Genomic DNA, 144,179 nt, shown 5'->3' with positions numbered 1-144,179 from the left:
TCAATGCAGATTGTTTCCTGTGAGGGTTGGGTTTAGGAGTATGGGGATAAAATACACAGTCTGTACAATAAAAAATCATTACGTCTATGGGAAGTCCCCACACAGATAAGTTCTTTATAACCCACACACAGGGCTCAATGGACACTCACTATTGCACTGCAGTGATTTATTACCCCCCACCCCCCACCCCCCTTAATTTAATTTCTCTGAATGGGTTGGGAAACATCTGGATGTTACAATTGCTTCCTCAAACACATGTGCGTTTATTACAGTGAATGAAAATGATATTGGCTGAGCTGTTGTGAGCTCGTGTTAATGGAGTGGTTGCAGATATCAGTATTATAACATCCTCCAAACGTGACAGTTGGGACAATAGAAGATGCTTTATAAACCACAGAGTGTTGGGATCAAATTGATTTCAAATGTTGTTTAGGTGTTCACATATTATTGCTTTTCAGTTTTTTTTTTTTCTTTTCTGCAATACACTTTGTTTATTTGCAGGTTTGGGTGATGATTAGATAATAATTTGGATGACAATTACAGTTTGAATAATTTAGAAATGAATATTTAAAAAAATGTAATTTTAAATTTTTATAGATAATACTTAACAATTAGATAGTTAATTATTTATATATATATATATATATATATATATATATATATATATATATATATATATATATATATATATATATATATATATATATATATATATATATATATATATATATATATATATATATATATATATATATATATATACTTTTTTTTCATTTTATGGGTGATGTGGTGGCGCAGTAGGTAGTGCTGTCGCCTCACAGCAAGAAGGTCAGTGGTTCAAGCCTCGGCTGGGCCAGTTGGCGTTTCTGTGTGGAGTTTGCATGTTCTCCTCCAAGTGCTCTGGTTTCCCCCACAGTCCAAAGACATGTGGTACAGGTGAATTGGGTAGGCTCAATTGTCCGTAGTCTATGAGTGTGAAAAAGTGTGTATGGTTGTTTCCCAGAGATGGGTTGCAGCGGGAAGGACATCCACTGCATAAAACATATGCTGGATAAGTTGGCGGTTCATTCCACTGTGGTGACCACAGATTAATAAAGGAACTAAGCTGAAAAGAAAATGAATGAATTTTATTTTATTTTATTTCACTTTTTGCAGTATGTCCAGTGCATGTTTTTTTTATTAAAAAGCCACAACAAAATGTTTAAAAAAAATTTATTCATTCATTTTCTTTTCAGCTCAGTCACTTTGTTAATCCGCCAACTTATCCAGTACATGTTTTTTGCAGCAGATGTCCCACCAGCTGCAACCCATCACTGGGAAACATCCATACACACTCATTCACTATGGACAATCTAGCTTACCCAATTCACCTATAGCGCATGTTTTTGGACTTATGGGGGGAAACCGGAGCACCCGGAGGAAACCCGCATGAAAACGGAGAGAACATGCAAACTTCACACAGAAACGCCAACTGACCCAGCCACTGCTCAAACCAGTGACCTTCTTGCTGTGAGATGATTGTGCTGCCCACTGCACCACCGTGCTGCCCTCTAATAAAAATATTTTATTATTTTTATTTTATCCAGTTAAGGGTCATTATAAATAACACAAGCTAAAACTGAAAATACATTTAATACAGTTCATTGAATTTCAATAAATTTATCTAATAAATAAATAAATATAGTATGTAAATTTATCTCTTGCAATTATAATGTCCATTTTTGCTCCTTGTCTAAAGTATTTAAAAATTCAGCTGTATTTCATTTAATTAATTTTATATTTGATTCAACAGGGAACAGCCACTAAGAATGAATATCATTCACATCAAGCCCATAGGCAAGGGGGTTCGAGTGGTTGGAAAGACCTACCCTTCACTGACAACGGTCCAGAGTTTGTCCCATACATGAGCTCATTTGTCCCATTTTTACTGCTATGCCATCATAAATTTTTGAAAATAACTCATCGAAGAAGGCTTTAACACCAAGTGTAGTCTGTTGGCTATCGCTTAAGTGTGACTGAGGAAAATTGAATGGGCTGGCCAGTTTGATTTAAATGACAAAAACTTTAACAGATTACTATTTTTATTTCTAATGACATATGATGTAAGAAATTTGTATTGAAAAATAAGTATTGTTCTCATATTTCTTCTTTCTAAAGCTTTAGAAAATGTTTTTGGTACATCAAAAAGTGTTTATGATGACCATCCAACGAGCTATTCCAGCAAAAAATAAATAGTGCTTAAAATGTCATTAAATTGCACCCTATTAAAACTTCAAAATTAAATAGAAAATGAGGCGAATAATTGCAAACTGCAAATAATTAGGAAAAAGTATCACTCCTTTCACCAGGCAGACTAAATGCACAATATTGTTTAGCATCTGATTCGCTAGAAGTCACTAAAATCAATCACTAAAATCCATCACTAAAAGTGATTTAAAGCAAAATAGGTCACAAATTTGTTATGGTGCAAATTTATACTGATGATGCAGCATTGTATTTCATCCTGAAATAACTCTCTCAGATATGGCCTAACTGTTAAGTGACTTTGTTTGCCAGTTTGTTCCACCATACCTCCAGAGAACGAAAAGTGCAGATCTCCTCTCTCATTGATGGTAATATGTGTTCCTCTCTCTCTCATTTCTCCTTTAGTCACGTTGACTGTATAAGTGAGATGGATGTTTCTGATTATCCACAGACAGCACAGGAAGAACAGAGCTCTGCGGTGCCAGCGGCGGTCCTGAACGCATCCCAGAGACTGTGCTTTCATTCTGCTGAGACGCTGGCCTGAGTGTAGAGAGAAAGAGGAAGATCGAGGTTTGATTGTTGAACGGTAACATCCACACACAGGTTGAGTTCTGGCCTTTAACATAACAGACCAAGCCTAATCACAGCCAAATCGGTCTGTTTTTAAAAGCCCAACAGCCTCGTTGCAGATTTCAATCAGCACTTGGGGACACCAGCAATACAAAACAGCCTTTTTGATTAGGACTGATTCATCAGATTAAGGAAATATGAGGGCTTGGAGTCGTTCTGTTTAAATGAGATTCACAGCAGAAAATCCTGTTTCATGCTAATGTTGAGAGCAGATCCAAAAGTCATATCGCCATTTAAATCTCCCTCTGTTTCTCTCTCTCTCTTTCTCTCTATGTATATATAGCCAGAAACAAAAAAATGAAATGGCAGTTGATTAACTTCTAAGTTGGTCAAGCAAAACTTGCCATACTCATCACAGGGAAGAAAATCAATAATGTACATGCTAAAAAGATTTTGTTGGTTTTTAAGCATTTGTTAGGTCCAGAATTACAATAGATTTTAAATATTGCAAGACCTTAAATGATGTTGAGCTCAAGTTTAAGTTCAAGTTGCTTTATTGGAATGACATTTAGTACAGTATTGCCAAAGCATTGTAAATATGTATAAGATATGCAATATATATTTATTTAATCAAATTAATAAAAATTACAAGACATATAATGCTTTTGATAATTATAACAAATAATAATAATAATGATAATTATAATGATAATAATAATAATAATAATAATAATGATAATGATAATAATAATAATAATACTAATACTAATACTAATACTACTACTAATAATAATAATAATAATAATAATAATAATAATAATAATAATAATGTTGAGGTTATTGTAAATAAAATGCATGAATTTACATTACCGTTTCTTATGGTGTGTAGGGTGTATACATGTTTTGCAGCTAGTTTAGACTCTCTCTATCAATTAGCTTCTAAGCATTCTGACTGGAAAGGAGCCTAATTAACATAAATTGTTTTATATTTATATATATTTTGTGTATACATTTTTGGAAGTTTGCCAATTGTTTTTAATCACAGTAAATTTGCCGGAATATCTAAAATGTTAAATAATGGAATTATTGAAGATATTTTTAATTTAATAATGGACTCTCAGCAGTGCTCAGTGGACCAAACAATGCTGGAGTAAAAGCCAAGCAATATTTCAATTTTATTTAACTTTATATAACTTATATAACTTTATATAACTTTTTTTTTAAATCTCTGCAGTGATTTTAGATTACTTGTAGCTTATTAGCCTGATCTTAAGAGGAAACATAACTATTTTATGTTTTGTAAGTATAGTGGCTAATTCGTACGAATTACGATTTCATTTGTCTGAAAATTTGACATAAAAATGTATGAAATTTTTTAAAAATTGAGGTGTGGCTTCCAACCCGTTAAAAGTCCAATGTTTTGTGGCTCAATGTATTACAACAGTGTTTTTAAAAGTCTAAACACTTTATTCCTATAGTGTACAACCAAGCACATGTGGTCAGAACACAAGTCGCAGGTAATGCGATTATTATTATAGGTAATTAAGCATTTCTGTTAAAGTAAAGCCATCTAAGCAAAATGCCAGCAGGCGTCTGTAGCTTCGCTCAAGCTCCACCTCTTTACCCTTGTTTGATATCCCCTGGTCGGTGTGATGACACATGTACAAAATGATGACAGTTGGCCAGGGCTAGTGGTGGGTTCTTTTGGGTTCTTCCGAAACCTATGGGTGACGTCACGAATAAAACGTCCAACAAGTAGTTAAAACAAGCAGCCAAAATAATTTTTTGAGTGTACAGTGGTAGTAATACGGTTCACCTTTCGGGTTTTCACAGTTTCGCAGGTTATTTTTAGTGCAATTTGACACTTTTTTTTTAGGCACATTGTGTTCTGCGTCCTAATTGGGTGTCGATCATTGTCAATCAATCTCCTCTGTGTCTCCAAATTAACCGAAATCTTTGATCGCTAACAGTGTACGTTCCAACAAGAATGCAAAAAGTGCTGTAACTGTCCACAGCAAGACCATTGTAAAGGGGGTTGCACACCGGATGCCGCAAGCCATGCATTTTAGAATTGTAAACATAGGTTTATATCAGGGTACCCACACCAGCACCGCAAGTTGGCGGCTATCTGCGATGCCCAGCTACAACTCAGGACACTGTTTATTTTTCTGCTGCGCCACAGAGCGCCATCTGAATAATTTCATTTTAAATAACATGTGAATACACACGTCCAGTGTGTGTTACTTCCAGCTGTCTTGTGTGGGGCGCATCTGATGTTCGATCCCCTCAAGGATGGAGTCTGCTTTAGCTTTGTGGATCAGTGACTGCAGGAAAAAGAACATTACGCTGGACGCCAACATTATCTGCACAAAAGCTAAAAAGATTTATGAACCTTTTGCTGACAACGATGAATGTTTGCACCTGACAAGTGTTTTTTTTTTTTTTAAACTTTGGTATCATTCTATAATACTGGAGTTATTTTTCTACAAAAGTTTAAACTTTGAGAGTTTAAACAAGAGAGAAAAGTGTGAAAATGTTAATGCCTGTCTGAGAACAGTGTATAAACTGTGTAGTGAGGGGTTTTACAGCCTTAAAGCATCTCTAATAGTTGTAAAAAATAAAGCTGTCTACTTTGTGGAATCTTCTGCGATTAACGAGGGACCACTGTATAGAAGTTGATGAGTGCCAGCAGCCAGCATTCTTCAAATATCTTCTTTTGTGTTCATTAGAAGAAAGAAATTTATAAAGGTTTAAAACCACACAAGGGAGAATAAATGATGAGGTAATTTTCATATTTGGGTGAACTATCCCATTAAATATCTTATTTATCTAAGCAGGAAGCTTACTCTGTTTTACAACCACACTTATGTCTCTTTCTACTTCTATGCCTTTATGGCTATTTAAACACACACACACACACACACACACACACACACACATACACACACACACACACTACTAAACATCCACGTTAACCTTTGACCTCTGAGGTCATCTGATAGAGTTGAGTTTGATCCTCTAATTGTGACACTTGGCATACTCTCTCATGCCTGATCACACTCTTTCTGTCTCCATCTCTTCCTTTCGCACAAACAAGCACAAACACACACGCTGAGCTCGCTGACCTTTTCTGACACACGGTTCCCTATGGGTTCAGTTTATCCTCTAATCTTCGCTTCAGAAAAATCTGATGTGTAATATGGTATAACAGGTCACTGTTAATGGACTGTGTGGAGAACATGAACGACCCCAGTGGGCTTCTCAGTTTGCAGAACTACCAGGGTCCTGCAAATTAATGCCAATGTGTTGGTGATGTTGACGTGACATTAATCTTAGCCAGTGACCCGAATAACATTCACGAAGAACGCTAGGCAAACGTCCGGTGTCGCTGTCTACCGCTTTACACACACACATGGTGTCCAGATTGGCGCACATGCATTTAGTCTCAGACAAACACTCGATGTTTGATAGGCGCAAACAAGCGCTTTATGTTCACAGCGTTTACTCATTTCTGTGCTTTATCTTTTCTTGTTTTTCTTGCCAGCTTGTGTTTATTCGCCTGGCTGTGAGGTGAAATCATGTCTGGTTCCCACTTCAGGTCAGCTATAGTTGTGCGAGTGAGAGTTTGAGCTGCTGTCCACTCCACCGTGCCGCTTACTATTGTTCTAGTGGAAAAAAAAGTTCACAGATTTCATAATCTACCGGAATCATCCACTCTCAAGCAGGTTACATGAGAACCGGCTGCTGTTTTGCTGCTCACGGTTTAAGGTTTGGAGTTATTTGTTGGGTAAATGTTTTCTTTGGACCAGTTATGAGCATGTTAAAAGACTGTCTAGATGTTTTACTATATATTTATATATTCTCTATATATATACACAGTATTGTCAGATCTCTTCTGCTCTGAGGTGTTAACAGTGCCTCAGTGTATGTGGGAGACTGACTGCTGATAGTGTTTGTTGTTCTAACTGTTGTACATGGCTGTTTAACACTAAGCTGTTAAGACATTAATGCATCTAAACAACAACATATTTAGCCAACAGGGAGTCATGGAAGACATTAGCTGTGCTTCAAATCCTAGTTTACTTCCTAATGCTGACTGCCTGCTGACTTAAAAAAAAAACAAAGAAAAAGAGAGAAAACCTGAGCTAGATGACTGGTTTTAGCTGGTCTTCCAGCCTGGTCATACTTGGATAAGCACTGGTACTGGGTTTGACCACTACTTCAGCTGATCAAGCTGGTCTTATGTTGATCCTCTAAATAATACGTCTCAAACCCAATTCCTGAAGAGCTGCAGCTCTGCACAATTTTGCTCCAACTCTAATCAAACCAGCTAATACAACAAATCAAGGTTGTTAAGACTCCTTTGAATCTCTCAATTATTTGCATCAGCTGTGTTTGTTTAGGGTTGGATTAATATATACTTATAAATAGTGTAAAACAAGTATATATAGAGTATATATCGCATTTCAGGTTCATATAGCATGCTAGGTCCTTATAACATTGGCAGAATGGTATACTGAATGATATACAAACCGGCAGGCCTAACTAAAAAGATGGCTAATTTAAGTGTTCAAAAGACATACTTTTTTTCTAAAATAGTTGTTTGAATTTACATATAGCCTAAAAGTAAAATCAAATTAGACTCAAAGTATGTTCACTTTCAAATTTAACTTTCCCCAATACTGTTGCTTTGCCTTTTCAGACTGAGCATGATCAAAAAGTGATAATGTACAATGAGACGACACTGTTGAATCAAAACAATAAAGCTGTTCACAGAAGATTTTTTTTCCCAACAAAACAGTTGGGCGATGCGGTGGCACAGTGGGTAGCACGATCGCCTCAAGCAAGAACATCGCTGGTGCAAGCCTCGGCTGGATTAATGCCATTTCTGTGTGGAGTTTGCATGTTCTCCTCATGTTCGCATGGGTTTCCTTCGGGTGCTCCGGTTTCCCTCACAAGTCCAAAGACGTGTGGTATGGGTAAAATGGATATGCTAAAACTGAACGTAGTGTATGTGTGTGAATGAGTGTGTATGGATGTTTCCCAGTGAAGAGTTGCAGCTGGAAGGGCAGTCAAAATGAATGAACACAATAGTTGTTTTGTGTTCCACTACCATGTGATGAAATGTGTTTCTCAGTTAAATCTGAGCGTGTTTAGAAACATCTTCTGACATGGCTGTTTAAGACGAAACAGCTGCACACTGCATCAGTTAGGGTTAAATTAATTGTTGCCAAGCAAATAACAAACCAGAAATAGAAAATTAATCACAGCAGTAAAGATGAAGTCATAGATGCTTAAGTATTTGCTTCCTTAAACACAGAGAGCCATATTTCTTTTTGCCAAGGTATTGTATAAGTGTATTTATAATAAATATCTCTCAATTGATTTTTTTGTGTTTTTTTTATTATTAGTATATTTTTGTTTATTTTTTATAAGCTTGTTGCCTTAGATTCTGGTACTGTCTTAACCACAACAGAAGTGTGCTGTTTGATTGACAGAAGAATATCCAGTTATCGAAAACAGTACAAGAACTGCATGTTAAAAGTCATTCTGACAAACTCCAGATGTGGAAAAATCTCTGTATGCTGGACCTTGTTTACATCTGCTGTTATCTGGTTGGATTGGCGAAATCAGTGCTGTAAACAGGACTTGACATTTCTTCTTGAATGTACCTTTTCCAGAGGATTGTTCTGTTGTTTGTGTGTGTGTGTGCATGCGTATTCACAGAAAAGACAACTCATGGATTGCTGCCAGGTGACACACACATCTGTGTGTTTATGACCTCTCCTCAGGAGGTCACAGAGATTAATGAACCTGAAATAACTCCTGTTAGCAGGTGAGGGAGAGGGAAGGGGTTTCCAGGTGTGAAATGGAGGAGGAAAAGAATAGAGGGACAGACGGGCAAATAGAGGAGAGCACTCATAATTGATTAAATAAATCAGCAGAGCAAACTTACACTTGCTGGTTTTGTTTTGTGTGTTAGGACTTTGAGGGTAAAATTTAGCAAAATTGTTTGTTTTTAATATATAGACTAAAATTATTAATAATATAAGGCTCAAAGGTTTGTGACTATAGGAAGATTTTATGCTGCACTGATTTGTTGAAAAAATACAGTAAAAAGGTTAATATTGTGAAACAATGTAATAAAAGAAAATTCATATATTTTAGTCATATTTGTTCCTGTGATGTCAAATCAGATTTTTTTTGCAAAATTACTTACTATCATTGATTGCGTTTTCATGGACATCGGTAATGGAATCTGAATAAGACAATAATATGATTAAGGTGTTTACATGAGTTGCTTTTTGATTGTTCCTTTCTTGCTCCTGTTTTACATGTTATAGCACATAATTCGATTAACATCATTGTATCACCATGCTATCCACATTTCTTCTGGAATGTAGTTTCATTTTTAATTTGTCCACTTTAACTGCAATTTGGCACTTTCCCTTTCATGCAGGAACATTTCATGCATGTCCCCGTGACAAACGAGATATTGGATGTGAGTATGAACTGCTGGAAGAGCGTGGTTTTAATGGAATTTTATTCCGCATGCCGTACTGGAAAAAAACTGCATTTTACAATGCAGGTGTCTATGGTCCATCACTGACTCGCTATATGCAGAGAATACTGTCAAACAGCCGTGTGTGTATGTAACATCCTGTCGCAAAATGCGGGAAAAGTCCTACACAATGGTAATAGTTTGATTAAGGTGTTTACATGTCTGTACTGCACTTCAATAATGCGACTAAAAACGACATCCTCCACGTGTCTTAATTCCATTTCTGTTTAGTTTGATTATGACCATAATTAGATTAAATTTTTCAAAAAATTGTCTTTACAAACCTGTTTAAGATTTTTTCCCCTTGTATTTTGATGCAGTTTTTTAAAGAATGTTGAAAACCGGTAGCCATTGGATTCCATAATATATATTTCAATTATAATTCCATATATATATATATATATATATATATATATATATATATATATATATATATATATATATATATATATATATTTTATATATATATTTATATGGAATTATAAATAAAATATATATTATTTTAATTATAATAAAAAAAATAAATAAAAAAAATTATATATATATATATATATATATATATATATATATTTTTTTTTTATTATTATTATTATTTATTTATTTATTTGTACCCATACCAATGGATACTAGTTTCCAACCTTCATCATATTATCCTATTTTGTGTTATAAGAGTAAAATTAAATATTCCTTACATTTATATAGAGCTTTTCTGGACACTCAAATCGCTCTACATATTTTTGGGGGAAACTCCTTATTGTTATGCATGAAAAAGAAACTCAAACAGAGTTGAAACCACATCATAGAGAGTAACTAGTGAATTAATTTTTGTTTATTGACAAACTATTCCAAACTATCTGTAAAAAGTAGCGAAAAGCAGTTGTGCTGCTTAATTGTTTTGTGGAAAACTTGTAGAAATTTTGATGAATACAAATTCAAAAACAGCATTTTTTTAAAGTACACTTAAAAAAGTTGTATAATATAACAGCTTTAATACTTATTGCTTTCTGCATTCCATCTTTCTTTATTTTATTTTTCAATGATGCTTTGAAAAAAAAAATTTAAACTTTACAATTGCTCCAGATTTTACAGCCATTTGTTCATACAATTTTAATATATTGCTTTTGCATGATTACCAATAGAAAAAGCCCTATATTTAACATCATCAATCTTAAATCATTTTTTAAATATGTGTAACAAAAAAATAAGCTAAATTGTGAAATTCTTGTTGCACTAGCTCTGCCAGACGCTATTTACACTCTCTAGGGAAATCGGCCAACAAATTGCTTGCTCACAGTTGTCTTTCCACATTAAGCATGGATAGGAGAAAGTCTTTTAACATCCAAAAACATGTTTGCTTCAGCTTTATAACTTCACTCATTCATCACGTACAGGTTTAAGAAGAGTCGGCCAAGCAGAATTGAGTTCCCACATGTGCACGAGGAAATTGCACTTTCAGATCCTTTCTCTCGGTTCACTTTTCATTCTTTCCTCACCCTCTCTCCATCTCTAAAAGCCATGACCTGGAGCAGAGCGCAGGGATGAAGCAGACTCAAAACACGGGCTGGCGCTCTCTGTGTCAATTAAATACTTGTGCGCTGAAAGAAAGAGAGATAGAAAAAACAGAATTGATTGACACTTCGGAGTTAATCCCCATATCAACGACTCCTGGAGAGACGGGGTACACTTGGGGATCAGTGATGGGTGTGAAAGACAGAGAGAGAGAGAGAGAGAGAGAGAGAGAGAGAGAGAGAGAGAGAGAGGGAGAGAGAAATCAGGAAAGATGGGGGAAGGTATCAGAATACCGTGGAGATCAAAATTAGAGTGCAATTTAAAAACACTAGATCTTCATTGTTTAAAATATTTTTAGAGAATTTTATGACAATACCATGCTGGTAAAACAATGAAAGCTATTCATTTTGTGGAAATTTTTATTATATTTTCTTTACAGATAACAGCAATGAGTGTATCATGATGACTGGAACAAATTTATGAAGGTGAAATCAGTCAAAATTAGTAGGAAGTGTGTGGCTTCTTTACACACTTTGGGTTTTGTCTTTCGCCAGTTAGATGACAAACATACTGCTTTCCATCAGACATTAAACTTGCAAGTGAACTTTGGAGAACTTTGCAGTTCTCTGTCCACACAACATGCTGCTCAGCAAAGGTTAGTCTGGCCTTTTGATTCTCACTGCTGATAAGAGCTTTGGGCACTGAGGGCTTTCAGTCCAAATTCTCTTAAAAATCGAGACACTGCATGCTAAGATACAGATCTTTATTCTATTCAGAGAGCAGTTCTAGCACCAGTGTTGAACCAATTGTCAATTTAGATCCTCTGCATTATACTGTCTTCTCAAGCATTTGTCTTTCATGGATGACCAGCATTTTTGGTGGAACTTGAATGAGTTAGTGACACTGTACAGATGCAATATTTTAGAAATAACAGATTTTGGAGGACCAGCTTCTCTTGCTGTGGCTGAAAGGGTTGTCCTTTTGAACTTCATGTAGATGGCTTTCAGTCACTTTAATATGGCTCATCGTGAGAGTACATCATGTTTAAAAATTTGCTTTTAAGGTGCCATAGAATGCAAATCTGGACATGCCTAGGCATAGAATAATACCTATTCAGCAAATGAAAAGGACATACCATGAGCCTCAAACATCACTATCTCCTCATTCTCATGTAAATCCTTATAAAATGCTTAGAAATTATTATAAAATTGCAATGAAAATCAGGATAAATCACCAATCTGCCATTGCTCTGACAGTGCATCCTTAATTTGCATGCCACAGACAGGGTTTGGCTGTACACAACTTTCCTATTGAGATTACAACATGTTTTCCAAGCTTGTATTAACCATACTAGGTATGCAGGACTCTTATTTTGAAAATAGGAGAGGCAGGGAGACTAAAAACAAGCAGGTAGCTTTGCAAGACCACATAGTATTCACATTTGGATAATACATTTATTATAAGCTCTGTTTAAATGTATATTTTGATAGCTTAAAGTGTATATTATTTAACTTGCTGAACCTTTTTGTTTTGAGGCATCGTGCAAACTGCTGAATATAAGTGTTTAATGCATGTTTATGCATAGTGTCATATCACTCAGCTCTTACTGTGATTTTTCTGCAGTGAAAGAACAGCCTTAAACTTTATAAAACTCATCTGTTTATGCTGAGCTAGATATTAATTCATGCCTGTGTTTTTATTTATAATAAAACACCAAAATACATCTCTGTCCACCCCTTTTGTTGAGTATAATTATAATTTAGCCTATATTTCATCTAAAACACAACTCAGCAGCAAAATAAGTTACTCCAGTGGCATAAAGATAACACTCATTCTAGCTAAAATAAACATCAATAAACAAAATGCATGTTTGTATTTTAAAGTACATTGTGGTCCTGCATAGATATCAAATACAATTTAACAAACTGAATCAATGCAATTATATGGCATATTTTAAACAGCTTTTTTTTACTCATGTAATGATAACTTCAAATTGAACTAATTAATGATATAAAATGTAAGAATGTGTAGGTTTACCTCTAATTTCATCACTTCAGATTATAGACAAATCTGCATAGATTCATCTGTCTATATTTATTCCTTCTCTCTTTCCATGTGTGTCCAGCCTCCATTGGGATGGACGCTGTAGTCTGTGCCTGAGGTGAAGGCCTCTCACTGGGCAGAGGATGCAGCAGCAGTGGGTTGAAGATCTGGTGGTATTGCTGATGTCCTGCTGAACAAAAGCTCTCTGTGAGAGAAACACACAACAGCATTTTAATGAGCCACAGTCTGTTAATATTTTAACACTCAGTTAGGACTCTTCCAGACTCAGGACAGCAGGGAGTGGAAGGAAAGGTGCTTGGAGAGATGGATAAGTGCAATAAATTGAGCCCTGAACTGCGTGAGATGAGTTTTTGAGGTTTAATTACAGTGGATGTCCTGTAGGGTTCAGCCTTTGAGATTTGACTAATGCGAGTGTAGTGTCTCATATGTATCTGTAAATATGCTGCGGAATGCTCATAAATAGAAAATATTATGAACACATCTGCAGAGTTTGCATGAGGGGGAAGGAAAATGAAGTGGAATTAGACTTAGACCAGACTTGAATTGTAAGTGGAAATAGGGAGAAAGAAAGTAGAGAAGAAGTGCTATAAAATATGATGTCTCTAAAGGGATTAGTAGAGGAAGTGATTTACCCATCAGCCCCTGCGTGGTAGAGTGAACGTCCGCTGGTGTGGAACGCTGCTCTTGAACACCCACCAAGGAGGATCATGGGATACGTATTCAAAGCCACAACAATGATGAAAAAAAAAACAGAATGTAAAAAGTTTTTAAAACAAAAACAAGTACTTTTTCTCTCTCTTTTTTATATCATCGTGTCCTTTTCATAGTTCAGATAAGTTTTAAAAAGGGGTATACTTCTAAATTTTATTTTTTTATCATTAAAAACTCTCTACTGTACAGCCTACTTTTTATTTTAATAATAAAAAAGTATTTATAATATTTGACCCCAGTTTTAAATTGCACAGGAATATTTAGACAAGAGTACTGTTTTTTATGTCAAAATCATTAGAATATTAGGTAAAAATCATGTTCCATGAATAGATTCTGTACATTTTCTACCATAAATAAAACAAAATTTTATTTGTAATTAGAAATATGCATTATTAAGAAATTAATTTGTACATGTTTAAAGTAATTCTTTTCAATATTTAGATTTTTTTAACCATCATATTCTAAATTTTCAAAAAAAAATTCTGCTAAAAATTGTGTGGTCCTAACAAACCATATATAAATAACTTCTAGCAACATGTAAAGCTGTCAGATGATGTACAGATGTCAGTTTATAAAAAATAACCCTTATTTTTGTGTTTTTGTGTTTTGTGGGTTAGGGTCACATATATATTTGATCCTTTAAGACAGAAATGCCCAAACTAGGGCCTGTGGGCCAAAGTTGGCCCATGGTATCTTTTGATTTGGCCCAGAGAAAAGAGTGAGATGTTGGAAGGTGGTTCATTCAGCTTTGGCTGCCCCAGATTAATAAAACGACTAAGCCGAAAATAAAATAAATGAATGAACAGTATAATGCATTAGTTAATATGATCAAAGTAATGTTTTCTATTTATTTTTAAATGGAAATTTTTCATAGCAACTTTGTAATACAGTTTGATATATTTACCTTCAGTACATGGGCCTCAATCAAGTTTGATTTTTGGCCCTTCATAAGAAAGAGTTTAAGCACCCCTGCTTTAAGACATTATAGGCCTCTTATCCTTACCTGCAAAGTACAAATTATATTAGTCTGCAAAACTGTCATTTGAAGCGAAAACATTTATCATACTGCACATTCACACTCTTGTCTTTTTACTGGTATGGTAGCCTATTGAATAAGGTTTTCTCTGCTCCAGACATTCTCTTGATTGACAATGCACCAGCATTAGTACTGAAGTTCTTTCAGAAGTGAAATATTTATCTTGGTCCTGTCTGTAATCTATCCCTGTGTTTTTTGTTGTCTTCAGGTTAAAGTTGAGACGTCTCTTTTGTCTTCACATGTCACAACACAGTTAACCAGCAGCTGCTGCAGGAAGGCCTCATGGGAACGCCGTCACTATACCTGTGTTAAAAGCTTTTCCTTCAGGTGTGTGTGTGTGCGTGTGTGTTAACCTTTGACAGCGTCGGGGTTCAGATGCGTTAACACTGCCTCTCTCACTGTGTTTGAAAATACTTAAAGCAAAGGAGAAGAAAGGAAAGAAAGAAAAAAACAGAGAGGAAATCAAGAGGACAGACCCTTGGGCAGACGCTTTTTTCCACCTCGTTCAAAGGAGCCGCCGGATCAGCCGGAGACTTCAACTGAAACCTGATAATGTTAGTGGTCAGAGAAACATTTACAGGTGGCATACACATTACCCTCTGTTGCTTGTCCTCTCTCTCTAAAACAGAAAAAAAAAAAAAAAACAAGCCTCAAACGCCTTTTCTTTCCCTCGGGAAGACTTTGTTCTGAAGTGCTCCAGGATCATTGTTGTGCTTCTCCTTCAAGCGTGTTTCATTTTTAAACAGTTTCCTCTCTGCCATGCTCTCAGATATGCTGCTCTCTCTCTCTTTCTCCCACTCTGATAAACAGACAAACTATTTAACCGGTTGAAAGACAAGAGATTTTTAGTGTGATCGCAAGTCAAAGCCATATGTTCTCCTCTCTCTTTCTCTCCCTCTCGCTAATGAGTGTATTTCTCAGCTCCACTGCGGATTAGGAGCGCGAAGAAAGGGTGAGGCAAAGAAAAGATCCAATTGAGAGACGCCGAGGTCCGCCGGGCTCAATGGGAGAGAAAAGCGGGCAAGAAAAAGGGGGCGAGGGGTAGAATGGCATGATCTGCAGGGGGCAGACCCTCACTCCAGGACCTTCCTCTCTTTCTGTCGTCTCTTTTTTTTCCTCCTGTCCTCCTCCGCTCTGCTTTTGGGATTCAAATGCCGTCTCATTAGTTTTTATTGGATTGAAATGTTTCGCGAGGTCTGGGTTTGCTGGTGGGATTCGAGAGGCTAAGAGTGTGCTAAATAAGTTGTATCCTTTTGCTTTTCTTTCGCTCTGCTTTTCACAAACTCATTCCCATCCCTCCTTCTGCGCCTGCTAATTGTGCTGTCGTCTTCACGCTTCAATTTGCGGTGAAACTGCTTAGAAGTTAAAATAAAGGAGCCCTTTTTTCTCTCTACACACTTCAGGCCTCTGTTCGTGCCATTTTGAGCACAAATAGACGTGTTTGACTCTCACGAGAGGCGAAAGGAATGGGGACATGTTTAAAATATTTACTCATGGCCAGCTTATGGAGACAGTCCAAATGCTGGTGCATAAAACAATTTCAATGTGGAATTTGCACTTTGCTAACACCTAATACTATACGAATATTCTATTGAGAGTTAGTTCACATATAGGGCCCTATCATACACCGGGCGCAATAAGGCGCAAGACATGTTTGATGCAATTTGTTGCTGTTTTCAGACCAGTGCAACCCTAATTTTCACGTTTTGTGCCACGTTGGTTAAATAGCAAATCCATTTGCACCACTTTGTGGACTCATGGGTGTTCTGGTCTAAAAAGGAGGTGTGTCAAGGCGCATTGTTGGGGTGTTACTATTTTGAGGAACTGAAATAGACTGTGCCATTGACCAAATAAAACCTGGTCTAAAGTCCAGCGCATACTTATGCAGGACTAAAATACGTACACATTAATTTAAACACATAGGATGTACAGAAATACACAAATATCTTTACATATGAAAAAAATTAAATGATTAAAATGTTACAAAAATTATTATTTACTACATAAATATAAAAACCACAGCCTCCATGCCTTCTTCATGTCGGCAGGCTTTTTTAGTTTATTCATGACAATTTGCATTTGTATAATGTTAATATTATTAGCAATATTATTTATTATAATCATATTTATATTTGTTTTAATAAAAACAAGTTTAGATTTGTCCACCTGTTGGGTTTTGGAGACGTATGCATCACCATATAGGGCATAAAAATAGGACGTGTGTTTGGATATAACTCAGTATGAACACACTTCTTTATTATTGTAAATTAATTCATTAATTCATTTTTATTATTTTTCTGTAAATTAGAACTGAATTTAGAAATAGTTTTGAAACAAATATTTGCGCTTAACAAACAAAACTAAATATAATATAATAGACGTCTTCCATGGAGTGAGTACAACACCGATTCCTTATCCACGAAAGTAAAAGAGTAAAGAGTAAAAGTAAAACAAAGAAAAAATAATGGATGGAGGAGGCTCATTCTTTATCCTCGCGCTGCAGATAGTCTGTTTAACTATATTCTTGCTAGTAAAGCATTCAGCTTTTCCATTTACAAAGTACGCCATGTAAGTAGTAAATGCACCATGGCGCAACACAACTGACTCTTAAAGGGAATGCGAGATGAGACTCTGATTAGTTTAATGCACATTATGCTCAAAACACACAGATAACTCATTAAGAGAATAAACACAACCCTGTTAGACCAGCGTTAGGGTGCAGAGCTTATTCTTCTGTCCTTAAAATAGCAAAAGTGGATTTGGACACACCCTTAATGCTTTTACCCCATGTGCTTTACACTTTGTGCCTTGATCATTAAATTAGAGCCCAGTCACAAAGTTCCTCTGTTTACACCTAGTATTAAGAAGCATTTAAGTTAGTTCTTAGGGTCTCTGCATGTAATCGTGAAGAGGAAACTGTCTGAACATGTTAAGCTACAGCTTTAAAACCACTGCTATTAAAGCAATATGATAAACTTTCAACGAGAAAGGACAAGCTCCAAACATTGCAGATCCTGTTCACACCTGTATTTAGCATCAATTGTGATCAGATTGACAAAAAAACGTTTTAATAATAGGTGTAAGCAGCGCATAAAAATTTGCAACTTTCAATCTACAAATAGTCTACTCCAACTCTAATGACTGCTAGTTGACTTGGTTGTAACATAAAGTGTACTTCAAAAACAACATATTTTCCAAAGTACAAGTGGAAAAATAAAAATGTTGACAAAATGAATCACAAAGATTTTTCTTTTGGATAACTGATATTTACAAACCTTTATTTAAAAAAAAAAAAAACGTAATAATGCCATTCTTTTAAGGTTCATTGCATACAGGGTCTGTCTCAGTCTCCTGCTATTGTGTTGTTTCCTGTGCTGGCTCCTGTTATCAGTGGAGATCTGCCTCTGTAGTTTCTCTACAGCCTGGAACAAAACAACACACACACAGAGTCACACACACACAACTTCTACACATAAGTACACTTTCCCAGGCTTACCTTAAATTAAGACCCAGTCTAGTCTATCAAAGTGCATTTTGCAAATGAGCATTTGTATTTTTCCTACTGATTTTATATGGGTGTTTCAGCTATTGCCACTTGAGAAGTAAACTCCCTGAAAACAAGTTTCAAACTTTGTTATCGTCAATATTTTCGGCAAAATTTTCACAAATAAGTCTTTTAAACCGCATCACAAAAACTTGTTTTTACTAACATTATTTAAATGTGATGGAAATGACTTTTTTTCATTTTTCAATTTCCTTTTTTCAACGAATTGAAGGAAACAACTATTTTACAACATAATTATTGAACAGAAAACATTTAACATATGTCTTTTGTTTTTCAGTTATTTTGACAAAATAAATTCTAAATGTACAGTCGAAGTCAGAATTATTAGCCCCCCTGTTTATTTTTCCCCCAATTTCTATTTAACTAAAATAAATATTTTTTTCAACACATTTCTAAACATAATAGTTTTAATAACTCATGTGTAATAACTAATTTATTTTATCCTTGCCATGATGGCAGTAAATAATATTTTACTAGAAAATTTTCAAGACACTTCTATACAGCTTAAAGTGACATTTAAAGGCTTAACTAGGTTAATTAGGTTAACTAGACAGGATAGGGTAATTAGGCAAGTTACTGTATAACATGGTTTGTTCTGTAGACTATCGGAAAAAAAATATAGCTTAAAGGGGCTAATAATTTTGACCTTAATATGTTTTTTTTTTAATTAAAAACTGTTTTTACAGCCAAAATAAAGCAAATAAGAAGTTCTCTAGAAGAAATAATATTATCAGACATACTGTGAAAATTTCCTGTTAAAGATCACTTGGGAAATATTTCACAAAAAATTTTTTAAAGGGGAGCTAATAATTCTGACTTCAACTCTACATTGCCTGAAAGATTTTTACACAATTTGTTTTGAATATTTAAAAGTGCTGGATTTGATTGGGGTCTATATTTGAAAATAGCTATTAATAAATGAATTCAGTTTAATTTAAATTTTATATAACAATATAAAACAATTTATTTGTTTCTAATAATTAAATGTGTATATAATCTGTGTTTTTAGAAAATCTACAGAAAATAAAAAAGTGCCTTCTGGTGAAGAAAATACAACATAATGACATCCAAAAAACCAAAGCATTGTAATTACAGTATTGATCTCCATGACATTTTTGATTACATCTTTGATTACAAATGTCCTTATGTGAGCTCATTATAGGCACGAGCAAGACACAGACAAAGGCTTTTTTTTTACAAAGATAACAAGCACACACATGCATTCACACAAAGATAACCCCCCTCCCCTGTCAAACTGCCCCTCGACCTCCCCTCTCACCCCCAAATCTACCCTCATTGTCACTAATCCCATCCCAGATGTTATCAGATGTGTATGTGTGTGTTAGTTATCTTAGAATAGGTCAAAACAGCACAGTCTTGCTACTGGTAACTTTCACCTCAGGTTAAACTCGAGCGTGCTTTTAAGTGTGCAGACATGTGCATTTAAACACCTCTACAAAGTATTCAGACCGATCTGTGCGCCATTCATCTGATCGCCATTATGACGTTACCTTGCACTCGTTTTCTGGGATTAAACCCTGAGAACTCATTACTGTTTTTTTTGTTCTGCAGTGCTCTCACTCATGTTTTCTTTTCTCTTTTTCTCTGGCTAATAAGGATGACATGACCTAATCTCAGATCAGCGCTCTTACCGCACTGTTTTTTTGACCCCCTCCTTCTTCCTTTAGTCTTTCACCTCTTTTTTTCCCCTCTCCGTCCCCCACCTCCTCTTAATCAGCTCAATTTCCCTTGTTCACTCTTTCTTTCTTCTACTCACCCATAGACTTTTCTATATAGTTTGTTTCTTTCAATTCCCTCACCATTCAAATACTATAATTGGTCAAATGCTAGGCTAACATGTGAATTAGCTAATTGGTCTCGGTTTTGTATGTTTGTTCATCTTCTTTTGTTCTGTGTGAAATTTCTTGTTAAACTCAATCGAACACAGTATACTCTGACTCTTGTTATTCAATTCTCATCTTGGTGTAATTCTATTACAAAGAGAAAAAGATCACTCTGTAGAATACTTAGCTTTTGATCACATTGTAAATGGTTATATGTTAGGCTAACATGTGAAGACGCTAACTGGCCTTTGCTCTTCTGTCACATTTTTTTTTCATGTCTTAGCCATCTAAAGCATTGCTTTTAGTTTTTTTTTCAATTTTCTGTAAAGAATAAGTGTAATTTTTTGACAATAAAGCTTTTATCAAGTTACATTTATATTACAAAATGAAGTAAATCACTGCATTTGCTTACAGTAGCTTAACTTTTGATCACACTAGCTAAGTTTCAATCCAAAGATGTGAAGTAAATTTATTTGCAAAACTTTAATATTGCTTAAAAGACATGAATAAAGCAGCGTTTCCATCCAAGTAGACAAAGTGAACAAAACCATCACTTCCAGATTAACTAGTGCCAAATATCAACAGTAAAAACGAACTTTACTGCTGTAGGAGAAGCTGCGTGAATCTTATCTTTATTTCATAAATTACTTACGCCTTAGAAGATGATGCCGACACACAATGAATGCATGGTGGCATTTGAAGGCGAGGAGCACAGATGCTCTTGACAGTTCTGGAGGTAATTAATAATATAATAACACTAATACTGAAATGGTTAAGGCATTTTATAATGACCAAAACAACATTTTATGTTTTACAGTGTGCTTAGCCTGTTGGTTTATCCATTTGCACATTTTTTTATCATTACATTATCTCTTAGAACTAAATCACATGACCTTTTTTAATGTGCATACTGGAATTTGTTCGGTAAAAGTGATTCCATCATTCCATTTATTTTTATTGAATAAAAAGTTATCCTCCGCAGTTATGTGCATAAAAATAGATGGATGGAAACGTAGCTAATGTAAATGTTCTTAAGCAACACAACATGAAGTAGCTAATTAGCCTTTGGTTTTCGTTTTCTTATTGGTAGTTGTCTTGTCTTGGTTTCTTGTGTGTGCATATGAATCCACTCTAAAGATGATATAATATAATTCAAACGAAATTAAATTCATGAAGTCATTTCGCACCTTTATGATTGCTCGTGGAGAGATTTTACAAAGGCACGAAGGGGATCTCATACAGAAGAGAAGCCCACCTCATTGCACCACATATTTTCAATAAGTTTTGTGCAGACCAGGGGTGCTATTTAGTGTCTGTTTCCAGCCAATAGAAAACATAAAAATTTGACGTGCCACGGTGTTGCTCTCGTGGACAAGGCTGTTTGTCAGATGTTTATGAAACTGTTCTTTTCTTTCAACAGCCATTGTTGTATATAGGAGTAGATGCTAGCAGCATGACACATTTACAACCTGCATACTGCAGTGTGGCATATTGGAAACTGATGCCTCATTCACACTAGCAGCGAATTTGTAGTTGCCTGTTGCTCTGGCTGGCGACCTGCTGCAAACACAGCTCTGTGTAGTTCGACAGCACAGAATATACAAACGGCCTCTGAGCGAGCTGAGAGAGGATCATGTGAGCTCTACTAGTGCTCCTATTGGAAAGTCGCGCATCATTTGCATATAGTTGAAGGAATCTCAACTTTGTTGCGTTGCTCGACATACCCATCTAGTTGCCAATGGTCGTCACTGTTGCTCACGTAGACAGAGGTCGCCGGAAGTTGTTCACTCTCCATTGAAATGAACGGTTGCTTGTTGCTTTGCCACTGCAAGTCGCTCGTAGTGTGCATGAAGCTTAACAGTACACTGTCACTCAGCAGTGGTTAGCAATGTCGCCTCACAGCAAGAAGGTCGATGGTACAGGTCCTGGGCCAGTTGGCATTTCTGTGTGGAGTTCGCATGTTCCCCGTGTCTCCCTGCAGGTTTTCTCAGGGTGCTCCAGTTTCCCCTTCAGACACTATAAGTGAATTCAATAAAACCTAATTGGCCTTATTTCATATGCAAGAACAGTTGGCGGTTCATTCTGCTGTAGCGACCCCTGATAAATAATGGACTAAGCCAAAGGAAAAGAGTGAATAGTTTATTTATATTTAGTTATATTGTTTTAATTGCATTTCTATATGAATCTCACTCAACATATGATTAGCCTTGCATATGATGATACCACTGAATAAAGCACTCTATGTTAGCTTAATAGCTTATGATCACACTATATTTGCTCATAGACAAGTTGCTAATTAGCTTCTGCATCGTTTGTTTGTTCACATGTTCATTTTCTCAACTGGTCTTATGCTAGGCTATTATGTGAATTAGCAATTAAATTCTTTAAAACAAGCACTCAATGCTTGCTAACTGTGTTTTGTTTCTCTATAAAGAATTAGTGCCAAAGTATATCCGCGTTATTTAGCTCTCATATTGTAGAGTTTTCTGTGTCTCAAAATGAAGGGAGTCACTCTGCATGCGCTTAGCCTAACATATGACCACACTAAATGGTCATATGCTAGGCTAACATGTAAATGAGCTAATTAGCCTTTGCTATTTTGTCTTGTATGTTCATTCATCCGTTCTTCTCTCAATCTTTGTTACATCTCAGTAACCCTCTTTAAGAAAGCGAGCGGTCACTGAACGCACGCTAACTCCGTGTTTTGTTTCTCTGTAATGAATTAGCGTATGTCTGGGAGGGACGGTATATCCTGACTCTTGTTATTCAACTCTCATTCTGTTATTTTTCTCCTGTGTGGCGTGTGATTGAAAGCTCCAGTTTTCCTCTCTCTCTCATGTGAACGAGGGATGACAGAGAGCTACATGAACCATGCCGGTGAGAGGAAGGAAAATTAGGCAAATACAGTGGATAAATACACAGAGCAGGTGTTGAACGAAAACAGTCATTAATATTATGCCACGTGTTTGATTTGGCTTATAAAACTTCAGCCTCTTACGTTTTTGGTGCAAATCATATACAAACATTACTTTGGCAATACTCATGTGAAAGCTTAGAGGAACGCGGGGCACAAAGTAACTCAGGGTAAAATGTAACACAGAGTTTTAAGGTATTTGCTATAGGTTAAGCATGGCATGCTTCCAAGGTTTTCACCACAGTGTTGGCAGACATCCTCCTGCAAATTTTTTTAAAACGTTTGGTGAAATTTGGATGAGAAAGACAGGAGAAACCATTTTTGCAGCTTAAAAGTATTTTTTATCATACTTTAAAGTTTTGTATTTAAACAAAAAAAAAAAGTGAAAGTATGCAAGTAAAATCTTATATGTTGTGATTATTGTCAGTGTTGGAGGTAACACATTTTAAGTAATGCGGGTTAGTAACATATTACTTTTAAAAATAAATCATATTATTTGAGTTACTTTAAACAAAAAATTAACAACTTCATTTGTAATGCTTCTTTTTACCTTGCATAACAGGCTTTAAAAAAACATATTGCGAACTAAAAATGACCTTAGTCAGGTTGAATTATACACTCAATGAGAAAGAGTGCTGCGAGACAGTCGCCTCGCACTCATCATCATCATCAGGTCTCCTTTGACACAGCAGATGAGTCAGTGTACTGTTCTAGTAACTGAATATCTAAGGATACAGGTTTATTTCGAGTCAGAGGGAGTAGCCGGTATTAGAACTTACTGGGGATGCAAACAGTTTCACAGCAACTCCGTTTAATGAACTGGTTTGACCGATTCACTTAGAAGATGCGGTTAATTCGCGAATCGCCCATCATCACTACAAACAGTCAGAAATAGAAACAATGGCAGGCCTAAGACTTATATTTTTACAATGCTTTCTTGTTATTTTGAACTCATTGATGAAAAGAAGTGGCTTGTCGTTATAAGTGTACATTTTGTGTAAGTTAAACTCTTGACAACTGCAAGAAACACAACATTGAAAAAAAAAAAAAAGCAGGATGCAAAGCACTATACCTGCACCCTTCATCCAGCTAAACAACAAATGATTGACATCAGTTCACGTTCTCCAGGTAAGACAATAAATTCTACTAAACTCAAAAAACAGGTATTGCTTTTGTTGTTGAGGAGGTGCAGCCACTGTCTACTGTAGAAGTGACTACTTTTTGTGATATAGTAAGATTTTAAATCTTTTGGGAAACGATTTACACATTTGTTAAGGCTACTGTATGTGAGGCAATTTATTTAATGTATAAAGCTCCAAGATTTATTTTGATTTAGGGATGTTTTATCAAACTCTTCATTTTATTGTTAAACATTAAAGATTTAAAATCAGTTTTTACCTTATTATAAATTATTTTATAGTTGTAGTCTTGGGCTTTATTGCAGTCTTTATCTCAATGGGCAGTGAATTTACTTAATAACACAAAACATAAAAAAAGCAAACATTACATGCTTTCATTAATCTGTATATACTGTACAGCATGTAGAGCTCAGAAAGTTCTCAAAACATAAATTTATCCTACATTTTCTAAAGGAAAATTAAGATGAAGGTTCACTAGGTGGTTGTTAAATGCAGAGCTTCTCTATTAAAAAGGTGAAAAAACACCAAGTTCTGAAAGAGATCAAATTAAACCTCAGCTAGGTAAAGAAAAGTAACGCAAAAGTAACTCAAAAGTAAGACAATACATTACTTTCTATAAAAATTAACTAAGTAATGCACTTTTTATTAATAACGCACTCAATATTGTAATGCACTACTTTCCAAAGTAACTTTCTCCAACACTGATTACCGTCTTGATTACTGCTAGCCAGTTTTGAGGAAAACATGACCCTGTGGTTAATTGTAACAGCAGGGTGTTACAAATAAGCCAAACACTGTTGGATACAAATTAAATTAACAAAATGTATATATTATTTTATTTTGAGCGTAATGTTGAGAACTTTATATATATATATATATATATATATATATATATATATATATATATATATATATATATATATATATATATATATATATATATATATATATATTTAAAATTATATTTAATAAATCAAAAAATATTGCTAATAATGCAAATAAATGCATTGTATAATAATGGATAATGCAAATAAATCAAAATGTGTTCATCTAATAGATAAATAAATAAACATGCTGTGCTATGTAGAATAAAAAATTCAGTTAATTACTGAGGAACTATTTACAGTGAACTGAATTTAAATTAAATGTTTGAAATCTTCCTTTATAAGCATGTGTTACAACTAACCCTCTGTCTTTTACAACTTGCCTAGCAGGTGGCGTAAATATAGTAACATTTTTACTCCTGGCACTTTTGGCAATACTGCACAGTAACCATAGGTCTGCCAATCATTCTATCAGTGCTCATTTTTAGGAGAAGCTTGTGTGTTGTTGGTAAAAAAATATGGTTTGTCTAACCCTATTACTTTGTTTATTATTTGTTCAAAACCAAAAAGTGTTACTTTGTGTCTCACTCTCCCCTAAACAACTGAAAACAATGAGAGAAATGTGATGACGTTGCTTTGGATCATGGTTTATCTAAACTGCCAGTTATAAAAGAAAATACAGAAGCAGTTTCCTTCATTTTCTTTTTAATTTATGTCTTTGGCATGCTACTTGACATTGTAACACATATCTATGTGATATCTGAATATGTCAAACTCATAAAACATTTATTGTTTATGTCTACATTTGTTTGAAATTGTAAACTTTATACACCCAGAAACAATTGCTGAGATCTTTTGACAAAAGGGAGATTTCTTAATCTTCAGCTTGCATGTTCTGATAGAGCCATATCAGATCAAATGCATATGCATCAGATGGGCCGTATTGTGCTGGTTGTAAATATTTGCGAGGTCGTGACACAAGAGTGAGAGAATGTGCGTTTTAATAGTGAAATCAGATTAGTCCACACGCACACACACACATATTTCCTGAGGGCTGATGTAAGGGCAGGTGGAGGGATATAAACTACTTCACTTTGTTGTGGTGAAACACAACCCTTCCCCCAGGCCACACAGATAATGAACCACCACACAAGTGCTGCTTTAAGATTAACAGATATATTTGAGCTATAACAAAAACTGTAACATTATAATTGTTATATTACCACCAACGGTTTTGTAATGCCATTAGCAGCTAATTGGCTTTTAATCATTCTCTTATGATACTATGTATTAAAAAATCTAAATATTCTCAAATATTGTTACAATTTAAAATATTTTTTCCCCTTTTTTAATATATTTAAAATGTCATTTGTTATTCGTTGGCAAAGGTGGCTTCTGAGTCACATGATCCTTCACAAGACTCTTAAATCATTCAAATTGGCTGATTTAACATCAATTAATTGTGAACAGTGTTGCCAGATATAGCTGTCTTTTTCCAGCCCAAAGCTGGCCAAAACACACAAAAAAATTGATTAATATTTTATTTAATTGTAATTTACTTAAGTTAAAATTAACATAGTTATTTCAACTGTCATAATATTTAACCATACAGCAACCAACACCAGCAGTCAGAGAATCATAACATTACTGGATCACATCAAAACACTGCCCCCATCTCACCCACACACTTACTACCTATTAGAGTATGTTTTACTTTCGAAATGGGATATAAATGTGCCCTATTTGGCGTTTTAAATTATTTTGAACATAATTAGGTGCTGCTTGTAAATCAGACAGCGCTTCTGTTTTTCTTGCTGTCAATTTTGGGGAAAAATTATCGATAAAAGTGTCATAATAAACCACTGAGTTGAACTGCAGGTGTTGTGTGATGCATATGCATGCAAAGGGGAGTCAGATTTGTACGGGGATTCAGATTTTAATACAACTTTCCTTCACCTCCTCTTGCAGGTGGATCCATGCGGTTTGTTCTATGCACTAGTCACTACTAACTGACTGGAGAAGGAGCACACATTTATGTTTTGTTGAATAAGTTGCAGGTAAAAGTTACGTTTAAAAACTGCCCAAGGTTTGTCAACCCGCCAATGCTTTTTTTTTAAACCGCACAATCAAATTCAAAACCACCTAATTGCGCGGGAAATCTGGCAAGACTGTTTGTAAATACTTTTTAAAATTAACTATAATTAACTGATTATAATTAACTGAAATAATATAAAATCAGAGAAAAACTATTCGTTCTAACTAATGGAAAAAAAAAACATGTTGCCATGATTTACCAATAATATAGTTTTTTTTTTTTTTTTTTTTTACCATAAACATTTTCCCCCTCTAAATATTCAGTATAATAATAAATTAATTCAATTTAACTCTCTCTAACCATAGTATAATTTCAGCCATATACTATTTATCACCTATAGGGGCATAATGGGATTGCAAATGGAAATTTCAATTATATGTGAAGTGCAGGAAGTAGTTTAATTCTGAATATATCAGCCTCACACTGTAAATTGTGCCATTACTTTACTAAAAGATCTGCCTCTAGGAGGCGCCACACTATAATTCCAGATCTGATAGTGATAACAGGCTTCAGTAACGTTTTTAGGGCAGATAAAGGTGTCACGTAGAGTTTATATTTTATTGCAAGCAAGCATTCAGTCAAGTTTGACATGTGGTTTGTCAAATAATAAAATACAACAACCTTCAATTAAGATACTGAGATACATTGATGTTTTTGTGGTTCCCTTAGGCCCGCCTGATGGCTCCAAATGAACTGTGGATGGTGTGGACGCTCTTTCATGTCGAGCGGTTCATCTCATTCCACTCATTCCTGTGATTAGCAATGCTAGCCAGGAGCCGTGTCGCTACAATGCGTTTCTCACGCGCAGACAAGCGGCCCATTGCTGTGCACCTCCATTCCTTCTCCCCTTCTCTTTCACGCCCTCCTTTGCTTGGCAGGAGGGTCAGAAGAAAGGAGATTCACACTTTCATTCCCTCGTTCTGTTCTCTTTCCTCCCCCTCGCTCCTCATTCCTGCCGGTGGGACAACATTCCAGGGCTTTGTTTGGGGTCAGGACGGGCTCCGAGATGTTTAATGATGGGGTTAGCCGTACCACAGCTATCCTTTCTTTTATGAGACGAGCCTGAACTGTTGTTATAACTTAAGGACACAGTTTCTAAACGGCGTTGAATTACACACACACGCACGCACACTAAACTTGCACATATTAGCAGACTTTAACTGAGGCATATAGGTGAAAACAGCAGATAGTCTCATACGCACACTCTATTGCCGGAGGGATGCAGGTGTGAAAAGCAATAAAGAGCTGTTAGAAATGGGGAGGTCTGGGCAGTTTCAGGAACGACCCTGGTTTCAAACAGGTTACGCTCTATAGACAGCATTTTTTTTTCATAGTGCTCACCTTATCTGGAGAAAATATATCATGTTTAGGCCCAAATTAAATTCACCTAAATGAGCTGCTTCTAAAATTCAAATGTTAATTACATTACATTGCATTGTATTTATTTATTTGGCATATACCTTCATCCTTCCAAATGAGGGAAAATGAACTGTTTAAATCAATAAAAGAACAATGATATGCAAATATCATGACAAGTCACAGTTAGACTAATGCAGTACACAGAGGTTTTCAAAAAGACATATAAAAGAATATGGAACATAATCACCATCAAAGACATTCATTTATTCATTCATTCATTCGGCTTGGTCTCTGTTTTATCAGAGGTCGCCAAAGCCAAATGAACCGCCAACTATTCTGGCATATGTTTTATGCTGTGGATGCCCTTCCAGCAGCAAACCAGTACTGGGAAACACCCATACACATTCTCATACACTATGGCCAATTTAGTTTTTTCAATTCACCTACAGCGCATGCCTTTGGAGTGTGGGGGAAACTGGAGGACCCAGAGGAATCCCATGTGAACACGGGAAGAACGTGCAAACTCCACATAGAAATGCCAACTGGCTTAGCAGGGACTCTAACTATCAACCTTCTTGCGGTGAGGCAACAGTGCTAACCACTGAGCCACCGTGCCGCCCCAACAAAGACAAAAGCTGCATCCCAAATGGTGCGCTATACACTATGCACTCATAACTATGTACTTATGCACTTACACACTCAACAGGATAGTATATGTTTGTAGTGGCGTCCCAAATGACACACTAATGTTTTTTTACTAAGCGGAAATTCAAACCGTTTCCCTGATGACGTTTGACTGTTGCCAAATCAGTGAGATAAACGACCGAACTATCAAATAATACCTGCCGTGAGTATTGCCGCATTCACCATCGGGAGGCGCTATAATCCCTCTCGCAGGCGAATTTTGCTTTCACCATCTAAAATAAATAAAGTTATTCAACATGTGCGTCCGATAGCTCCGCCCCTTCCGCTACGTAAGCAAACCTGCGGTAGTTTAGTGCGTGAAGTGTCCATCATTACACACTTCATTTTAGCGGCTGAATGAATGCATCATCCGGGTAATTAAAGTGCACTTATTATTTTAAGAGTTTTCAGTGTGAACACACTACTTACACTATTTATACTACAAAATGGCGTAGAATAGTGCATAAGTATGCGATTTGGGACGCAGCTAATGACATCTAACTAACCTAAACTAACTAAGCTAAAATGAAATCCTAAGAAAACTGAAGTGATGGTATTTGTCCCAAAGTGTATTGGTGACCATTGTCAAGTGGTTGTACACAACCATCTTATTTCTCAGTCAGAGACCTATAAGTACTTGGGCATTTACATTGACAGTTCTTTTAAAACACACATAGAGTGTTTACACCAGAGATTTAAAAACAATTCTGGAGGTTACATCTCTTTGGAGTTAACAAGAAGCTTATGATGTTTATAAAGCTGTTCTTGAAAGCATTGTCAGGTACAATCTCAGAATAAAAGTACAGGAGCTGTCACTGTACCTGTTTAAAAGGTACAAATTTGTACCTAAATGGTGCATAATGGTACCTCAAAGGTACCTTTTAGGTATATTTGGGTACCAATATGCCCCTTTGAGGTACCAACGTGGATTTTTTTTGGGTGCAAATATGTATCTTTTAAAAAGGTACTCCCCCAGTGACTGCTCCTGTATCTGAGTGTATGGTATCACAGTATGATCTGGCACCCTATATGCACAGTGTAAAGTTGATGCATCTCCTAAAGACAGGATGGAAAATAGTTGGGCACAATGAATATTTTAATCCTCCAGTTTTTTTTTCCCAATGAGAATTGTGTCCTCAATCAGGTGGAAAGAATTTTAAATGATCCAACTCATTTTTGTTTCCACATTATGAGTTGCTTTCCTGTTGTAGGAGTTGCTTCCCTGTTGTGGGAGATATACCGATATAAGAAATCATTTGTACCAGTTTCAGTGGGTTTACTTAACAAGAGTTTATCTTTATTAGCATTATAATTATTGTAACTACTGTATTTTGTATTGTTTTTATTATTTGTTTTTATGGAATGTCTGCAGCAATATGGTGACGCCCATAGCTAATTTTTTAATTTTTTTTGGAAATGATGACATTGAGTACAATGTGACAAAAGCAGAAGGAAGAACTCTGCATGTAACAACCAGTAACATAAACAATGGTGAATTACTGAGCTGTGTTTTTACTGCAAGCACTGCTTTGTTTATTAGCACTGTTACAAAAAAAACTGGTAATACTGTATTAACTAGATAACCAGACTCTGAAGGGACTCTGCTTTTGGACATGCGTTTGTCATCATCTTCTTGTTGTGTTATGTCTGTACTCAGCTCACTGAAGAAGCACTTCAGGACTTTCAGCTTTTTTTGTGGAGGCAGAAAATTTGTGATGGAGGCAAATCTTTTAGAATATGCCAAATAATAATAATAAAAACATAGACGCTGCTTTCTGCACATAACCTCAGTATTATAAATTATATTACATTGTTTTGTGTGCAATTACTTAGATAGAACCTTAAAATTCTAAGGTGATGGTCTATATTTCATTTCTGCTCGGTTCCTGTTGTGTGTGTTACAGAATCAGTTTGGTTCTCATGGCTGACCTTCCTGAGACACAAACACACACAGCTAAAATCAGACTTGGCCTGACCTTAAAGTGAAGAGAGTCATTCTCTGCAGGTATTCAGACACAGTAAAACACACACCTCTGATAAGGCAGAGAATGTCCTTTAATCCGCTAAAAGCCCATTGAGTGAGTGAGAAAATGCCTGTGTGTTTTTTCTCTCTGCAGTAACTCAAAGGCACACAGAGTTTCACACAATATCTGACTTCCCGTCACTGTGGCATTAATGCAGGAGCCCAATGGTGCGCCAGCAGGGCCCACAATAACAATCAGGCATGCGAGAGACAGCTCTTCTCCGTTCACATACCACCTGTGTGTGTGTGTGTCTGTGTGTGTGTGTGTGTGTGTGTGACCCTAAACACTCTCTACAGAGTCATTATAAGTGCAAAAGATTTCTGTGTTTGCCCACTGTACTTGTAACGCATGATAGTGTATCAGCAACTAAATACTTGAAATTCTCCCCGGTGGATCATTGCTGATCTCTTGCATTGTTTTCTATGCTTACATCAAATAGCGAATGGCGATCTGCAGAGACGAGCAAGTGAGAAAGTAGATCAATGGACGGTTGCGACCCTTAAATATGGATGAGACGAGACTCAAAGAGAAATATTTAACATGATCAATAATCAATAAGTGCAGAGTTAATGTTATCCGCACCTCTTTGCTGACCTGGATCCAGAGTTTGAGGTGAAAAATACAGATAGTCTTTGGCTTTAGAGGATTGATTTTTTTCTTTTAAGATCAAAGCTGCAAATTTAAAAGTGAGAGGTGTTTATCTTATATTTAAGAGGATTTTTTTAATGAGTCTGTTTGAAGTTTAAATGTATGACTTCTGATAACCTAGTTTGAAAGATATTGGTCATCATTCACACATTTATCATAGGATCTCAGTCAATTTAACATTGTCTTCAAAGACAAAACTATAGACGTTTGTCAGGTTAAGGCGCAAGCTCTGGGATTGGTCGGCTTGGTAGTGCTGACGAGTGTGGTGGGGACCGATAGCCCAATGGAGCAATTGTTTACAAGTGTGGAGTCCCGTGAAGGAGCTCCGGATGGATTGTTTTGTGTTTACCTCATGGTTAAAGTTGCTGCACGTCCGCCGGTTCTTGCCTCAAAATGAGCGAGTTTGAACCACTTGTACATTAAGGAAGCGTTCAGAAAAAACAAAACACCAGCAAAGAAACTCAACACAGAGAAACATAAACACCTCACTGCCAACTAGCGTTTCGGAAGTGTTATTGCAGAGCAACAGAAACAGCACGACGAAAGTATGAATGCACAGCTACGTGCATTGCATGCGCCGGGGGTCATGCTGCTCACTTGACGCAGAAGTATAAACCAGGCTTTAGGCTTTGAAGAATAATTTTGCAGTCTTTAAAGGGGCACGCACTGTTTAATGTCTTAAATAATGTAATTTTAACAACGTTAAGAATTGTTTAATGGAGATTTTGTCTTTTGATGTCTTTTTGGAAAAAAAAGGTCACGCTTTATTTTGATGGTCCATTTGTTGAATTTAAGTTACATTGCATCTACATGCCAACTAATTCTCATTAGATTATAAGTAGACTGTTATGTTGGGGTTGTGGTTGTAAGTTGACTTCTTATAGTCTGTTGAATGTCTGTTGAAGCAGTATCAACAGATAAATAAATAAAAGTGTATAAAAAACATGTACGTTGCTTTCTGGATGTAACCTCAGTATTATAAATTTATTTAAGAACAAAAACAGAAAAAAAATGAGTATATATATTAAAAGGCCAATCTTTTTTCAATGCATGAAAAATAAGTTGTTAATTCACATTCCAGATTTGCACAGCCACCTTTCAAATACACTTAAATTCATAGTGATGTAAAACATCTTTGTACTTGTGTATTATTGACACGAGTACTGGTTGTTTCTGCTTCCTTTAGTATTTTGTTGTTCTTATTCCATCTCTTTTTTTTTGTTTTTCAACTATCAAACATTGGACGGTTAAGTGTTGAAGGGGAAGAAATACAAGAAGGGCAATCAGTAAACGGCACACAGAACAATGTTTTGTTTATTGGTATGCTGTTAAACAACAGTACAATACATTGAACACACTATACTTCTTTCCATTTATGTCAAAAACTCTGTTCAACTCTAAACTCTATTATGTACCACATTTTTACATGTAAAAAATCATTCACATAACAGTTTCAAAATAAAGGTACATTCCAGGAATAAGTAACCAGGAATGACCTCTAAATTGATTGTGCATGCATGTTACTAAGTAGACTTTGGTTTTTGGAAAATATGGAAAATATTGGAAAATATGTACTCAGAAGTACGTCTGTCTCATTTAAACTGTAAAACGAACGCTATGGAGGCCGCTGACAGCTTTTATTCCTTTTTGCGCTACCACCAATAACCTTGGATAAAAATATTAGGGTTTCATGGTTTGACGGTATTGTGATCACTATCTAAAATATATTATTTTTAAATGTCTGGGTAAGAAACTAAAACTGTTTTCCCCTTTCAACACAAATTTTATACACACATTTCATATCCACAATAAGCCTGGGTTAATACATTTATTAGTATTGTATTGTCTCCACACATGGGCACACATGTGCGCACACACACACACACACACACACACACACACACACACACACACACACACACACACACACACACACACACACCGACACACACACACACACACCGACACACACACACACACACACACAAAGTTTGGTTTTGTATTGTGTGTGTGTATGTTAAAAAGACTTTGGATTTTACATACTCTATCCAGCTTGTACTATACTGTCATCACACATATACAAAAACTAGGCATGGGCCGGTGTTTCTGACGGTATGATAACTTATATATAGATTTTATATAGATAAAAATATAACTGTTTCACGGGATTATGATATTGCTCTAAAATACATTCTTTTTAAATATCTAGGAGAAAAAAAATATTTTGTTGCCCATTGAACAAAATTTATTTTATTTTAGGAAAATGTTAAATATTTAAGAACAGCAAACATGTCGGGCTAAATAATTAAAATAAATCATCAACTTCTGCTGTCTTCAAAAGTAAAAAAAAAGATTTTTTACAACACCATTTTATATTAAAAATATAATGTGAGTAATTATACATATTTAAAACATACTTATACCTTAGGCACGGTTTTAAAACCTTGACTTTTCCAAACTGCAGTAAACCTTGAAATGGGTTATCCCCTTGAACCATGCCTAATGCACACACACATTGGGTTTTCCTGTTTTATGGGAAGTTCGCCTAAACACAAGCATTTTTATAATGTACAGACTGTATATTCTGTCCTCATACCCTAACCCTACCCCTAAACCCAACCCTCACAGAAAACATTCTTTAGTTTCACATTGTCTGCGAAAATTACTGGCATTACTATATTTGAGGGGAAATATGATTCTCACAATGTGACACAAGGTGCTTTCTTTCTCTCTCACATGCACACTTGTGGTCCAAACAAATGCTCATAAACTTGCAATCTTTACTATCTCCACTGAGACATGTTGTACTGGCTCTAATTTATTGTTTAAGACCCTCCTAATAAGTCAGCTCTACAGGGAAGGTTTTTAATGGTGTGCTTTGCTGGTCAGCGTGAACTTTTCTCCAGTTCACATTCACTCATCATGCAGATTTTAGTGAGACACAAATAACCTGGTCCACTGTCCACTGCCCCAGTACTTTATGGGATGCAGGTGGGATAATTAGATTTTACGCATCCCAAACACACACACATACACACACACACACAAAACAGCCCCCCTTTTGTCAAAGTTAAAGTCTAAATTATTAGCTTTTACAACCCCAAATCAGAAAAAGTTGGGACAGTATGGAAAAAAAATCTATAAAAATAATAATAATAAAGAAAATAAAAAAGTGATTTCTTAATTTATTTTGACGTGTATTTCATTGCAGACAGTTCAACAGCACATTGTTTAATATGTTCCTTTTGATTTTTTTTTAAATATTAACATATTTAAATTGTGTTTTTTGCAACACATTTAATAAAAGTTGGAACAATAAAGCATTTACCACTTTGTAATTTTGCTGTTCCTTTTCACAACACTTAAAACACATTTAGGAGCTGAAGACACCAATTAAGTGATGAAATGTTTCATGTGTAATTTTGTCCTATTCTTTCTGCAAATACGTCTTAAGGTGGGCAACAGTATGTGGTCTTCATTGTAACATTTTCTGCTTCAAAACATGCCACACATTCTCTGTTGGAGATGATTGACGATTCTTGATGCAGTTATACCTGTGGGATTGGACATCATGGTATTTCAGCTTAGGATTGCACCCTTGTCCTTTACACACTACAATTCCTCCAGATTTATTGATATTTTAATTATGTTATGTACTGTTGAAGTTGAAATATTCGAATGTCTTGCTTTGAGGAACATTGTTTTTAAACATTTTAATAATTTTCTCACATGATTGTTGCCAAACTGGCGCTCCTCAGCCCATCTTTGCTCCTAAAGGACTAGACCTTTCTTGAATGCTGCTTTCGTATCAAATCATAATTAAAACCACCTGTTTCAAATCGTATCATTGATTAACCAGTTTACCTGATTACAAGCCCTAAATTGCTCCTGTCCAAATGTTTTTGGAATGTGTTGCAGGTCTGAATGACAGCAAGGAATTCATTTTCTTGTCGGCTTAGTCCCTTTATTAATTTGGTGTCGCCGCAGCGGAATTAACCGCCAACCCAACCAGCAAGTTTTTACGCAGCGGATGCCCTTCCAGCCGCAACCCATGTCTGGGAAACATCCACACACACATTTACACACATACTCATACACTACGGACAATTTAGCCTACCCAATTCACCTGTACCGCATGTCTTTGGACTGTGGGGGAAACCGGAGCACCCGGAGAAAACCCATGCGAAGGCAGGGAGAACATGCAAACTCTACACAGAAATGCCAACCGAGCCGAGGGTCGAACCAGCGACCTTCTTGCTGTGAGGCGACAGCACTACCTACTGCGCCACTGCCTCGCCCCAGCAAGGGATATATATTTACAACTGAAAAGAGGTTGACCATTTCCCAAAGATGGGTTGCAGCTGGAAGGGCATCCGCTGCGTAAAACATGTGCTGGATAAGTTTGTGGTTCATTCTGCTGTGGCGACTCTGGATAAATAAAGGGACTAAGTATTTTGTGTTCATATTGTCTGCAATAAAATAAGTAAAGGTAAATTTGGAAATCACTACTTTTTTATTTGAGTTTTCCATACTGTCCCAAATTTTCCTGATTTGGGGTTGTATATTCATCTAGAAATGTAAATAACTGCACAGTGCACAGCTTTACATGTAAAAGCATGTGATGTATAATGCTTTCTTTATAAGTAATCTACTTATTTAAAATGGCAAAAACTCAGCAATGAGGATTTTAAAATCAATTAAAAGTAAATGAATAAGTTTTATACATTTATAGAATATAATATTTTCAATAAATTAAAAATGTAATTGAAATTGATTTTGTGTGTATAATCATTTGTGTAATTTATTACATATAAATTGATTGATTAACAACATCTAACATTAAAATGTGTTATGTTATATCTATTGTCAAACATCATTTAAGAAATCTGATGGTGTTAAATTTGTTGATTTTTTATTATTATTATTATTTTTTTTTTTTTTTTACAATTTTGTAAATAAAATAAGTCCAGCCATTCGACATTATTGTATGATTGAAAGCATTTTAAATTTTAACAGGCTTAAAAAAACTTTTAATTTACCTGAATTTAAAACAATCCTTAACCTTAATCCTTTAACCATGTTTTAATAATTAAGGTTGTTTGACTTAAATGCAATGAATAAAATATAAAAATGTAAAAATTGCTATTTTGTACATTTGGTGTCAGGAACAGAAATATCTAGAAAATATTTTCTGTGAGCAAAAAATATCAGTAAAACACACCTGTTGCTTCAGAGAGTGCAGTGTGCATTAAGTGCAGGCCTGAGGTCAGTGCTGTGGCCTAGCAGGTGTTGTATATGCTCTGATGTTTTGCATGCGGGTGCTTATATGTGGGCAGCTTGAGACCTGTTGAGTCTGTCTGAGGTTATTTAGCAGCCCCAACACGACCCATCTGCATTCTATTGTTTGCTGTCACCTCCTGGACTCTCATAGTTCATTGTATATGTGATGAGCCACTAAACAAGCACAGTTTCCCAGCCTTTCTCTTCCATACATTGTTTCCTGTATGTTTCAGGACAGCAGGGTTTTTTCCGGTTCACTCAGAAGGGCGTCTGTATGAACCGCTTCCAGTTTTTTTGCTTTTCTCATGGCCTTTTACACATACCACATGCATTTTTTTTTAGGTGGACTCATTTTTTTATAACCTAAATTAGTTTAGTTCAGGATCAACTATATTTAACACTTCCTGTTAGCTAATGGTTGTTTTAGTTACTGATAAAATGCCTGTGCTGCCTGGAAAATGTGGCCGAGTGTTTTACTTATCTTTGTCATCAAATACTGTTGACATTGTGCCTCGTTTATTAAACCCCAAACTGTAAAAAAAAAATCTGTAATTTGACAGTTTATTATACAGTTGGGGTACCGGAAAAAAAAGTAAAATAATGGCCATTGAATTATAGAAATTTACCAGAAATGTAAATTTAATTTAAATACCGTTATTTTACAGTATATTTCTGTAATTTAACAACTGTTATTTTACTTTTTTTTCAGCTCCCCAGCTGCCAGAAATAAACCATAAAATTACAGATTTTTTTTTACAGTGCAGCAGGATTTATTTTTGTATAAACTGTTTGTAAAGACATAATTTTGTAAACTGGCACTTTCAATTAATTTTTCACTGAAATGTTTCTCATGATTTAGAAATCAAGCGCGTTGAGTCCAAATGTGACCAAATTAAAAATGTGTGTATCTGTGTGTCTGGATTTACAATGTATTCATGCTTATATTCATTTTTAGACAACACATTCACATTCTTACATGCATCTTTCTTTAAAAAAAATGTGAGAAACCAACATTTATCATATAAAATATACTGTGCTGAGCATATATAAGTACAACCCCTCACAAATCTATCTTTTAAAATCCAATTTTTAATAGGAAGCTTCGGCTTCTTTAAGCTTCCAAATCGGGAGCTTATCTAACAAAATAACTTACAATAACGGTCCAAAAACTAGTACACCCAAATTTATATCTTATAGAAATATTTTGAATACAAATTTAAACAATATGAAAAATCAAGAGAAGCAAAAAATAAAAAATAAATAAATAAAATTAATTTAGTGGAAATTTTGTAGGTTGTAATTTTTTTCTTGCTATATTTTTTGCTTCAATTTAATTGTATTATCTTTCAATTTCTTAAAATGTTTGGTGACTAAAATATTATTGTAATAAATGTATTGTATATGTTAAATAGATGTGTTTTTTTTAAATGCACCAAAATGCATTACCCATAATTACTGAGAAATGGATAAAAAAAAATGGGGTGTACTCAGTTATGCTGAGCACTGTATTTATCACTGTGTATATTTATTCATTCATTCATTTTCTTGTCTGCTTAGTCCCTTTATCACTGTGTGTGTATGTATATATATATATATATATATATATATATATATATATATATATATATATATATATATATATATATATATATATTTCAGTAAGTTTTTTTAGCATAATAAATTTTATAACTTCTAATAATTTAGTTTGTCTTTGCCTCAATGACAGTCCATACACTTTTTCTAGTTATTTTACAAGATACTATTTAGCCTAAAGTGCTGTTTAAATTCTTAACCAGGTTATTTAGGTTAACTATAGGCAAGTTAAGTTAATAAAGCAAGTCATTGAACAACAGTGGTTTGTTCTGTAGTCGATGGGGAAAAAAACGAAAATAAATAAAAGAGGGCTAATAACATTGAGCTTTTATTTATTATTTATTTTATTCCAGCCAATTTTTCCAAAAGTAATATATAATAGGAAATACTGTGTGCTGCACGTGCGATTTCATTACATGGAATTACAAGGAACAATGCAGTTTGCACTTTAGCTCCATGTTTTTGGTCACATGGCGGTTGAATAAAGCCCTTTTAAGTAGATAATAATATCTTTCTGCTTCTTGTCCTGTCAGTCGGACGATTATTAGAGAGTGAACCGCTTTGTTTGCGTGCTCATAAAGAAAGAAAAAAGGAGCTGAAGGGGAGAAAGAGAGAGGTCAGAGGTCAAAGCTGTCGGGGGAGTCAAAGGCACAAGTTTGATTCTGTGACAAGATGAGCTGCATTAAGGAGATTTGACCCTCTGTGACCTCGCCGTCATACTGGACGTCTACTAAGGAGAGCTGGCTTTAATGGACTCCAACCCGTGTGTGTGTGTGTGTGTATCATACTTTTTCCTTTCATGTCTGTCTGAGACAGAGACTCAACAGGGCAACTCGGAGAGGAAAAGTGAACCCGACAGGGCAGGATATTAACAAAATAACATTTATGATCTCTGACGTGTACATATAAAAATCACACATACTGTATGTACACATGACATGCACACATACATACATTCACATCAAATGTAAATCCATTTTGCCCATCTGTCTGTATTTTGTTTTTTGGGAGAGACAATGTCAACAGTGCTGTTCTAGACTTTGCTGCCCTCTTGTGGAAACCTTGAGACTTACGATGGTTTCACTCCTGTCTGGAGTATTTGATTTTAACCATGGTTTTATATACATATTAAGACATGATTATACATTGAAATACATTGTGTTTTGTTTTATTAGATTGTTTTATTTCTTTTAATCTGTCCCTTTGGTCCACTGATGGTCTTCCAACTTGTTCTGCCAACTTGTCCAGCATATGTTTTATTTATTTATTTTTTTATGCAGTAGATGCCCTTCCAACTGCAAACCACACCAATACACTCTTGAAACTGGAGCACCTGGAGGAAACCCAAGAAGAGACACGAGGAGAACATGCACACAAAAACTCCACACAAAAACACCAACTGACCCAACCGGGAGCTCGTACCAGCAATCTTCTTACATTGAGGTGACAGTGCTAACCGCTGAGCCACCGTGTCTCCCCACATGAGCAAAGGAATTGCTACATTGCCAAAGAAATCTGGCAGAAGGTGTTTTTGACTGTCTCTCAGGTGGTCAAAAGTGGACAAAATCAAAATCTGAATTAGTGTCATCCACAGACAGACAGACAAATAGATATAGATCTCAAGATCTCAGACAAATGGTCTGCCAATGGCAAATGTGTGTGTTTTGTGAACAGGACTTTCTCACGCCAAACCTTATGGTCATGTCTTCATTCACTGAGAGCTTCATTTCCTGGCATTGAAACAACAGTCCTCCTCATTTCTGCTGACTTATAAGCCTTTAAACATACATGCACACACCCACGCACACACAAAGACACACAATCATAATCCACACAACTCAGTACAGACATGGTTCACTATTTTTCTTGCCTTTTTTACATGGACTAACTTAATACGATGGGTCAATATGATTTTTACAAATGTGTTTTTTTTTTAATCTCTTCTGCTCACCAGGGCTGCAATAATTTAGTCAAAAATACAGTAATATTATGAAACATAACTACAATTTAAACATTTCATGATTTGCGGCTTTTTTTGAGGCTTTAGCTTTGAATGACCTTTGTCATATTTTAAACTGTTTAAATATATAAAATAAGAGTCCCTGATAGTCTGTGCATGCCTCACAGTGAAAAGTCCAAACACCATCAAATATGGATTAAAGCTGAATATTTCAGAAGATAAAGACATTTTGAGAATTTTGTAAATGATTAAACCTGTTTTTAGGTTATAAATCAGTTTTTCAATACATTTTGACTTTTAGACTTTAAAATGTTCTGGGGTTATTCAGAACAATCCTGAGTAGTCACAACTATAGAATCAATAAACATTAATATATGGATCTGTTATGTTAGGATAATTAATAAACATCAGGAGACAAAATTAATATTCGAATGAATATGTAAATATAAAATGTGGTTGACAGATAACCGCAGAACCTAGTCTTGCAGCTAATTGCAGATACAAATTTGAGGTAAATAAAAATCCTGTATTTTTTTGTAAAATAAAAACAATTAGGTTATTACTTTGCAAAAGTTTAAAACTGAAAATGTCTGTCTTGGTAGTTAAATAGTTAGCTGGTGTTAAATGTATAAAATGAGTGTTCAGAAATCGGTCTAATATATATATATATATATATATATATATATATATATATATATATATATATATATATATATATATATATATATATATATATATATATATATATATATATATATATATTTATCCCTTATGTACTGTTCTCTGTGGTGATTTTGGTCTTAATTTGGCCATAACTTTTCTTTTTTCTGTTTTTTTTTTTTGGTTGGACAAATATTATTTGACAGGTATTTTGAGAAATTGATGATTTATTTTCAATAATAATTATAATAATAATTATCTTTTTTGACCTTTTATCAAAGTCTTGAACGCATTGTATTGAATTGTCTATGAATTGTCTTTGATGCATTATTTTTGATTGATTTTAAATTTTTCTCCCTAATTTACTTTTGGTGACTGTTTTGCCCCATTGACTGCCATTATAACATTTTTTTTTTTGTATTACAAAGCCTTGACACTATATAATCATACATTTTTGACTGTTGGTGGTTTTCCCTCTTAGGAAGAGGTAAAATGTACAAATTTTACTGTTGATCATCAGTTGGCACTATTAACTCTTCTGATAGACCTGTGCAAAAAAGCTTATTTTCTGGATTTGACATGGAGTATAATAGTGTATGTATGTGTGTCTGTGAGTGTGTGAAAGTATGATAGTGACCTTTACACACTTAATTTATGTGTCTGAGGAAATCGAAATATACTGTACATCTCAGCTCTCAGAACTACATGGAGTAAATAAAAACAAAGACTGTGTATTTATGCATCATCAAATATTATTATAATGGAAGTCAAGGGATTAAAAACAGCCACCAACAAGAAATAAGGAAGAAAAAAATGCAAATCTATCAATGCACCAGAGCCATTACTGTTACCAATCATTCACATCGCCAAAAAAAAACAGTCCAGTAATTACTTTTTCTATTGAAAATATACCTTTTTTTTTTTACCAAATCAGTGACATAATTTATGAATTTGGGGATTAAAGAGTTAAAATCCTGTAATTTTCTAAACAATTGAGTAGTTTTGGTGGAGTAGTTCAGGACTGAGATTGATTAACAGATTTCTGCAAATAAAATTGAAAAAAAAAATGTTTATCTGATGCATTTTTACAGTAGTTTAATTCAGTATACTTTTTCATCTGAATCATATATACTTTATGTATTTTTTTTCATGATTTAAAAAATTGATAATAAAAGTTGCGGGCAAAGCAGTGGCGCAGTAGGTAGTGCGGTCGCCTCACAGCAATAAGGTCGCTGGGTCGCTGGTTCGAGCCTCGGCTCAGTTAGCGTTTCTGTGTGTAGTTTGCATGTTCTCCCTGCGTTCGCGTGTGTTTCCTCCGGGTGCTCCGGTTTCCCCCACAGTCCAAAGACATGCGGTACAGGTGAATTGGGTTGGCTAAATTGTCCATAGTGTATGAATGTGTGTGAATGTATGTGTGTGTGTATGTTTCCCAGACATGGAAACATGCAAGCAAAAACTTGCTGGATAAGTTGGCGGTTCATTCCGCTGTGGCGACCCCGGGTTAATAAAAAGGGACTAAGCTGAGAAGAAAAAATGGATGAAAATGAATGAATGATAATAAAAGTTTTAATAACATTGTGAACTACTTTATAGTCATGTTTTATTTATTTAACTGCTTTATAAAATGATGTATGTGTCATAAAATAAGAAAATATTATAAAATAAGAAACAAAAGTACAAAACAAATGTATAAAAGTGGTTCCTTTTCAAAAAGGCCATTTTTTGTACTTTTTGTGTACACTTTAGTTACTAATATGAACCTTATAGACCATTTAGGTACAAAAGTGAACATTCTAAAACACATATCACCCCATTGACAGCTTTTGTATCTTTATTTCTGAGAGTGTATTGTACTCACACTTTGATTTTAAGATTTAGGTAATCAGTTGTACTTTATGCTTAGCTTTAGGCTTTTACGATAACCTCATTCAAATTTGCACAAGTGTATTAGATTTAGAAGAAGTTATGAACACTTAAGCCCTTTTTATTCTCCTTCTCATCCCTCTGTTTCAGTTCCCCTCCTCCACTCAATCTCTCTCTCCTTGTCTTTGTCTGATCAAAGAGCCCCAGTTCTGTCACTGTGAGGTGCTGTTTGGGATTAACACACCTCTGGTTCAGGGTTTAATCTGGACTCAGACATGGGAACCGAGTACTCTGTCCATATGTCCCGATGGAGACACAGAAAGAGGTCGGACCACACCATCAGGCCTCAACCTCGACCCAAACACCTTTCCAAACATTTACGACCAAAGGTGTTCTCTGAAACCTCTCTCTTTCTATTTACTCATGGCTTTCTCAAAAGTCACTTGTTTTTATAGAAGCTTAAAGTTGCCGCTCACCTGTCCTCACTGTTAAAGTGCAAGAAAAGAGCCCTTTTTCTTCTCCTAAGTTTTATCCAGCCATTGGCTCTCTTTAAGATGAAGTGACGGAGCAAACATTGAGTGTGTTTGGTAAACAGTGGATTAACCCTCGCTCAGGGTGACGCTCCTGCGGCCGTAATACAAGCTGACAGTGTTTGTGGACTCCAGCACATTCCTGGCTCTAATTCTCGCTCTGTCTAACTGTGTGCTGAAATATTAGATCATGGACACACTTTCGGGTTTTGAAGGGGAAGAGTTTACCAGTGTGATTAATACTGGTATTCAGGTATTTAGAAAACTGGACAAAAGAATAAAAAAACACAGAATAAAGGCATCTTTACACACAGCAAAGGCAGCACAAAAACCAAACTTGAATCGGCATACATTTTCAAAAATGTGTATTTACACAAACCCTTTAATGTGACCAGTGTTGGCGCATTACAAGTAACTTGAGTTAATAATATTACTTTTTAAATAACGCATTACTGTTAAAAAGTTAGTAATAATATTTGAGTTACTTTTTACATTTGTTTATTTGCTTTTAAAAAATAAATTGCTGAATTAAAATGATCATAGTCTCGTTGAATCCCACAAGCAATGAGAGAATGCAGGAACAGAAAGAAAAGGAAGATTACATTTCTGCGATGGGAATATTCTCAATATTTTAAACACATGGAAGAAAAGGAAAAGATAATTATCTAAATGGACAGGGATTTTACTTTTTAATGAGACAAAAAGTACAAAAGTAGCAAACTAACCCTAACCCTAGCTCAAAAGTAACGTATCGCATTACTTAGCATAAAAGGTAACTAAGTAGCGCAACATTTTTGGGGAGTAACTCAATATTGTAATGCATTACATTCTAAAGTAACTTTTCCCACCACTGAATGCGACATACTCTGAATTCAAGGCAGACACAGATGCGCTTTAGGGCCGTCTTGAATCGGCTTTGAAAAGATGACTGAAGTGAATTTAGGGAAGCATAATCTGTTGTTAATACTTTTACAGTTTGCATGAAATCAAAATTGACCATGTTTATTTTGAAGGCGTATATTGTTAGTGTTAATGGGAACAAATACTGCAAGTTAACCCACTAAAAAACAACAACAGTTTGACCGTTATTTATAACAGTTTGACCGTTTCTCATTATAAATTCTTAAGCGATCTTGCTTATTCCCATAACGTCATCATCAAAGTTCAGCTCCAATACTCAAGACTGCAAGTACACAGAGGATGTGTGGAAGAACCCGGATGTGCTCTTGATATTAAGGATGCATTGACTTGAGTGTAGTATTTGCTTAAAGTCTCAAATGTCATTGTGGTTAAATAAAGGAGAGGGAAGAGCTTCACTTCTTTATCCGCCATTATTTATATAGTTCAGAGATTTATCCTGTCTACCACAGAAGAGTCCCACTGTGTGAAAATGAGACATAATGAGCGAAATTAAACAATTTAACACATAAATATTTTAATAAAGTTATAAATTTATGTTTTTTTTATTGTGCAAAGTATCTTTGTTGTTTCTGTGTATATGTTAAATAGATTGAAATAAAAATAATTAAAAAAAAACATTTCATGAATGTTGTAATGTTGAAATTGGTTTCCTTTTTTAAATGTGAAAAGTTCATGTGACCAACAAATTTGCTGCAATGTAACCTGGTTGGTCTCCATGAATACAAGTTTGTTCTCAGCATTCTTTGAGAAATAGAGAAATGACCTTTGCTTTGGTAATTCATTTATTTTATTTTCGGCTTAGCCCCTTTTTTCATCAGGGGTCGTCAAAGCAGAATGATCCGTCAACTTATCCAGCATATGTTTTACGCAGAAGACGCTCTTCCAGCTGCAACCCAACATTGGGAAACACCCAAACACTCATGCTTTCAGACTCATACTCTATGGCCAATTTAGCTTATTCAGTTCACCTGTACTGCATGTCTTCAGACTGTAGGGGAAACCGGATCACTCAGAGGAAACCCATACGAACATGGGGAGAACATGCAAACTCCACACTGAAATGCCAACTGACCCAGCTGGGGCTCGAACCAGCATCCTTCTTGCGATCATGCTACCCATTGTGCCCCCGTGACACCATTGCTTTGGTAATCTTTAATCTAAATCTAGCCTTTCTGCCTTGTCTGATAATTTGACAGCTTGTATAAAAAATGTCCAAGCATTAGTTTGCTATGAAAGATGCACAAAAAAAATAAAACCTTGCCCATTATTCAATGTTCCATTTCAGTTGGAAATGTGACGTCATAGTTAAATAAAAGTCTGCAGCAATATCTGGTTCTTGCAGACTTTATTTACAATGACATTTTATTGTATTATCCTTTTTTGGACTTTTTTTGCAAATCATATTGTTATAAAATATGTACTGTTACTTCTTCAAATAAAAAAAATATATATTGTTTTTCTTTCCCAGATTACAATCAATAAGCCAAACAACAAAACCTTAAAACCTACTTAAAACTATGATTCCCAACTGATACAAGAGGATGACATAAAAAACAAACTCAGGATAAGTGAAAGCATCACCATTTTTTATAAGCTCTTGTCAGGGGTTGGTTAAAAAGTATCATTTTATCTGTGTGCTGTGGGTTTTTTCTCCGACAAATTGTGCAAAATTTACAATCACTAATTTCTTTCCTTCATTACTGATTAAACCAAAAAATAATAATTCATTTTTGGCTTCTTCCCTTTATCAATCAGGGGTCACCACAGAGGAATGAACTGCCAACTTATCTAGCATATGTTATACACAGCGGATGCTCTTCCAGCTGCAACCCAGCACTGGAAAACATCCATACACACTCATTCACACACACTCATACACTACAGAAAATTTAGTCCATCTATAGCACATGTCTTTGGACCCAAAGGAAACCCACAGGAACACGAGGAGAACATGCAAACTCCACAAAAAAGTGTCAACTGACCCAGCCGGTACTTGAACTAGTGACCACCTTGCTGTGAGGTCACAGTGCTAACCACTGAGCCACCATGTCGCTATAAAAACAAAAAATAAAAAATAAAAATAAAAAATAAATATAACATTGTTTTAGACTATAGTAAGTCTATCATTTTACTTACTTTAAGACTTTTTTTAATCATATTTTTTATTTTATTTTTTTGCATTTGTTTAATTTTACTCAGACAAAAAGAGATACCTAATGATGGCTAACAGCTAGATGTCAGATTACTCTATAAGTTTTAGTTTCTGCAACTAGGTTGTGCTCATAGTATACAACTATATCATCCTAAAACAGTGCCTTTTTTTGACAATTGTTGCTTTATTTTCGTAAGATGCTTGCAGTGTGTAGACCCTGTTCATTTAGCTGCGTTTTCATTAAATTGTTCAGTACTTCTTTACTGCATGTTTATATAGCATACTACTACCTGCTCAGGCTGACTCAAGCTTTGTTTCAAGACCTCTCACAAAACCCTTCTGTATCTCATTTCACCCACAAATCAAACCATGAGAAATCACATTTTCCCTGATGCAAAATGGCTACCACATACATAACAGGTGTAAGTTTCTGCTCTTAACACCAGCATCTCTTTGATAATTCTCTAACCTAATAGGGTCAGCTCGACATTTTTTTTAAATTAAATTGTAGACCTTAAAAACAGAATACAAAATAAAACATTAACATAAAAATCTAATATCAAAAAATATACCTACTACAATATCACACATACCTACTTGGGCACGTTTAAATTTGCAAAAATCATTTTTGCTGAATGAGTCTTTGTCTCTCTCTAGTGGCTTAATTTTAATACTGCACGTGGATGCTGGCGAATGTAAGCTCTGGTAAATCTTGCTTTTGTTAATATATCTCTTGCATAGTATGGGTGCAGAAATGCAGAGAAATGATTATTGACCTATGGTTTAAAAGTATAAATCTGATATGGCATAATGTATTTTATATTAGAATACATAAAAATGTTTTATTTTTCTATAAACTTAAGATTTCCATCTAGTGGCCTGATTGTGCTCTGCGCCGAGTATGACATTTCTACTCATGAAAATGTTATTGCAGTTCGATTTTAACTTTAAATAAATAGTAATAGTTTGATAATGGGTTCAGATAAAATTAAGTAAAAAACATGCATAATATTACTTTAAATAGATAAATAATATGGATTACTATTTAAAAGTTATTTACATTCTAGTACATTAGTACTACATTGTTAATCAGAGACAAAATAGTGCTGACCACTTGATGGTGATGTTAAATATTTAGACCTACCAATACTATAATAATTTTGGTAATTGCATTTTATTTTAAAATAATGTACTTGACACTCTGGGGGCACCATTGTCATATTGGTCACTGCTTTTATTTTATTTTTATTATTTTTTTAAAGTATTTTATTTATTTCTGTTATTTAAAAAATATTTAATTATACATTTTTATACATTATACATTTATTTTTATTATTACATTTTTGCTTTTTTCTTTTTCTTTTTAGTTTATTTGTATTTTTTATTTAATCTTATTTTTAAGTCATTTTATTTTAGTGTAAAATTAAAATGACAAGGGAAAGGGGCTTCAAACCACATGCTTTTTTTATACTGTTTCCTGTTTGAAAAAGCACCACAGTGCACCACAGACCTATTTAAAAGCAAACCTGGAAATGGAAAGGATCAGTCATCTGCTATATTATAAGATAGATGAAAACAGTCTTTATAGACTGCATAGAAATATGGACTTATTTAAAATTTCAACACTTAGTCACTTAAACTATGAACAAATTTTTTTTTTTTTTTGTATTAAGTAAGCCACATTGCAGTACCTCAGTAATTTTATGGTTTATAGATATCACAATAAACATTATCTAGATGTCATATTATAAGCTCCATACAATTTCATATTTTAGTCTGGAAAAAAAATCATGATTTGCCCCAAAAGCAGACCTAATTTAAGCATTCTTCTTCAAGAAATCAGTCTGTTCATCATAATACGTCTATAGTGCTGATCTACTGTAACAGATCTCTGTTACAGCGTCCATCTTGTTTAAAAGTAATGGCAGGCCTCAGGAAGTACAGAAGCCTCATGTTTGCACTACTGCTTGCACATCTTGAGTTTGACGTCCCATGTGACTTCAACACTTCCTCCAAACGACACTTTCTCTCTATCTCTTCTCATACAGGTTCTGTACAGTATTTTATCTGAAACACGACCGAGAACCAGGTATGGGCATCTGTTTTTTTACTCATTTTAAACAGGAGCAGCAGCACTATGACAGAATGACAAAACTTGTTTAAAAAAAAAAGCAAATTAAAGTAGTTTTTGGATGGTTGAATGATAGTTTTTATGATAGTTGCTTTCATGTTTAAAAAATCGATATGTATACAGATTTTATATCTACTGTATATACTATATGGTAATTAGGCTACTGCTTTTAAAAAAAGAATGAAATAAAACAAAATATATATATATCTCCATAGAAGGACCGATGTGTGTTTGACATTTGCATATCTGGAGCTAATTATTATATTTACAATAAATTGAAATGTCCATATTTTGTAAAACAACATGCTAAATACTAAACTCATACTGACTTTAAATATATAGCAGGTAAGAAGAATTTGTTTTAATGTTAAATGTGAAATCTTTGAATGTGAGGCTCCATAACTAATAGAAAAAATGCCAGAACTGATATAAGCTGCGTTTAAATATTCCTCAGATTATAATTATTTTTAAACTGACAATTAATTACAAAGGAATTTACTGGTGCCCACTCTTAAAACCACTGTAAAACTTGCCATGCACAACTGAAAGTAGTATTGTTTCCGCTGTTTTTTTTTTTTTTTTTTTTTGAAGATTTGTTTATTTCCTGTCATGTGTTATCATGGCAGCTGCAGATTTCATGCTTCTTCAGTCACAGAAACATTGCAAATATTTATTACAGATAGACATAGTCTTTGTACTGCCTCAGATAATCAAAATAAGTATAATAATTAAAATGTAATAATAAAAATAACAACAACAACAACAAGTTGTCTAATACGAATAGTAAAAATGCAAGAAAAATGATATTTATTTGGAACCATCAATAATTTTAGTTATTACTTAAAAAATAGTCATGCTATTTAGTAGAAATGCTGTCCTCATTGACTGACCCTTTACTTGTTTCAAACCTTTGAATGAGTTTGTTCTCCTGTTATTGACAAATGCTACTAGTCTTAGCATTTGTACTGTGTGCAAAATTACAAACTACAGTTCATATATAATTAAATTGAATGAATAAAAAAGGAAGTTCATTAGTGTATGCATGTGCGCATCAGCAAACAACTAAAAATGCAGTAGCTGTGAAGGTTAGATGTTTAAAAAAAACATGAGACGGTTCAGTTCCTCTGCTCTCTCGATGGTGCAATCACACTGATGGTGAAACTCTGACAAGAAACATTTGGCACATAAAGCTCCTTAATAAATAATGACACACTTGTGAAATAAGCCAAAGAGAACCACCAAATGTAAGCTATATTCACACTTAAACATTTTATAAAAAAGGACATTTTAAACGCAGCGTAAACAGATATTGCAGCTCAGAAAATGAAGCGACTGAGGAAGTTAATGCAGCGCTGTGATGTATTTGTAAATTGTGTTGATTCTGACAAATTTGCAGTTGAATTTTACTGTGATTTTAGCTTGATGACTCTTGCAGGGTTATGTGAGCAAACTAAAAGCTACTATGAAACAAAATAATGCTAGCTAAGACCTGGCTAGTTGTCACACAGGCCAATATTTCTGTAAATGTAAGGTTTTTAGACAAAATGTTTGTTACAGAAGTGTGTTTCCTAGATTTATATGTTGAAGATTTTTTGATAAAAAGTTATGTGTATGAATTATCTTCTGTTCTCTGAAACTATATTATTTTCATATTTTATCCACTACTTTAAAAAACAACATGTAATAAACAACATCAAATAGAAAACCAAATATATTTTATATTGTACATTTGATGCTTTTCTTTAAATTGGTCGTTCAATATGTCTGTTTTCTTCAACTTTACATATAAAACAAATTTTTTATATGAACAAAAAAGCATTTTATACAGTTGAAATCCAAATTATTATTAGACCCCCTTTGAATTTTAGTCTTTTTTTAAATATTTCCCAAATGATGTTTAATAGAGCAAGGAATTTTACACAGTATGTCTGATAATATTTTTTTTCTTCTGGAGAAAGACCGATTTGTTTTTTTTTTGTTTTTTGGTTAGAATAAAAGCAGTTTTAAATAAAAAAAACAACATGTTAAGGTTAAAATTATTAGCCCCTTTAAGCTATTTTTTCCTGATAGTCTACAGAACAAACCATCATTATACAATAACTTGCCTAATTACCCTAACCTGCCTAGTTAAACTAATTAAGCTAATAAGCCTTTAAATGTCACTTTTAGCTGAATAGAATTGTCTTGAAAAATATCTAGTCAAATATTATTTGCTGTCATCATGGCAAAGTAAAATAAATCAGTTATTAGAAATAAGATACTATTTATCTCATATCTATAGATAAAACTATTATGTTTAGAAATTTGCTGAAAGAATCTTCTCTCCGTTAAAAGAAATTGGGGAAAGATAAACAGGGAGGCGGGCGAAGCAGTGGCGCAGTAGGTAGTGCTGTCGCCTCACAGCAATAAGGTCGCTGGGTCGCTGGTTCGATCCTCGGCCTAGTTGGCGTTTCTGTGTGGAGTTTGCATGTTCTCCCTGCGTTCATGTGGGTTTCCTCCGGGTGCTCTGGTTTCCCCCCACAGTCCAAAAACATGCGGTACAGGTGAATTGGGTAGGCTAATTTGTCCATAGTGTATGAGTGTGTGTGGATGTTTCCCAGAGATGGGTTGCGGCTGGAAGGGCATCCGCTGCGTAAAAACTTGCTGGATAAGTTGGCGGTTCATTCCTCTGTGGCGACCTTAGAGTAATAAAGGGACTGAGCCGACAAGAAAATGAATTAATGAATAAACAGGGAGGCTAATAATTCTGACTTCAATTGTATATACATTTATTAAATCAAATTTCAGTAACAATTTTCATTTAAAATTTTTTAACTATATAAATACATAATTGCTAGGGTCAGACAGAATATGCAGACATCTTTTGCTATTCCTGTGCAAAATTTTGCAGAGTATTGTAAATAAAAACATAATATAAGAAATTCAAATTAGTTTTTGAATTTTTATTTAAAGTTTACAATATAAAACCAATTATTATGCAAACAAAGCAAGTCTCCCTCATCACATATCTACTAAAATACAGGAAATATTACTTTACAAACTGTATTATAAATAAATCAAATGAACATTTTCACATTAGCCAATAATATTACTAAAACTAATTAAAAAAACTGATTAAATATTACATTTACATTTAATATTACATTTAATAATACATTTACAAACATTTACACAAGTAAATAAATGATGGGCTGAAAATCTGCAGATTTTTGCATGCGCAGATTCAGTGTGGGCCACAAAAAACTAACAACAAATAATATCAAAAAAATTATTTATCATAGTTAATATTACGGTCAATATTTATTAATATATTTTTGGTAACACTATATTTTAAGGTGTACCTTTTATGTTCTGTTTAGTAACTAAAGTAACTCTAATTAATTATGCATAATTACATACAAATAATTCTAAACCTATCCCGCATTATAACCATAAAGAACATGTAATTATTTAATGTTACAGATATTGGTAAATAATTAACTACACTGTAATGACAACAACATAAATAAAATGTCATTGTTATTTTTGCAGTGAATTTTTAAATGAACTGACAATTACAAATGTTAATAATATTAAATGTTCAGAATGGATTGATCGTTGTTATAGTGTTTTTTATGCATTGCATAATGTCAAATAAGACCTCATTATAAAATGTTACCAGAATCCCTGTCATTCAAAACTATGCCTTTATTATTGATGTGTCTGACTCGTGCACCGTTCTCATGCTCAGCCAACGTAAATGTTTTTTTTTTCAGTGTCATAGCGATGCAAAAGCCGCCAGCACTGGTGCTTCCTGGAGCTGTTCAGCTGAGAATCAAGAACTCTCAGAGCAGCACTGGAGAAAGACTCAGCCAGACCAAATCTATGGTCCTGCCAGAGGCCGAAACACTACAGAAACCCGTGAGCATCAGCACAATCACACTCCTTCACAATCTCTGCTCATTCAGGAAATCAGTATGTATGAGTGTGCATGACTACATCTTCACATTCAACACCTAACCGGAAGCTTCCTGTTGCATTGGCTGTTTTAAGAAACACCCAGACAGAGAACAGCAGAGGGCAGAACAGCACTGCATTTATTGCTCTCAGCCTCCCACCGTTTCTATCCAAACATTAAATATCCTCCGCTTCTGTTTCACTTTTTACTGTGATGAAAATTTGGTGTTGTACATTTGCTGTACATTTATGAAAATCAAGGGGAGACACGGGAGGCAAAATACAGTTTTTTTCATGCAGTACTTTTCAATATTGAGATTTTGGGGCTTTTTAGTCTAATTTAATCAGCCTATGTCTGTTTTAATGACAATACATATTAAGCTATTTTCTTAAAAATACTCTTTTTTTCCTCCTTCCTCTTGCATTCATAAATTTTAATGCAGCTTTTACATACATGAAGCATCACAGTTTTATTTATATCTTTGTGAAGGTTTTTACAGAGAGATATGGATAATGGATACCTAATTTGCCTGATTGCATACAAAATATTTATAAAAAAATAAGATATTTTCAATTGTTTATGAATTGTGGAGTGATAAAACAGTAAAAACCCTTCACTCCAGTGTCTAAATTTAAAACTGTAAACCTGACTTCAACAAATAATGAGATTTTTGTGATATAAATGTGTGCAAATTAGTGCATAGTTACAGAAATAATAACTCATCTGCACATTTAAACACAGCATTTTAGAAAACCTTTGAATGTTCTTAATGTACATTTTATGTACAAAACAATTCGTAACATAATCACTAATCTGTAATAATGGTGATACATATTTTAAATACATTTTTTAATATACCTGCAGTGTCTTGCCAAACTGAAAATAAACCTTGCAATAAACAATTTGAGCAGGATTGTGATTGAATTAAATGTATTATTAGATATATTTGGAAATATACTTACTTAACACCACATTCTCTATTTTAGATCAACCGTCACCGGAGGAATCAGTCTCAGCATAACAGTGAAGTTTCTGTTGGGTTGCAGGTATGATCCAGTTGTGTTTTTGGAAATTAGCAATATTAAGATTGTTTTGGACAACACAAATCTAAACTGAAATTATCAAGAAGAAAAAATAACTTATTAATCAAATAAAATGCACAAATTAACCAGTTTGTTTTAATTTATTAATTTATTTTTGTCATTGTGTTTTCGTTTTTGTTACAGCCTGTTTTAAAAGGGGAATATTTGAACAAAGCCAAAATTGCTGAAGGAGGAAAGAAATTACGGTTCGTCTATCTGACTGTCTGTCTGTCTATCTGTATATCTAATAGAGCTGCTTCTGGATATACTGGTGATCACATTGTTTTTTTTTTTTATAATAAAATGCTATACATATGTAATTATACATAAATAAACATGTAATTATACATAATTACATATATGAGTGTGTGTAAAATATGTAGCCTACATGTTTTACCCCCAATAAGTTCTGAAACATGGAATATCTTATACTGGCCTTTTGTCATTTTCTGCTAAATAATTGCTCTAAATGACACCATTTTGTGGTGACTCTGAAGACATTATATGTAGTTTATGAAATAAAATACAAACTAAGTTTTTTTACTACATTACTGGAGCTGCGCATCGATGGATTTGCTCTTAAGTGTTTCAGCAGTAAAATTCAAAGCACACTGAACTGAAGTAAACTGAACTTCAACTCTGAAATCTGGACTAGAACTTCTATGTTTAGAAGCTTTGACACAATCTACATTTTAAAAGTGCTATATAAATAAACTTGAATTGAATTGAATCAAAACACAATAAAAAATCTATAGAACCAATAATAAAATGGTCGCTTAATTTTCTCCAGAGCCGTATTAACTTCAATATTTAAAGCTCAGTATGAATGAACAATTCAATGACTCGCTCTTAAAATCGTGTTTTATTACTGGATGAATCTGAATGAATGAATCAGTTGGGTATATATATTTTAATGGTTGCGTATCGCCACCTATTGGTGTAACGACGTACTTGAAGCAGCCATTTGAAGCACCAAGTTGAGGTGAGTTACTCTATTTTAATTGCTCAAATAGACGTGGGTTTATATCCAAAATACTAACTGTTATTTGAGTATTTATAAAATACTTTAAATGTAAGACATCACAATACTACATGGTTGAAAGACCTGACAGAAGCTGAATCGAGTATGTATATATGTATATATATATATATATATATATATATATATATATATATATATATATATATATATATATATATATATATATATATATATATGTATGTATGTATGTATGTATGTATGTATGTATGTATGTATGTATGTATGTATGTATGTATGTTGTATGTACGTACGTACGTACGTACGTATCTATCTATCTATCTATCTATCTATCTATCTATCTATCTATCTATCTATCTATCTATCTATCTATCTATCTATCTATCTATCTATCTATCTATCTATCTAAACAGTTAACATAGCCTCTTTTATTTTTGCAGGAAAAACTGGACTTTAACCTGGGTTGTTCTTAGCTCCAATCAACTATTGTTTTATAAAGAGAGCAAACAAGAAGCTGTGTCAAATTTGGTAAGTCAACCAACAAACTACACCATGTATGTAAAAAGTACATATTTGTGTTATAATTCTACCTTCATATAGTAAAACAAATAAATGAATAGGCTAATGTGTAAAAAAAAAAAAAAATGAAATGTAAAATAAACAGCAGAACCTAATGAACAGCTACAGATGTGCATTAAACAGCATAACTGTTAGCGACTGGGTGGGGAAGCGTAATGATTTCCATATTTGTCTCACTTTTAAACTTTGCCTTTGATCCCGACTATTTAAAACACTGCCGAAAAAAGGGAATATCTACCCATAATGCATGGTACTTTACGGCTATATAATTTTTCTGCTGTTTTGAGCTGCATGTGGCAGTGATTGAGAATGCGTTACAGATGAAAAGAGCTTTGCTACCTTCACATGCTTGCAAAAAATGGCATGTCAGGGCCATCGATGGGGTCCGCTCATATTAGTTTCAGCATCACTCATGGTCAAGTGGTCATAAAGCCCTCGAGCTCTCTGCCATTTCTGAGGGCAACAGACACAGAGGTTATCAGGATGAAGTTAAGTATCTTTGCCACCTCATTAAAATCGTAGCATTGTATGAAATGACCCTCTAGTTTATGAGCCTGACATAGAGCTGTTTTATTAATCTTGCTGCACATGTACAAAGCAGATCTAAATATAAATGTGAAAATCTCCTGACAAATGTCATGTAAGTTTTATGAATTGTTTGATTTTAAAGTTGGTTTCAAAACATCATGTTCGTCAATTGCTTGAGTCACATAAGACATGAGAAATGTGTTGTTTTTATTTAGTGTCTTGGCAAACATGCTCATCTAATTGTACTTTCTCTCCAGAAACCAGGTGGTAAACCAGATGGTGTGGATCTGAATGGGGCTGTAATTGAGTGGACGACAGAGAAATCAAGCCGAAAGAATGTGATTCAGGTAGGATGCAATGACACAAGTTCAATATTTCATCTGTTTTTTTCATCCGTTAGAGCAAGGAAGAAATTGCAATATATCAGTAACTAGAATATCAATAGCTACACACATGTATTGAAAATGTTCAGTACAGGGTTCTGTCCTTTGTATCTCACTTAAATGATCTAAGATGATTTGGCAGATCCTGGATCTTTTAATCTTTATAAGTGATCTCTGGCTAATTTGGTTCTTCAAACAAGTTCACAAATCAGATTAAAATGTCTGGATAAACTGATCTGAGACCATTGCTTGTGTTGTGAAGGACTGATCTATCAATCCTCAACATCATGATCAGTGATGCAACGATTGGCTGACGGCACAGCAGTGTAATGACATCATCTGATTAATATTCTATTATCCATGGGAGGAAAATTACATAACATTTGTAGTACATTATTTGTTAAATATGATACACAATAACTTTCCAACTTTGTTGTGGGCTGCAGGGCTTACACTTTCATGTGTCAAGAGTACTTAGCAGTTTATTTATAGTAGCCTAGGCCTATTCCAGTTTCTTCATTGGTGCAAAGAATAACTGGCTATTTAAATGAATTTTGCATCAAAAAGACATTTTGATATTGATAAAGGTGTCTGCAACTTGTGCGAAGCATCAAATCACCGGCATATTAGCTGTCAAAACATGCATGACTATATAAATTATTATTTCACTAAAAACAAAGACTGTTGCATATTGTGCGTGTCTATTATTATACACAAATTGTACTAAAGCTGGTACCTTAAAATAGTGCGCGATTGTGTCTAAAATGTCCATGTTAATAAATGTTCTCTTTGAACCCGTTCAGGAAAAACCACCCCATAAGAGTATTTGTACTTTTATTTTTTTATTTTATGCTGATTGCATAAGTTTTATTTATATATTTTTAAAACTTTTTTCATGTATACATGATTTTTTTTTTTTTTTACTATTTTCCCAAGTGTATACAACTACTACTGTAAGAAAATATCAGAATTCGGTACATACTTAGAGTATTACCTTTGTTTGAAAAGACCCGATCTAATTCTGTTTATATGAAATAAGCCTGCTCCTAAGCAGGTTTGAGCTACCATCACTGTTGCTACAACAACTCTCGGATTAATTTTGAAGAACAAAACGATCCTGGATTTTGTCAAATCGTCAACAACCAAATCCAGCTAATTGAGTAATCCACATACAAAGAACAGAGCCCAGGTTTTTGGGTTTAATATGCAAGAGTAGGAATGAACTTTGTTGTAAAGAAATGCAGTTTTAAACACAGATGTGTAAAACAGCTATGCATAGTTTCCAAATTTGTGTTTCCTCACAAGGATGAGACAATATTGCTTTTATCCATAGAAAGATTAGCTTTTTTTAATTGCCTAGGTTAAAAAAATGTGCCAACTTTGAGAAACTTTTAAAAAGAGACTCAAATGACTAAAAGGTTTTTTTCCAGCTCAAAATTACACAAATAGAAAACACTGAACCGCTAACTGGCCAAGCAAAACATAAGCCTGGAGAAAGTTGGAGAGAGATGTGCCTAGCTTTTCAAAGCATGTGAGTTCTGGTGCTAGATGCAGTTGTTAGGTTTTATATATATATATATATATATATATATATATATATATATATATATATATATATATATATATATATATATATATATATATATATATAAATTACCTAACTGCAATATATACATACCACACAGCATAATTCATAATTAAAAATACAGTTAAAATATCTGTGAAGGGGCGTCACAGTGGCACAGTGGGTAGCATGATCGCCTCACAGCAAGGAAGTCGCTGGTTTGAGCCTGAGCTGGGTTAGTTGGCATTTTTATGTGGAGTTTGCATGTTTTCCTCGTTCCATGGGTTTCCTTTGTCCAAAGACATGCACTAAAGGTGATTTGAATAAGGTAAATCAGTTGTAGTTTATGTGTGTGAATGCAAGAGTGTATGGGTGCTTCCCAGTGTTGGGTTGTGGCTGGAAGGGCATCTGCTGCGTAAAACATATGTTGTATAAGTTGGTGATTCATTCCGCTGTAGCGACCCCTGATGAATAAAGGGATTAAGCTGAAAAGAAAACGAATAAATGAATGAAAACATCTGTGAAATGTTAATGGCTTTGCGACGTGATTCTGCCTTTAGCAACTTATCCTTGAAAATTAGTTGGCAATGCTGTTTATATACACTATCAGCAGGTTTGTTGTGAGTTCATCTGAAAAATATCAAAGTACACAGAGTGAGCTGCTGGATAAGTGAACAATACAAGTTATCTAAATCATGAGACATGCTTTAAATGAGATCCTTCAAACTAAGTCAAAATCTGTCCTCCATTTTAAGAAAGACGTCTGTAAAATAATACTGGCAGATGATCGCTCATTTTTGTATAATGGCTTATATGACCAGACAATACATTGCTTCAGACAACAAAATATATTAATATCAATAAAAATAGTTTATTGAAAGTAGATTGTTAAACTGCAGTTACATTTGTATCAAAGTATCATAATGCAATTTGAAAGTGGAAATCAACAGAAAAACACCAGTTTGAATGACAAGCTATGATCAATTTTCTGTTAAAGTGTTATCCATGAATTAAGTATTTTAAAAAATGTGTTAGAGATGTGTTTTCCTCAGCACAAAACTTTATAGTAACCTGCAAATGTGACAAATTCAAACACTTTATTTCCATTTTGCATAAAGGATTATCCTGACTTCATTTAACTTCTCAGACTTCAGTGAACAAACACTGGTGCTTGTGTGTGTCAAACAGACAGAGGGGATTAGAATTGGAGCACAAACATTAAAACCAAAACATGTTAGCATTTTTTTTGGTACAGATACATACTTTTTTGTGTGCTTTTACACCCCTAGTGGCTAAATAATACTGACTTATTATTCTAAAAATCTTATACTATAAAAAATCTTTTAATTGTTAATTAATTTCCGTATTTTTGATTTACAAGTGTTTTCTGTTTATTTAGGGTTGTGAATTGCATTATGGGGGGTTAATCTCTGCTCTGTTGACTTTTAATGTTGAAAATTCAACTCAACAGTTTAACAAAATGTTTTTATTGACATTTTCGAAGTTTGAAAACATAATGTATAAAAAATAATATATAGAAATAAGTCTGTAAAATAACAGAAAATTTACTGGCAGTTTTTACAAGGTTTTTGTATCGTAGTATACAGTACAACACCAACCCCGACAATATATCACTTTAAACTATTAGAAATGTTTATAGAAATCCCTTTTTAGGACTTTTCGAGGTTAAACGTTTTTAGAAGGTCTCATAATGCAATTCAAAAGCATAAATAAATGTGATAATAATTAAAAACATTAATCACAAAATACGGAAAACTGCTAATTTATAGACGTTTTTTACAGTGTACATAGCGAAGATTTGCTAGGAGTGCCATCACTCTTAATCTTGAGTCATAAGGTTTCACCTTTTAATTTGCTTCATCTCTGATGATCTAACCTCTTTTTTAACTCAAAGTTTAAGATCGCAGCTTAGCCAAGTTGCTCAATACATTTATAAAGGGATTGGACCATCTACAGAGAAACCCAATTGCTCAGTAGGCTTAATGTCTAGGGTTTTCATGAGGACTTCTCATTGTCAATTGAAGCTGGTGTCATACCTCCTAAAAACCTTCAAGAGAAAATATCCTCTCTCATTTCTGCGCACCAGCGACTGGATGCCGATTTCTTAAACATTCAAAAGCATTTCCTGACATTTCTGTCCAGTCATTGTTGTGGATGGACTTTTCATTAGGACTTATCTAAAGCAAGATAATCTTTTCGGCTGGTGTTTCGTATGCGTCAACCGCTTATCAATAAATTGATAGCAGAGTTAGCTCTCGTAATGAGGCAAAGCGAGGATAAAAAGGCTATTTTTTTTTCAGATCTCATCGCACACTTATAATATCTTATCACTACCACTGTACTCGCTGTCCAGTATTTTGCCCAGAAATCTTTTTTTTTTCTGCAGGAGAGATTAAAAAGGCATTAAACAGTAATCTTAAATAATCCCAAACTCTCACACAGAAAAAAAGTGCTCGTAATGACGGTACCAGGCCATTTCGTAGTCTGCCACCGCTGTCAATCAACCTCAACCGGGATTAGAAATTAGTGTGGAGGCTGGTTAATTCTGCGGCACAGAGAGTTAGATTTGCAATCTGTGAGGCATTCAGCCGAGGTCTCGAAGATCTGCCCGGCTTAGGGCAAGACAAAACACTTGTGTCAGATGAGGGATAGTTGCGATTAAGGAAGTTCACGTTCTTTCATTAGAGGTTTTGATCAGTGTCTTAAGCATCTGGAGTCGACTTTCATTTCTTTTTATGCTTCTGTCACTGCTGCCATTAACCTTAAATGCTGGTGCAGATCCTTATATCTCTACTAATACCAGGATTACCGCATTTATCAGTTGAAACTTAGCAGCCCTGAAATGCAATCACAACATTGGAGGTGCTGTATTTAGTTCTTTCCCCCAAATTAACAGATATAAAAGGCTATGAATTTGAAAATTGCACTGCTCTTCAAAAGTTTTAGGTCAGTTTTATGTTTTTGAATGAAAGCTATTGTCAACAAGTCTAATTTAGAGTATTTCAGAAACTGCTGATCTACTGGCATTTTCACGCACAATCATCTCTAGAGTGTACACAGAATGGTCCAAAAAGAGAAAATATCCAGTGAGTGGCAGTTCTTTGGGCGCAAATGCCTCGTTGATGCAAGAGGTCAGAGGAGAATGGCCAGACTGGTTTAAGCTAATAGAAAGGCAACAGTAACTCAAATAGCCCCTTGTTACAACTGAGGTATGCAGAAGAGCATTTCTGAACCCAAAACACGTCCAATTTTGAGGCGTATGGGCTACTGCAGCAGAAGACCACACCGGGTGCCACTCCTGTCAGTTGAGAACAGGAACTGAGGCTACAATTCACACAGGCTCACAAAAATTGGACAATAGAGGATTGGAAAAACATTGCCTGGCCTGATGAGTCTAGATGGTAGGGTCAGAATTTGGCATTAACAACATAAAAGCATGGATCTACCCTGCCTTGTAACAACGGTTCAGGCTGGTGGTGTTATAAAGCGCAAATCATCTCAGTATGGTTTCTTGAACATAACAATGAATTTATTGTACTCAAATGGCCTCCACAGTTACCAGATTTCAATCCAACAGAGCACCTTTGGGGAGATTCACATCATGGATGTACAGCCGACAAATCCGCAGCTACTGCATGATGCTATTATGTCAATATGGACCAAAAATCTCTGAGGAATTTTCCAGTACCTTGTTGAATCTATGCCACGAAGGATTAAGGCAGTTTTGAAGGCAAAAGTGGGTGCCGGTAATAGTAAGGTGAACCTAATAAAGTGACCCAAGTGTATGTGATAAATGCTATAAAAACAGCATACATTTTAGAAATATTCTTCATCAGTGGATAAACAAAGCTGAAGTTTCAGCATCATTTATTCAAGTCTTCAGAGTCCCAGTCAAATCTTCAGAAATCATTATAATATGTAAATTGCTTTACAAAATTATTAATATTTTCAGTCTGTTTTTTTCTTTTTATGAACAAAATTCAAAGAACAGCATTTATTTTAAACAGAAATACTGTTAATGTTTTTACTGTCACTTTTAATTTACTGAACACATGGTAATGCTGGCGCCTCACATAAAGAAGGTCGCTGGTTTGAGCCTCGGATGGGTCAGTTGGTGTTTCTGTGTGGAGTTTGCATGTTCTCCCTGCATTTGCATGGGTTTCCTATAGGAGCTCAAATGATTGAATGAGTGAATGTTTGGCAAATAAACATTAATTTCTATAAACTTTTGAAAAGCAGAGTACAGTATATTGGAAATCTTTTATTATCCTGCGTTAAATGTGGCAGAGCACATAATATTTACATCTACTAGTGAATCAAAATTGAGATGTAAGAATCTCCTGCGCTAGAAAGTTTCCTCACGCTGTTGTTCAGTGCTTTGACTCGCACAGACTTTCTGGTTCATTTAGAAGGGTTATGAGCCAAGGGAGCCATATGCATTTATCACTTTCAAAGCTCCCACAAAACGAAATCTGTTTTCCTATGTTCATATAAAACTCTAGAGCCGATGAGAAAATCACGTTTCTTTATGAAAAAGACCACTGGAAGAACGGATTTTTTGTTTTTATTATTTGATCTTCAGTTAATAGTTAAACTGTTATTTTTGAAAAATATCAACATGCATGTTGCATATATATATATATATATATATATATATATATATATATATATATATATATATATATATAGGATCATTTGCATAAGAAAAATTGCAATTATAAAATACTTGAAATTTTAAATTGGCTATATTCGAGCTAAGATTAATTGTATGTTTTGCACTTAACTTGAGGATAATAAACCAACATATATAAATGGACATTCTACCAGAAGCGTACATGATTCGTCCCTGAAATACATAAATACAGCGAATAAAAAGTATTTCATCCCAAAAGAGTTTTTTAAATGGACTCATGGCTGATTTTCGTGAGTTGTTCTGTAAAAGAATATTTCTTTCATTGGTTAAAAACACATAACAAATTTACAAACAGACATTGTCCTTGTCCTCAGCCCAATTGAACCTACAGCTTTAATAGTTTTGTTATGCTAAAATTTGTTTTTTAGAAAAAAAAAACTTCAGAAATAGCAAGTTTAAGTTGTTATCATTCACATCAATTGATTAAAGAAATTAAATTATACACTACAAAAAAAAAAAAACACTACAAACATATGCGTGCAATACATATTAAAGGCTATGAATAGGCCCACACGAAATCTGCGCATGCAGAAATGCGTCGATTTCTGCAGATTTTTAGCTCTTTATTAAGTCTATTTATTTACTTGTATCAACGTATTTATTTAGTTTTCAAATTATTTCAGTAATATTATTCACAAATATAAAAGCGTTTATTTTATTTAATATAGTTTATATAGTTCAAATTTCTGTCTTTTAGTGGATTTATTATATGAGAGACTTGCTTTGTTTACCAAATAAGAAGACCTATTTAGATTTGAACTGTAAACATTCAATAAAAGTTAAAAAAGTATTATTTTTTATTTAATATACTCAGTTTTTAGTTATAATACTCCCAAAATTATTCTGCATAAATCCACAGATTTTTTACAAAATTCTGCACAGAAATAGCTAAAAATGTCCACAGATTTTGTCTGGCCCTAGCTATGAAGAAGCTGAAGGTGGTCAAGGATGCGTTCTATCATTGAATTTATGATTTTATTCTTCTTTTTGTATGATTTTTTTGAAGAAGACAAGTTTAAACATCAGGCACTGTCACATTTTTGTGAAAATGTACATTTCTGGTAGAATGCCCCTAATATTGTTTTGTTTTAGTGGAAAGACATTTGTACAATGACTAAATAATGACAGATAATTCCCATTTTTGTATAATTTAGCTCTTCCCATCTCACCTACGAGAAACAAAGACTCCTACAGAATATTTTCATTGTCTAAATAACCCACAGAAAAGTATTATCTTCCTAAACATTCATCCTGAAAAGCCAAAGAACTTTATCACACAGCCTATCAGTTTTCAGTGTGGCAGGAAACAAAAAAACGTGAGACAATGGAAATCCTAGTCTCATCGCATCCGCGTTTGCGAAAAAAGACTATCAAATCCAGCAATCCTCTTACACAAAAGCGTCTGCACTAAGACCTTACAACTGTCTCATATTATTGACAATAGGTGCCTGGCATGAGTGTTGGAGAATCAAGAGGAAACATCTGAGGCTGATTGAAATATCATATGCCGGCATGTGGCGTCAAGCTGGAGGAAAAGCAGAGCTAAAACTCAGATTGTTGCTTCTCTTTTCACCTGTAGTCGGAATCTTAATTCTTAAACAGTGCCAAAAACAACATTGTTGAGCATAGGAATCGGTGTTAATCACCATTCAGCTAGGGATGTTTTACTATTTTAGACAAGAATACATTATGTTTTGCTGTGAGCAGCTTGTTATAAGTGTGTTCAGTGTTCAAAGTAAAGGCAAAGTCAATTGGGTATATAATGTGCATTTGAATATGCGGCATATGCCAAACATCTTCCTGAATTTGTAATAAGAGTGGCTTATTAATAGGTTGTCATCAACAACAACAAAAAAGAGAGATGCTTTTACAATCAAGATTCAGAATAAATCTCAGTGGCTCACCATTTTAAGTAAGCATGGATGAATGCATGAATAGATAAATAAATAAATAAATAAATAAATAAATAAATAAATAAATAGATAAATAAATAAATAAATAAATAAATAAATAAATAAATAAATAAATAAATAAATAAATAAATAAATAAATAAATGAATAAATAAATAAAATGTGAATGAACACTTTGCAATTTTTTTAAACAAATAAATATTGTAATCTATTTTTTGCCTGTTTATTTAACATGGACAATACACTTGACATTGTTATATAAAGACAACTGATGTCGCATTCATAGGGCATATAGCATAAAGTTAATTTGCAGCCCTTGTCCCTGGTTAGGCTTTACATTTAAAAAAAATAAATAAAATGAAAAAAAAAAAGAAAACAAGAAACATGTACATTAGAACCACAAACTTAAAATGTTAGTCAATTTGTATACTAAAGAGAAATGTAAACCTGAACAACCTGAGAAAATAATACTTCATGTTCACATTGCTGTAAAGATTTCAAATATTTTTTCATCTTCACAGAAAAAACTGTGAGTTCTGATTGTAATTTTAAATCACAAGACATCGCTTTCCATAGATGTGAACCTTTCACTGAAAAGGATGACTGACCCATCGTGGTTCTGCATCTGGGAATTCTACAATTCCCACTTACTGCTCATCTAGTCCACATCACTGCTGAATTTATGTATTAACTATTATGCACAGACTTTTTTAGGGGCAAGACCAAGTATACACCTAAACATGTTTTTTTAAAAATGAAAACTTAACAAAACCATCAAAACATAACAAGTTATATATTTTTTAAGAATTTGACAACAATGCCATTTTATTGGTTTCTGATCTATTACTTTTGAAGTTTGTTTGTAAAGTGACATAACAGGCTTAACAACTGATTAAGTAGCTTTACCCCAGATTATTGCATAATAAGACATTTGTGATAATATCGTAGCATGCACAAACATTTGCGCTGCTTTAAGAGAAAAAAGTCAGAATTACTAGCCCCCCTCAATTATTAGCCCCCCTGTTTATTTTTTCCCCCCAACTTTTGCTTAAGGGAGAGAATATTTCTTTAACACATTTCTAAGCATAATAGTTTCAATAACTCACTTCTAATAACTGATTTATTTTATCTTTGCCATGATGACAATAAATAATATATGACTAGATATTTTTTAAGACACTTCTATACAGCTTAAAGTGATATTTAAAGGTGTAACTAGGTTAATTAGGTTAACTAGGCAGGTTAGGGTAATTAGACAAGTTATTGTATAACGATGGTTTGTTCTGTAGACTATCGGAAAAAAATTGCTTAAAGGTGCTAATAATATTGGCCTTAAAATAGTTTTTAAAAAGTTAGAAAGTGCTTTTATTCTAGCCAAAATAAAATAAATAAGACTTTCTCCAGAAGAATATTATCAAACACACTCTGAGAATTTCCTTGCTCTGTTAAACATCATTTGGGAAATATTTAAAAAATTCAAAAGGGGGCTAAGGTGAAGCAGTAGCCCAGTACACTGTTAGACATTTCAAAGGGTTTTTACAGTAACTTACTGGCAACACTGTTGCCAGTAAGTTACTGTATTTTAGATTTACAGTATACAACTGTAAATCCGTTTACAGCATGTTACTGTAGTGTCTGAAAATGGTTAACTACTGTAAAAACCTAAGTTAACAGTTAGCTACTGTAAACCTTTTAATTTTGTCCTAAATATTTTATAATATAATTTTATTAATATTATTTTAATACTATAGACCTAAAAAAGACACAATTACAAAATATTAACAAAATAAACACTCTTTATTTAAAACATTGGAGATGCTTAAAACAAGCTTAAAAATGTGTAAAAACATAACATTTCAATCATTCAAAATATTTTATTTAAAGAAAAAAAAACATTGAAAATGACAAAGCACATTAACATACATGTACAAAACTAATTTAAGTGTCTGACCTGCATATTGTTGAGAAAAAAAAACCCAATTGTACTAAGTACTACTGACATTAAACCAGACACAATTACAAAATATTCCATTCTTTAAAACATTAATAATGCTTAAAGCATTTAAGGAAAATGTGTGAAAATTACATTAAGCAATAAAATCAACACATTAAAAATAAATAAATCACACAAAGCACTAGAACATACATGTACAATAAAAATTTAAACTTCTGAATTGCATATTGTTGGAAAAATAAATATTTGTAACTATTAGCCGACTCAGAAACAACCCAACTTTAAAATATTACTAGTTCTGGTGTCAAATGCTCAACAAGGTCTGAATTCACATGTTCAAATGCAATTCATCTTTATTTCTAATGCACTTTTACAATGTAGATCAATGATGTCAATGCAGCTTAACATAGAAGTTCTTGTAAATTGAAGCTGCTTCAGTCCAGTTTTCAGAATTGAAGCAGTAAATGTCACTGCTGAAAGTCCAAACACTGAAGAGCAAATCCACCGATCCACCAATCGTAGCCAAGTGATCCAGTGGCGACAGTGGCATGGAACAAACTTCACCAACTGACAAAAGTGTAGAATAAAATCCCTTGAGAGATACCAGGCTCAGTTGGGCACGACCAGTTCTCCTCTAGCCAAACTTGTGCAAGGCCGCAGTCTAGGCACCAGAGGCTTGAAAGTTCACCAGCGGGTGGTCAGGCTGGCCCATTGGATCAATGCGGAAACGCATTGATCACGTGTGTCTTTTAGGATTCACTCCTCCATGACCACCACAGCATCTGGTCAGGATTTGGCCCAGTCCAGGATTATGAAGAACTCTGGATAAGGACAAACAGACTAACATAAGCATAGAAGAAGCTTGTTTAAAAAAAATAAATCATATACTGGTTAATTATTTTGAGGCATGGCAGCTAGGTTGGGGTAGTTTTCAGCTGGTACTGAGCAACTGGCTCCTGCTCATAACCTGCTCACTACCATGTTTAAAAGATAACTAACCAGAATGTCCTGTTTATTTTTTTCCCTAACAAAGTTTTACAAAAACATTGTAGCATTTGTGATGGGGTGATTCACTGCAGGACAGAATAGACAATTTGTTTTATGTATTCCTAATAAACTAAAACTGACTGAATACTGATACAATTATTGAGAGTGTCTCACCTAATCCAAGTTTTCAGTTAGCTGGTGAAAGAAGGATAACTCACTGTTGTTCATGGTTGTCATTCTCTTCAGTACTTCTCCTGCTATCTTCTGGCTCACTCTGGTTGTTGCTGTGCATTTTGTTTCATCCTCTGGAATTATTTATACAAAAAATTTTATTATTTTATTTATTACAAAATATTTAGGCAACGTGAAATGGGGAAAAAGACATTTAATACATAGACAAATGCATGTATCCCAATACTAATTATTGTATTTTGAAATGTCTGACCCATGACAGACCTCAATCTGCTCAAAAATATTATAAACAAAGATGAAAAAAAAACCTACTAAATGGTTTAATAAAAAAGGGAAAACGATTTTTTTATTTAGCTAGCAACTAAACATGTGACACATTTTGTATTAAAAGTAACGTTAATATATTGAGAAACAAATAGATGTACAGTACTTACTGTTGTATGAGGTCCAGTTTGCACAGGCAGGCTCCCAGTATTCTATATTGAGACCATAAAAAAGCCAAAAATACAGATAAGAATACCATGCTACAATCCACAACCTCCACACAACTTTTTTTTTATTTGTTTACCTTGGTTGCTTACTGGTCTTGCTTATTTTTTAAGCATAAGGCTGTGCTGATCAAGATGTTCCTCTGAAATGCTGTTTGTTTCTTCAGACAAAACCTGCTGCTGTGCCAGTGCCATATCTAAACAGAAAAAAATATAATGGTAACAATTATGTTAAACCAAATGTCAAGAGTTGTGATAAAAAAATAATTAGCAAACAATAAATAGCAAAAAGGTGGTTATTAGCATAATGCAAAGAGGTAAAATTGGTTTTATATTAGCAGATTCAGACTTCCCCCTTAATAATTTAATTTCATAAAAGTATTATTTGCAAACTCTAAATAGCGAAATCATTTTAGCAGCTAATGACTATCAAAGTACAACATGCTCACGGTCAAATAAACAGTGTTAATGTTGATTTCAAGTCATACTGGCATGCTAATTCTGATCGAATATTCAAAGTAACATGGTAAACAGTATAGAGTCTTCTAAATGAACGAATGTGCGAATATAAAACCAACTTTACCTCTATGCATATTGTAACGTTATAGATTTACGTTAACGTTCTTATAGGTTACGTCGCGATGTTATTTTCTCAAGCTAACGTTATAAGTTACTCTAAACCAGAGAAAAATAAGTTCACAACATCTAATATATATAGTATAAATCAATATAAGTTAAACGTTGCACGTTAAAATGAGTTTGAGTCCAATTCAGTATAAACTTAGCTCAGTTTAGCTAACAGTTAACATTACCATTTTAAGATCGCTTCAGCCAATGTTGCCGAGCAAACAAATGCTAATAGAGGTGCTCAAATCAATGTCGAGTGTTGTCAGCACAGACAGACGCGCTTTTACCTGGATTATTTGTTGGTCTTTCATTCATATTCTTCTGGGGGAAAACACTCTCTGACGGACCGTTGTTTCGTGCTAAGTGTCCTCCAAAACTGTCTGCATACCTCTGGTTCCCTCCTAAACCAAAACCCGCTGCAACACCGGTTCCTATGTAAATAAATAAAAAGATATGACGAGAACAATGGCTAATAGTCATAAACAGTCTTATTTAAAGTAATAGTAGTGTTAATGTAATAAATTAAATAAAGGTAACATCTTAATAGATGATATATTTCTCAAATGGGCGAAATAACGCCAAGCCAGAGAAAATAATAATAGCCAACTTTATACTTTACTTTGTTCTATTCTCGTCCACAAAACATTCTGTAAAATGAAACACTGCCTCAGCTTACCAGAGTAAAGTTTGTTAAATCCAGTATGTTCTTCAGGCACACTAATAAATTGTCCTCCAGAATTGCTCCAGGGTCCTCAGGCAAAATGTGGTGCAGAGTAGTCGAATCGCCGCAAGGTGGCGTTGAAGCAGTTGTGGAAAATACAGTATAATACACGAATTTTTACAAATACAGTACATCGCTGTATATGTTGTTCGACGTCACACTAAATTCCCATAATGCAACGGTAAATACAGTTATTTACCGTAAAAGGAATTTGCAGTATTACACTGGGTGAAATACAGTAAATAACTGTGTAATTTACAGAAATGTCTAACAGTGTAGGTAGTGCTCTCGCCTCACAGCAAGACGGTCGCTGGTTCCAGCCTCGGCTCAGCCTCTGTGTGAAGTTTGCATGTTCTCCCTGCGTGGGGTTCCTCCAGGTGCTCTGGTTTCCCCAATAGTCCAAAGACATACAGTACAGGTGAATTGGTTAAGCTAAATTGTCCGTAGTGTATGAGTGTGTGTGTGTGTGTGTGTGTGTGTGTGTGTGTGTGTGTGTGTGTGTGTGTGTGTGTGTGTGTGTGTGTGTTTGTGTGTGTGTGTGTGTGTGTGTGTGTGTGTGTGTGTGTGTGTGTGTGTGTGTGTGTGTGTGAATGTGTGTGCTTAGGTTTCCCAGAGATGGGTTGCGGCTGGAAGGGCATCCGCTGCGTAAAAACGTGCTGGATAAGTTGGCGGTTCAATCCGCTGTGGCGACCCCTGATCAATAAAGGGACTAAGCCGACAAGAAAATGAATGAATGAAGGGGGGCTAATATTTCTGACTTCAACTGTGTATGTGGTCTTATCATACGAAAGCAGTTTAAATTTGTCTTAATAGTCTTTGAAATTTTTTTAATTGAATCTAAAATGACACCTAGGTATTTAAATTCACTCACTTCTTTGATTTCCTTTTGATCAATTTGGATTTTAAATAAATCTAGTGCTCAGTTTATTTTATTTTATTTTATTTTTTTTTTACGAAAAACACATGGAAACTGTTTTGTTGTAATTTAGAGTCAAACAGTTATCCTGCAGCCAGTGGGTAATACAGATCAGTAGCTTGGTTAACATTTCTGCAGCTTTCTGTGAACTTCCTGCTGTTACATAAATAATTGTATCATCTGCATATATTTGACAACCAACCTCATTGCAACTTTCAGGTAGAAACAGAAAAGCAATGGTCCCAATATTCTACCTTGTGGTACACCTAATTAAAGTGTTGATCTCACACCATTAATTTAAACACATTGCTGTCTACAATCCAGGTATGGTTTAAACCAGTTTAGAGCATGTTGTGAAAAGTATTTCTGTTTCAATTTATTTACGAGTACTTCATAATTCACAGAATCAAAATCCTTTTTAAAGTCTAAAATTACTGCTCCCATAACCTTTCCTTGATCCAAACTGCTTTTCATCATATCTATTATTTATGTCTTGCTGTTAGTATTATTATTATTTTAATACATTATTATTTATTATTAGCATTACAAATTATAATGAGTTTACTACTATAATACTTTAATTTAAATGAATTTAAAATGAATATAATAATAATAATAATAATAATAATAATAATAATAATAATATTTTTTTTGCAATTACATGAGGTTCCCCAAATTCTTTCTTTCTTTCTTTCTTTCTTTCTTTCTTTCTTTCTTTCTTTCTTTCTTTCTTTCTTTCTTTCTTTCTTTCTTTCTTTCTTTCTTTCTTTCTTTCTTTCTTTCTTTCTTTCTTTCTTTCTTTAAAAAAAAAAAAAGATTTACATAAGTGATCTACCACTGACAATTTATTTATTTATTTACTATAATTCTCTTTGTGTGTACTGTATATTTATATAATAAGCTCCATGGCAATAAACTAAAAATATTATGGTAATATTATAGAATATAGTATTATATTATGAACTAATATTATGGTATTTCCTTGTAGCTTCAAACATGAATAAAAGACAAATCCTTTCCTGAAGTTAGCCAGTGCAAAACGAATAAATAAATAAATCTATCCCCAATAACTGGGCAGAAACAGCAACAATTAGAAAGCGGTTTGCAGCGTCTGGAATGAGGCCAGCGGTGGCCATTGCATGTTTATAGGCACTGTGATGAAGAGCATGTGGTTCGTGTCCATTCGTCTTCTCCTGAACTGTCCACAGAAGTGAAGATCTTTGGCCAGGCTCTGTCAGATCTCGTATCTCAGGCACGCGGCAGCTTTCAGGCATGTTTACTGTAGATGATGACAGGCTGACAGGCCTGCAGTGAGTAGCGGAGACGTGACTCTTCCAATGGCTTGCCTTGAAGGACCGCTAAGTATCTTGTTTTGAAAGGACACGTTGCAGAATTGAGCTAATGAAGGGGTGTATTGTGTATTTACTAAGTGTTGTTCGGATTGTCACTCATTGTTGTTCATGTAAACAGTCCTAACCTGACTATTACACCACTGGCACGTTCAGAACTGGACTTTGTTGTGATATCTATCAAAGTATATCTGATTCAGAGTACGTCGGATTGCAGGCTCAAGGCATAGAGCATTCAGTTGTTTGTTGTTTGTATATGAAAAAATCCAACAGGAAGTTTTAATCATTAGAATTAATGTACTTTCATATGCAGACATTGTTTCTTTGACTCAAGATGACTAAAATGTGAAGAAACGTGATTAATTTTGATGTCATGTGCACTTATTCATAACTCTTTTCAGTTTCTTACTAGTTGATTTGCTTTTTATTCATCACAGTGTTTACATCAATTCTCAAATGTCCAATATGGTTATTATAGCCTTCTGTGATATAAATCTAATTTAAAACATTTTAAAAATAAAATATCTGATTCTTTACTAAGAGAAATTTCATTATTAGTATTCTAAATAAGAATACGTTAAAAATTATCTAAACTATCCATAAAATATTTGTAAAAGTTTTTTTTTATTCTTTTGTAAGAGACAATGTTACAGGCCCTATTGACCTTATTCTAAAATGCGGAAGTTCGCCTGTTTTCGCGATTGTCTTAGAACTTCCGATTCAGTCGCCTATGGGAGAAATGAGTAGGAATAATAAACGGCAGAAAACGGTCAAACTACTTGCTCTACAAACAAATGTTTGCATGACTATACAGACCAAGTAGAATAATATAATAAGAAAATATCAAATTGCAATATCAAGCAGCATAACGAGCAGTTTTTAACGTCAAAAAATGAATGGAAGTGAATGAGACCGGAAGTCTCAAGCCAAAAAGATTCAAATGGCAGCGCCCGCTCTTCGGCGGAGAATAAGGTGAATAAATCCAATCTATCATCCTCTTCCCACAAATTTATTTTTTATTTTTTAATATTTATCACTTTCTTATCATGTCTATTTTTTAAATAGGTTTTTTCCTTTTATTATTATTTAAACTCCATTTTATTTATTTATTTATTTATTTATTTATTTATTTGTTTATTTTATTCATAAACCTTTATTTTTAATCTCTATTTCAAGAGTCTCCTGGACTTTTAATTTTTAAAATTAATATTGCAGTATCTTGTCCAATTATGTGAAGCCATTATTTCTTCGAATTTTTACTTTTTCCTGAAATTGTTTCAATAATAAAACATAAAGGAACAATTATGTTATTGTTTCATATAAACAGTGTAAGGATTGATTAGCTATTCATTTATTTATTTAAGTAATAATAATAATAATAATAATAAATTAAATTTTTGCAGTAACAACGGCATTACTAATTAAAGAGTTCAGATGCAAAAACTAAATTACATTTAGTTTTTACACTCTTCTTTTAAAATGAGAATTGTTTATCAGGCCCCTAAGTGTGGGTTCAGTTATATCACTTTTATGGCAAAAAATAAGTTATTTTCATGGTCTCAAGTAAAATAACTAAACATAAACATGGAGGCTGAGAAAAATGTTCATTTTCGACTTTTTAAACAAAAATTCAGATGCCACTTAGAAGTTTTTGCATCTGAACTCTTCAATTCTGTTTTTACAAAAATCACAGAAACTAGAGCTCCTATGGTGAAAATGGCAGAAAGTGTGCACATTTTGATATTAAAGTCAATTCATAAAGGCTATTTAAAATATGTCAGACTGTAGATACAAAAAAACTAATACATAGAATAGAACTAAAACATTGTCAGAAAAGGCATAATAAAAAACCTATTTTAATAAAAATCCTCTCCTGAGTCTAGTAGAAAACAGACTTATGTATTTTCAAGGGCTCAAATATGAAATATATTCCTGTACGTCTAAGCTTGCCATCACGTAATCTTCCTCTTTAAGTCCACTTTGCAAAAGAGTTGAAGGAAAGGTATTTGCTTGCCCTCAAAGCTGCTTACATAGTATTGTGCATTAATTTCAGTGTTCAAAACAAAATATACTTTATATTTGGTAATAATCGCAGGGTGAACGGAAGGATTTGAGATTCAGACAGCAGATTACAAAAGGAGATTAGAGCAGCGAAATGATTCTCTCCGAGAAAGAACATACAATTTAGCACATCTCAAGACAAAGAGTTATTGCCCAGGAAAAATAAAGACTTTCCTTTCATTTAGGAGGGTTATGACCCACTGTCAGGCAAAACACTTTGTGTAACAGTATACTGGACCTAAACGACCTTGTGACATATTTACAGTGTGACAACAAACCCCGTTCTCTTCTTTATTATCAATAATTATTGTATTGTTTCTCACTTCCATTTCTAGCTGTGGAAGATTTTGTTTTTGCATGTTACATTTTATGATTTTAATCAAACACACTTACTCATTTAGAATTGCATTTTGATGAATGCATGCTACAGAAACAGTATTTCCTGCACCTAAATCATTTTACACACATTTTATTTATGCGCTGTTGTTAATAATGTTTTTACTCCAGCTTAGCCATCGAATGAAACAGTGAAAGCAGGATGGAAAGGCAGTGCATCTTTCTCGGTTTCCTCTGATTTTGCTTTTGTTTTCTCTGGAAAGCCGATAGCTCTCTCTGCCAGACTCATCTCAGGAGTTGTGGAAAATTGGAGATAATTAACCCTACTATCAAATGCGCTTCAAAGTTGAGTTGTGTCTTTATGTAGCTTTCAAATTAATGTTTAATTTAACAGCAAAACACAAATGTTAAGTCACAAATGGCATTCTGGTCTTTGTACCGCTCTGCGTAATTAAACATTAATGAAGAGTCAAAGTGAGAGCCCAGATATTCAAATTCCTCCTCATTAAACAGTGTGATTAAAAGCGTAGTGCTTTTATGTTATACACTTTCTTATTACCACTCACAAAAAAAGAAGAAGAAAAAACACAAAACTTTCCACTAGTCCCAGTTTTCCAATCAGCTCCTCTGTGGCTTTGCCATTTTCCTGACCAATAATAATAGTCTTTCAAAACCTTTATTTATATATATACTTTTTTCTTTTTTTTATATTTAAAATAGCTAAAAACAGATTGACTAAAATGCTATCTGTGGCCTTTACAAACAAACAATTGGGGCAGCGAAAACACTGAACGGCTAATTATGAAAACACTAATGTTAGACACAGGACAGTGATATTAGGCTGGAAAATTTCACACTGTAAAGCTGCCTTTTTCAATTTAATGCACACATAACAAGTCCAAATTGATAGTTGAGCATCTCACATGTACAATAATGCAAAAACAGTGAAGCGCATTATTTCTTTAAAAAAATGTACATATTAATAAATATATTAAATATATTTCAGTCTTTTTGCTTCAATATTTCCATCCCAGGCTCATTATGAAATTGTACCTCTATATACATTTCTGGAGAGCGGCAAATACGTCGCAGGAGCTAGCTTTTTTTTTTTTTTTTGGCAGTTTTTGCGAATCTACTAGAGGCCTCAAATTTCTCTCACGAGTGCCATTTATACCTGCTGTTCTCATGTATATTCACCAGAGGCCACTGTTGACTGACTGTTTGACTTAATGACTGACTAAATAACCGATTGACTGACCCACGCTTCTTCTTCCCTAAACCCAACCAATAGTATTTTAAAAAGCAGAGATTAGTTTCAAAGCAGAGATCATACCGCCCCCTAGCATTTTGTTTTAAAAATGAAATGCAGCCATACGTACCTTTGGATACATAATTTGCAATCACTAGAAATGTGAATAGGGCTACGTTTTCAGAATGAGCCCATGTTGAAAATTTCATATTTAATTTAAAATGCTTTTTGCACATTAATTGTAAATAAATTAAATTCTTTCTCAAAGGAAACAGATTTTTAAAACATAGTTTTTTTGTTGCTTTTTTAAACAAAACTTATTTATTTTTTAAATAAAACGTTTACCAGAACTATTGTAATTAAGCTAAAAAGGTCACACTTTATATAAGGTACATCATTTAATGTACTAACATGACCTAATCATGAACAATACTTGTACAGCATTTATTAATCATAATTCAACATTTACTAATGCATTATTATCATGCAAGTTTATGCTTGTTAACATTAGTTAATACACCGGGAGTTAACATGAACTAACAATGAACAACCTTTTTTTAATTAACTAACTTTAACTAATATGAACAAATACTGTAGTAAATGATTTGTTTGTTATTTGTTCATGTAAGTAAATGCATTAACTAACATTAACTACTCACAGAAAGTGAATATTTTTTCTAAATTTCTTAGTCAATATAGGTAATGTATTTTGGTGCATTTAAACAAAACAGATTTATTAAACTGATATATTTATTAAAATAATATTTGATTTCCCAAACATGTTTAGAAATTGAAGGATAATACAATTAAATTCAAGCTAAATATTGCAAAAAAAGTAACAACTTACAAAATTCCCACAATAAAATAACTAAAAAAATGTATCTCTTGATTTTTCCTCTTTTTGAATTTACATTTAACATTTTTTTCTATAAGATATAAATTTGCTTGTACTAGTTTTTGGGCGTTATCGTAAGTTATTTTGTTAGTTTAGCTCCAGATTTGGCTTCAGTCCTGACTAATCTAATGTATATGCTCAAATATAATATTGTATAGCTTTCTGTTTGCTGAGTACTATATATCTTATTGTAAAGGGTTACCTAACACTCAAAATTGATATAAAATAGACAAACAATATTTTATATCAGCTGTCCATCAATGATGTGTTACATGTGTACTAATAAAAAACATATAAATAATAATAATAATAATAATAATAATAATAATAATAATAATAAAATTATATAAATAAAAAAAAAAAAACACAAAAACCTAAAATAAACATGCAAAACTATAAACTACTGCAAACTATTAATAAAAACTACATCAGCTCTTTGAAGATACTAAAAAACAACACTGAGAAGGAAAAGAAGAAAGAATATGAATTTGGAAGAAAACATGCAGCATTAAGCCAAGTATAAAATGTTCAAGGTTTGTTGTGTAAGCTGCATAACAGCATTAAATGGCCTGTCGAAATATATGCGCATATACAGACATTGGCATCATATCTGTGGGCTCTGCTTTTGCATGGACATGACCACATGCAGAGATGAAACATGGCATAAATTACAAGAGCCTGATTGTAGGAAGGTACTGGTGAATACAGTTGGAAAGATGATTATCATTTTTCAAAAACAGAGCGGACAGAACTCATGAGTCATCAGCTAATCTTCGCCGAATCAAAGACCAATGCGGCGTTTGCTTCAGAAACAGCTTGATTTACAGGATGAGCCTATTTTGTACGACATATAAAATGTGTTTCAGTTTAACTTAATCGAGCTTTGGTGTTGAATTTATTAAAGCTGGTTTGGCTTTGAAAGACTATTTGAATTATTTGATACATCGCGTGCTGGGTTGTGAAACATTATCACTTTTTTCTTCTTCCCAATCAAAGTCGACAATACGTCAGTGGGCTCATTTAATCTCCAATGTCCGAAAAATAACAAAAAACAATGTCACATGCATAAAATATCTGTCAAATCCGCATAAAAGAACTCTGAGCTTCACACGTTATTTGACAGCCGAACCAGAAAGAGATCTGAAACTGCCATTTGAAAGTTTCTGATGACCTGCAGCACAAATATACTTCATTAAAGCGGATCTGTTTCTCCCAATGAAGACTCCAACAAGTCCGGCGCTCTACAAACTCTGCCTGTCATGTCCGCAGGCGGCCTTCAGGAAAGAAGGAGCTTCAGAACAAACATGCTCTCTCCGATGTTCAACTGGGAAGAATAGAGGGATGCTAAACGCACTCTGACAAGAATTGTGCCTCTAACCATTCCCTCTGCATTCACTCCATCCCTAAAGAGACTGCTTGATTCCCCCTGCCACCCTCTCTCAGAGTCAAGAAAAGTCTGTTTTAAACGGCCACAAACTTTGGATGTGGATGTGGACTGACTGTTGTGCGTTCTGTGATCCGGCTTGGTATTTTTGGAGACTGACCGCTCTAAAATGATTTTGAAACATGCAGTGTCAGGTCTCTTTAAAATTACAAGAATCCGCGCTGCGCGACGCTATTTGACAATTCTGACCTTAGCGTTGGTGTTTGCTCATGTTTTTTCTTGGAAAAGCTTTTATTCTTTGCGACTGCGCCATGGGATGTTATGGCAATCTGCAGAAATAAGTGTAATGTTTGGTCAGGTATCAAACTAATAGCTTGTCAAGGCTCATTGCACGTCTTATTGTCTTTTTGTTTGTGTAATTGTGACTTTTCCTTGTATTGTCAACTGTAAATACGCAGTTTCTGTTAAATATTGTTTCTTTATTCTGTGATAAATTGCAGAATTGTTCATTCATTCATTCATTTTTCTTTGGCTTAGTCTCTAAGTCAGAGTTCACCACAGGGGAATGAACTGCCTGCAAAATTGTTTCGTTAAAAAAAAGATTTTTTTGTGTTTTGAATTTTGCATTGCGTTGCACCCTGTTTTTTTGTTTTGTTTTTGGAAAAATGGAAATGCACATTCGCCTTTATTTCGTTTAATTTAATTTAACTTAACTTAACTTAACTTAACTTAACTTAATTTTATTTTATTTTATTTTATTTTATTTTATTTTATTTTATTTTATTTTATTTTTAAACATGCTGTTTTTCTTCAATGTTTTTTTTTTTTTTTTTTGTGGAAGCCATGATACTTTTTTAGAATTCTTTGATAAATTGCAAGTAGAAATGAAGAACAACATTTATTAAAATAATTCTAATATGCACATTATAGTAATATACATTATTAAATGCAAAAAAAAAAAATCGAATAAAATAAAAATGTATACTATTTGTTTTTCTTTAATAATTTGAATTTTTTTTTGTTTTGAAATTTGCAATGCATTGCACCTTGTTTTTTGGCTTAATGTAATGAACAAACCCTAATTAAATTAAATTAAATTAAATTAAATTAAATTAAATTAAATTAAATTAAATTAAATTAAATTAAATTAAATTAAATTTAATTTGTTTATTTTATTTCCTTTTTACTGTGTCTATTCTAAATTAAAGTATAGTTTTTGCTGAGTAACAACAGCAATTCTAGGCAACAGTTATACAAACAAAACATAACAAAACTAAAGAAATTATTATAAATAGTGTGCATAAATTGAAAAAATGCTAATATTTTTTAATTTTCTTTTTCATTTTCTTATGTTTTGTTTGTATAACTGTTGCCTAGAATTGCTGCTGTTACTCAGCAAAAACTTTACTTTAATTTAGAATAGACACAGTAGATTTTGGGCCAGTTCAATGAGTGCAACATAATATAGTCTTTTTGCCCTACATATGCACATGTTTGTTTTTGACAGGACACTGTAATGTTCTTAAATGCCACTTTTTAACATTCATTTCAATTTCAATTTTTTTTTTTAACCACCAGATAACCACCCCGACTGGTCATGAGTTTCTGTTACAGGCAGACCATTTTCCAACCATCTCTAAATGGCATGATGCCATCAAGAAAGCAGTGGACATCCTGGTAAACCATTTCATAAAAAAACAAACTACATTTTTACACCATCATGCATAATTTTTTAACTATTATATTATTTAAAGCGCTACATTTTAAAACATGACTGTAATCGGAAGAGTCTAGGTAAATACATGCTTTAAAACGTAAATAGCGAAGCATGAAACACTGGGATAAATACTTTAAAAAGCAATATTTCTGGATGTTATTTCAGCGTGTACCTGATGAATGTTTTATGTGATGTTGTGGTGTAGTCGAGTGGATCTGGAGGCCAGAGCTGTGGTAGAGCGGCTCTACACCGGTCCAACAGCACAGAATGCCTGTCCAGACCGACCTGTGAAAGCTCCAAACCCAAACCAAAAGAGACCAAATCTGAACACAGACGCTCCATAAGTGAGTAACGTGTGTGTGTGTGTGTGTGTGTGTATGTGTGTGTGTGTGTGTGTGTGTATGTGAGAGAGAGAGAGATGGAGAGGTGAGAACTGGCAATCAACACAGAGAGTTCAGAAACAGTGAGAGTGTCAGGGTTGCAGCCTCGCTTCACCACTGTTTAATATCCACATTAATGAGTTTAACAGTACAGATGATACTGTCTGATCACAGGCTGTCTCACCAAATCAGATTTAGGTCAGGTTTTACACTAAGATTAAAAGAGATTGAAAAATTGTTACATTAATTATGTTTAAGTATGCTAATAATGTTAATGTTTTAAAATAATTTTTTTTTATAACATTTCAATATTAGTAGAATTTAATACCTTTATGCCATATGTCACTTCTAATGATAGTTATTCTTATTTGAAATTTTGAAACTGAAGTGCTGTAATGTAGTGCTGCTCTAAATGTACTGTGAACATATCTGTTCTTTGTGCGACTAAACAACCACAATTATATGTGTAGCCCTATACCACTAAAATATAAAAACTCATTTATTTTTTTATTTATTTATTGTTGACTATTCAGGATGATTATTTTGGCATTGTTTATTATGTCAATTAAGCAGAAATTACAGAAAACAAAATCTAGTTTACATTAAATATATTTAAAAAAAAATCCAAATCTTAAATCTAATAATTAAGAAATCTCAAAAACAAAATGAGTGAAGTGAGCATTAATTGTTCATAAGTAAAAGTATAATTTTCAAATAAGTAAAAGAGGTAATTAACATATAGTGGTATTACCACATTGTTCATTTTAGCTCAGTTCCAATAAAAGCTAATAGTTATAATAGTAATAGTTAATAAATAATATTTACTTTTGCATTATTAAAATCCAAAGTTTAATTTTATTTTATGTATTAGTTTGGAAATTATTCATAGGATTAATTTAAGTATTTAAAAGCATCCGCCTTGTTAACAAATAAAACCTAGTGTTACCAAAAATCATGCTGAACCTATTATTTATAACAGTTTTAATGTTTTAATAATTCTTATAATACATTATAAGGTAAGTGTAACTCACTGTGAACATACAATTCACTTTCTAACGTCTTAATTTAATTTCTCAGATAATGTTTTGTTTTACTGAAGCACTAAATACAATTTTGTTGTCCTACAGGTAAATTATGCTGTGTACTCATATATATATACACCCTGATTACATAATGATTTATAACGATATACACTACCTGTCAAAAGACTGGGGTCATGTTTTTTTTTCATGTTTTGTTTTTAAGCAAACTAAATTTAAAAAAAATAATTAAATAAATTTAATTATTTATTGTAAGTAGTTTCAAATGTACTGATTACTCCAGTCATTATTGCTTTTATTACTATTACCATTAATAATAATATTATTAATAATAACAATAATAATAATAAAAATTAATATAAGCGAGATTTCTGAAGGATTATGTGACTGTGAAGACTAGAGTGATAAAGCTGAAAATTCATCATTAAAATCACTGGAATAAATTATTAAATTTAATTATAAACTACTTTTGAGCAGTTATTTTATAGCCCAATAACAATTTTACAATTTGTACTGTATTTTTAATTAAATAAATGCACCCTTGGTGAGAAGGAGAAGCTTATTTTAAAACATTTAAAAATCCTACTGACCCCAAACTTTTGACCGGTAGTGTATATATAAAATTATTCGCCCTCCTGTAAATCTTTTTCTTTTCAAATATTTCCCAAATGAAGTTTAACAGAGCAAGGACAACATTATTAGCCCTCTTACAGTTTTTCATGGTTGCTTTGATGCAGTCGTCAACTGAAACTCTACTGAAAATTATATATTTTGCTTGCAAAATGCCCATACCGTGTCAAAACATTTAAAACATGCAACAAAAGCTAATTTTACCTTTAAACAACACAACTTGCAAACATGTATATGAGCTCTTTCAATTAATCATTACACAATGGACAACAAAATACAGAACTGTTTGAATCAGTGCACCATTGATTGCCATTGATGCCTATTGCCAATGCCATTTGTTGTCTTTTTATTTGGGCTGTCAAACTTGCCTTTTTGCAAAGACATGGATCCAGAATAAGAAATGCTTTGAATAAAGTTACATTAAATTCATGACATTTTTTCAAACTGTGGCTGTAAACTGAAACACTGTTGAAAAACAAAACAGACAAAAGTAATAAAATAATGTAAATATTAGATAAAACCCATGTAAACCAATATAGCAAACAAGAAAAACTGTAAACAGTTTATTTTTTTTATTGTCTACAGAACAACCATTGTTATACAATGATTTCCCTAATTACCCTAACTTGACTAGTTAACCTATTTAACTTAGTTAGGCCTTTAAATTACACTTTAAGCTGAAGACTATTGCCTTAAAAATATCTAGTAAAATATTATTTACTGTCATCATGGCAAAGATAATATTAGAATTTAGCTATTAAATCTATGATGCTTAGAAATGTGTTGAAAAAAATATTTCCGTTTGACAGAAATATAATATTATATGAAAATATATAATGGTCCTAAAAATAGTCTTCATTATTTTAAAGCATACATCATTTAAAGTGAAATCTCACCTAGACATATGTATGAATCACGCTTGCAAGTGACAGTTTTTTGCATATTCCTCTGTGGTTACAGGAACAGGAAACACAGCATCACCTTGACCACAGTTTTATACAGCATCTGAACATTTGCAACTGCAACAACACATTATGACTGTAATAAAATACAGACACCTTAGCACGTCTCATAACCTCACTTACCGTGTGAGACAAAGCTGAATTTCACACAATATATACGACATCTCTAAACACTATTAGGATGTTGTGAGTAAAATGGAGTCGGTCTGCTCTCTGTCAATCATTATTATAAATTACAAGCTACTTGACACTCAGCAAGCACTTCTGTCATTGGTAATTGCAGCATTTTCTGCCCTGAATAAGTATCAAAGAGAATTCATTTACTACTGTACCGAATACTGGGCACTAGCTATGAGCTCTCGCTAGTCACATACTAATGACTGGACTTGTCAAGATGCTGTTATATTGACACTTACATTGGCCGGAATCAATAAGTAAATGCTGTGAAATGAGATATTTACGCAGACGGGAGAATATTTCAGCAGAAGTAGTTATATATATTTTTTCTGCTGTGCTTTTGAACAATGTGCAGAAAGGAGACACTCTTATTTGCATGAGGAGGACTTGCACAAAGACAGCCTCAAAAGAATGTGGTGAGTGTTCAGTGACAGCATTGTTCCTGTGTCTCCTCTGATCCCCCGCACAGTGTTCAAGCTGAATTACAGCGCCTCAGACAGCGCCGACAAGAATGGAGTAAAGAACAGACTGAAGAAGTTCATCTCCAGACGGCCCTCTATGAAAACGCTACAGGAGAAAGGCATTATTAAAGGTGAAACATTCAGCCGTGTGCACTCCTCACATTATTGCAATACTCACTGCCAACTTTCAGATAAAAAAAAAAAAAAAGAAAAAATCCAATAATTCTTAAGGCTGATTCACACTATGAAGATATAGTTTAACAAAGAGGAAGGATGTAACTCAAATAGTTTTCAGATTTATTTGTTTCTAGTTAATAACTATTTAAAAACAGAACAATTAAAAATAAACTTAAAGCAGAAAACATCCTGCTCAATCAATAAAAACAGCAAATAACACAACTGCAGCACACACAATTATAATAAATAAAATGTAATCATTATGCAGTTATCGTTATACAGTGCTCAGCATAATCGAGTGCACCCTATTTTGAAAATGAATATTTTTATTAGTTTCTCAGTGAATATAGGCAATGCATTTTGGTGCATTTAAACAAAACAGATTTATTAAACTGATATATTTATTAAAATTATATTTTAGTCACCATATTTATTGAAAGATAATACAATTAAATTCAAGCAAAATATTGCGAAAAACAAATTACAACCTACAAAATTTCAACTATTTAAAAAAAAAAATTTTCTTCTCTTGATTTTTCCTTTTTAAAAATTTGTATTTATTTAGTATTTTTCTATACAATATAAATTTGGGTGTACTAGATTTGGATTGTTATCGTAAATTATTTTGTTAAATTAGATCCAGATTTGGCTTTAGTACTGACTAATTTAATGTACAGTGCATCCGGAAAGTATTCATAGCACTTCACCTTTTCCACATTTTTTTGTTACAGCCTTATTCCAAAATGGAATAATTTTTTTTTTTTCAAAATTCTACACACAATACCCCATAATGACAATGCGAAATAAGATTTTTTTTTTAATTGTTGCAAATTTATTGCAAATAAAAAACCTAAAAAAATCACATGTACATAAGTATTTACAGCCTTTGCTCAATACTTTGTGTTGATGCACCTTTGGCAGCAATTATAGCCTTTTCTGAATATGATGCCACAAGCTTGGCACACCTGTCTTTGGGAATTTTTGGCCATTCCTCATTGCAGTATCTCTCAAGCTCTATCAGTTTTTATGGGAAGCGATAATGTACAGCCATTTTCAGATCTCTCCAGAGATGTTCAATAGGATTTAGGTCTGGGCTCTGGCTGGGCCACTCAAGGACATTCACCGAATTGTGAAGACACACCCTGTGGTTTGGGTCATTGTTCTGCTTTGGGTCACGATTTTTCTGTGACCTTCCCCAGACTTGTGCCTTGAGATAATCCTGTGTCGAAGGTCTATAGACAATTCCTTTGTCTTCATGCTTGGTTTGTGCTTTGACATGCACTGTCAACCCTGGGACCTTATATAGACAGGTGTATGCCATTTAAAATAATGTCCAATCAACTTAATTTACCACAGGTGAACTTCATTCAAGCTGCTGAAACATCTCAAGAATGATCAGTGGAAACAGAATGTACCTGAGCTCAATTTAGAGCTGGACACCAAAAGGTGTGAATACTTATGTACATGTGATCTTTCAGTTTTTTTTTTTATCTTTGATAAATTTGCAACAATTAAAAAAAATCTTTTTTTCACATTGTCATTATGGGGTTTTGTGTGTAGAATTATAAGAAAATAAATGAATTTAATCCATTTTGGAATAAGGCTGTAACATAAAAAAATGTGGAAAAAGTAAAGCTATGAATACTTTCCTGATGTACTGTATGCACAAAATATAACATTGTATAGCTTCCTATTAAAAACATGAGTTTTAAAGATAGATTGTAAGAGGTGTACTTATATATGCTGATCACTGTAGTTAATTAATGGTAATGATATGCTTAAAGATATGCTTAAAAAATCTTAATTAAAGATTACAACATATTATCCAATCATAACTGTAAAAACTGGAATCAATTTCAGAGGAATTTTTCTTATAAATAGTAAAAACATTGACAGCAGATCAGAAACCTCATTTGGCAATCTGGGCCTTCATTTACTACCCTCCCCTGATTGTTTTTTTTTTTTTTTTTTTAAATGAGTTAATCGATTCATTATAACGAAAAAAAATATTGTAAAAAGTTGATAGGGTCACTAATGATATGTACTGTACATTTTATTAATCCTAATCAATTAAATATCTGATGACTTGGTGAGTGCAGTTCACCTTATTTTCTAAAGATGGCAATGTCTGATACATAAAGATGATATGAAGTTTGGCAGGTATAAAACAAAAGAACATGAACAGCAATGCTTGAAATGGCTTGAATGGCTTCACTGCAGAACAATTACTGTACACATTCAAATATAAGTGTTATTGTCACTGTCACTTATTTACAACAAATAAAGGTTTAGTTTAATGACTGCGTGACCAAGTGTGGAATCATGGGAGTTGTTATCTTCATTGTATCCTAAGTAAACTGGGGAAATCATGTTTGTGGATGAGCTAAAGTATTGAAAACCTATTATGTTGATGCAGAGTAAGTCTGTAAGCCATCAAATCGAAACAAGACGCCAAAGCAATTGCTGATGAGAGTGACACGGCATTAAAGCAGTGGAGCTTTTATTATGACACAGTTGACCACTTTCGGTTCTTTCAAGCGAAATCATGTGGGAAGAATCAGCTCTGTTTTTTCATACTAAATATATTTTATGGTTCTGTTATAATACTGCTCTGTGTGGTCTAATAAAAGGCACAACATATTAAAGTGCCTTGGGCTTTTCCATGTTTTATATTAATATAAAGCAGAAACTGAGGGTGTGACATCATTAGCATGATGACACAATCACATGGTCCATGACACTAGTTAAAATTACTTATTTATCTTAATTTGAGCATTTTTCGAAACATTTGGGATCATTTAATGCAGCAAAAATCCAAAATAATCCAAAATACATGATCAAAGTACAGGCAAAAGTTCAGGCTAGGTGGCAGAGAATCAAAACGGTTAAAGGATCGAAACATGGCAAGACAAACAAGGAAGAACTCTTTGTAATGTTACACAGGGTTAAACAAGACTCAGAAATGTATGTTGCTAAGAGAAGTGTCTTTAAAGTCCAGTTTATGATTCATCAGATCATCAGTGATCTGAAACAGGTGTGTGCAAACAGGTAAAATGGGATTTGTAGTTGTATTGGTGGTAGATTTGTAGTTGTCCAACTATCTGTATGGACTAGATCACTTGTGATTGTGACAGTTCTACTAGCTTTTGAAAATTTTGATACAAAAATCTTATATATTGGGCTTTTAAATGTATTATATTTGAATAAAATATAGTTTAGTTTACATTTTAAGGCAAGGTTCATGCCATTGCAGCAGTTAGAGACACATCTGTCTTTAGAAATGTAGGTCTTGGAAGACCCAAATATGTAATACTGATTGAGGTTAAGCACTTAAAGCACAGGGTATTAAACTGAAGTGTGTTTTAATAACTACATCCTTGCTGTTGGTAGTAATCATTACAGTAGTTATACTTTAAAAGAACACTAACAAAATCAGCGAAGAGTTGATGAACAATAAAAGCATTGACAGCCAATCAGAATTCACCAAGTGCACCAACATTTAAATTGGCAGACACCAAAACTGCAGTGCACAGTTTGTGACAAACTGAAGGTTATGCCTTGGAATAGGCGCTCATATAGTTATCATTATAGTTATTGTTACACAATCCTTGGTGTGAAAGGGCCGTTATTCATTTAACAACTTTTCCCAGTTGTAGCCCAGTTAATAGTCATAATTACATGCTACATAATTACAGGTTACATATTACACGATGACATATGAATGTGCAATCTTAGGACATTAGATTATTTTGGCTCTGCATGTTTCCATATTAAACAAAACTGTGACCCAGTTAAAAAAAAACAGGAAGCAAGACTTTCTTTTTCCTTTATACATTATACCAGCTCAACAAGCAGTCCCTGATGTGAATTCTTAAAGACTGTAACTAATTTATTCCATTCATGCCATATACCAAACATAACATTAAAGGATATTTTAAGCATACTTGGAACCCTGGCATGAAGGTAATGATATCTTTAATTTCCTCTGGTGTCAGAAAAGACCCTTTAATGTAGTATCTGTGGGGGTAAATGGGAGATCAAAGAGGACAATATTGAAGGAATGAATAAAACTACTGTGGATTAAACGGGGTAGCGCAGGTGGCCCCAAACACAGCTATCTCTGGCACAGCTCCAAGGCAAGCTAGCCTGCTAAACATCCATCTCGAAATTAGGATCCTTCCATATTGTGCCAGTGCTTTTTAATAGTCATTTATTTAGAAATGCCCCTCCTGCCTGATATTTCTCTGAATGCGCATTTGTATGCAAAGGTGGCTTGCTCGCAGTCATTTATGCATTTAGCACATCTCCACTTCCCCCTCGCTCCTCGCGGGTGCCGAAATGAGAGCAGGACATCTTTGATGTTCCAGAAGCCTCTGGGATGGTTCGCCCGGGCCTATATGAACTCAAAAAGCCACATGATGAGGACACTTACACCTCTGTGCCGACTACTGTGGTTTTGCTCATTATGGAGCGTTCTGATCTTTTGTGGGCCGTCTTTGAAAATACGATGGCCCCGAAAACATTATACTACGCAGAAGTTCCTGGGTCACACAGTACATTATAATGCCCGTGGTGGTGTGTCCTTTAATAAGCAGGACCGCTGAGGGTGCCTCAATCTGTAATTATTTTTTAAAGCAGGGTGTAACTAGTCATTGCTTTTATCAAGCTTTTTAACTGTCAATCATAACTCAAATTAATTGCGTAAAATGTGGAATGATTAACCACGCATTTATTTATTTGTTGTTTATCTTTGGTATTTGTTCACAAACTGACTCAAGCATAGCATTAATACATTTTACAGTGTTTTCAGTGACTAAAATGCTTTTAAATAAACAAACTGCACCAAATTAACACATTTACAACTTTACTATTAACGATGTTATGGTGGTGCAGTGGGTAGCACGATCGCCGTACAGCAAAAAGGTCGCTGGTTCAAGCCCCAACTGGTTCAGTAGCCATTTCTGTGAGGAGTTTGCATGTTCTCCCCGTGTTCGCGTGGGTATAGACATGTGGTATAGGTGAATTGAATAAGCTAAATTGTCCATAGTGTGTATGTGTGTGAATGCAAGAGTGTATGGCTGTTTTTTCCAGTGTTGGGTTGTGGCTGAATAGTGGATAAGTTGGCGGTTTATTTTGTTATGGCGACCCCTGATTAATAATGAGAATTTTAATGTAGAATTCAAACAATTAAAAAACATTTGCTAAGGGTATTAGTTCAACGTAACACTAATTGGTTGTTTATTAACAGTTGTAAGTAAGTTAGTTAGTAGTAGTAGTTAGGTTTAGGTTTTGTGTTGGATTAGGAATGTAGTACAAGATAATAATAATAATAATAATAATAATAATAATAATAATAATAATAATAATAATACATTTTATTTATAGTGCAATTTTTTCAGACCTAAAAAAAATCTGTAAAAACACCACAATAAGACAATAAAATAAAAGTGAATGATTAAATTGTCAAACATAACCAATCTAAGTTAAAAACAATGGTAAAAAGGTGAGTCTTGTGATGATTTTTAAAACAATCCAGAGAAGCGGCATTCCTGATGCTGATGGGTAGACCATTCCATAGCTTAGGCGCACTGTACGGAAAGCACGTTTACAACGTGGCTGATACAGCTTAAGTTCAGATGAAGAACGAAGACTGCGGGTGGGAGTGGCGAGAATTACCAGGTCAAAAATGTAGTCAGGCAATTCCATGCACTGCTTTATATGTTAAAATCACGGTCTTAAAATCAATATGTGACTTAACAGGAAGCCAGTGAAGTTGCTGAAGTACAGGAGTGATATGGTGCCGTGAGAAAGTGTGTGTCAAAACCTGTGCATTGGAATTTTGAGTATACATAAACAATCATACTATATAAATACTAATAAACAGAGGCAGGTAATTCAATTCAATTGTATTCATCTTTATTTCTACAGCGCTTTTACAATGTAGATTGTGTCAAAGCAGCTTAACATAGAAGTTTTAGTAAATTGAAACTGAATAGTTGTTCTAAAAACTAAAGTGCTGTTTAGTTCAGTTCATTGTGGTTTAATTTTCACTGCTAAAAGTCCAAACACTGAAGAGCAAATCCATTGATGCGCAGCTTTACAAGTTCCAAAAGCAAGCCAGTGGCGAGAAACAAAACTTTACCAATTGACGAAAGTGAAGCAAGTAACCTTGAGAGAAACCAAGCTCAGTTGGGCCAGCTCAGTTGGGGACCTAGTTAACAATATTGTTCTAAAATGTCAATATATAGTGCTGTATTGTATTAATTGTAATATTTAAGTTAATTGCTGTTGATCATATTAATGATAAATGCTTTTTAATATTGTCAATGACATATTTATGTACAGACCGAGTGTTTGGTTGTCACATGCTGACCCTGTGCGACAGAGAAAAGACCACAGTGCCCAAATTTGTCAAGCTGTGTGTGGAAGAAGTTGAAAAGCGAGGTATGTAAAAAAAAAAGATCATTTAAAAAGAAATAATAGGCATTTCATCACACGCCTGGCTGACTGACTGACAGATGTCTTTACTCTGTCCTCACAGGCCTGGAGGCCGATGGGATATACAGAGTGAGCGGCAATTTGGCTATTATCCAGAAACTACGCTTCCTAGTGGACCAAGGTAAGCTTAATCATCAGCGATTGGTTTCATCTAAATGACACAATATCGTTTTATCTCTACAGGGGAGGCTGAAAGGTATAAAATGCTTGGTTTGTATTAGGCGCCACAAATTGTTTGATAAGGATATTCACTGCCATTTTGATATGCAATGAAATGCAGGCAGGACAATGTGCTCGGCTCTCAAGGGGCGTATTAACGTTGACATAATGATTAGCATTTTTTAATTTCCTCATCAAACGACTGTTGTTCTAATTCTCTCTGTTGGCTTCTCTGACTGTGTCTCTCTTTCCCCAGAGGAGGAGCTTGACTTGGGCGACAGCCAATGGGAGGACATCCATGTCATCACCGGAGCGCTAAAGATGTTTTTCCGTGAACTGCCAGAGCCCCTGTTTCCCTTTCGCTTTTTCGACTTGTTTGTGGAAACCATTAGTAAGTACTGAAATCGATAGTGTTATTGCTGCAAATATTTGGGATTAGAACTTTTGGAATGTATTACATGGAATGATTAATTTGGTGTGAGACTTTGGATTACTTCAAATGTCCAGCATACAGCTTCCCCCCTACCCCATTCATGGTTTACAGCCTAGTTTGACCCAGTCCTTCTAACTGTAATTTAAGCCACGCATGGCTAAACCCCTCACCACTCTTGGGTTGAGTCGTGCTATTTGGGATTGACCCTCTTAAAGGCATTCTTGCAGATCTGTCAGCCAAAAGGGGTCGCTCTTTGACAGGGAGGTGCTGAGATCAGTCAAACTCTCTTGTTTGGGGAATGGGGGAATTTCTCAGGCCAGAGGGCAAAGTCAGGGCCTGTGGTCCAGACAGAAACTGTCACCAGATCAGCCTTGGTGTCACGTGTAGCCTCCCTCCAGCAGCACAGAGCAAACTTTGGGCCTCATCTCGAGCGTCCAGCTGACGCCAGTGTGTTTCTCTTGGGCAATCTACCTTCTCAAAGGCATGTACCTTCTGAAATATATGTATGTACCTTTGTGCTTAAAACAACATTTGTCCTGCACTTTTGTTTTATGGCTCTTTCTGTTTCTGAAGCCCTGTTAGTTTAAAAACAAACACTTTCAGATTAGTGGCCGTGTGAACTGCGTAGTGGCGATAAACTATGCACTAAGTCTTATACGGGTGTGTAAATAGAGAGTAAGTATAGAGCAAACAATGAGTGCTGAACACTGTAGGCACAATTGCCGCTTTATGGAGCTAAACATTGTGAACAGGAATGACAGAAGTTTTTTTAAACCTTTTGTGTGAACGCCACTCTAGCAGGCGAAGGATTGTGGGCAGCATTTTACTATTATTTTTTAAATAGATGTTTTTGTTCAGCAAGCAATCACGGCTTAATTTGATCAAAGTATCATAGAATATTTCCTTTTCAAATAAATGCTGCTCCTAGTAACATTCTGTTAAAATCAATTATTATCAAAATAAGCTGAACTATTTTTAACTTCCAAACATTTAAGTGTATTCTGTTTATTTTGTTGAACACAAAGAAGACATATTTTGAAGGAACTGATAGCCATTGATATACATAGTAAGAAAAAATAAAAAATATATAGAAGTCAATGGCTTGCATTTTCTAACATTCTTACCATATCTTTTCATTCATTCCAACACAACTTTAACAAAAGAACGGGGCTCAACTCATTTGGAACAAGGAGAGCAAACGTTTGTTTTTGGGTGAAATATGCCTTTAAGTTCAAAGTAAATAAAAAGTGTATTAATTAATGTAAACAAATTTAGTGTTAAAAATATTTAGTGTGTAAGTGTTATTTAATTTAAATAAATTTATTGTCAACACTTTTATTTTCATTTAAATTTGTATACAATTTAGATTTATTTTCCTTTCAAAATTTCAGGGACTTTTAAATGCCCTCTTGTGGCCCTATAGAATGAACAGACCTCACTTTTAAATCTCATAGTTTACGGTATGCAGCAAATGCAAAACATTTTATGAAGATAATGCAATTTTATCCTTCACTGTTTATACCAGAAATTATGATTGTTTCCACATAAGATTTTGATAAGTAGTAGTTTTTATGGCTAGGGATGATATTCATTCATTTTTCTTCGGCTTAGTCCCTTTATTTATCAGGGATCGCCACAGTGGAATGAATCTGCAACTTATCCTGCATATGTTTTACACAGTGGATGCCCTTACAACTGCAACCCAGTACTGGTAAACATCCATGAACACTCATTCTCTTACATACACTACGGCAAAATTAGCTTATTCAATTCGCCTAAACTGCCTGTCTTTGGACTGTGGGGAAAACCAGAGCATGCGAACGTGGGGAGAACATGCAAACTCCACACAGAAACGCCAACTGAACCAGGCAGAACACGAACCAGCAAACTTCTTGTTGTGAGGTGACAGTGCTAACCACTGAGCCACCCTGGGCATGATATTACTTTAGCTTGTAATTTACTTTAGCTTGAGAAGCCTTGAAAACTGGTTGCTACTGACTCCCATTTTGTATTATTTTCCCTTATGGATGAAAAAATGGGTAACCAATATTCTACAAAATATATATTTTTGTCTATAAAAGTAAAAAAAGAAATGAAAAAGTAACTCAGAAAGGTGAACCACTTGAGGGGTGAGTAATAAAGACAGAGGAAATTCTAGAACTAGGCATTTTATTTATTTACCACATCCGACAAGCTGATTTTGACTATTTTTAAAAAGGATTTCTGTCTTCAGAATCTTGAGAAATGAACCAGAAGGCCAGTGCGCTCCCTGTAATAAGTGCAGGGATATCATTATGAGCACAGCACCTCAGTATTTCCCCACTGGAAGCAGAAATATGCGTGAGACAGAATGGGAACAGGCCTGGGGTGATGCTGTAATTTGCTAATAAATATTTACTCGTGCCGCATGTAGGCCAGGGTACCACAAACTGCATGCATCCAATTAATCAGTGGATGAGCCCGATCACTTACAGATAGTGTTTAGACAACTAATTATTACTGTAAAATGCCCCTAATAGCAGGAGGTATAATTAGTCCAACCTGCAACATGTCTCACCAAAACAGAGAGGAAGTAAGTGGGAACATACTACTGTACTGTTGCTATTGTAGTATGCAGTGTGCAAACTGTCAATCCTTTCAGCATATATTTTCACTAGGGTATTTTAATTAAATTGATGGGGTATTATTTTTAATCTATCTTTATTCACTTACTATCTTAATTGTTTTTTAAAAATTAATTTCAATGTTTTTTTTAATGACTAAACGTGACCTTTCATTGATTTCATTTTGACTTATTTTAAGCCTGCATTTTACGAAGTAAAAAACATTCTATTCTATTCTATTCTATTATTTTCAGGAAAAATAATTGTGTCATTTATGCACTGTAGACTTGAAAATTGTAATGTGTTGCCACAAAGCCTTGTTTTCTTTGTAGTATTTAGGTTAGTAAACTCCTCCGCTGTCTGAAAAATCGTCATAGTTTAATGAACTTTTCAACTTGTTTTATATTCCATTTGTTGAAACTGTCCAACATCCTGTTTCATTGATCTCACTAGACCATTCACAGGCATTTCCAGCGAATCTGCTGATATCTGAGCAGCTCATGTCTTCTGTATTGCTCTATCATTACTGTCAAAAGAGGACAAATCCTCTAACCATGGCTGCCCTTTATATGGGTGATATTAACTAAAGGTCTCTGGAACGGCACTTTGGACGAGGATCCATTCAATTAGGACAGTTGCCCAATCACACATGGCATCTGGAAATTAAAGTTATTTAAAGGGACAGTTCATCCAAAAATTAACATTTACTCTCCATGTATTCACCCACAAGTGGTTCCAAATCTTAATCAGTTTTTTTTTTCATTGAACATTGTGCAAAAGGATATATTTCAAATGTTGTAAACTGGTAGCCATTCACTAAGTGTACACAGACAACAGTGGTCTGATATTAACACAATTAAAACAATACTCTGATGAAAAATCTACCATGTTAGCAGCCTTTTTTGATTACCATAATCACACTCGAAGTGAACACAAATAAAATAAAATGCTAAGTATTCTTATTAGTCACTTTACCAAAGTGTTGTAAAAACATGTACACACCTTAATCACACTAATGGCAACGTGTAGGACTTCTTTCCCCATTTTACAACTGGATTACACACACGATAGTGGCAACAGCATGGCAGTAGCAGTTTAACAATAAAAAAAGTGCCTTTGAGTGTAAATTTGTGTCAGCATCATCTGTTTGCATGTATAGCATGACAAATAGTTTGTTGAACTTGAAACCTTCGTATAATTAAAAATTAAACAATCCAAAATTGTATGTAGTACCATAACGAAGACAATCTGCATACACAAAATTGCCGAAGGAAACTTAAATGCTCTTATGCAGTGACTTCATGACTGGATGAAAATAAAGGCACAGTATGTAATTTCTGCCTCTAGAGGGCATATTCATAACAAACTAAAGGCTGTTTTATACTTCTGCATCGAGCAATCTCCGTAACCATGTCTTGCGTGTAGTCGGGCATTTATACTTCTGTCTAGCCAAAATAAAACAAATAATACTTTCTCCAAAAAAAAAAAAAAAAAAAAAAAAAAGTATTATCAGACATACTGTGAAATTTTCATTTGGGAAATATTTAAAAAAGAAAAAAAAATCAAAGGGGGGCTAATAATTCTGACTTCAACTGTATAACACTGTGCATGATACTTTAGGATATTTCTGAAAATAATTCACATATTGTGCATTTCATGAATATATGTAATATAGCATAAAAATGGGAAGATGAAAGGTTTATTTTAAAAGCAACTTATGCAAACACCCCAATCAAAATGTTGCATTATTCAGAATAGTGTAAATAATTTTCTAATATACCCATTGACATTCATAGTAGGAAAATAAATACTACGGAAATCAATGCATTGTAGTTGATACCTACTTTTGTGTTGAACAGAAGAACTCAAATGGAGGGTGATAAAATAATAACAGAACTTTAATGCTCAGATAAACTATGCCTTTAAGCTCCCTGCACATTTTTTTCCATTTATTCATCTGTAATGTTCAAGCTTAAGACTTCACCCAACATTTAAACGGCCCCTTCACTCACCATTTGTGAGGCGCTTTGAGCACATTTCGTTTTCTCACTTGCAATCTGCGTGTTTATTTAAAATGTATGCGCTCACTCCCGCAAATCAACATTTGGGCTTCCAGGGTCCTCAGGTGAACAGTTGGCCTAATTTTCCATTCTTTCACTGGGTGCCTGTTGTGGATGTGGCAGCACCAGCTCTTGGCGCTCGATGGACTAAATCTATTATTCATATTGCCTGGTATCTTAGCGACATTGTCCTGCCACCTGTCCAATAGACAAGCTCGCCTTGTTGTACAAAGCGAAGACATACTTGTTGACAAATGGAGGCTTTGTTCTGCGGGCCCACACACACAATCCAGCGTTTGTGTAGTAATCTGGACAGTTCATTCAGATGGGCTGTTACATATCACATCTGAAGATGACCAACTGCAGACAGCTAGAAAGGGGTGCAAAGGCTTATTCCGTTATTTATTGCAAGACAATAGTGATAATACTAATAATGCTGTTTTTGTAATTGATATTATCATATATATGGCAGTATAGTATGTTTATTATATTATTATTATATATTATTATTATAGACGATGCAGTGGCGCAGTAGGTAGTGTTGCCGCCTCACAGCAAAAAGGTTGCTGGTTCGAGCCTCAGCTGGGTCAGTTTGCATGTTTTCCCGACGTTCAAATACACGCGCGATAAGTGAATTGGGTAAGCTAAATTGTCCGTAGTGTATGTATGTGAATGAGAGTGTATGGGTGTTCCCCAGTGATGGATTGCAGCTGGAAGGGCATCAGCTGCATAAAACATAGGATGGATAAGTTGGCCGTTCATTCCGCTGTGGCGACCCCAGATTAATAAAGGGAGTAAGCTGAAAAAAAAAAGAATGAATGCATGAATTCAATCGACCAATCATAGTCTTTCATTCTGATTCCATATGAGAAATGTAACTTCGTGGTACAATAACACCCATAGCAACAACAGCAGCAGCAGCAGCAGCAGCAAAAACAACAACAACAACAGAATTGTCCAATTAACCATTCATTAGCTGCATCCAAACTGTCTACCACTCAGTAGGCACTGCATCTGAATTTAAACATTCTACTCAGCCGTTAGAAAAGTACATTTTAAACAGTATGAATGTGAGAAGTATGAATGGAATTCGGACGTACTACATCTGCCATTTTATCAGTCACGTGACCTATCTGCGTCAGTTGCATCACTTCACTCCTATTCATGAATTCTCTTGCGGGGCATCATGGGATAGCGCAGCATGCATGGGATGCGTACTTCATGATCTCGCTCGAAGTAGTACTGTAGGTCATCTGGGTACTTCTCGCATACTGATTTTCGAATTCTACGAATTCTGACATTCTACTCTGCTCACATAATGATTTTAGCTTACTATATAGTATGGAAGTATGTGGTTTTAGACGCAGCCATAGTCGACCATTTGTTGTACAATAACACCCATAGCAGCAACAACAACAACAACAACAACAACAACAACAGAATAGTCCAATCGACCAACCATAGTCTTTCATTCAGTTTCCATATGAAAAATGTAACTTTGTGTTACAATAACACCCATAGCAGCAGCAGCAACAACAACAACAACAACAACAAAAAAAACAACAACAACAACAACAACAACAACAATAATAATAATAATAATAAACTATGTAATGCACATGGGACTTAATTATTTAATTGAATACATTTAACTTTAACTATATATTATATTATATCATATTATATTTCATTATATTATATTATATTATATTATATTATATTATATTATATTGTGTTATGTTATGTTATGTTATGTTATGTTATGTTATGTTATGTTATGTTATATTATATTATATTACGTTATTTAATGTTATATTATATTATATTATATTATATTATATTATATTATATTATATTATATTATATTATATTATATTATATTAGTGTTCATGTAGTAATCTGGACAGATAATTCCGATGATACATGTTTTACATATTGTAGGCTATGTATGTGTTAAATATATCACATTTGCACATTTTCAAAAAGACATGGTAACATTTCCCAGCATGATTTTCTGCATGTTTTCATCTGCAATGTGCCACAATTGAAGTGTGAAATAATGGCAATCAGAGCTGCGTCAGTCAGTACATCTGTCATAACATAATTGTTTGTCTATTCTGATGTTATGCTCTTTTCAGCTGACAGTTTCAAACTTCAGCCTGTGAATCACAAGTCTTTACATTCACTGCAGCTTTGCTCATTTGTGCAACGTGGCCTCATTGCCATGCAAAGCCAGCGTGCAGAAATATTTTCAAATGCATAAATCTTCTCCCAGTCTCTATATTTCATCAAGAAGTTTTTCATGTTTAATAAATTACAGCGCCGATCCTCTAAGACTTTGTTATTCATAAAGCAAAGTATTCAATTGGGATACATTTAAAATCTTAATCATAACCTGCAGGACTATTTGCAGTGTGCTAATATTTGCCTTGACGGGGCTTAAAGAAGCCCGCAGACAAAGCTCGCAGATGGGCTTATCCTGAGAAGCAAAGCTCTACTGCGGTAAAGATGGTCTCATTGTTTGTAATTGGATTATATTCACAGATTTTTGTAACCAAAAGTGCATCTATTCTTTACTGTACGTCAGCTCTTTTCACAAAACAATGATGCTCTCGGTTTGTTTTTAAGAGTGTGCACTGAAGCATTTGTGCTGCAATAGGTATGTAAAATGCAAAATATGAAACTCTCTTTTGTCATTTAACCACAGAAAAAGCACATTAAGCAGGAATTACTTATAATACTGAAAAATAAACAGTATTTGTTCTGCATTGAATTAGAAAAATACAAAAGCTGCACAAATTGTTTTCATAATGTGACCACAAAGTCTTAATTTGTGCGGGTATATGTTTTGGCAATAGCCCAAAATACATTGTATAGGTCAAATTGTTTCTATTTTTCCTTTATGTCAATTTTTTTTCAGAATGTTAAGTAAAGATCATGTTCCATCAAGATATTTAGTAGATTTCTTATTATACATTTTTGATTAGGAGTATGACTTGCTTAAAATTATTTTGGACACTTTATTCAATAAAAATTAACACTTATGAACTTGATGTGGTTTGAGCAACTGTGATTTCACAGTCCACTCTCAGAAATAAAGGTACGTGAGCTGTCATTGGGGTGGTACCTTTTCAAAAGGTACACATTTGTATCTAAAGATTCCATATTGGTACCTCAAAAGCATATATTAGTACCTACAAATTTTAAGAGTACCACTTTTGTACTTTTTAGGTACTAATATGTTCCCTTGAGGTATTAATATGGACCTTTAGGTACAAATTTGTACCTTTTAAAAAGGTACCACCCCAGTGACAACTTTATTTCTGAGAGTATAGGTTTGTAAAAATAAAATAAAAACAAACAAAAAAGTACGCTTTTTAACATTTAAATAGTATTTTAAGCAGTTATTGTTCTAATAAAACAGTGTTTACATAGTTTCAAACTCATTTCTAATAACGGATTTCTTTTTTATTCTGTGCCATGATAACAGTAAATAATATTTTACTAGATATTTTGCAATACACTTCTATAGAGCTTAAAGTGACATTTAAAGGCGTAACTAGGTTAATAAGGTTCACTAGGCAGGTTAGGGTAATTAGGCAAGTTATTGTATAACGATGGTTGGTTCTGTAGACTATCAAAAAAAATTAGCTTAAGGGGCTTATATATATATATATATATATATATATATATATATATATATATATATATATAAATTTCTGTTAAAAATGTTTATACAACTTTTGCGTTTGCAAGATTAAAGTGCATAATATATTAGTTCTGATCTTAAAATTCCATTGCAACTGCATGGAAAATAGATTTTCGATTACCAACTGCCTGCCTATAAGTACAAAGTACTACCAGAGCAATTCTTACCATAGTGAATCCATGCTGATTTAGGGTATAGGCATTTTAAATGTGTTTTATATTAATGACACTGTCCTCGCCATCTGTCCAAAATACAGGACAAGGGACCATCTCCAATATGCTAGCCACCAAAGGCAAAGTAATTAATGACAGCAATAATGCCAGCAATAATGACTAGATTAAATATTTTACAGGCCGACTGCCATGCAGTGTCAAAGCCAAAAGAAAACTAACGGCCTCCGCTGAGATAATGCTTCAAGAGAAAGTCATAAAAAAGATATTGCTTGAATAAAATAATGAGTAAATGTTGATGAAAACTGTAGTGAAAAATTCAAGTTCGTAACACATGTTGTTTCACTAATTACGCTGCCCGGACATTCAAATGTGAAGTTAAAACATTCTTCTGCATTATTCAGCATCATCTGCATGATCTCAAGGCTTGATGTTGTAAGCAACTCCATAAATAAGCAGAAATGATTGTCTCTCTGCTAGTGGTACCTAAAGGAGCGGGTCAGAGATTCACTCTCTGTCCTAGAACATGGTCTCTGTCTGTGCTCAATTGACAGACCTGGCATCTGACAGGGGCATCTGCTCGCAGAGCCTGTGCCAGCGCGGTGTATACACGGAGACATCTGCTCCATTAGTGCCCAGGGGGCATCCTGGGCAGTACAGTAGACTGGGGGCATCACTACTGCCAGCTCCCTTCCATGGCACATCCCATGAATAGCACGGTGTAGCTGTTGGGCAGTCACGGCAGGGAGAACCTGGGATGCTTTCTTTCTTAGAGGGAGAAAGACTAATACAGTTTTGCTCTTTTTAGTATGAGAAGACATGCATAATTGATTAAAAGCATGACATGTTGCTTTATTGTGATATTTAAGCAATGCATTTACTCTAGGTATCTTTTGATGATACTTTTTAAAAAAGAAAACCTTCTTAACTGCATGTTATAAAAGATAAAAACTATCCAATATGAATTTATGTATAAATGTCAATTTTAATATCCTCTTTAAGAAATATTTTTCTTTGATTGTTTACAGAACAAACTACTATTATCCAATAACTTTCCTAATTAACATAATATCCTAGTAAGGCCTTTAAACTGGAAGTGAAACAGTCAGCCAAGCTTACATTATTTTGTAAATTGGTTTTCACTTTAATGAAAAAATATTAAACTCAATTAATGTAACCATTTTGATGAAAAGGGCATGTTTTACTATAGCTTACAGATACGGTGGAAAAATGGACTGAACACGGAGACTGTAAAGCCTAATTTAACCCAATACATGAAGTTGTGGACATGCATCGCAGAGCTGATCTAATTACAAGCATCAAAGTTGTGTCTAATGTATACAAACATACTTATGTTTTCTATTTTTCTTTTTTTTAAATACCATTTGTTTGTTGCGGTTTGGTTTACTCTCTCATGCTGGTGGACCGCTGCCTGACGAGGTGATTTACAATAAGACTAATGCAATGATTAAAGCACATGACTTCATGCTTTATTAAGTCATGTCTTTGTTGATTAAGTCAACAGATTTGGCCTTTTCAAATCAATCAACTTGATCTCTCAACATGTATGAAGGATGTAAAAACCTGCCATGTGAAAAGTAAAAAAGTAAAAATACCTGCCCAAATTACATCAGCACCGAACCTTGGTGAAACCATGGTTGACAGGCAGTCAGGCAGTTAGCCAAATACAGAGAGTGGACTGAAGGGAATCAAACAATTGGTAATTAAAAGGGGGAACAAAGAAAAATAGAATAAATATTTATGTTTTATATAAGACACACATCTGATGATTGTATTTGCACAAGCTCCAAACCCACAACTTCTTGCAATGGGTTAAATTATGATTTGCAGTCTCCATGTTCAGTCCATTACTTCCATTGTATCTGTTCAGCTGAGGGAACAGAACCAATCCCATGACGTCAGACACAGCGATATTCTATTATGGTGGTACCTTAGGTCTAAAAGCTATTGTAAAACATGTCCTTTTCTTTAAAATGGTTAATCAAATTTGTTTAATATATTTTGCTTAAAGTGGAAATTAATAACATAATAATTTAAGCTTGAATTCACTTCCACATTTAATTGCACTTAAAACACTAGTGTCTTTAGAAATAAGTAGAAAAACATAGTGCACTGTCACCATGGCAAACAAAGTCAAAATAAATTAGTTATTACTAAATGTTAAACAAGTCTTCCCTCTGTTAAATAGCACTTATTTTAGAATAATTAAAATGTAACAGGATGATTAAAAATTTTGGCTTCAACCAGACGTAACCCTGCAGGCACACAATATCATACGACATTAATATTAGGTTAGATTTAGATCATGACGTCAGGTGACCAAAATTCAACATCTAGCCAGAGTCTAAGGACAATGTTATTTTGACGTCCAAAAACAACGTCAAATTACGTTGATATTTGATTGATTTGAGATTGTGTTGGTCTCAGGCACGTGCACACATAGGGCTCAACCTGTGCAGTGCACATGCCCTTTTTTGTCTTGGATAGAAAGTGCCCTTCCAAAATGATCAAAAGTGCCCCCGCGACGCGGCACACCTTCGGTCCCGCCCTTCAGTAGGCGCGCGACAACACCGCTCTTGAGTACGCGCGCGACAACACAGCTGATCAGTACGCACGCTACAACACCGCTCTTCAGTACGCGCGCATCCACTCTGCACTCTGCACCCCCCCCCCCCCCCCTATTCAAAAAATTTATCCTGCACATGCCCTTTGGACGGTCTCTGCACGGGCCTGGTTGGTCTGATAGATGTTATAGTGGCAACGTCCATACAACGTCAAGGTGTAACATGATTAAATGTTGATACTTGGTTGATTTTATGACGTCGGCCTGATGTTGGGTTTCATTTTTTCAATATTACGTCATGTTGATGTCCTGTACCTGCAGGGAAGGCTCTACTGGGGCATATATGGTATATAATATGTATTTTATTTATTTTGATTTACTATGCATGTTATTATTTTTTCAAGATACTAGTATTCAGCTTAAACTGCTATTTCAAGGCTAAACTAGATTATATAGGTTAATTAGGCAAGTTAGCATAAGTAGGCAAGTCATTGTATAACATTGGTTAGTTCTATAAACAATAGAAAAAAATATTGCTTAAGGGGGGTAATAATATTGACCTTAAAATGGATAAAAAAATAAAAGCTGCTTTTATTGCAGCCCAAAATAAAACAAAAAAGACTTTCTCCAGAGCATTTGAATGTTAGTGTATATATACATAGGAAACTGGTGACTTATAACCTTGGAAGCCTGTTAATACTCTTTTAAACAAATCAGTTACGGTGAAATTTGACCTGAGGGAGTCTGGAGTGCACACAGGTGGCCCTGTAAAAGCTCCATTTCAACATCTGCTCAGGTTCCATTATGATATTGATCAAGAGCATCGATTCAATTATTAAAACGCTTTCTAATCTTCCCAATGAAAGTCTTATCGACAATAAATTACCCTATTACTTATTTTACAATCCAAGCTTCCTTACACTAACAGTGTTTGCGATAACACAATCATACGCATTACTGTTATCCTCAAAATGGATTCAGGGGACTTCAGAATGTCAAAGGTCAGGTAGTGACACTGATGTTCAACAGTCAGCACAGGTTGGTGCCTCTCAGGAGTTTGCCATGAGGTCATTCGCCATCTGACATGTAAAGTGCAGAGGGTTCAAGAGGTCACCGCTTACAGCTTGTGTTACAGCTTTTAATGGACGGGGACTATTACGCACCATTAGCACCACTCGTATGCGCTTTCATGTAAGAAACTTGAAAACCTGACTGCAAAACTGTTGCAATATATGCTTTGATTTTACAGATGGCCTGGGTTGTACTTCTGCAGTCTCTTTAATTTCATCTAATGCTGAGGTAGTTTATAAAGTAATTGCATGGAAGTAAAATGAGGAGTTTAATGGTGTCAGTTGTACTAAATATATTTGCATAGCTTTATAGTTTGACTAACTGCTGATTGCTGATTCTTTGGCATGTTTAAAAAAAGGGATTATGTTGTTCATACGTTTTTGATGATACCGAAAGTGCAAAGAAATAATCAGATAATTGTAGCAATCTAGATTTTGCTTTCTGGTAAGTCAGCGTTGTGAAATGGGACATATTCTGTGGCCTTCTCGAGCATGTCTCTATAATTAATAGAGAAAGGGGTAATGGTCCAGTATTAGGGAAAATTTTGATGTTAGATGAGCTATGTTAATGAAAAAGTGATGGAAAAGACATTAACTTCTCTCTGAACCTAGAGGTTCAAATGAAGGAGCAATATTCAAATGAAAACATTTCATCATCTTTTCCCTGCCAACAGAAATTAAGGAGCCCACACAGAAGGTTCAAGCCATGAAGAAACTGATCCATCAACTCCCCAAACCCAACCACAACACCATGAAACTGCTCTTCCACCACCTGAGGAGGTATGTCCCAATTCACACACATAAACAGCACGTTGCGACCCCTGAATCATTTAGCAGGGCGATGAGAGGACAGTGTTTGTTGGAAGCTACTATTCAGAGATTTTACATTGTAAATTGATGATATTTAAACTTAGGTGTTAGATTTTTGTAGTTCCTTATCAGTGTCCATTTTAATTACACAAACTTTCTTGATGTTAGAAGGGTTTTCACAAACTTCTGTGGTCTGAAAACTTCATTTGCGTCACTCACTAATGATGCTGTCAAGCTCAACGAAAAAGACCTTGTGTTTGAAAGCATGTCTCTCTTGCATGTCTTATCATATGAGCTCTCGTTGGACAATTTACTTTTTCATTTTTGCCTGTCTTCATTTTGAAATTGAACAGGACTGATGGTTATGTGATTATCCAGTGAGGCTTCTAGCTTTGCGTTTAGCTGTGTATGGCTCAGAAACTGTTCAGATGTCTGTCTTTCTTTTTTCAATGTCTGGTTTCTTTTTCGATTGAGCTACATTGTAAGTTTGGAACAACATTAAAGTATTAAAGTAATTAATTTTTTTTAGGTTAATTGTCCATTTGAGAAATAGTTTAATAATGCTTTGCTCTACTGTCATTGACAGTACAGAAACCTACAGTATACTGTTTACAACAAAATCATAGATAATGACAACTTATTCAGATATGTTCTACATCCAAAATTGCATACTTCAAATACTTATTATTTGGAGCATTATTAGCCAATTTCTTTCTATATTAACTGCTTTGATTTACTTATTTCTCTCTGCCAACAGTAATTTCGCACACTACTTCTAATATTTATGTTGCACACAACAATAATTAATTGCTGCTTTTTTTCTACTCAAAATTCAGACTTTGCAGGTGCACTTGCTTGATGTCAGTGTATGTTTCTTTTGTAAGTCTTTAGACCAAATGACTATTTTTGCACATTTTTAACCAAATTATTCAATCTGACAACCATTAGTGACTTCCAGTGTTGCCTCTCTGTGTTTTCATTCTTGTGATTACTGTTATTATTTAGAGAAAGATCATTCACTGCTTTTTTGTCACTTTTATTACGCTAACCAGTCTTCAGTCCTGCAATGAAAATGTCCATGCTACTTTAATATTGTAATCAAGTAACTTAGAGAAAAAAAAAAAAAAACAGACAAGAAGCTAGTGAACATACAGTTGTCTTTTTTAAGTTAGGATACTTTTTCTACAATATTCATTGTTTACATGAGAAATGCTAAGCAGACGTAGCATTTAGCTATTTATAAAATACTACACATAACTAATTGCTGCTACATTTGATCACAGTAATGAATTAGTATAAATACTTGACGTTGTTTGAAAGTGAGTTTTCAATTGAAATGTAAGATTGATCTTAGGCTAAATTGTAAGTGTGAAGCTAGTTGTAGCTTTTATTTACTTGTTGCAAGTTTTATGGTGTATTCTGTCAAAAGAATACATGTACAGTTTTAAGAATTAGTTTTGTTTGCTAGAAAGACTTAAAAAAATACATACAGATACACATATTGTAAAACCCAAAATGTAAAGTTAAATCAAACCGTTTGAGGAAACCGATTGATACAAACCATTTGAGTTAAAAAAACGAATCTATATGAGTATTGTGAACTTACTCCATTTAAGTTAAAGTATTGAGGTATTTAATGAACTGATTACCTTCAACACTGAGTTCAAAACTCTTTTCAAATAAGTAGAATTCAGTAAAGTATAAGTAGAACCCTCAGTAAATTTTGAGTTAACTACACTTATTTAATTCGATATAGTTGACTGTTGGGTTTTACAGTGTAGCATTATTAAAATGAATCTTTCAATTATTGGATTGTTACAGTATATTACAAATCAGTAGGGGTTGAGGCAACAAAAATAACCTAAAAGCTATTTTAGAATTACTAAGACATTATTTTCACAGTAGTTTTAACACTACTGGAAAAAAATAAAAAACGCATGTTTTATAATGTATGAATGTGTGCAGTATGTAGACATTCAGACATGTTGAATAGATACATGTTGTCACTGTCACGTGACTTACAATGTCAGCAGTGTCACTATACTTGGATTCACAATCATCTCCTGTGGCCTCATGGGAGAGTAAAACGTCCAGTGGATGTGCGCTAGAGAAGCTGGGTAACATCAGCTGGGTAATTTTCAGCTTCTGTTTTATGAAATTTGGATATACTACAGTCCACACTCTACTTACTTTATTGAATTTAAATATTAAATGTTCTGCCACAGGATTTTCATGTTTTCAAAGAGACTCACGAATAATGGGCAACCAGAAAACCTTCAGTGAATGGCCTCACTAAACAGGATGCAACGTGAACAGAGGACTCAATATGAACCATAATGTGTGTGTGTGTCTGTGTGTTTCCGTGTGTCAACGCTCAAGTCCTTGTCCATGATAGCGTTACTGGCACAGCCAGAAGGCCATATGGCTAGTCTCCATCTCCCAGGAGGGGTGTTCTATCCCACTTTACCCTTCTGCACATTTACCACCCTGCACAGGAGGGCCACAGGACTCATCTCAGATTGATGAGCGCCCCCTCCTCCCGTCCCCCAGTGGAACATGCCCTTTGGCACTAGTGCTAAAGTCTGTTGGGTTGCCCATGCCAGGTCTCCCAATCAGAGAACACTAATGTGTGACTGAGAAAGAGACTCTCATTGATCCACAGTCGATTTTCGAGACAGGAACACTGCATTCTGAGATGTTCTGATGTGCTGAAGAATAACTGGGGCTGCATTTCATGATAATAGTTGATGCGTGTTTCAGTTGTCTGTGCTGAATGTGTTACAACACAAATCTGCTGCCGCATCTGCTACAGTATAGGTCATGATATAAAGACAGATAAGGAAATATTATACAGTAATGTTGTAATATATCTGCTATAATGTTGCATATACTATATTATGTCTTATTTACCAGCATAACTTCCTATAATTTGTCATTTAGCCATAGGTATAACATTATTCTGTATTATGTAAGTTCACATTTAAATGTAAATTAAATTAATTAATAATGTTTTTATCATTATCGTCATCATTATCAGTATTTTTATTATGCCGTATTGCAGATTCTTTTGAGATATTTAGTCTGATTTACCCTCAAACTCAGTTCATATTGTACAAATTCCAAACTATAATTGTAAAACTTTTCTGTAAAAACTGCACAACTATATTGCAAACACATTAAATAAATTCAAACTATCACTTAAAATGATGCAATACTGTCTTAAAGACAGAATAAAACAAATATTATCTGATTCTCCATATTATTTAGCATTTAATATTATTATTATTTCATTATTGCAGATTAATCAGCACAGTGTTTTGTTTCTTCTAATGCTTTTACAGTAGTATATCTCTATGTATACATCCTTGTCATTTATTACAGTACATATGATTGTTTTAGGGATTACTGTTGGTTTTCCAAACCCATATTCAAATTTCCTCACAAGCACAAGGGTAAAACATTACCATACATTCACTGAATGGTGGCATTCGAAAAATCCATTCAGCTTTTATTCTGCTTGCTGAAAAGCTGTTACAGTGGAACTTGCGGTGACACTGAAAATCCCTGCAGTGCCACCAAGTCTGTTCTTTCTCCACAACGACATTCCCGCTGCTCCTTTCTCTCACTATTAGAGCAATAAACGGGAAGAAGGCTTCAGATGGAGCGCACTGCTTCGCTTTGTGGGCACCACACCCTGGCCAAGTGATGTGGTTCTGTTTGTTTTATATTCTCACTTAAGTCATACTTGTTTCTCTCCACTGCTTTTCTCCCTCTGTAAACATCAGGATGACTTTCCCATGAATAAAGGCAAGGAATGTGCGGTTACAGTGAATCAAGCGGACATATCATGAAAGTCTGAATTTTCTTTATGTTTAAGAGCTATACAGTGGTCCCTCGCTATAACACAGTTCACTTGTCGTGGCCTCGCAATTTCACGTTACAGCACATTGTCTTCTGCGTCCCGATTTACTTTTGTCAATCTATCTTCTACAGTACAGAATGCATTCAGCTTGCCAAATTTATATGAATCTTCAATCGCTGACAGTGTGACTCTGAAGTGCTGTAGTGTATATTTGCAAGTTTTCTCCTCAATAAATGCCATCATGTTTACGAAATTTTCAGCAACCTCAAAGGCTCCAACGGTAGCACTTAAAAGGCAGAGGAAGATGCTAACCAACGCACAAAAAGTTGGACTTAAAGGAAGGTAAAAGTTAAGTCGCAGTATTCTACCGAATCTTCGGTTCGTTACATTTGCTTTTACACCCTTAAAACATCTATGTTATTGAAAAAATAAAGCTGATGACTTCTTGGATTTCGCTTATTGCGGGTAATTTTTAGAACATAACTCCTGTGAATATCGAGGGACCATGTTAAACCTGGAACATCATTTTTATTAAAAAATGTAATCCATATTCCCTATCCTCAACTGTAAATTATTCACAAAATCAGAGGAGAAAAAGAGTTGGATAACACTTATGAAGAAGTGCATAAACCTAATCATAAGCCTAAACTTAACATAAATGGTAAACGCATCCATTAACGCTAATTGGAATGTCGTTACAGGATATACACAGATGTTAACCCAGGAACATGTTCTACTTGGTGAAATTAGGGTGGCAATCCTGCTGTGAAAGAAAATTGCTGAAAATAGAGGGTTTTAAGCGTGAACCTAATACGTCTACTCCAGCCAATCAGAACATTCAGACGCATTCACATCTGCACTGTTTATGAAAATGAAAGCCTTTGAATATTTTTCCAGACACATTTAGCTGCTAGATGTTAGTCAGATAACGTTTCTATGTTCCTTCTTAATGCCAACTGTATAGAAAATTATTGATAATTAATGATAAATTATGATAAACCGCTGTTTGCTTACCTTCAAGCTCTGCTTTAGTTGTTTGACGTGTGTGCTCGTGAAGTGAAGGAGTGCTCTGGTGAGCGTCAGCACGCACATATTATGTACATCTTGACATGCAAAAGTGTTCCTCTATGTTTTCATCGAAGTTGTTCACAACACTTATCCATTCACAGAATTTGTAATGTGGTTAAACGTGTGAACATTTAGCTGCAGTTCGCGCTTCTGCCTTTGGATGTCTCTGAGATAAAGCAGCCTCATGAATGCTAAGTCTTTAAATAAAAGTGAAACCATCAGCAAAAGCCTGAACCTTTTTATGTTTACAAAAACAAGTGCAGTCGTTTAGAGCTTATATCTGGATAATGATGTCAGAATTTAGTGGTATTTTGGCATTGATGTGTGAATGTTCTTTTCCGTAAATATTACAGAACGTTGCCTGTGTGAATACCGCCTTTGTATAAATTAACGGTAAAGTCTGGATATTTACCGGTATCACTATGTAAAAGGGACTATAGACACATTCTGTGGACAACAGCAATTTATTTTATGCCTTATAAAAAGGAGCGTAATATATCCTCTTTCTGTTTTCTTAGACAAATACAGTCATTTTTTGCAATGCATTGTCAGACAAAGAAAGAAAAAAAGGTTAGATGGCGTGCAGCTTATTGTGCATCCTATAAAACAGTATTAATCAAAGTATTGATATGCATAAGCTCTATATCTGCTCAGACGTCACGATTCGCCTGTGCACTTCCTGCCTTTCTCTTCTAAAACAGGTACAGTGAACTGAATCAGCTCTCTGAACTCCCACTGTCATGCCTTTGTAGGTTATATTTTGCGCTGACTTGGCTCATCTAAAAGTGGTGAAAGTCAAAAGCTCTTTGTTGTGGGCTTTTTCTGTGCCCGCATGGAACCAATGTTCATTTTTTCTTTCTTTCAGTCCATGGAGCCTGGATTCAATAAGCAGTTGTGTGCTCGCATTGTGATGATGTGGTCAAGGCAACCAGATTTTCTCAACAGTACACTTGCTCAGTAGTGCTATTTGTGTCATTTTTTGTGGGAGGTTTTGTCACCACCGCTCATATTTCCCATTTACCGCAAGTGATTTAAAAGGCCACAGGTTTTGTTTTTTGTTAGTAATTCAAGGTTCCCTTTCGGCTTTGTGCTGGAAAAGAAACCTGGAGAAACCTCTGATCAAGGAAGCCAAGAAAAAAAAATCTTCTCATCTATGTTTGGTGTCTCTCAAATTAGATTGAAGAAAACTGCTGCTGTGCAAATTTTGATATCCACAACAGTACATGCACTACAGTTTGTGACCATAAATGATAAAGGCAGGAAATGATAACAACGCTGATTATTTTTTTCTGTTGGTTCATGTACGATGATCCTTGATCAATCAATCAATCAATCAATCAATCAATCAATCAATCTATCTATCTATCTATCTATCTATCTATCTATCTATCTATCTATCTATCTATCTATCTATCTATCTATCTATCTATCTATCTATCTATCTATCTATCTATCAATCAATCAATCAATCAATCAATCAATCAATCTATCAATCTATCTATCTATCTATCTATCTATCTATCTATCTATCTATCTATCTATCTATCTATCTATCTATCTATCAATCTATCTATCTATCTATCTATCTATGATCCTTGTTTAATCAATCTACAGTCTTATGCAAAAGTATGCCACCTATGATAATTTTCATAATTGCAAGCCATAGCCTGCTGGCTTTTCAAACCAGCAATTTTATGTGGATACATTTATTACCCTATGGAAAAACAACATTTTAGTTCTGACATAACATTTATTTAATCAAGAGATGCAATGCAATTTAATTCATAACAAAAACAAACATGTGCAATAATTTGGGCACCCCAACAGAATAATCGTTTCTTGTAAAGCCAACTTTTGCTGAAATAACAGCCTGTGTTTGCTTCTTATAGTCAAGGATAAGTCCCTGAATTCTTGCTGAAGGCATTTTGGGCCATGCTTCCTTGCACAATTTCTCCAGTTCAGTCAGGTTTGATGGGAGCCAAGAGTGAACAGCCCTTTTCAAATCAATCCATATCTTTTTGATGACGTTCAAGTCTGGGGACTGGGATGGCCATTCTAGAACATTGTATCGTGTCTGAGCATGAACTCCTTGGTAGATCTGGAACAGTGCTTTGGGTCATTGTCTTGCCGAAACATCAAACTCTGTCACAGCTTCAGCCTCTTGACTGATTCCTGAACATTTTTCTCTTTAAAATCTGCTGATACTGCGTGGAATCCATCCAACCTTAAACTCTGACAAGGTTTAGTACCTGTGCTTGCCACACATCCCCACAGAATGATGGAGCACCCAGCATATTTTACAGTAGGGAGCTGGTTCTTCTGGAATGCTGTTCTTTTTCCACCATGTAAAGCGTCTAGCACATCTTTCCTTAACAAGAACTGTTGCTGTGGCCTTCCATTTTCTTACTATATTTCTGACTGTGGCGTTAGAGACTTTGTGATAGCTTTTTTGTATCCTTCTCCTAATTGTTGGTAAAATATCTTAGTCTTAATGTCATTAGTAAATTCTTTTGAAAGTTTTAAAGTTCCCATGTTGCTACTTTCAGGTTCATAATAAGGAAAAGCACAACTAGCAATTAGCTATCCTAAATCTCCTTTTCATGATTTCTTTTCTTTCTTTCTATTTATCTATCTATCATCTATCTATCTATCTATCTATCTATCTATCTATCTATCTATCTATCTATCTATCTATCTATCTATCTATCTATCTATCTATCTATCTATCTATCTATCTATCTATCTATCTATCTATCTATCTATCTATCTATCTATCTATCTATCTATCTATCTATCTATCTATCCATCCATCATACTATTATTTTTTGGTAGTATTTTCATTTTGCATACAAAAAATATTTTAAAAGAAAAAAAAACATTAAAATTATAAATGTATACGAACTGCAAATCTCAAAAGTGCAAAAGTATTTTTAAAAACGTAGTTATTATTTATAAGTATTTATTATTTGGAATAATGGGTTAAATCACTGACATTTCATTTCATTTCCAGTTATGGTGCAAACAAAATAAATATCGAAACATAAACAAAATCTACACGCCTAAACTGCAAATCTCACAAGTATAAAATCAAAGTCGGTCTCGAGCCCCCTTTGCTAATACTGATCCTTTCTTTCATAGGCTCAATCAAGCCTGTCGCCTTCGAACATGAAAATGACACAGTTTAAAGCTTGGAGCGATTCAGTAACCCCCACCCCACCTCAATTTATTATTCGTCCCATGATTCTTCAGGAGCCAGTTAGACTGACCCAATTAGCACTGGCCTCCTAGGCGGGGAATGACGGCATTGTGCGCTTTCCTCCATTTCCTGTCATGCCCCGCTTGCAAACGAGATGCTAATTAATAACCATTGGCATCTTGAGCCGTACACGTCGGCTTATGTACGGGATATCAATGATTTGTCAGATTCAAGCAAGCGTAACGCAGTCACCTCCGGTCAAGCTGCCCACAGCCTGGCCTTCACCCAGAGACACCAGAGCCACTTCAGCTGATGCTTTAATGAGCGTCTTTTGCCATAAATACCCAGATACTAAAGACCAGATTGCATTTTTTCCATTTGTAAATCTATACATTTATTTGCTGGTTGTGTTTATTTGGATGAGGTGTACAAAATAAACTCATTTACAAATCTATTGGACATTATTTTAAACACAATCATTTAAGCTTAAAATGGTGAGGCAACATGTTTGTGTTATATTTTATTTTACAGCATACATGAAATATTTCAGGAATGAAATAAGATATAACAAAGATAAATTCAATAACTTTTTTTTTAGGTTAAAAAAAAATAATACCATGATCCCTTATGTACTGTTGGAGACGTTTTCATCAACTCTGCTGTGATTTTGTTTTAATTTGGCCATAATGTTTTCTGTGTTTCAGCTAGCAGAATGATTTTTGGTCACAAATCTTATTTTGACACATATTTTGAGAAAATTCTTTGAAATAAAAACAAAAAAAACTCAACGATACACTCTGGGCAAATACCCGTTTGTTCTTTTAGGGATGAAAACATCAACTAAATTAAACTGCTGTAAAACTGCATCAGATAAATATTTCATTAATTTTTTTTTTTTTTTGGGCAGAAATCTGTTAATCAACTTCAGTCCTGGTCAAAACTACTAAACTGTTTAGAAAATTACATGATTTTAACTCTTTAATTGCCAAATTCATAAATGATGTCACTGATTTGATGAAAAAATGTCACAAAATGATGTATTTTCAATATAAAAAGTAATTGTGGACTGTTTTTTTTAAATTTTTTTAAAAAACTTTTATCAAAGTCTTGGACATGAGAAACCTAATTGTTTTTGATTAATTTTGATTTTTATTCTCCATATTTCACTGTTGGTGGTTCTTTTTTATTACAAAGTCATGACACTGTACAATCAAATATTATAGTATAACAGCAAATAAAAGTGTGTGTATGTGTGTCTGTGAGTGTGTGAGCTTTGACCTTTAAGTGCTTAAGAAAATTGAAATATGCATCTCAGCTCTCAAAAGTACATGGAGTAATTAAAAACAAAGACTTTTGTGTATTTATGCACCATCAAATGTGGTTATAATAGAAGTTAATTGGGCAAAAAACAGTACCAACAGTAAATTAGGGAGAAAAAAATGAAAATCTAACAATGCATCAAAGCCAATATTGTTATTAAATGTTTACATGTCAAAAACTGTGATGAAAGGTACATAAAAGCCAGTCCACAATTACAGTTTATATTGAAAATACATCATTTTGTTTGTTTTTTTTAAAACAAACAAGACTGTTTTTTAAAGAGTTCAAATCCTGTAATTTTTTACAACATTTAGTAGTTTTTAGGTTGATAAACAGATTTTAGCAAAACAATTTGAAAAAAATATATTTATCGGATGCATTTTTACCGCAGTTTAATTCAGTGGATGTTTTTATACTCAACATAACAAAAGGGTAATAAATTTGATCAGTGCACAAGAGTTAACAAAAATACATTTATATTCATTTCACAGTTTTATATACATACGTGCTCATTGTTTGTTTCACCAGTCTATTGTTTGATTGGTCTTTCTGTTTATCTACAGTATTTATTTTTTCAAGTCAAGACCTTATTTTAACATTTTGTCTTATTTGTAGAGAAAAATTAAATTCATATCAGTTATTTGATTTGATAGCTAATTTTAATATGTACCGTGCAATTCTAATTTATGTGCATAATTACATTTCATGAATGAAAGTCATATCAGTTATTTAATTTGATATCTATTTTTAATATGTACTGTGTTATTTTAATTTATGTGCATTAATTACATTTCAGGAATAACAAAGAAAAATAATACATACAATTTATAGACATATTCTTGGCATTATTTTTATTTCTCTCTTGTTCTTGTTGGGAACAATAAATGAAAACTATTAATAGATTTTTTATTTTATTTTTATTGTGGAATAAATTCAGTAATAAATATACTGCTCTAGTCCTTTACATGATGATTTTTTGATGTGTACAGGCAAAAAAACAACAACAAAAAAAAAACACATTTTTTCCTCGCTCTCGCAAAGGTTTTAATATCGCATGTCTTCCCAACATGTGATACTAATGTAATTGAAAATGATAATGACTGTAATTAAGCCTCTATCATGAGTTTAATCGATCTGGCATTACTGATAGCAGAGATGAATATGAAGGTGGGGGTGTGTGTGTGGGGGTCATGTATATAGTGGTGTCACAGCGGCATAATTACCAAAAAACACTAAAAGGTTCGACAAAAAGCTTCATATTTAATGTTTTGAAAAATCACTTCGGAAATGAAGTCTCTCTCCTTAAGATCATTAGCAGACCATTAGCAATGGCAGCCGAGATCCTTACATCATAGTGCGCTAATTAGGTTAAAATGCTCATGGCAGGACAAGCGTCTAGCTGTGATGTACAGGGGAAACGAAATGGCCGAGGTTAATTATACACATTAATGGGGAATTATTGAGAGCGCTTGGCCTGCCTCTTAAGTTGTGTTTCTTAGCTGAAATGGCTTCCCAAAGTCTCAATAACACGTGTATAACGCCATCATTACCGCGCTTCAGTTTGACGTGTCTTGCCGAGGAAGCGTGCGTGAGTACTGTGACAACAACATGGGGATTGTTGAGAGAAGGTTGAGTTGCGTTGCATAATTGTAGATCATTATTTTGATAGATGTGACCATAAACGTAGATGGCACAAGATGGCTGTTCCACTACGGTACAATATATACGTGAGCGCAGTAAACCCAACTCACTCCTAATCAGTACCTTTCAAATCCGGACTGCTGTAAACCATACAAAGTGTTCTTCTAAATGTTAAGCCTGCTTCCCACCTCTTAGTCAGGATCCCGTTGACAACTTGGAAGAAAGCCCTTCACCACAATCCCTCCCTCCATCCCTTTCCAGGCCTCAGCCCATAACAGAGCCAGAGGGCTCCAATCTGGCTCCTTCTAAGAGTCCTCCAATACCCCAGTATTGATTGTCTCTCCGCCGCAGCCAAACCTCAGCACATAGAGATTCTGCTAAAAGTGCGCTTAGATGCCTCCAAAGACCAGGCACAAGTCCTCAAAAACACCCAGCCGATGGTTCGTCACCGGTGATCTGAGTAGGTTTTTATGACAGGAAAAGTGCACACTTTCAACTTGGAGGAAATGCTGTAGTCAGGGCTTCCATTAACACTACTAAACTACAGAGGCAGTCATTCGAGGCAGTCGTTTTTAAATATTGTAATGTAATAACTTTGTTCAAATAAAACCCATAATGATATAGTACCCTGAATTTCCTAAATGTCTGTATATTTAATTTTAACATTGTTATTTTATTAAAATTACAAAACATTAAAGACTTCCTACTATTTGAGCAATTCAGTGTCCGCTACTTTTTTCCATGGATTTGAATATGCATGCCTCTATTGTTTAACTTTACTTCAGACATGTCTTTCAAAAGCAACATTTTTACTGGGGTTTTCTTCCTCTTGCCGGAGTGTGAGGTACAGAATGCACCTTCACATGCAGTCTAGTAACTTGTACAAAATTGTAGGCTATATTACAAACTGATTGTATTTTTAGGGTAATGACTTTATTAAAAATGATAACAGATAACCAAAGCTCATCTTCAAACTGTCAATAGAAGAGAATAGAAGAGAACTTAAATAAACTAATTACGAGAGGGGCACATGATACGTATAATTGATCCTTGTTGGTCTCTCATCCACAATCACCAATAAGCCAATCAGATTAATCCAAACCTACAATAAATAGCCAGTTTCACTCTAATTCCTTTATCTTTGTTTTTGAAAAAAACCCTATCTATCCACCCCATCTACCCCTTTTACCAGGGGAAGCTTTTGAGAAATACCTGATCTCATACCCCTTTACATGCTCATTGACCAGACGGGAGACCTAGGCTCAATTATCTCCAAGCTCAGGGTTCTCTCCTAGGACAGCATGCCAAAGCTGCTATTACTATCAAACATGTGTGAACTCTTGAAATGTAAATGTAATTTGGTACAGTCTTATATAAACAGTCTTCAAGGGATAGTTCACAAAAATATACAAATCCACTACATTTACTCACCCTCATGTAGGTTTTTCTTAAGAATAAAAATAAATGTTTTATCTTTCTGCATCGTAGCTTAGTACTGTAATCTGAGTGTGTTAGGTAAGAACAGGCTGAGCAGCCTGGTGAAGGTGGCAGGTAAGATCATCAGTTTTAACCAAACTGGTCCAATGGTAATTTATCATAATTATGTTTTAAAGAGAGCTCAGGGTATCCTATGCACCCCGGATCCCCCATTGTACTCTGTTACAGCTACTGCCATCAGGACGTCGTATTAGAGTTCCTATCTGCAGGACAAATAGAACCAGAAATTCTTTTATAATCGTGGCCATTAGGTCATTAAATGAGTCCAGGGGTTAGGGAGATGCACCTACAAAATGATGTCTGGATGTTGTGTGGTAATATTATTTTTAATATTATAATATTAATATATTATAATATTATTAAAGTGTACATGGAACTTCGCCTGTTATGGCACCTTGCTGCAACTTTAGTTTCCCTAAACCAGGGGTGTCAAACTCAATTCTTGGAGGGCCGAAGCCCTGCACAGTTTAGTTCCAACCCTGCTCCAACACACTTACCTGTAGGTTTCAAACAAGCCTAAAGGACTCAATTAGTCTGATCAGGTGTGTTTAATTAGGGTTGGAACTAAACTGTGCAGAGCTGCGGCCCCTTTGGAACTGAGTTTGACACCTGTGCCCTAAACTGTCTGAGACTAAAGAGAAATAGAATTAAGACATGTAGATGCCGACTTTAGTCACATTATTGAAGTGTAGCAAACACTGCAATCAATCTATTATTTTAATGTAGGACTTTTGACGCATTTTGAGACAGAATATTACATACACATACGGCTGTTTGACATATTAACCTACCGAGTCAGTAAAAGACCACAGACACCAGCATCGCAAAATGCAGTGTTATTTTTTTTTTTCATTCATTTTGTGGTACAAGTTTCCTTTAAAACAACACTCTTCCTTCAGTCCTCAGTTTGTCACAGGATCATAATAGAAACATTAAAAAAGTAACTCATGTAAACACCTTAATCATATTATTGGCTTTTTCAGATGAAGGTAAATAATTTGATTACCAATGTCCATGTTAACGTTGTCATTATGTGACAGAAAGTTCACACTCGTCCACAATGGTCATGAACAATTCAGGATCAATCAACAATGGTAATCAACAATGGTCATGATCATGGTCATGATCAATTCATATATATATATATATTTTTTTTTACTCTCAAAACTCCAGTAGCTGTTGACATAATACAGCATGACTAACACAAAAGTCAATGGTTTTAACTCTAAATTTCGTTCCTCTAAATCAAAAAGACAGTTCACTTTTGGGTGAACGGTTTAAGGGCCTCATTACCAAAAAAAAACTAGAAAAAAAATCTAAACTGTATACTATAACTATATTCATTGTTTCAGTATTGCATCAGTAACCAAATGTTTTTTCTGTTTTACAGAGTTTTGACGAAGTCACAAAAAAACCTAATGTCAACGCAGGGCGTCAGCATTGTGTTTGGACCGACCCTCATGTGGCCCGAGTTTGAGTCAGGAAATATGGAGGTCAATATGGTGTATCAGAATCAAATAGTGGAGTGCATTCTCATTGGCTGTGTGGAGATCTTCGGGCCAGCAGACAAGTAAAGATACCTCAGAGACTGCAAAGAGATTGCTATCACGAGTGGGTAAAAAAGAAGAGAAAAAAAATGGTATTTTTACATTGTGCTTAATTATGGGTTGTTGTTGTTCTTAACCTCAGGTAAAGGAACATTTCACACATGTAGTTTAGAAGCAGGGCTTTTTACTTGGGGTTATGTAACCCTGCATGACTGTGTTAGCATGTGAGCTGCATGTACATGCTTTAGACCAGGGGTGCCCAAACTCTGTCCTGGAGGGCCGGTGTCCTGCAAAGCTTAGTTCCAACCCCAATTAAACACACCTGAACCAGCTAATCAAGCTCATTCTAGGTATACTTATAATTTTCAGGCAGGTGTGTTGAAGGAAGTAGGAGCTAAACTAAGCAGGACACCGGCCGTCCAGGACTGAGTTTGGGCACCCCTGCTTTAGACAGTCACAAAAACACTGTATGATGTGTGTTTAAGCATTTGAATGGGGAAAAGTGAAAATTATAGGGTTTATTCTTGCTTTACTTGTTAAAAAGTTACATCAAGGATCAACTTTATAGAATGTGTATATACACCATAAGAGGAAGGTGTTCAACCCTAGTGTTTTATATGAACAGGTCACGTGCTGCATACATCTAGTTAATGATGCTGACACTGCAAGTCTGCAAATACAGTAATGTTTAGGTTCAGTGTAAAATGACACATTATTCCATACCCAGGATTAGTTGTTAAGCCCGGGTAAATGATGTACAGTTTAAAACATAAAGCAAAGTTTAGAAAAACCCAAGGTTTACTGTTTAAGTGTTAAAAGCTCTTTTGTATGCCAGCTACAATGTTACATTTCTTGTTCATTATGTTTTTTTTTTACATATAAAATATTTGACATGTCACATTTATAATTGTAAAAATATTTTAGATATATGTATGTATACATTTATATGTAATTATATTTTTGTATAACGCACAGTGAAGCCATTTTTTGTAAACCATTTTGAGTTTTATGTACTGATATTTTTCAGTGTATAATTTTATTTCAAAATAAATAGGTATTTTTTGTCATCCTCATCCTTGAAACCTCAGATACTAAACATGTGAGAGTTTGTGATTTTTTTCAACCAATTTAGATTTGCTGTCTGTTGCAATGGGTATTAGCTTTATTCTGTGTTCTATTAATGATTGACAGGTGCAAGCATGGTTCTTTTTATTCCAAGTAAAAACATTTTAAGGTGTGCTTTTTACAGTGTAGTTATTAAAATAAATAATGAGCAAAATTAATAATATGTACTAGGGCTGTGCGATTAATAAAAATTAAATCACAACTGTGATTAGAAACATTGCAGTTAGCTAATTGCAGGAGGCTACAATATGCCACTTCAATTGGCTAGTAAGATATAATACAAATGAGTGTCTTGCTAAAAAGTCAACTGAAAGTATTGCCAGTGACACTCAATCTAGTAGCAAACAACAGCAAAGTACAATTTTAGAGCCATGTTAGATGCTGAGTGTTCTGTATTTTATAATTATTATTTTTTGTTTGCATAATGAGCTACATTTTCTCCCTATTTTGAGTTCAACTTGTTTACAGAAAGGTAGGAACATTTTATTTGTGTTTACTGTTTGCTCTAGAGAAAAATGAGAGTTTCAATTCTGAATATTTAAAAATAAATTGAATAAATGTTTAAGTTAATATCCTTTTAGTTCCTTTTTCACTCACTACATTTTAGCAGTAAGAAGCTACCATACAGATTACTTAGCTGAAGCTTGACTACAAAATTAAATCGCAAATCAAATCAAAATCGTAATATCTGTCTACTAAACTAAAAAAATCACCAGTAGATATGCACAGGCCTAATTTGTACAGAACAGAGGTTACTTGGTTGTAATTACAATAAATAATTCACTAATAATATTATAGTGATTACACCTGCTCTCAAAAAATGATTTACTGTATGTTGGTTGTTTAAATGACTTATTTACAATGAGCTGAACCAACACAAATATTGTGTGGTTTTGGGACAACTGAATAGTTGTATATTTAATCCACTTAAATTTGCCAAAACAATTAACTTAATCGATTTGTGTTGGGACAACATGAAGGAATTATGTGGATTACAGTATTACAGTGTGTAATAACAATTGTAAAAAATAAAGCACTTTTTTTTTTTTACCCCTATTTCACATGTGCATACTAAGAAGAAGGTCATTACATAACCTAACCTTAACCCATGTACTTAGGTTTTATGACCATGCACTCTCTTTCATGAGTACACTGGACGTACAAATACAAAAAAATGAAGTGTAGTGGATTTTTCCACCAATCCCTCCAAAAAAGTTGTGCCTTTAAATATATTTTATGCCATGGAAAATATATTATATATAATATATTATAATATACATAAGAACATGGAGGACCCCCAACCTAAGCTTTGCAAAGAAATGGCAGGGTAGTCATTCAGTTTGATGAAATGCAAATAATACATTATAAAAATGTAAATAAATAAATACAATAAAATTATGTATACATGCTGTAACAAAGTGCAACCACCAAGTACTTTTTCATTAAAAAAGTACAAAAAAATAATAATAAATCCCTTTCAAGCATATTTTATATCATGGAAAATCAAAATCAAAAATACAATTTTTATCAAGCACATGAACAGAATGGCAGGGAAATGATTAATATGTAATAAAAAATAGAGAATAAATTAAAATAGAAAATATAATTAAGTATATATATACTGTTTTAAAAAAATGCAACTATAAAATGAAGCAATACTGTACAATTTGTTTTTGCTTAAAATCGAAAATGCAAATAAATAAATAAATAAAATAAATGCCTTTGAAGCATACATTCAGTGTGACGCTTGGCATCCTCCTCCATCAGCTCTACAAGTCGCTCTATGGGCTCTTTGGTTGTCAGATAATGTACAGCACCATCACATCGGTTTCTAATCAAACTGCCAAAGTCCTCTCCAATTCTCCAACAGCAGCGTCTTTTTATTTGCTCGCCGCAGGCCAGAGCTGAGACTGTCTGCATGGAATGTGTTTTTAATTCCATCCCAGAGATAAGAGAGAGTCTGTAATTACGGGAAGAGCCATCCCTCTTTGTAGCATTTTTCCCTGCATCGGATCCCTCATAGTTTGGCATCTCCAGCAGTAATGATGAAGGGGAACTGGAGGAACAGGAGGGCGACATAAACCAGATTTGCGGGTTGCGTCTCTCTAAATCTCCACTGAAAATAACGCAGCGAAATGAGATGCAACTTTTAGTGACCTCTCTGGCACAGACTTTCACCAGTTCGGCAGGCCACCAAGACCTTCATCTCACAACCTTTGAAAAGAAACACAGAGCTGTTTTTTTTTTTTTTTTTCACAGAATGTTTATAGAAAGCTTGGATCTTGTATTGAATGTGTCATTAAATTGTGACACCTAAAAAAGTTTTGCATGCCAAAGCAGGCTCGGTTGATTTAATGCCGGACAACAAACTCTAAAAATATATTTCAAGGGAAATTCAGCCTAGAAGATCTACGGAACAAGCAGAATGCTTAAATAAATAAATAAAATATAAAATCAAAGCTACAATACTGTATATACTGTTAAAAACAAAGCATGTCTTTTATCAACGAAATTAACTGAGGATTATATATGTACTGTATATTTTCTATATGCAGTATATATATATATGTATACTACAGATGGATGGATGGATGGATGGATGGATGGATGGATGGATGGATGGATGGATGGATGGATGAATGGATTGATGGATGGATAGATAGATTCCATATTTTTTATATTGTGTCTTTAAAAAGAGGAAACACATTTGTAAAATGTGGTAATCAGGGTTGATTAAGTTACTGCAAAAAAGTTACTTCGAAAAATTTTAAATAATTTATCTGAAAAGTAAATTAGTTACGCAATATTAAAATACTAGAGTAAATTTTAATAAACATATAGTCTTTAAACTCTTAGTTCTTAAAAGTTGAATAACAAAAACTTAATATAAAATTAAAAAATAACACTTGAAATGCAAACAAAATACACACTGTAAAAACATTCTATGGTCAATTGGTCCTGATAGCACATGTTTCAGGACATTGTAACTTACTAAATTAATCATGCTCTAACTTAATTTTATAAGTTACGCAAGCTGTTTTAAGTGAGTTTAACATAATATAAGTTTAATAGACTCATAAGGTTAATAGGGTATATGCAGAGGCATGCAGAAGGACTTTTAATTTGTCAGTAACCTAAATAAAATGCTTCCTGTGAACTGTATGCTGTTACAAAACTGGCATTTGGGGTCTATTTTCTTTAAAAATCAATGATCTTTGGATAATGGTCATTTAACATTCTTTAAAACATTGTTAAAATATCTGAGTTTATAGCTAAAATTATGATGAACTATTTTCTCAATTCATTGTTTTTATGCAGTTGTCTCAAATGATAAATATTCTTTAGTAAAAAAATATATATATTATTTTGCAATAAAAGTTATATGATTAATCAGCTTTTCTGAATTGATTTACACAGAATTGTTAAATGTATGTACAGTATTTAAAGGGGCAGGAGGTTGTTGTCTTCAGAAACAATTTTTGTTGTGCTGGTTGAAAGTCTCTTCACATTCCAATAGTACTGATTAAAGTAAACATATTTATATAATTTAATATTATGGGTAAGGCATAAGACCAATTAAAATTACTCGGTCTGATAGTTAACATAATTCTGATAAGTTGCCCAAATTGTCTGTCAAAAAATGTAGATTACATCTGCGCACCCCTGTTCACGCAGACAGATCTGTGCACACCACAGAGTGACTGCAGTAAAAACAAATGCTGAATTAAAATATTTTAAAATAGTGAATCAAAAGTGGAGTTAATTTTGCATGCTCAAGGAAGGATGAGGCCTTGGCTGAAGTACTGTATTTCTTTTAGACAGGTAATGTTCTTAAACTATTTTAGTCATGATGAATGTGTTATTTTACGAATGGGCTCTAAGAACAGAAGTGTTGTTCAGCCAATGAAATCGCTTGGCGAAAAATTGATGTGACTATTTTCAATTTCATAAGTTACCTTTTACAGCATTGATAGTGTAATTTAATCAAAATAGTCACTTAATTAGACTTAAGCATTTAATTGCAATCTTTGTGAGAAGCAGCAAGTGTAATGTAAAAAGATGACAAGATATTTCTATTTTTAGCACTCATTTTTTTCAGATTTTTATTTAGTTTAATAACAAAGTATAGCACTATCAAGCCTAGCCTGCTTTACTGAGGTGAAGTTGGTTTTATATTCACGTTGGTTAATTTTTGAACAATGACAACCTATGATGTGCTCCCTATATTGTTTAACATGCTACTACGAATATTGGGTCTGAAATAGCATGCAAGTATGACTTAGTAATAAGTGTAATTCCTGCATGCCACCGGCCAACCACTAAGCATTCAGTAGTCGCTTTAGGAAAAAGCGCATGAGAGAGAGACTAGCGATCCTTGAATTCATGAAAAATTGCAGATTATGACAAGTTTTGCCTGCAACACAACTGAAAATGTGCTAGATAAAATACAGTTTTTCGTTCAGAATTGTAGTTTTATAAAGTACTATAGCTTTGGTTGGCAACGGAGGGACTGTGTTTTCAAAGCTATTATGCTAAAATTAGCAATTTGGCAGATCACCTGCACCTTTTAGGCAAGTATACTGTACGCAACCATAACTAAATTAGCCAAGAATGAAAAATAATCCCTTACTTAATACTTTCCCACTGACAAAAAAAAAAAAGAAATTAGAGTAACTATGCAACACAGGTGGTAAGGAATTTAAACACTTGAAACCTTTGTTAAACCAGCATAAGAGAGTGGCTATTTAAACCTATAATCTAATTATAACAAGTGTATAATGTGTGCGCATGTGCTAATAAAATGTATAAATACTACATATGGTATTCAATGGAGAAACAAAAATACAAGCATTGTGCATAAAATAGCAATAATAATAATAATGAGACTATTTAATAATGACTCTCTGAGGGTGTTGGTCAAACGCAGTGAGTGAAGATGCTCTTCAGCCGCGAGAGACGAGAGGGCAAGCTGAAGAGTTCATTTTTTCTTTAAATGCTTCAAATAACAAGGGCTGCAATGGTGTGGGTGGACGGACTGGAGTGGTAAGCAACCCAGGGGAGAATATTGGCAGATATTTGCATGTACATGAAGTGAACGGCCAGATTTGCCTGTGCTGGATCTCCTGGTCACGTGATAATGGGCATTGTGAAACACACATCACACTCCGAGAGCCGTCGCACTGCAGGTGCTGCTTCACTCATTAATATGTGCAAAATTAACATCTCCCATCAAATTGGCTAGTGAAAAGGTGTGGTGCATTTTTGAGTGTTTGGAGCGTGTGACCGGATCTAAAAAAACAACAAGTATTTATTTCAGTATTTTACAGTAAATGATTACCGTGTGGATGGTGCCCTTGTTAAGTTTCCACTACTGTATTTGTGTTTACAGTGATTTTGTAATATAATTACAATTTATTTTCTGAACATAGCATATCAAATAAAATGTGTGTGCATGTGCTAATAAAATGTATAAATACTACAAACATTTGATTCATCATGAATTAAGAATTTCATTTGATCTCATTTATTTTTTTAGACAAATGAGTTAAAAGAATATTCAATTGATGCCAAATTATAAATTTAAATAAGATAATTAATTCTTCATTTGTGTCAAATGTGTAATTTTATAATGAATTAATTCATTATTGATTTATCATGTTTTACATGTGCAGTACTTTGTATTTAAGTGTTTTGTTTATGACCATTTTTATACTACTCAAGGCAATCTTTTACTGAATTTTTAAGGATTTGAATTTTAATACTACTATTGTTATTGTTGAGGTTTTATTTATTTATTTTTTACAGAGAAATGTTATTTAAAGAGCCCCCGTTATGGGTTATTAAAATTGACCTGAAGTGTGTAACGCACCACTAAGTGAATGAAAACATCCAGCTGAGGTTTAAATCTGAAAGTGCACCGTGTTTAAAACTATTGATTCTTTAATGAAATAGTCGACTCAGAGTTTAATAAATGAATCACGTTGGGTTAAGATCTTTTGCTTGAACGCATAGACGTCGATACAGCACATCGGCAAATATGTAGTGTTGGATCCGGTAAAACGTGAACGCACCTTTCCCTTCAGACACTAGCAGAGCATGGGGATCACAGGACTGATCATGACACGAAGATGACGATCACTGACAGATGGAGATTCGGCTGTGAGGATTTAAGTGTTAAAGTTCATTTTTACAACAAAACCACAGTATACCCAACCTAGCGCTGTGGTTGTTCCTGTCATTTTTCTGATGATTGATACAATAACCTACACTGCAATGCGGGATGACAGACTATTATGTATGGGACTTTGTCAGTAACTGTTACAGCTCATATGGAAAAGTTTCTTCTTCCTCCGGATCATACCATATAGGTGTAACTAAAATTGTTGCCTCATTTTCTGTAGTTTCAAAATATGTATTTAATTGTGTGTTGTAACTTGTAATTGCTCCGTGCAGCATATAATCACGTATCTATTATAGATCAGTGCTTGTACTGTATATCTCAGGTTAAATCTTTATGGGCTATTCACATATTGCGTACAAAACCACATTGAAAATGTGACACGTGCTTCTCCCTTTACTGTTTTAAACGAGTCCTATGCTCACGATATCCTTCTATTTATTGCTTTGACCACCATCAACTTTCAAAATAGTTCAACTTTTGTCAATGTGTGGAATAATACTGAATGTGTGTCATTGTTATTACTTGGGGTTAGGTTTAACAGTAGAGTAATTTGCTGGTGTTTAACTGCATTGGTTTAATGCATTCCTGCATTGGGTTCTCACATACTCTGTGCTACTTCATAGCCATGGTGGCCGTTTCTCTCTGTCTCCTGCTTAACACAGACGACCAATCACAACAGATTAGCCTCACGCAAAGGAGAGGTATGGGAACAAATGAATCTCTGAACAAATCATATGGGAGTCGTTGGGATAATTAGGTAAAAATAAATGCATATTATAAGACAATGAAAAGTTTTTTTTTTTTACCTTGCATGCACATCGGCCTGTTGTTGGAGACCCCCAAAACCACAATATGACCTTTTATAACGCATAATAGGGGTTCTTTAAATGTTATATGGTTGTTGGTGTCAAATAGCTGGTCAAATGGCTAGTCTGAGTATTTCAGAAACTGAAAATCTACTGAGATTTCCACACACAATTACTCTATCTCTGGAATTTGCAGTGTGGTCCAAAAAAGAGAAAATGTACAGTAAGTGGAAGTTATCTGGTAAAAATGCCTTGCTGCTTTCAGAGATCAGAGGAGATTGAATCACAAACTGAATGGGTCAAAACTAGACTAGATCACGCTGAAAGAAAAGCAACAGTAACTCAAATTATCACTTATTACAACCAAGGTCTGTAGAAGAACACACAACAAATCAAACCTTGCAGCAGATGAGCTACAGCAACAGAAGAAGCGCACACTGTAGACACTCCTGTCACAATTAAATATTTAAAAAATAAATGTCTGATGGGTGATGATTTAGAATGGCAGGGTCAGAATTTAACACATACTGTATATATCATGCCATCCTGTTTGGAAACAAGTAATGAAGTGGGTCTGCTAACCCTCAAGACCAGTGTGAAGGGCTCCATTGACGCCATGCGGTCGGTGGGCGAGAGGCGCACAAAGCTGTATGAATCTGCGGCCTTCATGTTTTCTCTACGTAAGCCAAGAAGTTCCACGTCTAATGATTTCATGTAATAACTGGAGACCACTGCGCTTTTCCGAACCCCGACGAACTCCCACACACCACACCCCCACACTTTGTTTTCCCGTCCTTCTTGGCAGAGCTTCATGGAAACGGGCGTCTTTGTAAGTCCACAAAAAAACAGAGAATAAAAAGGCAAGAAAGGGCCCAAAAGTAAATGAAAGCATAACAATACAGTGTCCCTGTGAGATGCCTGCCATGTTCTAACCACCAGGCCCCATTAAAAAGAGCCTGGGCTCCAAGAGAACATGGCAGCATATTGATAGCATATGACTGAGTCACACGAGGACAGCAGCGTCTATTTCTCTCTCTCTTTTTCCTCTGATCTGTCTTTAGGATCAGGGATCAGAGCAATGTTATTTAAACTCAGAAGAGAAAAACAGAGAAGTAATATACCTGCTGGTCAGCCGAGAGTAGAGAAACAAACAAATAGTGGTACAGTAGTGTAAACTCTTCCCCCTTGGTAATGGTATAATTGGACGGCGTGCCACAACATAAGCTGGTGTGAAAAAGAGACTAAAATATATAAACTGGCATCAAGCAGAGAGAAAATGCAAGCCGCTTCACACACACATATCATACATAAATCTTTACAAATAATTTATGAACCCTGTAAAATTAATATTGATATAATAATATTAATTATTTTATTATTATTAATGATAGTATTATTAGTATTATTGATGTATTATTGATGTAATAATAATATTGTAATAATAATATTATTAATAATAATAATTATTACTAAGTATGATGAATACAATTTAAAGAGCTCCTATTTTACCCCCTTTTCAAGATTTAAGATAAGTCTTTTTTTGTCTCCAGAATTTGTCTGTAAAGTTTCAGCTCAAAACACCCATCAGATTACTTATTATGTCGTTCAGAATATTAGAATTTTCTGCTATGAACACACTGTTGCTGTTTTTGTTGCCTGTGCCTTTAATGCGAGTTCTCCCCGCCAACTGTTACCACGTGCATGTCAGAGTGTGTCTCAATCTCCGCCTTGGCTGTGTCAGATAAACAGCACAGTGACAAACATAAAGAAAGAATAACAATAACTTGCCTAATTACCCTAACCTGCCTAGTTTACCTAATTAATCTAGTTAAGCCTTTAATTGTCACTTTAAGATGTATAGAAGTGTCTTGAAAAATATCTAGTAAAATATTATTACTGTCATCATAGCAAAGGTAAAATAGCACAGGTAAAAAAAAAATAGAGATGAGTTATTAAAACTTTTATGTTTAGAAATGTGTTAAAGAAATCTGCTCTTCTTTAAACAGAAATTGGGGATAAAATAAACATTATAAAAATGTTAAAAAAAAAAAAAAAAAATATATATATATATATATATATATATATATATATATATATATATATATATATATATATATATATATATATATATATACATACATACACACACAACAGATGCTAGTTAAGGTTTTCAGTATTTCATTCGTGAGCTGTTGACCCAGAATGCTGAAATAACACTATTACCTTTTTTTCAAGAATAATTAGAAAAACATATTAAAATAAATGAATTATTAATACATATGGAGAAATAAATCCTTCCTAATTTGGTGACAGGCATGCTCAAACTGTACTGTGACCACTACATTTTGCTCAAGTCAGAACTTGAGGGTTCTCATTAAAGTGCCATTTCCATTTTCCATTTCCTAAATCCTTTTGCTGGTTTTCGGAGGAGGCAGTGATGATGATTCTGTACCGTTTCATTCGCACTCAGTTGCTGCTCTGAATTCTGTTCTTGGTACTGCAGTGATCTTAGAAATGACAGGGAGAGAGAGAGAGAGGAGGGGGGGGGGAGCCTAAAATATTCTCACATTTACCAACAGGAATCTAATAATTGATACATATTTAACTGATTAGGTGCAACAGTCTGGGTATCTTTAACCTCAAAGTTGATCTTAAACAGACGAGAGTTTATAGTAACATTTTTAGATGCTCTCCCAATAGACTTTATTTATTTTTACTGTGAGTAACTTTGTAAGCACATGAAATTTATGCTAATACTCTGAGGGGGCAAAGTTATTCACACAGTGAACAGAATAACTAAAGATGGCCATCACAATAAAGTGGAAAAGTATTTATATAGTGAGCTGTTTTCAGATCAAGTTCACTTTAGTGATTCCCCCTGTCAGATATTAATATATCTACAAATACAGTCACTTAATAGGAATGGCAGTCTTCCAAGCTCAGTCTTACTCTAGTGGGACCCTGAACAAGAACTGTGGGGGAGAAACAAGAAGACCTCACAGGTCTTAATACCATTTGTTTTGCTGAATTTGGCTGGCATTAAATTAGCTTCATATCCCTAGAACACCATCAGTGAGAAAACAGCAACAGTCCAATGAAATGGTTTAATGTGCTCTGAGTTTTATAGAGGTTGCTATTAACTTTTTATATGTGGGGTGACATTTTGTGCCGAAAAGGCAGGTTATGGGCTTTATGGCGTCATTAGGTCCTGACCTGAGGTCAGCCAGAAGTTAAGGGAAAACTTATATGACAAAATAAAACAACAAATTGGAAATAAATCAATCCTACACTTCTGCTCTGCAACATTTGCGTCCAAATATAAAAACTTCATTCGTTTTTGCAATAGAGATATTGGTTTTTAAACAAACTAACACAGTTTTTAAGACTTGTTTAAGCTCTGGTTCTTGTAAATCGGTTATGTCTGCTTTTGTTAATTAATTAAACTTTGTTTTAAAACAAATTAATTTGTGCAGAAAAGCTATAGTCTACAGAAAATTCCACCAATCTGAGCCGCTGTGAGCCTAAAAAAAAGATCCAAAGTCCCACCTACTCAACTGAAATACCAGTAATGATGCAATAAAGACATTTGATGTTTATCGAACAATCTTTTAATTAGGTGTAATTTCACTTGTATCTATTATTGTTTAAATGCAAAGAGGCATGGGGTCAGAAACAAAGATGAACGATGACTCATCCATTAAATTTGTACATATTAATGTTAATGAAATGTTTGATTAATTAAATATTAATAAACCCTTTTTGACTCAGTGTTTACCACAATGGACATCTCATGTCAGGCCATGTTTTTTTTATTTATTTTTTATTTTTTATTTTTTGCTTTCAAAGCATTTCACCAAATGTAAAGCCTACGGTCCATGATAGTGGACTTATGTCATCCAATCAAACAGCAGTAAACTCTGCCTGTTCTAAGTTATACAATGGAGAGTTTAGACATTAGATATGTATGTCTATTACAATTCATAGTGTGTTATAATAATGTGCATTCTATAAAACAAAAAGCTAAAAATAAGGTTAAAATGTTAAACAGTTCATAACTTCACTGTAGTAACTGTAGTAATTTCAGAAGAAACGTCAAGTAACAATCATTAATTTGTATTATTTTATTTTTTATTTCACATCGGTATAAGGTTTTTGAAGTGAAACAGAAAAATCCGTTAAAAAATATTGACATTTGTGTTATTTGCATTTGGCTTCTTTTATGGAAGGCCTAAAATCAGAAGCAATGTTGTACATTTTTCTGAAACTTGGAACATAATTTAAGTCTGAATGAGATTTAAAAAAAAAATCTACTTATAGAATTACAGCACAGCACAGAAAAAAGTATCTCACTGCCCCTCCTTAAATATGAAACAAGTTACATATGAAGGTAGGATATTACAACTATTTTTCTATGAGCCGAGAAGCAAGAGCTCTGTCTTAACAAGAAGTAATGTGGCTAATCTCAGTTGTGCACCAGAAGATGATGGTGGCATGATTATATTTGACCCTCTAATTCGAAATCCTTCATCCAGCTCACCTGAATAATCAACGCATTTGAAATAATAACGTCAGCAAGTCTGCGGCCTTATTGAGAGGACGTCTGATAATAAAGGAGGAATCCTTCAATAACTCCCGCAATAAAAGTCAGGCCTCTTTTAATAACACATATGTTGGCAGGCCTGAAGTGGGCCGTGTGATTGTGGCAGACGCTTACATCTTCATGGAAAATCTGACAGGCCATTGTTAGTTTGCCCGGATTTTACATTTTGCAAATACGTATAAATAGCTAGTTACCATGCCCCCTTAATTATGCAGCGGGTTCCTGACTGCAACGTACAGCCAGATCTCCGACGCAAGGAAAATAAAAGAGCCATATTTAGATTCGACCACAGTCCTGGGGAAGCCTTGCATCAACCTTTGCTGAGCCTCGGGGGACTTTGTCACAACCTGGCAACCTCAGGTGGAGCAAGAGCCCACAACGTTTCAAGCCACAACTTTGGCTGCCGCTCTGTCGGAGTGGGAACCAAAGACTCTAGAATTCCAGGCTGGAGTCCTCCGGCACAAAGGATAAAAATGGATATGAACCGAAATACGAGGTGGGCCCGCCTATAAGCGCGACACGAAAGCGGTTTCAGGTTTTTTGATTGTTTATTTTTACTTTGTTCTTTTTTCTCCCACATTAAGCACACATATAAAGTTGTTTTTTTCTGTTGTGTGAGTACATTAAAATCACATATACATTCTGTTCCTTAAAAAAACAGCAGAGAGGTAGGTGTAAGGGGTCATATGTTTTGAATTATAATGTACAGTATGCGTTAGGGGTCACGCTATGCCATGTGCTTATCTGTGAACATCCTGCCACTGTCTGCCTTAAGAAGAGATCTGAAATTGTCCCCCAGAGAGTCCCAGGAGAAAGAGCTCAGGCTCACCTAGGAAAAAAAAGAGAGAGACATAGAGAATAAAGGGAAGGAGATGGGAAAAGCAGAGAACAGTGAAAGTGTTATGACAGAATGGGAATCCCATTGTTTTATGATTAGTTAAGCAGTGGTTCTCAAATGGCTTCGCTTCAGGGTACAGATTTTAATACTTTTATAATGTTGCATGAGACTTCAAATGAGAACTCAGTACCACAACTTTAAATCAAACATTTAAATGTATGTTTTTATTATTACTTCTTCTATCCTCCATTTTATTTCTGAGTTGTAAAATGTAACTTATTCAGCACTGCGACTTACTTGCGTGCTATTTGCGTTTTCTTTAAACTACACAATTTTGACCCAATGCAAATATATATAGTAAACAGACGACTCTATTTTTTTTATTGTTTTATTATTTTTTTTAGAATGCAAGAATTGCTTAGCTTTCTTAACTTTTCCAGAATTTTTAGAACTGAACTACAAACTACCAGATTAGAGCTTTCGATAAAAAGCTTGAACTTATTTGTTACACAACTTTAAAGAACGTCTAGCCCTGTTTACAACTGGCATTAAAATGCATTATCATCAATCTGCCCACAAATGGACAATGCTAAATAAAGATGTAAAAAGGGTTCAAAACAAAAAAAAAATATTCAGTAAGCTTTGGATTAGTAGAGGCTCAAGTGGTCAAATGTTGATGATGATGGGCAGAGGCCAGAGGACAATTTGGCCAGGAGGCCGAGGTTTTCGAAGGATTTCCTGGGATTTTTAAAAACCACAGAAAGTGAGGAGCCTCATCTCATCTGAAAGATGGCGTTCACTGAGTAGTATAGAGTCCCCATCAATATACTGGGCATTAGGACCCACACAGACAGCAGGTCGAGAACCCCATGCTGTCCTCACTAACACCACTTCCAGCAGCAACCTAATCTTTCCATGTGGTCTCCCAATCAGGTACTGACTGGGAGCAGACCTGCTTAGCTTCAGTGGGTGACCATGTGAGAGTTGCAGAGAGCTAGCTGCCAGCATATTGAAATACATATTTCAAATACAAAATGGTATTTTGTAATCTGTACTTGATAGGGTTTATGAAACTGGCTTAATATTTTGTATCAAAATAATTTAGTGTTTTGTATTTTGGTATTTTTAAAATACTGTAAAATATTTAGTAAGAAGTCTACAGTACATGATGACATCTAAAAAATAAGGCCTCTGATTGGTTCTTTCCCCCTTATTTTCCCAAGCTTGGGTGTCTCGGTGCCACAGGTGCAAATACAGAGGAATGTAAATATGGTAAACAATGGTTAATATAGTTTTTAAGAGGGTAAACAGAGACTCTTCCAGACAAAAACTGACAAAAATCTTGGGAGAATGAGTATACTGTACAAACGATAGACTGTAAGATTGTAATTTGTAACTCAAAGAGAAACACAAGTTACCTTTGGGTTACAAATTTAACTCACTAACCACTAGGTCACAACTTTCCCCTAGGTGAACGAAGTGGCAGAGAAATCTGCAAAAGTTGTTTACTTTACTAAGTCAGTTGAATGGTGAAGGGATTGATCCAATAGGATTATTGATGGAAGGTTTGCAAAGAAATTTCATGTCACATTTTAAAAGTATTTAGTAGTATTTTTTAAATACAAAAACACAGTGTTTTATTTTGATACATTTATGCCTGCTGTATTTTGTAGTTTATTTTGATACACTTAAAATTAATGTATTTGTTATTTTAGTTTAAAATACATTTCAATAGTACTGTTAATACCAACTGTTTGTTTGTTTCATAATGGCAGCTTCTATGGCTATTTTCATGGTGAGAAAATGTAAACTGGAGTAAGATATTATTACAAGAGCAAGGAATTTTAAACTTTGTTCTAAACAAAAGCAACAGCAGCCAATAGGAGAAATATTTTCCATATTAAAAGGAGTTTTTGTCCTAACACACAACCTCGAATTGATATATTAGAAATGGCTTCTATTTCTCACAGGTGAACAACAGAAAACTATGACAGTTATCACCTCAAGTTAACCTGTACTATTTGCAGAGTTAAATGCTAACAATGTGAGTTTGAATGCCACAATAAACTTCAGCATTGTTTTCCAGATAAACAAGTGTTCACATGGCATGTTTCCTAAATATCTGCAAACATAATATATTTTCATGCTTTAGAAGAGTCAAAAACTTACATACAGCATCTTTAAGGTGAATACAAAAACAATCCTCACAGAATTAAAGCCAACAAAATCAAATAGAACCAATGTGCTTTTGAACACGTGAAAGGATCTTCTAGTATTAAAAATGTGTGTGTCATTTTGTGTGATTCTACAGAGGGTATACAGTAAACTATCTAGTTGAATACCGACTGGAAAAGGTAAAGTGTCCCTACTGACTAAATAACTGACAATGCATTTCGACAACAGGTGCAAACACAGTCTCTGATTCCAGTAAGAGGTTTAACTTGCACTGATTACTGATCATGTTTACTGGCACGTATTTGCCTTGATGAAAATGTATTCATGCACAATTCCAGAACCAAGTCTTTGTAGTCAATTTGATTTCCAGGAAAATGAGCACTGTTTACCTGAACAACATGTTGTCTGGCTAATTGCGGACGCTTGCAGAATTCCTGTAGTCTTTTGCACAGCTGTTCAGGTGTTGAATACAGATATGTTGCTACAAGAGGAAAATACATATTTGATAAGTAAGAAACCTCAAAGAGCAGATGAGATAGCAGGCACTTTCAGCATTAAAAATTCAGCTGACACCATGCTGTGTGATGCTGTACATTATTGAACTGTGGTTATATTTATTTATTTATATAAAAATGCCAGAATAGTTTATGGCAAATTCTTCCGATTGTGCTTTAAGATGAATAAGTCATTATATACAGAAGTTGAACATAACGGCTTTGCCTATGACAATAAATCTTCTATTGCATGTGAAATCAAGCTGCTTTTATCTTCACAGACAAATCAGGAAAATTAGAGAAGAATTTTACCAGGGAATATTTCAGGGTAGACCAAAGCCTTCGGACACAGGGGGTAACATCCACAATGCACTGCTTCTAACCTGAAAGAAAAGATTTATGACACATGCTGTAGGGCTCAATTCCATAGTGCATCTGTACTGTATTGACTAAATATATTGAAATGACTTGGCTCCATTTCTCCAATTAGCAATTTCTGAAAGCTCCGAAGAAGTTCAGTGCTATGAGACTGACAACAAACCAAAACAGTTGCCAATACTGAACAAAGCCATCATAACTGGCTGGGACATCGCTATTTTTCCATCTTGCATCCAGCCAGATGAAGTTGCAACTTGTCATACCATATCAAAGCATTTAATAGCCTTTTTTAAACACCTAATGGACTCTGATAATGCTACCTCACAGCTATGGCATAGTTCTGCACTCATGCTTTTACTTCATCAAATAGTTCAATCTAGGGCAAACTTTGCTCCCAACTGATTCAACTCATTTGAACCCCTATTGCTGGCAGTGAAAATGACCGGCTGTTTAAATATTTTGTAGAATGAGTATTAATATTTAATGAGTCTATCCATCTCTCCCTTCACCATCAGATCCTCATCTCATTTCCCATGCTAAAACCATGCATATTTTAATATCCGATTAGCCCTCTGCCATTCACCGCTGAAATTTCAAGATTCTGATTGAGCAATGGGACAAATCTCTGCAAAAAAATTGGTGGATTTGTGAAACCTCTCAGTGTCCTGAAGTTGCGCTTCAAAGTGGTTTGTATTGTTACATATTTAATGGTCACTCATACACTGATAACCAAAAGCTGTAAGATCTGCGACAAGAAAACGAAGCACACAATTTCTTTTGTTTTGCTTTTTGACCACACAATTATGGAACAAACTGACACTCTTAAAAATAAAGTTTCTTGACTGGCAGGTGATGGTTCCATGAAAAACCTTCAACACCTAGGGACATTTTCATTCTTTATAATGGGTTTTTTCAGATTATTAAAATGATCTTCAATATATGATTAAAATTGCTCTTCACTCCTTTTTTGAAACCAGTTTTGGGTTCTTCTTGACACTATTATGTTTAAGACTGCACTTTACATGCTTTACTGAATTTGCCCACACTTTCTTACTGTACATGTTATTTTCTATAAACAATTGAGAAACCAGGATCTTTGACGGTTCTTGAGATGTTTAACTTTGAAAAACTCATTTAAGCTTCCTGTATATTGATTCATCTGGTCATCAAAGCCAGCAAAATGCATTCTAACACAGTCCAAAGAATTTTCTTTTTCACCAAACCAATACATGCACTTTTATTCACATCCCCTTATTCCAAGTTCCAACAAATGATAAGCCAGTTGGATCGCCCAAACCAGAACACACTGCCACGTTGCTATAATTTCTCGACAAAGGAAAAGAAAAACAACAGCACAACAGTCCCCGTCCTTGAGCAAACACCAGGCAGGGAAGGTTTAGTGTAGTATTACCTACTCCACAACATCAACATCCCCTTCCCCTGATCAAATTCACAGTGAACACAGTAAATCAAAGTCGCTCGGCTGGAGTCTATGACAGGCCGTCGTATGAAACTGATTAAGGTCAGTTCCATGTCAATGCAGTTAATGTGTGAGCGTGCAAATGCTTATCAGGCTTTTCATCTCAAATATAATTAGGCGATCATTCTGCTTGGCTGCCTTACTGTTTTTCTGGAGGGCACGGATGGGCGTCTGCTGACAATTAATCAGATTAGGCTAATTTCCACAATAACGAGGACAGAACACGGTGGAGAAAAGTCCCCTTGCGTGGCGCAGAGTTGACCAATGAGACGAGAGCGCTGACGGTCGAAAGCATTTGAGCAGGTGATTCGAGTTCTGAGATCTTCTGACCCATTTCTCATGGCATCAGATCTTTGCAGCGAAATTGATTTAGAAAGTGGATGCTACTTCAACTCCAGGCACTTCTTTATGTCCCAAAGGTAGATTTTAAATTAAGTAAACCCATATAAATGTTATTACTTTTTTGTTGTATTAAGGTCACAAATAAATCTTGGAAACATTTTATTATGTCTTCCTTAATTATATGTTTATACTTTTTAAATGTATTATGTGCAGATTTTACTGTTTTATTCTTGTCCCACTGAATATCTAAAATAATTAATCCACTTAGATATCAAACACAGCAATAAAATGGATGTTTAAACGTTAAAAGTGCTCATTTTATCAGAGAATGTTTGCAGATATGTGACTGAACAAACCATTGCCATTATAATCTGGTGAAAATGTTCATTATTTGGAGAAAAAAATAGACAATTGGCTTATGGTGCGCTCATTCTTCCACCTAAGAATTAATTACCCTCATTCAGCCCAATTCAAATGAGACGTTCTTTTTTCTTTTCTTTGGAAGTTAAACATTATTAAGAAAGGCCGACAGCAGGTGTTTGATCAGTGTTTGAACACACACATGGCCCGAGGACATAAATGTAAAACACGCAGCTGAGGAGACTCCATATTGCTCCCCTCCACTGGACTTTGATCTAATGAAATCTAGAACAACATTGGCCGTATGCAGTAAAAGTCCCAGAGGGAACAAGAGTCTAAAGCGTTACCTTACAAAGCAAAGGATGTTTCCATCAAACTGGTATCACAGCTCAGAAAATTCATCAGAGCTGTCATCTATTATAATGTATATATTTAGTGTACAGAACAAGAATGACTGATTCCCCCAATGCAGGATGCCCTCCTGTTGGATCAGTTCTATCTCAGCCCTTGGCATTATTTGGAAAATTCTTCAAAAGTCCAGCACAGGTGACTGAAGATACCGATCCAGGCAATGCAGAACACATCAATCGTGGTGCTTTCAAAGAACTCTCAGTAAAAAAAAGAAGAAGAAGTGAAACACCCCCAAAAAAGGACATGCCTCTGGGATTAAAAGCAACCTTTCTATGATAGCATGAACATTTCTGGCCATGTTTGGGACTTTTACATTCATATTTTATATATGTTCAAGGTAACCTTCGCATTTTGTTTGAAAATGTGATGTGATGGATATCTATGAGATGGAACATTCTTTTAACTGCATCGATATTGTTGTTTTACATTACCCTCTACAATAGTGGTGAAACATGATGGAAACATGATATTTCCAATCACATGCTTTTTTAGGATTTACTTAATTTACTCAAGGTATTTGAAAATGTCACCTTCAAAGCAATCAAGATGTTCCTTTTTTTCCCCAACAGTGACATTAAGTAAAGATAATTTGGGTTATAACTTTGGCACCGAACCAACACATACATTTTCTTTATCTGTTATTACGCCATTCTATAAATAATATTAAAATAATAAATAAATAAGGTGACACGGTGGTGCAGTGGGTAGCACAATTGCCTCACAGCAAGAAGATCGCTGGTTAGAGCCTCAGCTGGGTCAGTTGGCATTTCTGCTGGAGTTTGCATGTTCTCCCCGTGTTCACGTGAGTTTCCTCCGGGTGCTCTGTTTTCCCACACAAGTCCAAAGATGTGGTATAGGTGAATTGGGTGTGCTAAAATTGGCCGCAGTGTATGAGTGTGAATGAATATGTATGGATGTTTCCCAGCGATGAGTTTTGAAACATATGCTGGATAAGTTGGCGGTTCATTCCGCTGTGGCGACCCCAGATTAATAAAGGGACTAAGCCAAAAAGAAAACAATAAATGAATACTAAATAAATAATATGATTTAAATAATTATGTTTTAATCTTATTTTCAGCATTTTGCATCAAATAAAAACAGTTTTTTTTAAATCTGTTTTCTTGACTTCAGAAGAGTTAACCAATGCAGTATATGGTGGAATAATACTGATTTTAGTCACAGCATTTGAAACATATTTTGACCAACTGTAATTTTTTCCTGTAAAAATGTAACTTATAATATTTCTATCTGGAATTTGAAATAAATTATATAAATCCTGACAAACCCAAAAACATGCTTCTAATAAATCTAATAATCTATTTATACTGAGAATTTAAAGCAGACTCTTTTAATAAAGTGTGAGTGATTTCATAGAGAAGGTGAACTTCTACATTTAAAAAAAATGTTTTGTCAGAAAAGCCACAAAAAAGAAAGACTTCTCAATAATTTTGTGTCATCATGCTTCTGTCTAAGGAAGAGCTTCTATGTGCTTATTGGTCAAAATACAGATTGACAGAACCCATTTTGAAGTGCCAAAAAAATCTCTTTTTTTTCAGGATTAAGCTATTAGCTTAATCACCGAATGGTGTTTCCATCCAAAAATGCTAATTAAATGTATGTGCAAAACTTAAATATTGCATAAAAGACGTGCAAATAAAGCAGCACTTCCATCTAACAACTGGCGCCAAATATCAACAGTGAAAATGGAATTTTCTGCAGAAGAAAAAGCTGCGTCAATCTTTTCCTTATTTAATAAATGACTTGCGCCTCAGAAGACAGTATGTCAACACGTAATGAACACGTGGTGGCGTTTGAAGGCATGACATGTGGAGCACAGACGCTATTGACAGTTTTGGAGGTAATTAATAATTTAATTACACTAAAACTGAAATGGTAAAGGAATTTTAAAATAACCAAAAGAACATTTCAGGTGTTTTACAATGTGCTCAGCCTGCTGGTTTGTCCATTCACACGCATTTTTATTATCACATGATATCTTGACCTTTTTTAATGCACATACTGGAATTTGTTCGGTAAAAGTGTTTCCATCGAAGTTCATGTAATGTTATCTTACTCGGTCCAAATTTATGCGCATGTTGGCGTTGCCATCATTTATCATTTATGTGCATATTCAAAAATGTGCATAAAAAAATTTGGATGGAAAGTATTGAATATTGCGCCCTTATGCACTTTTGTTACAAATCATCATAGTCTACATAAATTAGGCCTCAATTGATTTGATCTTGTGTAGTCGAACCAAAGTTCAAACCACACTCTCTAGCACATGCTCAGCACTTCGCCACAACTGTGGTGTTAACTGTGTAGTATGTAGGATTGACATTCCAAATCCACAATATTGGAGGCAGCTTTATTTCCACTAGGCCCATCCGATGATGACTCGATGCAATCTTAGGTTGCTAGACTGACAACACCAACAGAACAAGCATGCCTGATGATCAACCTTACACAGTATGCTGCTCATCTTGGTTAGTTTGCATTTGTAATATTCATATTATTTGCTAAATGCAAACCACCATGCATGGATTTTTATAACTCTGAATCTGCGTCTCATTTCAGAGGCTGCTTCAGATTTTGGGCCACGTACACTGTAAAAATGCTGGGTTCCACTCAATCGATTAGTTTTGGGAAAACATGAAAGAATTACTATAAACTAATTTATTAGTTTTTACCAATTTAAGTGGATTGAACATAAAACAAAAAAAATATTCTCCCAAAATACCAAGAATTTTGTTATTTCTGCTCATTTTAAGTAAGTAGTTTGAACAAACAGCAAATGTCATTTTTTAAATGTGTGCATATATTAAAAGAGCCTTCATGACTGAAATTAAATATACTGTTTCCACCAAGGCAACCAGGGGTGCCAAAATATAATTGACAGAATATAATAAAAATAAACTGGCTGTGGTCTGAGTAACAAAGACTAAAACAAAGACATTATGAAACAGAATGCATATTTTCAAAGAAGAATAATTGACTTTAGCATTGTTATTTCAAGTCAAGAAATCTGTTCACTTACCATGTTTCTTAAAAATCTGCACACATACTATAATATTTCTATGCTTTAGAAGAGTCAAAAATCTACATACAACACCTTTAAGTCAAGCCTCCCATTTTTACAACAAAAATGGCATTAAATAAAACTTTAGTCAAATCTGTCTGTCAAACATTTGGGTTATGCAATGAATTCTTTGGTAATTGACTAAAACGAAAGTCTAAATTGACTAAATCTGATACCTTTTGCTAATTTTCATAAAAGCAGCAAACAACACTTACACTAATAAACACAAATAAACCAGTGCGGTGACTTTCTGTTTGGAGAGAACATATTTCAGTGACAGACAGCAGATGAAACTCACATTGCTACTCCGAAAAACTCGTGCTTGGCTGTGGAAACGACGACATCTGCTTGGCACAGCACTTTGAGGTAATCTTCCTTACTGGGCATGAAACCCCAGTGCTGGATGTGGTCAACCAACTGTTCTTTGGCTTCAGAAAAGATGTCTATAGTGGGAGAGAACGGAGAAAGGGACAGAGGCCTCAATATCGATGTGTAGTAATTAGCGGAGAGAGGGATGTTTAAAGTTTTGGTCATATTTTGTGTGGAGATAAAATAAGCAAGGTCGTCATAAATTTGGACATAAAACTGGAGAAGGGCACAAATAATCAATAACGTGATTCTATTAGCAAAATCAAAATAGATTAAAACCGTTTCAGCGTGATTGCCTTCCGAGCAATCGTAAACATAATTTCATAACATGAGCAACCTTTACGATCTGTTTATTCCTTTCGGTCCCGTGGCTGTTTATGCCACGATAAAAGTTCACATCTCAATATAAGAGATTGTGTTTCCTGTAAGTCTGGCTTTGGCAGCGCTTGGCTGTGCAGACGCATAAATGAAATGAACACAACGCCATAAATGCTTAAGACTGTCCGAAAGATATTAAAACATAATTGTCCACTAATGGGGAGTGTATTTTACCAATGAAAACATCGCCTGTGTTCGATAAACAGATGATCTTTGAACCTAAAGCGATGCACTTAACAAATTTGTTTCAAAGTTAAACATGTAATTACATTTATTCATGAAATCACAGGAGTCAAACAACTAAATCATTCTATGAAAAGTAAGGAAAGAACAGGAGGGAAAAAGAGGGTTTTCCTGATTATTTTTTGTACCCCTGTGTTATAAATCTGCTAATTCCTGAGTTCCAGTCCACTCCCTGTATTTCCCTAGAGCTAGGTTTCATTTTTGATACTTTAAATGACAACTAGACAACTACAATTTGTCATGACTACTCAACTCATATCAAATTTTGATTAAAGCAGTCAAAACCAGTCAGAAAAAAAGACAAACACTTCTTTTCAATGAATTTGTTTTCTTCTAGTCACACATTTTGTCACTTATCAAACACATATATAATAAAACAGGGCTGTTTCATGTGACTCCATAAGAAATTGTTTTTTTTTTTTTTTTTTTTTTTAGATTAGATTCAACTTCATGTCATTACACATGTAGATGTACAAGTACAAGGGAACGAAATGCAGTTTAGGTCTAACCAGGTTTGCATTAGTATTAGTTATAAAGTTCAATTCTAAAAAAAAAAAACATGGGTGATAGTTACAGATGGATGTACTATGAACATTATATACAGGTTGTATTTACTATGAACAGAGATTTACAACAGATCAATATATGTATAAGTTGCTATTAATAATCAGAAGTATGCGAATAGATATGAGCATAACTACAAATGTATGAACTACTGGTCAAAAGTTTTTTTTTTACTTATTAATTTTATTTATAAAAATTAATATGTTTATAAAGGCGGCATTTATTAAATGTCGGGGGAAACCGGAGCACCCAGAGGAAACCCACACGAACGCAGAGAGAACATGTAAACTCCACACAGAAACGCCAACTAAGCCGAGGCTCGAACTGGCGAACCAACGCCGTTCTTGCTGTGAGGCGACAGCACTACCTACTGCACACTGCTTCGCCTTTATTAATACATTAAAAGTCAATCACAGCAAAAAAGAGAAAAAAAATTCTCTAAAAAAACTTCTAATGTAGTTTAACCTCAGAAAAAAATACTATATAAAAAGGCAGCCCATGACCCTTTAATAATAATAACTGTAATTAAATGAATAAATGTGGATGGTGTTTTACTTCCTCTGGTGTGCATTTTACCTGAAACCTACACACACATTGCTTCAGTACTTTTTTTAAATAGTCCTGGGTAGCTGCCAGTATATACATATGCATTACCTACATAAGGAGGCAAGCAAACAGGTAAATGTAGGTAAAGAGAGCTTGTTTTGAAAGATGTGCTGTATAAAAGCAAGCAATATCACATAATAATAGCTCAATTATATCCCCGTGTCTAATCCCCACAGGACATGATGTACCTGGAACGTCAGTGAAGGTCTCTCCCAGGACAGAAACTTCAAAGCTCAGCTGTCGGTCTTTGAGTTTCAGTAAGGTCTGGAAGAACAGCTGTGGGTCTTTGTCATGTTCCCTTGAGCCAGAAAGAGACAGAGAAACAAAACACTGACTTTTTCACAGTCGGAAACAATAACATAATTACAAAATAATTAATTGCAGGAAAGTAAAAAAAATATTATGAAAAGGGAAGGCAAAAACTAAGCCCAGAAAATAAAACTCAGCTCCCATCATATTAAAGATTACATTTAATTATATAGCAGACCATTTTAGCCACACTGCTCTAAAAATGAAGAAATCCAAGCCATTTTTGTACAATGAATGCACAGTAAGCCAGTCATAACAAAGAAAAGATACTGTAAAGCATTAAAAATAAGAAACAGGAGAAATAAATGTGAGAAATAAAATGCATTTTTTGGCCTGTACCAATAAAATTTCTTCCTTTAAACCAAATAAGGCTTGCCATGACCACTATTTAGTCTTGGTGGAATAGATCTGCTTTGCTGCTGCTGCTGCTTTGATAATTATGGCAGAGAAATTACCGAGACTTGTTTTGCAGTCTGAGAATATAAAACACTGATGCTGCAAACATAATATACATGCAATCCATTATAGAGAATGTAAACACAGGTGGAGTTGAGGTGGAGGAGGGTCTCTGAAAAACACACTGCAACATAGAACAACACTGAGCATTTAAAATGTTGAGGAGCAAGCTCATTTGTCAATGAGGTGACAGCAACCAATCTACTGTGACAAAGTTGATGACCTGTGCGTGTATAAATTTTCACGACAGAACTTTGTCTTTTTCATTTTGAGAACAAAATCCCATTTGATGATGATGATTATCATTATTATTAATAATAATAATGATAATGATGATCGTACTAATAATAATAATAATAGGGCAGGACAGTGGTTAACAGCAACAAGGCGAGAAGACTGTCACCTCCTCCTGTTTGTGTCCTCCAGGTGCTCCGTTTTTCCCCACAGTCCAAAGACATGCGCTATATGTGAATTAAATAAGCTAAATTGGCCGTAGTGTACGTGAGTAATTGTGAGAGTGAATGGGTGTTTCCCAGTGCTGGGTTGCAGCTGGAAGGGGATCCGCTGCATAAAGCATATGGTGGATAAGTTGGTGGTTTATTTTGCTGTACAAAAGTCGTCTCTGATAAAAAAGGGATTAAACCGAAAGAAAATGAATGAATGAATGAATTAATATAATAATAATAATAATACTAAATTTTATATTTTCAAACATTTTTATTTTTTTATTAATGTTTAGAATATTCAGAATATTTAAGAAATCAATATTAAGTGGAATAACCCTGTGTGTGTGTTTCCAAAGATAACAAATTGAAACATTACAAATGGTAACCAAATATGAATAAATGCCAATATATAATATTTAACATTTAATATAAAATCTACATTTTATATATATATATATATATATATATATATATATATATATATATATATATATATATATATATATATATATATATATAAACAAGAATCACATTTCTTTTTTTCTTCTTTTTTTAATGACCTTCCAACTATTCTGTTTACTCATGTATGTAATGTTATTGTGGTAATAACAAAAAAAAACTAACTGGGAAAAGGTGCAAATCTGTGAGGTAATGAAACAAGCTCTGATGAAATTTCAGTGTTTGACATTTTCAATTTCGATTTCTCAGAAACGTGTAAACAAATGGAAATGTTAATACAATTATTTACACTTGAGGTGCGTGGTATGAGTTTCTGAAAGTTGCTCTTTGAATCCCAGCTCGTATACCTTAATTACACATGAGAAGCGGAGACCACATGTTCTGTCACTGTGATCCGGCCAGGAGTCTGATTGCTGGTGCACTTCCATTAAACTACTGAGCTCAGCCAAGAGATCTGGTGAGCAGCTTCACAGAGATCACTGGCAACGGTTCGTTACCTCAAAAATAGTTCACTCTGAAGTGCGCCTTCAAATCCAAGGCACACTTTACAGGTTTTAAGAAGATTAAACA

At 34.4% G+C, this 144,179-nt stretch overlaps 2 protein-coding genes and 2 long non-coding RNA genes across 12 annotated transcripts in view; 1 reads left to right on the top strand and 3 right to left on the bottom strand.

The window, feature by feature from the left end:
* Window positions 1-10,188: 10,188 nt before the first annotated feature.
* Window positions 10,189-15,602, bottom strand: LOC137496426 (uncharacterized). 2 transcript variants are annotated; one of them, XR_012385405.1, is made up of 5 exons: window positions 15,293-15,602; window positions 14,565-14,663; window positions 13,582-13,632; window positions 12,923-13,133; window positions 10,189-10,971 (listed from the first exon to the last, which is right to left on the bottom strand). It is a non-coding gene; the product is annotated as an uncharacterized lncRNA (long non-coding RNA). The 2 variants fall into 2 exon arrangements; XR_011016749.2 differs by lacking the exons at window positions 14,565-14,663; window positions 15,293-15,602 and having other exon boundaries at window positions 13,582-13,646.
* A 33,154-nt stretch (window positions 15,603-48,756) lies between these two features.
* Window positions 48,757-119,205, top strand: arhgap15 (Rho GTPase activating protein 15). Of its 5 annotated transcripts, none has more exons than XR_012384836.1 (15): window positions 48,757-48,840; window positions 52,638-52,782; window positions 53,806-53,865; window positions 54,046-54,107; window positions 55,342-55,429; window positions 56,266-56,355; window positions 79,318-79,416; window positions 79,662-79,800; window positions 83,115-83,237; window positions 89,629-89,727; window positions 89,825-89,902; window positions 90,197-90,331; window positions 103,244-103,349; window positions 117,354-117,724; window positions 117,934-118,746. XR_012384836.1 is itself a non-coding variant. In XM_009304594.4 (14 exons), exons 2-14 carry the CDS (start codon window positions 52,648-52,650, stop codon window positions 117,535-117,537), a joined length of 1,398 nt encoding a protein of 465 aa, XP_009302869.1. In that variant the 5' UTR covers window positions 48,757-48,840; window positions 52,646-52,647; the 3' UTR covers window positions 117,538-119,205. The 5 variants fall into 5 exon arrangements, 3 of the variants coding, with proteins under 3 accessions (XP_009302869.1, XP_005167579.1, NP_001122027.1); XR_012384837.1 differs by having other exon boundaries at window positions 117,354-117,708; window positions 117,941-118,603; XM_009304594.4 differs by having other exon boundaries at window positions 52,646-52,782; window positions 117,354-119,205.
* LOC137496474 (uncharacterized) lies at window positions 66,359-69,623 on the bottom strand. The gene is made up of 6 exons (XR_011016849.2): window positions 69,505-69,623; window positions 69,116-69,259; window positions 68,282-68,398; window positions 68,148-68,189; window positions 67,740-67,826; window positions 66,359-67,355 (listed from the first exon to the last, which is right to left on the bottom strand). It is a non-coding gene; the product is annotated as an uncharacterized lncRNA (long non-coding RNA).
* Window positions 119,206-129,728: 10,523 nt separating the features above from the next.
* The window catches only part of gtdc1 (glycosyltransferase-like domain containing 1), a 72,320-nt gene continuing 57,869 nt past the window's right edge, over window positions 129,729-144,179 (bottom strand). For 3 of the 4 annotated variants that reach the window (XM_005167557.6, XM_073911850.1, XM_073911851.1), the window contains exons 7-11: window positions 142,128-142,237; window positions 140,078-140,222; window positions 134,042-134,112; window positions 133,625-133,716; window positions 129,729-131,051 (exon numbers count right to left, since the gene is read on the bottom strand). In XM_005167557.6, the coding sequence (XP_005167614.1) occupies window positions 130,950-131,051; window positions 133,625-133,716; window positions 134,042-134,112; window positions 140,078-140,222; window positions 142,128-142,237 (520 nt within the window). In that variant the 3' untranslated portion in view covers window positions 129,729-130,949. 4 annotated transcript variants of the gene reach the window in all.

The sequence above is a fragment of the Danio rerio genome, chromosome 9 (assembly GCF_049306965.1).
Source record: "Danio rerio strain Tuebingen ecotype United States chromosome 9, GRCz12tu, whole genome shotgun sequence".
Taxonomy (NCBI): domain Eukaryota; kingdom Metazoa; phylum Chordata; class Actinopteri; order Cypriniformes; family Danionidae; genus Danio; species Danio rerio.
This window is presented reverse-complemented; position numbering and strand designations above follow the sequence as displayed.

Coding starts and splice junctions, on each gene's coding strand:
- arhgap15 (XM_009304594.4), top strand. CDS start 52,648: ATGCAAAAGCCGCCAGCACTGGTGCTTCCTGGAGCTGTTCAGCTGAGA. Junction 89,728..89,824: donor GGAAGAAGTTGAAAAGCGAG/GTATGTAAAAAA, acceptor CTGTCCTCACAG/GCCTGGAGGCCGATGGGATA. Junction 89,903..90,196: donor ACGCTTCCTAGTGGACCAAG/GTAAGCTTAATC, acceptor CTCTTTCCCCAG/AGGAGGAGCTTGACTTGGGC.